Source organism: Pongo pygmaeus, chromosome 21 (genome assembly GCF_028885625.2).
Source record: "Pongo pygmaeus isolate AG05252 chromosome 21, NHGRI_mPonPyg2-v2.0_pri, whole genome shotgun sequence".
Classification (NCBI taxonomy): domain Eukaryota; kingdom Metazoa; phylum Chordata; class Mammalia; order Primates; family Hominidae; genus Pongo; species Pongo pygmaeus.
The window spans coordinates 24098161-24241930 of NC_072394.2; positions in this window are offsets into that span (position 1 = coordinate 24098161).

Here is a 143770-nt window from a genome sequence, read left to right on the forward strand (position 1 = left end):
AAAGAGTGTTTCAAAACTGCTCTTTCTATAGGGAAGTTCAAGTCTGTGAGTTGAATGCACTCAACACAAAGAAGTTTCTGAGAATGCTTCTGTTCAGTTTTTATGTGAAGATATTTCCTTTTCCAGCATAGGCCTCAAACGGCTCCAAATATCCACTTGCAGATTCTACAAAAAGAGTGTTTCCAAACTTCTCTATCAATTGGTAGATTCAACTCTGTGAGTTGAATGAAATCATCACAAAGAAGTTTCTGAGAATCCTTCTCTCTAGTTTTTATGTGAAGATATTTCCTTTTCCAACATAGGCCTCAAGGTGCTCCGAATAAACACTTGCAGATTCTACAAACGTAATGTTTCAAAACTGTTCTATCAAAAGGAACGTTGAAGTCTGTGAGTTGAATGCACTCATTGCAAAGAAGTTTCTCAGAATGTTTCTGTCTAGTTTTTAGGTGAAGAGATTTCATTTCCCAGCATAGGCCTCAAAGCACTCCAAATATCGACTTGAAGATTCTATAAGAAGAGTGTTTCCAAACTGCTCTTTCAAAAGGAAGCTTCAAGTCTGTGGGTTGAATGCACTCATCCGAAAGAAGTTTCTGAGAATGCTTCTGTCTAGTTCTTACGTGAAGATATTTCCTTTTCCATCTTAGGCCTCAAAGCGCTCCAAATGAACACTTGCAAATTCTACAAAAGGAGTGTTTCAAAAGAGTTCTATCAAAAGGAACGTTCAAGTCTGTGAGTTGAATGCACTTATCATACAGTAGTTTCCTGGAATTCTTCTGTCTAGTTTTTATGTGAAGACATTTCCTTTTCCAGCATAGGCCTCAAAGCGCTCCAAATATCCACTTGCAGATTCTACCAAGAGTGTTTCAAAACTGCTCTATCAAAAGCAATCTTCAACACTGTGAGTAGAATGCACTCATCACAAAGAAGTTTCTGAGAATGCTTCTGTCTAGTTTTTAAGTGAAGATATTTCCTTTTCCAACAAAGGCCTCAAAGCGCTCCAAATAAACACTTGCAGATTCTACAAAAGGAGTGTTTCAATACTGCTCTTTCGAGAGGAACGTTCAAGTCTGTGAGTTGAATGCACTCATCACACAGAAGTTTCTGAGAATGCTTCTGTCTAGTTTTTATGTGAAGATATTTCCTTTTCCAGCATAGGCCTCAGAATGCTCCAAATATCCTCTTGCAGATTCTACAAAAAGATTGTTTCAAAACTGTTCTATCAAAAGGAAGGTTCAACTCTGTGAGTTGAATGAATGAATCGTGAAGAACTTTCTGAGAATGCTTCTCTGTAGTTTTTAGGTGAAGATATTCCATATCCCAGCACAGTCCTCGAAGTGCTCCAAATAACCACTTGCAGATTTTACCAAAAGAGTGTTTCAAAACTGCTCTTTCTATAGGGAAGTTCAAGTCTGTGAGTTGAATGCACACAACACAAAGAAGTTTCTGAGAATGCTTCTGTTCAGTTTTTATGTGAAGATATTTCCTTTTCCAGCATAGGCCTCAAACGGCTCCAAATATCCACTTGCAGATTCTACAAAAAGAGTGTTTCCAAACTTCTCTATCAATTGGTAGGTTCAACTCTGTGAGTTGAATGAACTCATCACAAAGAAGTTTCTGAGAATCCTTCTCTCTAGTTTTTATGTGAAGATATTTCCTTTTCCAGCATAGGCCTCAAGGTGCTCCGAATAAACACTTGCAGACTCTACAAACGTAATGTTTCAAAACTGTTCTATCAAAAGGAACGTTCATGTCTGTGAGTTGAATGCACTCATTGCAAAGAAGTTTCTCAGAATGTTTCTGTCTAGTTTTTAGGTGAAGAGATTTCATTTCCCAGCATAGGCCTCAAAGCGCTCCAAATATCCACTTGAAGATTCTATAAGAAGAGTGTTTCCAAACTGCTCTTTCAAAAGGAAGCTTCAAGTCTGTGTGTTGAATGCACTCATCAGAAAGAAGTTTCTAAGAATGCTTCTGTCTAGTTCTTACGTGAAGATATTTCCTTTTCCTTCTTAGGCCTCAAAGCGCTCCAAATGAACACTTGCAAATTCTACAAAAGGAGTGTTTCAAAAGAGTTCTATCAAAAGGAACGTTCAAGTCTGTGAGTTGAATGCACTTATCATACAGAAGTTTCCTGGAATGCTTCTGTCTACTTTTTATGTGAAGACATTTCCTTTTCCAGCATAGGCCTCAAAGCGCTCCAAATATCCACTTGCAGATTCTACCAAAAGAGTGTTTCAAAACTGCTCTATCAAAAGCAAGCTTCAACACTGTGAGTAGAATGCACTCATCACAAAGAAGTTTCTGAGAATGCTTCTGTCTAGTTTTTATGTGCAGATATTTCCATTTCCAACAGAGGCCTCAAAGCGCTCCAAATAAACACTTGCAGATTCTACAAAAGGAGTGTTTCAAATCTGCTCTTTCGAGAGGAACGTTCAAGTCTGTGAGTTGAATGCACTCATCACACAGAAGTTTCTGAGAATGCTTCTGTCTAGTTTTTATGTGAAGATATTTCCTTTTCCAGCATAGGCCTCCGAACGCTCCAAATATCCTCTTGCAGATTCTACAAAAAGAGTGTTTCAAAACTGTTCTATCAAAAGGAAGGTTCAACTCTGTGAGTTGAATGAATGCATCGTGAAGAACTTTCTGAGAATGCTTCTCTGTAGTTTTTAGGTGAAGATATTCCATATCCCAGCACAGGCCTCGAAGTGCTCCAAATAACCACTTGCAGATTTTACCAAAAGAGTGTTTCAAAACTGCTCTTTCTATAGGGAAGTTCAAGTCTGTGAGTTGAATGCACTCAACACAAAGAAGTTTCTGAGAATGCTTCTGTTCAGTTTTTATGTGAAGATATTTCCTTTTCCAGCATAGGCCTCAAAAGGCTCCAAATATCCACTTGCAGATTCTACAAAAAGAGTGTTTCCAAACTTCTCTATCAATTGGTAGGTTCAACTCTGTGAGTTGAATGAACTCATCACAAAGAAGTTTCTGAGAATACTTCTCTCTAGTTTTTATGTGAAGATATTTCCTTTTCCAACATAGGCCTCAAGGTGCTCCGAATAAACACTTGCAGACTCTACAAACGTAATGTTTCAAAACTGTTCTATCAAAAGGAACGTTCAAGTCTGTGAGTTGAATGCACTCATTGCAAAGAAGTTTCTCAGAATGTTTCTGTCTAGTTTTTAGGTGAAGAGATTTCATTTCCCAGCATAGGCCTCAAAGCGCTCCAAATATCCACTTGCAGATTCTACGAAAAGAGTGTTTCAAAGCTGCTCTCTCAAAAGCAAGGTTCAAGTCTGTGTGTTGAATGCACTCATCAGAAAGAAGTTTCTGAGAATGCTTCTGTCTAGTTCTTACGTGAAGATATTTCCTTTTCCGGCTTAGGCCTCAAGGCGCTCCAAATGAACACTTGCAAATTCTACAAAAGGAGTGTTTCAAAAGAGTTCTATCAAAAGGAACGTTCAAGTCTGTGAGTTGAATGCACTTATCATACAGAAGTTTCCTGGAATGCTTCTGTCTAGTTTTTATGTGAAGACATTTGCTTTTCCAGCATAGGCCTCAAAGCGCTCCAAATATCCACTTGCAGATTCTACCAAAAGAGTGTTTCAAAACTGCTCTATCAAAAGCAAGCTTCAACACTGTGAGTAGAATGCACTCATCACAAAGAAGTTTCTGAGAATGCTTCTGTCTAGTTTTTATGTGCAGATATTTCCATTTCCAACAGAGGCCTCAAAGCGCTCCAAATAAACACTTGCAGATTCTACAAAAGGAGTGTTTCAAAACTGCTCTTTCAAGAGGAACGTTCAAGTCTGTGAGTTGAATGCACTCATCACACAGAAGTTTCTGAGAAGGCTTCTGTCTAGTTTTTATGTGAAGGTATTTCCTTTTCCAGCATAGGCCTCCGAACGCTCTAAATATCCTCTTGCAGATTCTACAAAAAGAGTGTTTCAAAACTGTTCTATCAAAAGGAAGGTTCAACTCTGTGAGTTGAATGAATGCATCGTGAAGTACTTTCTGAGAATGCTTCTCTGTAGTTTTTAGGTGAAGATATTCCATATCACAGCACAGGCCTCGAAGTGCTCCAAAAAAACCACTTGCAGATTTTACCAAAAGAGTGTTTCAAAACTGCTCTTTCTATAGGGAAGTTCAAGTCTGTGAGTTGAATGCACTCAACACAAAGAAGTTTCTGAGAATGCTTCTGTTCAGTTTTTATGTGAAGATATTTCCTTTTCCAGCATAGGCCTCAAAAGGCTCCAAATATCCACTTGCAGATTCTAGAAAAAGAGTGTTTCCAAACTTCTCTATCAATTGGTAGGTTCAACTCTGTGAGTTGAATGAACTCATCACAAAGAAGTTTCTGAGAATACTTCTCTCTAGTTTTTATGTGAAGATATTTCCTTTTCCAACATAGGCCTCAAGGTGCTCCGAATAAACACTTGCAGACTCTACAAACGCAATGTTTCAAAACTGTTCTATCAAAAGGAACGTTCAAGTTTGTTTGTTCAATGCACTCATTGCAAAGAAGTTTCTCAGAATGTTTCTGTCTAGTTTTTATGTGAAGAGATTTCATTTCCCAGCATAGGCCTCAAAGCGCTCCAAATATCCACTTGAAGATTCTATAAGAAGAGTGTTTCCAAACTGCTCTTTCAAAAGGAAGCTTCAAGTCTGTGAGTTGCATGCATTCATCACAAAGAAGTTTCTGAGAATGCTTCCGTCTAGTTTCTATATGAAGATATTTCCTTTTCCAACATAGGCCTCAAAGCGCTCCAAATAAACACATGCAGATTCTACAAAAGGAGTGTTTCAAAACTGTTCTATCAAAGGGAACGTTCAAGTCTGTGAGTTGAATGCACTCATCACACAGAAGTTTCTCAGAATGCTTCTGTCTAGTTTTTAGGTGAAGAGATTTCATTTCCCAGCATTGGCCTCAAAGCGCTCCAAATATCCACTTGCAGATTCTACGAAAAGAGTGTTTCAAAGCTGCTCTCTCAAAAGCAAGGTTCAAGTCTGTGTGTTGAATGCACTCATCAGAAAGAAGTTTCTGAGAATGCTTCTGTCTAGTTCTTACGTGAAGATATTTCCTTTTCCAGCTTAGGCCTCAAAGCGCTCCAAATGAACACTTGCAAATTCTACAAAAGGAGTGTTTCAAAAGAGTTCTATCAAAAGGAACGTTCAAGTATGTGAGTTGAATGCACTTATCATACAGAAGTTTCCTGGAATGCTTCTGTCTAGTTTTTATGTGAACACATTTCCTTTTCCAGCATAGGCCTCAAAGCGCTCCAAATATCCACTTGCAGATTCTACCAAAAGAGTGTTTCAAAACTGCTCTATCAAAAGCAAGCTTCAACACTGTGAGTAGAATGCACTCATCACAAAGAAGTTTCTGAGAATGCTTCTGTCTAGTTTTTATGTGCAGATATTTCCTTTTCCAACAGAAGCCTCAAAGCGCTCCAAATAAACACTTGCAGATTCTACAAAAGGAGTGTTTCAAAACTGCTCTTTCAAGAGGAACGTTCAAGTCTGTGAGTTGAATGCACTCATCACACAGAAGTTTCTGAGAATGCTTCTGTCTAGTTTTTATGTGAAGATATTTCCTTTTCCAGCATAGGCCTCCGAACGCTCCAAGTATCCTCTTGCAGATTCTACAAAAAGAGTGTTTCAAAACTGTTCTATCAAAAGGAAGGTTCAACTCTGTGAGTTGAATGAATGCATCGTGAAGAACTTTCTGAGAATGCTTCTCTGTAGTTTTTAGGTGAAGATATTCCATATCCCAGCACAGGCCTCGAAGTGCTCCAAATAACCACTTGCAGATTTTACCAAAAGAGTGTTTCAAAACTGCTCTTTCTATAGGGAAGTTCAAGTCTGTGAGTTGAATGCACTCAACACAAAGAAGTTTCTGAGAATGCTTCTGTTCAGTTTTTATGTGAAGATATTTCCTTTTCCAGCATAGGCCTCAAAAGGCTCCAAATATCCACTTGCAGATTCTAGAAAAAGAGTGTTTCCAAACTTCTCTATCAATTGGTAGGTTCAACTCTGTGAGTTGAATGAACTCATCACAAAGAAGTTTCTGAGAATACTTCTCTCTAGTTTTTATGTGAAGATATTTCCTTTTCCAACATAGGCCTCAAGGTGCTCCGAATAAACACTTGCAGACTCTACAAACGCAATGCTTCAAAACTGTTCTATCAAAAGGAACGTTCAAGTTTGTTTGTTCAATGCACTCATTGCAAAGAAGTTTCTCAGAATGTTTCTGTCTAGTTTTTAGGTGAAGAGATTTCATTTCCCAGCATAGGCCTCAAAGCGCTCCAAATATCCACTTGAAGATTCTATAAGAAGAGTGTTTCCAAACTGCTCTTTCAAAAGGAAGCTTCAAGTCTGTGAGTTGAATGCATTCATCACAAAGAAGTTTCTGAGAATGCTTCCGTCTAGTTTCTATATGAAGATATTTCCTTTTCCAACATAGGCCTCAAAGCGCTCCAAATAAACACATGCAGATTCTACAAAAGGAGTGTATCAAAACTGTTCTATCAAAGGGAACGTTCAAGTCTGTGAGTTGAATGCACTCATCACACAGAAGTTTCTCAGAATGCTTCTGTCTAGTTTTTAGGTGAAGAGATTTCATTTCCCAGCATAGGCCTCAAAGCGCTCCAAATATCCACTTGCAGATTCTACGAAAAGAGTGTTTCAAAGCTGCTCTCTCAAAAGCAAGGTTCAAGTCTGTGTGTTGAATGCACTCATCAGAAAGAAGTTTCTGAGAATGCTTCTGTCTAGTTCTTACGTGAAGATATTTCCTTTTCCAGCTTAGGCCTCAAAGCGCTCCAAATGAACACTTGCAAATTCTACAAAAGGAGTGTTTCAAAAGAGTTCTATCAAAAGGAACGTTCAAGTCTGTGAGTTGAATGCACTTATCATACAGAAGTTTCCTGGAATGCTTCTGTCTACTTTTTATGTGAACACATTTCCTTTTCCAGCATAGGCCTCAAAGCGCTCCAAATATCCACTTGCAGATTCTACCAAAAGAGTGTTTCAAAACTGCTCTATCAAAAGCAAGCTTCAACACTGTGAGTAGAATGCACTCATCACAAAGAAGTTTCTGAGAATGCTTCTGTCTAGTTTTTATGTGCAGATATTTCCTTTTCCAACAGAGGCCTCAAAGCGCTCCAAATAAACACTTGCAGATTCTACAAAAGGAGTGTTTCAAAACTGCTCTTTCAAGAGGAACGTTCAAGTCTGTGAGTTGAATGCACTCATCACACAGAAGTTTCTGAGAATGCTTCCGTCTAGTTTTTATGTGAAGATATTTCCTTTTCCAGCATAGGCCTCCGAACGCTCCAAGTATCCTCTTGCAGATTCTACAAAAAGAGTGTTTCAAAACTGTTCTATCAAAAGGAGGTTCAACTCTGTGAGTTGAATGAATGCATCGTGAAGAACTTTCTGAGAATGCTTCTCTGTAGTTTTTAGGTGAAGATATTCCATATCCCAGCACAGGCCTCGAAGTGCTCCAATAACCACTTGCAGATTTTACCAAAAGAGTGTTTCAAAACTGCTCTTTCTATAGGGAAGTTCAAGTCTGTGAGTTGAATGCACTCAACACAAAGAAGTTTCTGAGAATGCTTCTGTTCAGTTTTTATGTGAAGATATTTCCTTTTCCAGCATAGGCCTCAAACGGCTCCAAATATCCACTTGCAGATTCTACAAAAAGAGTGTTTCCAAACTTCTCTATCAATTGGTAGATTCAACTCTGTGAGTTGAATGAAATCATCACAAAGAAGTTTCTGAGAATCCTTCTCTCTAGTTTTTATGTGAAGATATTTCCTTTTCCAACATAGGCCTCAAGGTGCTCCGAATAAACACTTGCAGATTCTACAAACGTAATGTTTCAAAACTGTTCTATCAAAAGGAACGTTGAAGTCTGTGAGTTGAATGCACTCATTGCAAAGAAGTTTCTCAGAATGTTTCTGTCTAGTTTTTAGGTGAAGAGATTTCATTTCCCAGCATAGGCCTCAAAGCGCTCCAAATATCGACTTGAAGATTCTATAAGAAGAGTGTTTCCAAACTGCTCTTTCAAAAGGAAGCTTCAAGTCTGTGGGTTGAATGCACTCATCCGAAAGAAGTTTCTGAGAATGCTTCTGTCTAATTCTTACGTGAAGATATTTCCTTTTCCATCTTAGGCCTCAAAGCGCTCCAAATGAACACTTGCAAATTCTACAAAAGGAGTGTTTCAAAAGAGTTCTATCAAAAGGAACGTTCAAGTCTGTGAGTTGAATGCACTTATCATACAGTAGTTTCCTGGAATTCTTCTGTCTAGTTTTTATGTGAAGACATTTCCTTTTCCAGCATAGGCCTCAAATCGCTCCAAATATCCACTTGCAGATTCTACCAAGAGTGTTTCAAAACTGCTCTATCAAAAGCAATCTTCAACACTGTGAGTAGAATGCACTCATCACAAAGAAGTTTCTGAGAATGCTTCTGTCTAGTTTTTAAGTGAAGATATTTCCTTTTCCAACAAAGGCCTCAAAGCGCTCCAAATAAACACTTGCAGATTCTACAAAAGGAGTGTTTCAATACTGCTCTTTCGAGAGGAACGTTCAAGTCTGTGAGTTGAATGCACTCATCACACAGAAGTTTCTGAGAATGCTTCTGTCTAGTTTTTATGTGAAGATATTTCCTTTTCCAGCATAGGCCTCAGAATGCTCCAAATATCCTCTTGCAGATTCTACAAAAAGATTGTTTCAAAACTGTTCTATCAAAAGGAAGGTTCAACTCTGTGAGTTGAATGAATGAATCGTGAAGAACTTTCTGAGAATGCTTCTCTGTAGTTTTTAGGTGAAGATATTCCATATCCCAGCACAGTCCTCGAAGTGCTCCAAATAACCACTTGCAGATTTTACCAAAAGAGTGTTTCAAAACTGCTCTTTCTATAGGGAAGTTCAAGTCTGTGAGTTGAATGCACACAACACAAAGAAGTTTCTGAGAATGCTTCTGTTCAGTTTTTATGTGAAGATATTTCCTTTTCCAGCATAGGCCTCAAACGGCTCCAAATATCCACTTGCAGATTCTACAAAAAGAGTGTTTCCAAACTTCTCTATCAATTGGTAGGTTCAACTCTGTGAGTTGAATGAACTCATCACAAAGAAGTTTCTGAGAATCCTTCTCTCTAGTTTTTATGTGAAGATATTTCCTTTTCCAGCATAGGCCTCAAGGTGCTCCGAATAAACACTTGCAGACTCTACAAACGTAATGTTTCAAAACTGTTCTATCAAAAGGAACGTTCATGTCTGTGAGTTGAATGCACTCATTGCAAAGAAGTTTCTCAGAATGTTTCTGTCTAGTTTTTAGGTGAAGAGATTTCATTTCCCAGCATAGGCCTCAAAGCGCTCCAAATATCCACTTGAAGATTCTATAAGAAGAGTGTTTCCAAACTGCTCTTTCAAAAGGAAGCTTCAAGTCTGTGTGTTGAATGCACTCATCAGAAAGAAGTTTCTAAGAATGCTTCTGTCTAGTTCTTACGTGAAGATATTTCCTTTTCCTTCTTAGGCCTCAAAGCGCTCCAAATGAACACTTGCAAATTCTACAAAAGGAGTGTTTCAAAAGAGTTCTATCAAAAGGAACGTTCAAGTCTGTGAGTTGAATGCACTTATCATACAGAAGTTTCCTGGAATGCTTCTGTCTACTTTTTATGTGAAGACATTTCCTTTTCCAGCATAGGCCTCAAAGCGCTCCAAATATCCACTTGCAGATTCTACCAAAAGAGTGTTTCAAAACTGCTCTATCAAAAGCAAGCTTCAACACTGTGAGTAGAATGCACTCATCACAAAGAAGTTTCTGAGAATGCTTCTGTCTAGTTTTTATGTGCAGATATTTCCATTTCCAACAGAGGCCTCAAAGCGCTCCAAATAAACACTTGCAGATTCTACAAAAGGAGTGTTTCAAATCTGCTCTTTCGAGAGGAACGTTCAAGTCTGTGAGTTGAATGCACTCATCACACAGAAGTTTCTGAGAATGCTTCTGTCTAGTTTTTATGTGAAGATATTTCCTTTTCCAGCATAGGCCTCCGAACGCTCCAAATATCCTCTTGCAGATTCTACAAAAAGAGTGTTTCAAAACTGTTCTATCAAAAGGAAGGTTCAACTCTGTGAGTTGAATGAATGCATCGTGAAGAACTTTCTGAGAATGCTTCTCTGTAGTTTTTAGGTGAAGATATTCCATATCCCAGCACAGGCCTCGAAGTGCTCCAAATAACCACTTGCAGATTTTACCAAAAGAGTGTTTCAAAACTGCTCTTTCTATAGGGAAGTTCAAGTCTGTGAGTTGAATGCACTCAACACAAAGAAGTTTCTGAGAATGCTTCTGTTCAGTTTTTATGTGAAGATATTTCCTTTTCCAGCATAGGCCTCAAAAGGCTCCAAATATCCACTTGCAGATTCTACAAAAAGAGTGTTTCCAAACTTCTCTATCAATTGGTAGGTTCAACTCTGTGAGTTGAATGAACTCATCACAAAGAAGTTTCTGAGAATACTTCTCTCTAGTTTTTATGTGAAGATATTTCCTTTTCCAACATAGGCCTCAAGGTGCTCCGAATAAACACTTGCAGACTCTACAAACGCAATGTTTCAAAACTGTTCTATCAAAAGGAACGTTCAAGTTTGTTTGTTCAATGCACTCATTGCAAAGAAGTTTCTCAGAATGTTTCTGTCTAGTTTTTATGTGAAGAGATTTCATTTCCCAGCATAGGCCTCAAAGCGCTCCAAATATCCACTTGAAGATTCTATAAGAAGAGTGTTTCCAAACTGCTCTTTCAAAAGGAAGCTTCAAGTCTGTGAGTTGAATGCATTCATCACAAAGAAGTTTCTGAGAATGCTTCCGTCTAGTTTCTATATGAAGATATTTCCTTTTCCAACATAGGCCTCAAAGCGCTCCAAATAAACACATGCAGATTCTACAAAAGGAGTGTTTCAAAACTGTTCTATCAAAGGGAACGTTCAAGTCTGTGAGTTGAATGCACTCATCACACAGAAGTTTCTCAGAATGCTTCTGTCTAGTTTTTAGGTGAAGAGATTTCATTTCCCAGCATAGGCCTCAAAGCGCTCCAAATATCCACTTGCAGATTCTACGAAAAGAGTGTTTCAAAGCTGCTCTCTCAAAAGCAAGGTTCAAGTCTGTGTGTTGAATGCACTCATCAGAAAGAAGTTTCTGAGAATGCTTCTGTCTAGTTCTTACGTGAAGATATTTCCTGTTCCAGCTTAGGCCTCAAAGCGCTCCAAATGAACACTTGCAAATTCTACAAAAGGAGTGTTTCAAAAGAGTTCTATCAAAAGGAACGTTCAAGTCTGTGAGTTGAATGCACTTATCATACAGAAGTTTCCTGGAATGCTTCTGTCTAGTTTTTATGTGAACACATTTCCTTTTCCAGCATAGGCCTCAAAGCGCTCCAAATATCCACTTGCAGATTCTACCAAAAGAGTGTTTCAAAACTGCTCTATCAAAAGCAAGCTTCAACACTGTGAGTAGAATGCACTCATCACAAAGAAGTTTCTGAGAATGCTTCTGTCTAGTTTTTATGTTCAGATATTTCCTTTTCCAACAGAGGCCTCAAAGCGCTCCAAATAAACACTTGCAGATTCTACAAAAGGAGTGTTTCAAAACTGCTCTTTCAAGAGGAACGTTCAAGTCTGTGAGTTGAATGCACTCATCACACAGAAGTTTCTGAGAATGCTTCCGTCTAGTTTTTATGTGAAGATATTTCCTTTTCCAGCATAGGCCTCCGAACGCTCCAAGTATCCTCTTGCAGATTCTACAAAAAGAGTGTTTCAAAACTGTTCTATCAAAAGGAAGGTTCAACTCTGTGAGTTGAATGAATGCATCGTGAAGAACTTTCTGAGAATGCTTCTCTGTAGTTTTTAGGTGAAGATATTCCATATCCCAGCACAGGCCTCGAAGTGCTCCAATAACCACTTGCAGATTTTACCAAAAGAGTGTTTCAAAACTGCTCTTTCTATAGGGAAGTTCAAGTCTGTGAGTTGAATGCACTCAACACAAAGAAGTTTCTGAGAATGCTTCTGTTCAGTTTTTATGTGAAGATATTTCCTTTTCCAGCATAGGCCTCAAACGGCTCCAAATATCCACTTGCAGATTCTACAAAAAGAGTGTTTCCAAACTTCTCTATCAATTGGTAGGTTCAACTCTGTGAGTTGAATGAAATCATCACAAAGAAGTTTCTGAGAATCCTTCTCTCTAGTTTTTATGTGAAGATATTTCCTTTTCCAACATAGGCCTCAAGGTGCTCCGAATAAACACTTGCAGATTCTACAAACGTAATGTTTCAAAACTGTTCTATCAAAAGGAACGTTCAAGTCTGTGAGTTGAATGCACTCATTGCAAAGAAGTTTCTCAGAATGTTTCTGTCTAGTTTTTAGGTGAAGAGATTTCATTTCCCAGCATAGGCCTCAAAGCGCTCCAAATATCGACTTGAAGATTCTATAAGAAGACTGTTTCCAAACTGCTCTTTCAAAAGGAAGCTTCAAGTCTGTGGGTTGAATGCACTCATCCGAAAGAAGTTTCTGAGAATGCTTCTGTCTAGTTCTTACGTGAAGATATTTCCTTTTCCATCTTAGGCCTCAAAGCGCTCCAAATGAACACTTGCAAATTCTACAAAAGGAGTGTTTCAAAAGAGTTCTATCAAAAGGAACGTTCAAGTCTGTGAGTTGAATGCACTTATCATACAGTAGTTTCCTGGAATTCTTCTGTCTAGTTTTTATGTGAAGACATTTCCTTTTCCAGCATAGGCCTCAAAGCGCTCCAAATATCCACTTGCAGATTCTACCAAGAGTGTTTCAAAACTGCTCTATCAAAAGCAATCTTCAACACTGTGAGTAGAATGCACTCATCACAAAGAAGTTTCTGAGAATGCTTCTGTCTAGTTTTTAAGTGAAGATATTTCCTTTTCCAACAAAGGCCTCAAAGCGCTCCAAATAAACACTTGCAGATTCTACAAAAGGAGTGTTTCAAAACTGCTCTTTCGAGAGGAACGTTCAAGTCTGTGAGTTGAATGCACTCATCACACAGAAGTTTCTGAGAATGCTTCTGTCTAGTTTTTATGTGAAGATATTTCCTTTTCCAGCATAGGCCTCAGAATGCTCCAAATATCCTCTTGCAGATTCTACAAAAAGATTGTTTCAAAACTGTTCTATCAAAAGGAAGGTTCAACTCTGTGAGTTGAATGAATGCATCGTGAAGAACTTTCTGAGAATGCTTCTCTGTAGTTTTTAGGTGAAGATATTCCATATCCCAGCACAGTCCTCGAAGTGCTCCAAATAACCACTTGCAGATTTTACCAAAAGAGTGTTTCAAAACTGCTCTTTCTATAGGGAAGTTCAAGTCTGTGAGTTGAATGCACACAACACAAAGAAGTTTCTGAGAATGCTTCTGTTCAGTTTTTATGTGAAGATATTTCCTTTTCCAGCATAGGCTTCAAACGGCTCCAAATATCCACTTGCAGATTCTACAAAAAGAGTGTTTCCAAACTTCTCTATCAATTGGTAGGTTCAACTCTGTGAGTTGAATGAACTCATCACAAAGAAGTTTCTGAGAATCCTTCTCTCTAGTTTTTATGTGAAGATATTTCCTTTTCCAGCATAGGCCTCAAGGTGCTCCGAATAAACACTTGCAGACTCTACAAACGTAATGTTTCAAAACTGTTCTATCAAAAGGAACGTTCATGTCTGTGAGTTGAATGAACTCATTGCAAAGAAGTTTCTCAGAATGTTTCTGTCTAGTTTTTAGGTGAAGAGATTTCATTTCCCAGCATAGGCCTCAAAGCGCTCCAAATATCCACTTGAAGATTCTATAAGAAGAGTGTTTCCAAACTGCTCTTTCAAAAGGAAGCTTCAAGTCTGTGTGTTGAATGCACTCATCAGAAAGAAGTTTCTAAGAATGCTTCTGTCTAGTTCTTACGTGAAGATATTTCCTTTTCCTTCTTAGGCCTCAAAGCGCTCCAAATGAACACTTGCAAATTCTACAAAAGGAGTGTTTCAAAAGAGTTCTATCAAAAGGAACGTTCAAGTCTGTGAGTTGAATGCACTTATCATACAGAAGTTTCCTGGAATGCTTCTGTCTACTTTTTATGTGAAGACATTTCCTTTTCCAGCATAGGCCTCAAAGCGCTCCAAATATCCACTTGCAGATTCTACCAAAAGAGTGTTTCAAAACTGCTCTATCAAAAGCAAGCTTCAACACTGTGAGTAGAATGCACTCATCACAAAGAAGTTTCTGAGAATGCTTCTGTCTAGTTTTTATGTGCAGATATTTCCATTTCCAACAGAGGCCTCAAAGCGCTCCAAATAAACACTTGCAGATTCTACAAAAGGAGTGTTTCAAATCTGCTCTTTCGAGAGGAACGTTCAAGTCTGTGAGTTGAATGCACTCATCACACAGAAGTTTCTGAGAATGCTTCTGTCTAGTTTTTATGTGAAGATATTTCCTTTTCCAGCATAGGCCTCCGAACGCTCCAAATATCCTCTTGCAGATTCTACAAAAAGAGTGTTTCAAAACTGTTCTATCAAAAGGAAGGTTCAACTCTGTGAGTTGAATGAATGCATCGTGAAGAACTTTCTGAGAATGCTTCTCTGTAGTTTTTAGGTGAAGATATTCCATATCCCAGCACAGGCCTCGAAGTGCTCCAAATAACCACTTGCAGATTTTACCAAAAGAGTGTTTCAAAACTGCTCTTTCTATAGGGAAGTTCAAGTCTGTGAGTTGAATGCACTCAACACAAAGAAGTTTCTGAGAATGCTTCTGTTCAGTTTTTATGTGAAGATATTTCCTTTTCCAGCATAGGCCTCAAAAGGCTCCAAATATCCACTTGCAGATTCTACAAAAAGAGTGTTTCCAAACTTCTCTATCAATTGGTAGGTTCAACTCTGTGAGTTGAATGAACTCATCACAAAGAAGTTTCTGAGAATACTTCTCTCTAGTTTTTATGTGAAGATATTTCCTTTTCCAACATAGGCCTCAAGGTGCTCCGAATAAACACTTGCAGACTCTACAAACGCAATGTTTCAAAACTGTTCTATCAAAAGGAACGTTCAAGTTTGTTTGTTCAATGCACTCATTGCAAAGAAGTTTCTCAGAATGTTTCTGTCTAGTTTTTATGTGAAGAGATTTCATTTCCCAGCATAGGCCTCAAAGCGCTCCAAATATCCACTTGAAGATCCTATAAGAAGAGTGTTTCCAAACTGCTCTTTCAAAAGGAAGCTTCAAGTCTGTTAGTTGAATGCATTCATCACAAAGAAGTTTCTGAGAATGCTTCCGTCTAGTTTCTATATGAAGATATTTCCTTTTCCAACATAGGCCTCAAAGCGCTCCAAATAAACACATGCAGATTCTACAAAAGGAGTGTTTCAAAACTGTTCTATCAAAGGGAACGTTCAAGTCTGTGAGTTGAATGCACTCATCACACAGAAGTTTCTCAGAATGCTTCTGTCTAGTTTTTAGGTGAAGAGATTTCATTTCCCAGCATAGGCCTCAAAGCGCTCCAAATATCCACTTGCAGATTCTACGAAAAGAGTGTTTCAAAGCTGCTCTCTCAAAAGCAAGGTTCAAGTCTGTGTGTTGAATGCACTCATCAGAAAGAAGTTTCTGAGAATGCTTCTGTCTAGTTCTTACGTGAAGATATTTCCTGTTCCAGCTTAGGCCTCAAAGCGCTCCAAATGAACACTTGCAAATTCTTCAAAAGGAGTGTTTCAAAAGAGTTCTATCAAAAGGAACGTTCAAGTCTGTGAGTTGAATGCACTTATCATACAGAAGTTTCCTGGAATGCTTCTGTCTAGTTTTTATGTGAACACATTTCCTTTTCCAGCATAGGCCTCAAAGCGCTCCAAATATCCACTTGCAGATTCTACCAAAAGAGTGTTTCAAAACTGCTCTATCAAAAGCAAGCTTCAACACTGTGAGTAGAATGCACTCATCACAAAGAAGTTTCTGAGAATGCTTCTGTCTAGTTTTTATGTTCAGATATTTCCTTTTCCAACAGAGGCCTCAAAGCGCTCCAAATAAACACTTGCAGATTCTACAAAAGGAGTGTTTCAAAACTGCTTTTTCAAGAGGAACGTTCAAGTCTGTGAGTTGAATGCACTCATCACACAGAAGTTTCTGAGAATGCTTCTGTCTAGTTTTTATGTGAAGATGTTTCCTTTTCCAGCATAGGCCTCCGAACGCTCCAAGTATCCTCTTGCAGATTCTACAAAAAGAGTGTTTCAAAACTGTTCTATCAAAAGGAGGGTTCAACTCTGTGAGTTGAATGAATGCATCATGAAGAACTTTCTGAGAATGCTTCTCTGTAGTTTTTAGGTGAAGATATTCCATATCCCAGCACAGGCCTCGAAGTGCTCCAAATAACCACTTGCAGATTTTACCAAAAGAGTGTTTCAAAACTGCTCTTTCTATAGGGAAGTTCAAGTCTGTGAGTTGAATGCACTCAACACGAAGAAGTTTCTGAGAATGCTTCTGATCAGTTTTTATGTGAAGATATTTCCTTTTCCAGCATAGGCCTCAAAGCGCTCCAAATATCCACTTGCAGATTCTACAAAAAGAGTGTTTCCAAACTTCTCTATCAATTGGTAGGTTCAACTCTGTGAGTTGAATGAACTCATCACAAAGAAGTTTCTGAGAATCCTTCTCTCTAGTTTTTATGTGAAGATATTTCCTTTTCCAACATAGGCCTCAAGGTGCTCCGAATAAACACTTGCAGATTCTACAAACGTAATGTTTCAAAACTGTTCTATCAAAAGGAACGTTCAAGTCTGTGAGTTGAATGCACTCATTGCAAAGAAGTTTCTCAGAATGTTTCTGTCTAGTTTTTAGGTGAAGAGATTTCATTTCCCAGCATAGGCCTCAAAGCGCTCCAAATATCCACTTGAAGATTCTATAAGAAGAGTGTTTCCAAACTGCTCTTTCAAAAGGAAGCTTCAAGTCTGTGTGTTGAATGCACTCATCAGAAAGAAGTTTCTGAGAATGCTTCTGTCTAGTTCTTACGTGAAGATATTTCCTTTTCCAGCTTAGGCCTCAAAGCGCTCCAAATGAACACTTGCAAATTCTACAAAAGGAGTGTTTCAAAAGAGTTCTATCAAAAGGAACGTTCAAGTCTGTGAGTTGAAGGCACTTATCATACAGTAGTTTCCTGGAATGCTTCTGTCTAGTTTTTATGTGAAGACATTTCCTTTTCCAGCATAGGCCTCAAAGCGCTCCAAATATCCACTTGCAGATTCTACCAAAAGAGTGTTTCAAAACTGCTCTATCAAAAGCAAGCTTCAACACTGTGAGTAGAATGCACTCATCACAAAGAAGTTTCTGAGAATGCTTCCATCTATTTTCTATATGAAGATATTTCCTTTTCCAACATAGGCCTCAAAGCGCTCCAAATAAACACATGCAGATTCTACAAAAGGAGTGTCTCAAAACTGTTCTATCAAAGGGAACTTTCAAGTCTGTGAGTTGAATGCACTCATCACACAGAAGTTTCTCAGAGTGCTTCTGTCTAGTTTTTAGGTGAAGAGATTTCATTTCCCAGGATAGGCCTCAAAGCCCTCCAAATATCCACTTGCAGATTCTACGAAAAGAGTGTTTCAAAGCTACTCTTTCAAAAGCAAGGTTCAAGTCTGTGTGTTGAATGCACTCATCAGAAAGAAGTTTCTGAGAATGCTTCTGTCTAGTTCTTACGTGAAGATATTTCCTTTTCCAGCTTAGGCCTCAAAGCGCTCCAAAAGAACACTTGCAAATTCTACAAAAGGAGTGTTTCAAAAGAGTTCTATCAAAAGGAACGTTCAAGTCTGTGAGTTGAATGCACTTATCATACAGAAGTTTCCTGGAATGCTTCTGTCTAGTTTTTATGTGAAGACATTTCCTTTTCCAGCATAGGCCTCAAAGCGCTCCAAATAAACACTTGCAGATTCTACAAAAGGAGTGTTTCAAAACTGCTCTTTTGAGAGGAACGTTCAGGTCTGTGAGTTGAATGCACTCATCACACAGAAGTTTCTGAGAATGCTTCTGTCTAGTTTTTATGTGAAGATATTTCCTTTTCCAGCATAGGCCTCAGAACGCTCCAAATATCCTCTTGCAGATTCTACAAAAAGATTGTTTCAAAACTGTTCTATCAAAAGGAAGGTTCAACTCTGTGAGTTGAATGAATGCATCGTGAAGAACTTTCTGAGAATGCTTCTCTGTAGTTTTTAGGTGAAGATATTCCATATCCCAGCACAGGCCTCGAAGTGCTCCAAATAACCACTTGCAGATTTTACCAAAAGAGTGTTTCAAAACTGCTCTTTCTATAGGGAAGTTCAAGTCTGTGAGTTGAATGCACTCAACACAAAGAAGTTTCTGAGAATGCTTCTGTTCAGTTTTTATGTGAAGATATTTCCTTTTCCAGCATAGGCCTCAAAGCGCTCCAAATATCCACTTGCAGATTCTACAAAAAGAGTGTTTCCAAACTTCTCTATCAATTGGTAGGTTCAACTCTGTGAGTTGAATGAACTCATCACAAAGAAGTTTCTGAGAATCCTTCTCTCTAGTTTTTATGTGAAGATATTTCCTTTTCCAACATAGGCCTCAAGGTGCTCTGAATAAACACTTGCAGATTCTACAAACGTAATGTTTCAAAACTGTTCTATCAAAAGGAACGTTCAAGTCTGTGAGTTGAATGCACTCATTGCAAAGAAGTTTCTCAGAATGTTTCTGTCTAGTTTTTAGGTGAAGAGATTTCATTTCCCAGCATAGGCCTCAAAGCGCTCCAAATATCCACTTGAAGATTCTATAAGAAGAGTGTTTCCAAACTGCTCTTTCAAAAGGAAGCTTCAAGCCTGTGTGTTGAATGCACTCATCAGAAAGAAGTTTCTGAGAATGCTTCTGTCTAGTTCTTACGTGAAGATATTTCCTTTTCCAGCTTAGGCCTCAAAGCGCTCCAAATGAACACTTGCAAATTCTACAAAAGGAGTGTTTCAAAAGAGTTCTATCAAAAGGAACGTTCAAGTCTGTGAGTTGAATGCACTTATCATACAGAAGTTTCCTGGAATTTTTCTGTCTAGTTTTTATGTGAATACATTTCCTTCTCCAGCATAGGCCTCAAAGCGCTCCAAATATCCACTTGCAGATTCTACCAAAAGAGTGTTTCAAAACTGCTCTATCAAAAGCAGGCTTCAACACTGTGGGTAGAATGCACTCATCACAAAGAAGTTTCTGAGAATGCTTCTGTCTAGTTTTTATGTGCAGATATCTCCATTTCCAACAGAGGCCTCAAAGCGCTCCAAATAAACACTTGCAGATTCTACAAAAGGAGTGTTTCAAAACTGCTCTTTTGAGAGGAACGTTCAAGTCTGTGAGTTGAATGCACTCATCACACAGAAGTTTCTGAGAATGCTTCTGTCTAGTTTTTATGTGAAGATATTTCCTTTTCCAGCATAGGCCTGCGAACGCTCCAAATATCCTCTTGCAGATTCTACAAAAAGAGTGTTTCAAAACTGTTCTATCAAAAGGAAGGTTCAACTCTGAGAGTTGAATGAATGCATCGTGAAGAACTTTCTGAGAATGCTTCTCTGTAGTTTTTAGGTGAAGATATTCCATATCCCAGCACGGGCCTCGAAGTGCTCCAAATAACCACTTGCAGATTCTACCAAAAGAGTGTTTCAAAACTGCTCTATCAAAAGCAAGCTTCAACACGGTGAGTAGTATGCACTCATCACAAAGAAGTTTCTGAGAATGCTTCTGTCTAGTTTTTATGTGCAGATATTTCCATTTCCAACAGAGGCCTCAAAGCGCTCCAAGTAAACACTTGCAGATTCTACAAAAAGAGAGTTTCAAAACTGTTCTATCAAAAGGAAGGTTCAACTCTGTGAGTTGAATGAATGCATTGTGAAGAACTTTCTGAGAATGCTTCTCTGTAGTTTTTAGGTGAAGATATTCCATATCCCAGCACAAGCTTCGAAGTGCTCCAAATAACCACTTGCAGATTTTACCAAAAGAGTGTTTCAAAACTGCTCTTTCTATAGGGAAGTTCAAGTCTGTGAGTTGAATGCACTCAACACAAAGAAGTTTCTGAGAATGCTTCTGTTCAGTTTTTATGTGAAGATATTTCCTTTTCCAGCATAGGCCTCAAACGGCTCCAAATATCCACTTGCAGATTCTACAAAAAGAGTGTTTCCAAACTTCTCTATCAATTGGTAGGTTCAACTCTGTGAGTTGAATGAACTCATCCAAAGAAGTTTCTGAGAATCCTTCTCTCTAGTTTTTATGTGAAGATATTTCCTTTTCCAACATAGGCCTCAAGGTGCTCCGAATAAACACTTGCAGATTCTACAAACGTAATGTTTCAAAACTGTTCTATCAAAAGGAACGTTCAAGTCTGTGAGTTGAATGCACTCATTGCAAAGAAGTTTCTCAGAATGTTTCTGTCTAGTTTTTAGGTGAAGAGATTTCATTTCCCAGCATAGGCCTCAAAGCGCTCCAAATATCCACTTGAAGATTCTATAAGAAGAGTGTTTCCAAACTGCTCTTTCAAAAGGAAGCTTCAAGTCTGTGAGTTGAATGCATTCATCACAAAGAAGTTTCTGAGAATGCTTCCGTCTAGTTTCTATATGAAGATATTTCCTTTTCCAACATAGGCCTCAAAGCGCTCCAAATAAACACATGCAGATTCTACAAAAGGAGTGTTTCAAAACAGTTCTATCAAAGGGAACGTTCATGTCTGTGAGTTGAATGCACTCATCACAGAAGTTTCTCAGAATGCTTCTGTCTAGTTTTTAGGTGAAGAGATTTCATTTCCCAGCATAGGCCTCAAAGCGCTCCAAATATCCACTTGAAGATTCTATAAGAAGAGTGTTTCCAAACTGCTCCTTCAAAAGGAAGCTTCAAGTCTGTGTGTTGAATGCACTCATCAGAAAGAAGTTTCTGAGAATGCTTCTGTCTAGTTCTTACGTGAAGATATTTCCTTTTCCAGCTTAGGCCTCAAAGCGCTCCAAATGAACACTTGCAAATTCTACAAAAGGAGTGTTTCAAAAGAGTTCTATCAAAAGGAACGTTCAAGTCTGTGAGTTGAATGCACTTATCATACAGAAGTTTCCTGGAATGCTTCTGTCTAGTTTTTATGTGAAGACATTTCCTTTTCCAGCATAGGCCTCAAAGCGCTCCAAATATCCAATTGCAGATTCTACCAAAAGAGTGTTTCAAAACTGCTCTATCAAAAGCAAGCTTCAACACTGTGAGTAGAATGCACTCATCACAAAGAAGTTTCTGAGAATGCTTCTGTCTAGTTTTTATGTGCAGATATTTCCTTTTCCAACAGAGGCCTCAAAGCGCTCCAAATAAACACTTGCAGATTCTACAAAAGGAGAGTTTCAAAACTGCTCTTTCGAGAGGAACGTTCAAGTCTGTGAGTTGAATGCACTCATCACACAGAAGTTTCTGAGAATGCTTCTGTCTAGTTTTTATGTGAAGATATTTCCTTTTCCAGCATAGGCCTCCGAACGCTCCAAATATCCTCTTGCAGATTCTACAAAAAGAGTGTTTCAAAACTGTTCTATCAAAAGGAAGGTTCAACTCTGTGAGTTGAATGAATGCATCGTGAAGAACTTTCTGAGAATGCTTCTCTGTAGTTTTTAGGTGAAGATATTCCATATCCCAGCACAGGCCTTGAAGTGCTCCAAATAACCACTTGCAGATTTTACCAAAAGAGTGTTTCAAAACTGCTCTTTCTATAGGGAAGTTCAAGTCTGTGAGTTGAATGCACTCAACACAAAGAAGTTTCTGAGAATGCTTCTGTTCAGTTTTTATGTGAAGATATTTCCTTTTCCAGCATAGGCCTCAAACGGCTCCAAATATCCACTTGCAGATTCTACAAAAAGAGTGTTTCCAAACTTCTCTATCAATTGGTAGGTTCAACTCTGTGAGTTGAATGAACTCATCACAAAGAAGTTTCTGAGAATCCTTCTCTCTAGTTTTTATGTGAAGATATTTCCTTTTCCAACATAGGCCTCAAGGTGCTCCGAATAAACACTTGCAGATTCTACAAAGGTAATGTTTCAAAACTGTTCTATCAAAAGGAACGTTCAAGTCTGTGAGTTGAATGCACTCATTGCAAAGACGTTTCTCAGAATGTTTCTGTCTAGTTTTTAGGTGAAGAGATTTCATTTCCCAGCATAGGCCTCAAAGCGCTCCAAATATCCACTTGAAGATTCTATAAGAAGAGTGTTTCCAAACTGCTCTTTCAAAAGGAAGCTTCAAGTCTGTGAGTTGAATGCATTCATCACAAAGAAGTTTCTGAGAATGCTTCCGTCTAGTTTCTATATGAAGATATTTCCTTTTCCAACATAGGCCTCAAAGCGCTCCAAATAAACACATGCAGATTCTACAAAAGGAGTGTTTCAAAACTGTTCTATCAAAGGGAACGTTCAAGTCTGTGAGTTGAATGCACTCATCACAGAAGTTTCTCAGAATGCTTCTGTCTAGTTTTTAGGTGAAGAGATTTCATTTCCCTGCATAGGCCTCAAAGCGCTCCAAATATCCACTTGCAGATTCAACGAAAAGAGTGTTTCAAAGCTGCTCTTTCAAAAGCAAGGTTCAAGTCTGTGTGTTGAATGCACTCATCAGAAAGAAGTTTCTGAGAATGCTTCTGTCTAGTTCTTAAGTGAAGATATTTCCTTTTCCAGCTTAGGCCTCAAAGCGCTCCAAATGAACACTTGCAAATTCTACAAAAGGAGTGTTTCAAAAGAGTTCTATCAAAAGGAACTTTCAAGTCTGTGAGTTGAATGCACTTTTCATACAGAAGTTTCCTGGAATGCTTCTGTCTAGATTTATGTGAACACATTTCCTTATCCAGCATAGGCCTCAAAGCGCTCCAAATATCCACTTGCAGATTCTACCAAAAGAGTGTTTCAAAACTGCTCTATCAAAAGCAAGCTTCAACACTGTGAGTAGAAAGCACTCATCACAAAGAAGTTTCTGAGAATGCTTCTGTCTAGTTTTTATGTGCAGATATTTCCTTTTCCAACATAGGCCTCAAAGCGCTCCAAATAAACACTTGCACATTCTACAAAAGGAGTGTTTCAAAACTACTCTTTCGAGAGGAACGTTCAAGTCTGTGAGTTGAATGCACTCATCACACAGAAGTTTCTGAGAATGCTTCTGTCTAGTTTTTATGTGAAGATATTTCCTTTTCCAGCATAGGCCTCCGAACGCTCCAAATATCCTCTTGCAGATTCTACAAAAAGAGTGTTTCAAAACTGTTCTATCAAAAGGAAGGTTCAACTCTGTGAGTTGAATGAATGCATCGTGAAGAACTTTCTGAGAATGCTTCTCTGTAGTTTTTAGGTGAAGATATTCCATATCCCAGCACAGGCCTCGAAGTGCTCCAAATAACCACTTGCAGATTTTACCAAAAGAGTGTTTCAAAACTGCTCTTTCTATAGGGAAGTTCAAGTCTGTGAGTTGAATGCACTCAACACAAAGAAGTTTCTGAGAATGCTTCTGTTCAGTTTTTATGTGAAGATATTTCCTTTTCCAGCATAGGCCTCAAATGGCTCCAAATATCCACTTGCAGATTCTACAAAAAGAGTGTTTCCAAACTTCTCTATCAATTGGTAGGTTCAACTCTGTGAGTTGAATGAACTCATCACAAAGAAGTTTCTGAGAATCCTTCTCTCTAGTTTTTATGTGAAGATATTTCCTTTTCCAACATAGGCCTCAAGGTGCTCCGAATAAACACTTGCAGATTCTACAAACGTAATGTTTCAAAACTGTTCTATCAAAAGGAACGTTCAAGTCTGTGAGTTGAATGCACTCATTGCAAAGAAGTTTCTCAGAATGTTTCTGTCTAGTTTTTAGGTGAAGAGATTTCATTTCCCAGCATAGGCCTCAAAGCGCTCCAAATATCCACTTGAAGATTCTATAAGAAGAGTGTTTCCAAACTGCTCTTTCAAAAGGAAGCTTCAAGTCTGTGTGTTGAATGCACTCATCAGAAAGAAGTTTCTGAGAATGCTTCTGTCTAGTTCTTACGTGAAGATATTTCCTTTTCCATCTTAGGCCTCAAAGCGCTCCAAATGAACACTTGCAAATTCTACAAAAGGAGTGTTTCAAAAGAGTTCTATCAAAAGGAACGTTCAAGTCTGTGAGTTGAATGCACTTATCATACAGAAGCTTCCTGGAATGCTTCTGTCTACTTTTTATGTGAAGACATTTCCTTTTCCAGCATAGGCCTCAAAGCGCTCCAAATATCCACTTGCAGATTCTACCAAAAGAGTGTTTCAAAACTGCTCTATCAAAAGCAAGCTTCAACACTGTGAGTAGAATGCACTCATCACAAAGAAGTTTCTGAGAATGCTTCTGTCTAGTTTTTATGTGCAGATATTTCCTTTTCCAACATAGGCCTCAAAGCGCTCCAAATAAACACTTGCAGATTCTACAAAAGGAGTGTTTCAAAACTGCTCTTTCGAGAGGAACGTTCAAGTCTGTGAGTTGAATGCACTCATCACACAGAAGTTTCTGAGAATGCTTCTGTCTAGTTTTTATGTGAAGATATTTCCTTTTCCAGCATAGGCCTCCGAACGCTCCAAATATCCTCTTGCAGATCCTACAAAAAGAGTGTTTCAAAACTGTTCTATCAAAAGGAAGGTTCAACTCTGTGAGTTGAATGAATGCATCGTGAAGAACTTTCTGAGAATGCTTCTCTGTAGTTTTTAGGTGAAGATATTCCATATCCCAGCACAGGCCTCGAAGTGCTCCAAATAACCACTTGCAGATTTTACCAAAAGAGTGTTTCAAAACTGCTCTTCCTATAGGGAAGTTCAAGTCTGTGAGTTGAATGCAGTCAACACGAAGAAGTTTCTGAGAAAGCTTCTGTTCAGTTTTTATGTGACGATATTTCCTTTTCCAGCATAGGCCTCAAATGGCTCCAAATATCCACTTGCAGATTCTACAAAAAGAGTGTTTCCAAACTTCTCTATCAATTGGTAGGTTCAACTCTGTGAGTTGAATGAACTCATCACAAAGAAGTTTCTGAGAATCCTTCTCTCTAGTTTTTATGTGAAGATATTTCCTTTTCCAACATAGGCCTCAAGGTGCTCCGAATAAACACTTGCAGATTCTACAAACGTAATGTTTCAAAACTGTTCTATCAAAAGGAACGTTCAAGTCTGTGAGTTGAATGCACTCATTGCAAAGAAGTTTCTCAGAATGTTTCTGTCTAGTTTTTAGGTGAAGAGATTTCATTTCCCAGCATAGGCCTCAAAGCGCTCCAAATATCCACTTGAAGATTCTATAAGAAGAGTGTTTCCAAACTGCTTTTTCAAAAGGAAGCTTCAAGTCTGTGTGTTGAATGCACTCATCAGAAAGAAGTTTCTGAGAATGCTTCTGTCTAGTTCTTACGTGAAGATATTTCCTTTTCCATCTTAGGCCTCAAAGCGCTCCAAATGAACACTTGCAAATTCTACAAAAGGAGTGTTTCAAAAGAGTTCTATCAAAAGGAACGTTCAAGTCTGTGAGTTGAATGCACTTATCATACAGAAGCTTCCTGGAATGCTTCTGTCTAGTTTTTATGTGAAGACATTTCCTTTTCCAGCATAGGCCTCAAAGCGCTCCAAATATCCACTTGCAGATTCTACCAAAAGAGTGTTTCAAAACTGCTCTATCAAAAGCAAGCTTCAACACTGTGAGTAGAATGCACTCATCACAAAGAAGTTTCTGAGAATGCTTCTGTCTAGTTTTTATGTGCAGATATTTCCTTTTCCAACATAGGCCTCAAAGCGCTCCAAATAAACACTTGCAGATTCTACAAAAGGAGTGTTTCAAAACTGCTCTTTCGAGAGGAACATTCAAGTCTGTGAGTTGAATGCACTCATCACACAGAAGTTTCTGAGAATGCTTCTGTCTAGTTTTTATGTGAAGATATTTCCTTTTCCAGCATAGGCCTCCGAACGCTCCAAATATCCTCTTGCAGATCCTACAAAAAGAGTGTTTCAAAACTGTTCTATCAAAAGGAAGGTTCAACTCTGTGAGTTGAATGAATGCATCGTGAAGAACTTTCTGAGAATGCTTCTCTGTAGTTTTTAGGTGAGGATATTCCATATCCCAGCACAGGCCTCGAAGTGCTCCAAATAACCACTTGCAGATTTTACCAAAAGAGTGTTTCAAAACTGCTCTTTCTATAGGGAAGTTCAAGTCTGTGAGTTGAATGCACTCAACACGAAGAAGTTTCTGAGAAAGCTTCTGTTCAGTTTTTATGTGAAGATATTTCCTTTTCCAGCATAGGCCTCAAATGGCTCCAAATATCCACTTGCAGATTCTACAAAAAGAGTGTTTCCAAACTTCTCTATCAATTGGTAGGTTCAACTCTGTGAGTTGAATGAACTCATCACAAAGAAGTTTCTGAGAATCCTTCTCTCTAGTTTTTATGTGAAGATATTTCCTTTTCCAACATAGGCCTCAAGGTGCTCCGAATAAACACTTGCAGATTCTACAAACGTAATGTTTCAAAACTGTTCTATCAAAAGGAACGTTCAAGTCTGTGAGTTGAATGCACTCATTGCAAAGAAGTTTCTCAGAATGTTTCTGTCTAGTTTTTAGGTGAAGAGATTTCATTTCCCAGCATAGGCCTCAAAGCGCTCCAAATATCCACTTGAAGATTCTATAAGAAGAGTGTTTCCAAACTGCTCTTTCAAAAGGAAGCTTCAAGTCTGTGAGTTGAATGCATTCATCACAAAGAAGTTTCTGAGAATGCTTCCGTCTAGTTTCTATATGAAGATATTTCCTTTTCCAACATAGGCCTCAAAGCGCTCCAAATAAACACATGCAGATTCTACAAAAGGAGTGTCTCAAAACTGTTCTATCAAAGGGAACGTTCAAGTCTGTGAGTTGAATGCACTCATCACACAGAAGTTTCTCAGAATGCTTCTGTCTAGTTTTTAGGTGAAGAGATTTCATTTCCCAGCATAGGCCTCAAAGCGCTCCAAATATCCACTTGCAGATTCTACGAAAAGAGTGTTTCAAAGCTGCTCTTTCAAAAGCAAGGTTCAAGTCTGTGTGTTGAATGCACTCATCAGAAAGAAGTTTCTGAGAATGCTTCTGTCTAGTTCTTACGTGAAGATATTTCCTTTTCCAGCTTAGGCCTCAAAGCGCTCCAAAAGAACACTTGCAAATTCTACAAAAGGAGTGTTTCAAAAGAGTTCTATCAAAAGGAACGTTCAAGTCTGTGAGTTGAATGCACTTATCATACAGAAGTTTCCTGGAATGCTTCTGTCTAGTTTTTATGTGAAGACATTTCCTTTTCCAGCATAGGCCTCAAAGCGCTCCAAATAAACACTTGCAGATTCTACAAAAGGAGTGTTTCAAAACTGCTCTTTCGAGAGGAACGTTCAGGTCTGTGAGTTGAATGCACTCATCACACAGAAGTTTCTGAGAATGCTTCTGTCTAGTTTTTATGTGAAGATATTTCCTTTTCCAGCATAGGCCTCAGAACGCTCCAAATATCCTCTTGCAGATTCTACAAAAAGATTGTTTCAAAACTGTTCTATTAAAAGGAAGGTTCAACTCTGTGAGTTGAATGAATGCATCGTGAAGAACTTTCTGAGAATGCTTCTCTGTAGTTTTTAGGTGAAGATATTCCATATCCCAGCACAGGCCTCGAAGTGCTCCAAATAACCACTTGCAGATTTTACCAAAAGAGTGTTTCAAAACTGCTCTTTCTATAGGGAAGTTCAAGTCTGTGAGTTGAATGCACTCAACACAAAGAAGTTTCTGAGAATGCTTCTGTTCAGTTTTTATGTGAAGATATTTCCTTTTCCAGCATAGGCCTCAAAGCGCTCAAAATATCCACTTGCAGATTCTACAAAAAGAGTGTTTCCAAACTTCTCTATCAATTGGTAGGTTCAACTCTGTGAGTTGAATGAACTCATCACAAAGAAGTTTCTGAGAATCCTTCTCTCTAGTTTTTATGTGAAGATATTTCCTTTTCCAACATAGGCCTCAAGGTGCTCCGAATAAACACTTGCAGATTCTACAAACGTAATGTTTCAAAACTGTTCTATCAAAAGGAACGTTCAAGTCTGTGAGTTGAATGAACTCATTGCAAAGAAGTTTCTCAGAATGTTTCTGTCTAGTTTTTAGGTGAAGAGATTTCATTTCCCAGCATAGGCCTCAAAGCGCTCCAAATATCCACTTGAAGATTCTATAAGAAGAGTGTTTCCAAACTGCTCTTTCAAAAGGAAGCTTCAAGTCTGTGTGTTGAATGCACTCATCAGAAAGAAGTTTCTGAGAATGCTTCTGTCTAGTTCTTACGTGAAGGTATTTCCTTTTCCATCTTAGGCCTCAAAGCGCTCCAAATGAACACTTGCAAATTCTACAAAAGGAGTGTTTCAAAAGAGTTCTATCAAAAGGAACGTTCAAGTCTGTGAGTTGAATGCACTTATCATACAGAAGTTTCCTGGAATGCTTCTGTCTAGTTTTTATGTGAAGACATTTCCTTTTCCAGCATAGGCCTCAAAGCGCTCCAAATAAACACTTGCAGATTCTACAAAAGGAGTGTTTCAAAACTGCTCTTTCGAGAGGAACGTTCAGGTCTGTGAGTTGAATGCACTCATCACACAGAAGTTTCTGAGAATGCTTCTGTCTAGTTTTTATGTGAAGATATTTCCTTTTCCAGCATAGGCCTCAGAACGCTCCAAATATCCTCTTGCAGATTCTTCAAAAAGATTGTTTCAAAACTGTTCTATCAAAAGGAAGGTTCAACTCTGTGAGTTGAATGAATGCATCGTGAAGAACTTTCTGAGAATGCTTCTCTGTAGTTTTCAGGTGAAGATATTCCATATCCCAGCACAGGCCTCGAAGTGCTCCAAATAACCACTTGCAGATTTTACCAAAAGAGTGTTTCAAAACTGCTCTTTCTATAGGGAAGTTCAAGTCTGTGAGTTGAATGCACTCAACACAAAGAAGTTTCTGAGAATGCTTCTGTTCAGTTTTTATGTGAAGATATTTCCTTTTCCAGCATAGGCCTCAAAGCGCTCCAAATATCCACTTGCAGATTCTACAAAAAGAGTGTTTCCAAACTTCTCTATCAATTGGTAGGTTCAACTCTGTGAGTTGAATGAACTCATCACAAAGAAGTTTCTGAGAATCCTTCTCTCTAGTTTTTATGTGAAGATATTTCCTTTTCCAACATAGGCCTCAAGGTGCTCCGAATAAACACTTGTAGATTCTACAAACGTAATGTTTCAAAACTGTTCTATCAAAAGGAACGTTCAAGTCTGTGAGTTGAATGAACTCATTGCAAAGAAGTTTCTCAGAATGTTTCTGTCTAGTTTTTAGGTGAAGAGATTTCATTTCCCAGCATAGGCCTCAAAGCGCTCCAAATATCCACTTGAAGATTCTATAAGAAGAGTGTTTCCAAACTGCTCTTTCAAAAGGAAGCTTCAAGTCTGTGTGTTGAATGCACTCATCAGAAAGAAGTTTCTGAGAATGCTTCTGTCTAGTTCTTACGTGAAGGTATTTCCTTTTTCATCTTAGGCCTCAAAGCGCTCCAAATGAACACTTGCAAATTCTACAAAAGGAGTGTTTCAAAAGAGTTCTATCAAAAGGAACGTTCAAGTCTGTGAGTTGAATGCACTTATCATACAGAAGTTTCCTGGAATGCTTCTGTCTAGTTTTTATGTGAAGACATTTCCTTTTCCAGCATAGGCCTCAAAGCGCTCCAAATATCCACTTGAAGATTCTATAAGAAGAGTGTTTCCAAACTGCTCTTTCAAAAGGAAGCTTAAAGTCTGTGAGTTGAATGCATTCATCACAAAGAAGTTTCTGAGAATGCTTCCGTCTAGTTTCTATATGAAGATATTTCCTTTTCCAACATAGGCCTCAAAGCGCTCCAAATAAACACATGCAGATTCTACAAAAGGAGTGTTTCAAAACTGTTCTATCAAAGGGAACGTTCAAGTCTGTGAGTTGAATGCACTCATCACACAGAAGTTTCTCAGAATGCTTCTGTCTAGTTTTTAGGTGAAGAGATTTCATTTCCCAGCATAGGCCTCAAAGCGCTCCAAATATCCACTTGCAGATTCTACGAAAAGAGTGTTTCAAAGCTGCTCTTTCAAAAGCAACGTTCAAGTCTGTGTGTTGAATGCACTCATCAGAAAGAAGTTTCTGAGAATGCTTCTGTCTAGTTCTTACGTGAAGATATTTCCTTTTCCAGCTTAGGCCTCAAAGCGCTCCAAATGAACACTTGCAAATTCTACAAAAGGAGTGTTTCAAAAGAGTTCTATCAAAAGGAACGTTCAAGTCTGTGAGTTGAATGCACTTATCATACAGAAGTTTCCTGGAATGCTTCTGTCTAGTTTTTATGTGAAGACATTTCCTTTTCCAGCATAGGCCTCAAAGCGCTCCAAATATCCACTTGCAGATTCTACCAAAAGAGTGTTTCAAAACTGCTCTATCAAAAGCAAGCTTCAACACTGTGAGTAGAATGCACTCATCACAAAGAAGTTTCTGAGAATGCTTCTGTCTAGTTTTTATGTGCAGATATTTCCATTTCCAACAGAGGCCTCAAAGCGCTCCAAATAAACACTTGCAGATTCTACAAAAGGAGTGTTTCAAAACTGCTCTTTCGAGAGGAACGTTCAAGTCTGTGAGTTGAATGCACTCATCACACAGAATTTTCTGAGAATGCTTCTGCCTAGTTTTTATGTGAAGATATTTCCTTTTCCAGCATAGGCCTCCGAATGCTCCAAATATCCTCTTGCAGATTCTACAAAAAGAGTGTTTCAAAACTGTTCTATCAAAAGGAAGGTTCAACTCTGAGAGTTGAATGAATGCATCATGAAGAACTTTCTGAGAATGCTTCTCTGTAGTTTTTAGGTGAAGATATTCCATATCCCAGCACGGGCCTCGAAGTGCTCCAAGTAACCACTTGCAGATTTTACCAAAAGAGTGTTTCAAAACTGCTCTTTCTATAGGGAAGTTCAAGTCTGTGAGTTGAATGCACTCAACACAAAGAAGTTTCTGAGAATGCTTCTGTTCAGTTTTTATGTGAAGATATTTCCTTTCCCAGCATAGCCCTCAAACGGCTCCAAATATCCACTTGCAGATTCTACAAAAAGAGTGTTTCCAAACTTCTCTATCAATTGGTAGGTTCAACTCTGTGAGTTGAATGAACTCATCACAAAGAAGTTTCTGAGAATCCTTCTCTCTAGTTTTTATGTGAAGATATTTCCTTTTCCAACATAGGCCTCAAGGTGCTCCGAATAAACACTTGCAGATTCTACAAACGTAATGTTTCAAAACTGTTCTATCAAAAGGAACGTTCAAGTCTGTGAGTTGAATGCACTCATTGCAAAGAAGTTTCTCAGAATGTTTCTGTCTAGTTTTTAGGTGAAGAGATATCATTTCCCAGCATAGGCCTCAAAGCGCTCCAAATATCCACTTGAAGATTCTATAAGAAGAGTGTTTCCAAACTGCTCTTTCAAAAGGAAGCCTCAAGTCTGTGAGTTGAATGCATTCATCACAAAGAAGTTTCTGAGAATGCTTCCGTCTAGTTTCTATATGAAGATATTTCCTTTTCCAACATAGGCCACAAAGCGCTCCAAATAAACACATGCAGATTCTACAAAAGGAGTGTTTCAAAACTGTTCTATCAAAGGGAACGTTCAAGTCTGTGAGTTGAATGCACTCATAACACAGAAGTTTCTCAGAATGCTTCTGTCTAGTTTTTAGGTGAAGAGATTTCATTTCCCAGCATAGGCCTCAAAGCGCTCCAAATATCCACTTGCAGATTCTATGAAAAGAGTGTTTCAAAGCTGCTCTTTCAAAAGCAAGGTTCAAGTCTGTGTGTTGAATGCACTCATCAGAAAGAAGTTTCTGAGAATGCTTCTGTCTAGTTCTTACGTGAAGATATTTCCTTTTCCAGCTTAGGCCTCAAAGCGCTCCAAATGAACACTTGCAAATTCTACAAAAGGAGTGTTTCAAAAGAGTTCTATCAAAAGGAACGTTCAAGTCTGTGAGTTGAATGCACTTATCATACAGAAGTTTCCTGAAATGCTTCTGTCTAGTTTTTATGGGAAGACATTTCCTTTTCCAGCATATGCCTCAAAGCGCTCCAAATATCCACTTGCAGATTCTACCAAAAGAGTGTTTCAAAACTGCTCTATCAAAAGCAAGCTTCAACACTGTGAGTAGAATGCACTCATCACAAAGAAGTTTCTGAGAATGCTTCTGTCTAGTTTTTATGTGCAGATATTTCCATTTCCAACAGAGGCCTCAAAGCGCTCCAAATAAACACTTGCAGATTCTACAAAAGGAGTGTTTCAAAACTGCTCTTTCGAGAGGAACGTTCAAGTCTGTGAGTTGAATGCACTCATCACACAGAATTTTCTGAGAATGCTTCTGCCTAGTTTTTATGTGAAGATATTTCCTTTTCCAGCATAGGCCTCCGAACACTCCAAATATCCTCTTGCAGATTCTACAAAAAGAGTGTTTCAAAACTGTTCTATCAAAAGGAAGGTTCAACTCTGAGAGTTGAATGAATGCACCGTGAAGAACTTTCTGAGAATGCTTCTCTGTAGTTTTTAGGTGAAGATATTCCATATCCCAGCACGGGCCTCGAAGTGCTCCAAATAACCACTTGCAGATTTTACCAAAAGAGTGTTTCAAAACTGCTCTTTCTATAGGGAAGTTCAAGTCTGTGAGTTGAATGCACTCAACACAAAGAAGTTTCTGAGAATGCTTCTGTTCAGTTTTTATGTGAAGATATTTCCTTTCCCAGCATAGGCCTCAAACGGCTCCAAATATCCACTTGCAGATTCTACAAAAAGAGTGTTTCCAAACTTCTCTATCAATTGGTAGGTTCAACTCTGTGAGTTGAATGAACTCATCACAAAGAAGTTTCTGAGAATCCTTCTCTCTAGTTTTTATGTGAAGATATTTCCTTTTCCATCACAGGCCTCAAGGTGCTCCGAATAAACACTTGCAGACTCTACAAACGTAATGTTTCAAAACTGTTCTATCAAAAGGAACGTTCAAGTCTGTGAGTTGAATGCACTCATTGCAAAGAAGTTTCTCAGAATGTTTCTGTCTAGTTTTTAGGTGAAGAGATTTCATTTCCCAGCATAGGCCTCAAAGCGCTCCAAATATCCACTTGAAGATTCTATAAGAAGAGTGTTTCCAAACTGCTCTTTCAAAAGGCAGCCTCAAGTCTGTGAGTTGAATGCATTCATCACAAAGAAGTTTCTGAGAATGCTTCCGTCTAGTTTCTATATGAAGATATTTCCTTTTCCAACATAGGCCTCAAAGCGCTCCAAATAAACACATGCAGATTCTACAAAAGGAGTGTTTCAAAACTGTTCTATCAAAGGGAACGTTCAAGTCTGTGAGTTGAATGCACTCATCACACAGAAGTTTCTCAGAATGCTTCTGTCTAGTTTTTAGGTGAAGAGATTTCATTTCCCAGCATAGGCCTCAAAGCCCTCCAAATATCCACTTGCAGATTCTACGAAAAGAGTGTTTCAAAGCTGCTCTTTCAAAACCAAGGTTCAAGTCTGTGTGTTGAATGCACTCATCAGAAAGAAGTTTCTGAGAATGCTTCTGTCTAGTTCTTACGTGAAGATATTTCCTTTTCCAGCTTAGGCCTCAAAGCGCTCCAAATGAACACTTGCAAATTCTACAAAAGGAGTGTTTCAAAAGAGTTCTATCAAAAGGAACGTTCAAGTCTGTGAGTTGAATGCACTTATCATACAGAAGTTTCCTGGAATGCTTCTGTCTAGTTTTTATGTGAAGACATTTCCTTTTCCAGCATAGGCCTCAAAGCGCTCCAAATATCCACTTGCAGATTCTACCAAAAGAGTGTTTCGAAACTGCTCTATCAAAAGCAAGCTTCAACACTGTGAGTAGAATGCACTCATCACAAAGAGGTTTCTGAGGATGCTTCTGTCTAGTTTTTATGTGAAGATATTTCCTTTTCCAACATAGGCCTCAAAGCGCTCCAAATAAACACTTGCAGATTCTACAAAAGGAGTGTTTCAAAACTGCTCTTTCGAGAGGAACGTTCAAGTCTGTGAGTTGAATGCACTCATCACACAGAAGTTTCTGAGAATGCTTCTGTCCAGTTTTTATGTGAAGATATTTCCTTTTCCAGCATAGGCCTCCGTTCGCTCCAAATATCCTCTTGCAGATTCTACAAAAAGAGTGTTTCAAAACTGTTCTATCAAAAGGAAGGTTCAACTCTGTGAATTGAATGAATGCATCGTGAAGAACTTTCTGAGAATGCTTCTCTGTAGTTTTTAGGTGAAGATATTCCATATCCCAGCACAGGCCTCGAAGTGCTCCAAATAACCACTTGCAGATTTTACCAAAAGAGTGTTTCAAAACTGCTCTTTCTATAGGGAAGTTCAAGTCTGTGAGTTGAATGCACTCAACACAAAGAAGTTTCTGAGAATGCTTCTGTTCAGTTTTTATGTGAAGATATTTCCTTTTGCAGCATAGGCCTCAAACGGCTCCAAATATCCACTTGCACATTCTACAAAAAGAGTGTTTCCAAAGTTCTCTATCAATTGGTAGGTTCAACTCTGTGAGTTGAATGAACTCATCACAAAGAAGTTTCTGAGAATCCTTCTCTCTAGTTTTTATGTGAAGATATTTCCTTTTCCAACATAGGCCTCAAGGTGCTCCGAATAATCACTTGCAGATTCTACAAACGTAATGTTTCAAAACTGTTCTATCAAAGGGAACGTTCAAGTCTGTGAGTTGAATGCATTCATCACAAAGAAGTTTCTGAGAATGCTTCCGTCTAGTTTCTGTATGAAGATATTTCCTTTTCCAACATAGGCCTCAAAGCGCTCCAAATAAACACATGCAGATTCTACAAAAGGAGTGTTTCAAAACTGTTCTATCAAAGGGAACGTTCAAGTCTGTGAGTTGAATGCACTCATCACACAGAAGTTTCTCAGAATGCTTCTGTCTTGTTTTTAGGTGAAGAGATTTCATTTCCCAGCATAGGCCTCAAAGCCCTCCAAATATCCACTTGCAGATTCTACGAAAAGAGTGTTTCAAAGCTGCTCTTTCAAAAGCAAGGTTCAAGTCTGTGTGTTGAATGCACTCATCAGAAAGAAGTTTCTGAGAATGCTTCTGTCTAGTTCTTACGTGAAGATATTTCCTTTTCCAGCTTAGGCCTCAAAGCGCTCCAAATGAACACTTGCAAATTCTACAAAAGGAGTGTTTCAAAAGAGTTCTATCAAAAGGAACGTTCAAGTCTGTGAGTTGAATGCACTTATCATACAGAAGTTTCCTGGAATGCTCCTGTCAAGTTTTTATGTGAAGACATTTCCTTTTCCAGCATAGGCCTCAAAGCGCTCCAAATATCCACTTGCAGATTCTACCAAAAGAGTGTTTCAAAACTGCTCTATCAAAAGCAAGCTTCAACACTGTGAGTAGAATGCACTCATCACAAAGAAGTTTCTGAGAATGCTTCTGTCTAGTTTTTATGTGCAGATATTTCCATTTCCAACAGAGGCCTCAAAGCGCTCCAAATAAACACTTGCAGATTCTACAAAAGGAGTGTTTCAAAACTGCTCTTTTGAGAGGAACGTTCAAGTCTGTGAGTTGAATGCACTCATCACACAGAATTTTCTGAGAATGCTTCTGCCTAGTTTTTATGTGAAGATATTTCCTTTTCCAGCATAGGCCTCCGAATGCTCCAAATATCCTCTTGCAGATTCTACAAAAAGAGTGTTTCAAAACTGTTCTATCAAAAGGAAGGTTCAACTCTGAGAGTTGAATGAATGCATCGTGAAGAACTTTCTGAGAATGCTTCTCTGTAGTTTTTAGGTGAAGATATTCCATATCCCAGCACGGGCCTCGAAGTGCTCCAAGTAACCACTTGCAGATTTTACCAAAAGAGTGTTTCAAAACTGCTCTTTCTATAGGGAAGTTCAAGTCTGTGAGTTGAATGCACTCAACACAAAGAAGTTTCTGAGAATGCTTCTGTTCAGTTTTTATGTGAAGATATTTCCTTTCCCAGCATAGCCCTCAAACGGCTCCAAATATCCACTTGCAGATTCTACAAAAAGAGTGTTTCCAAACTTCTCTATCAATTGGTAGGTTCAACTCTGTGAGTTGAATGAACTCATCACAAAGAAGTTTCTGAGAATCCTTCTCTCTAGTTTTTATGTGAAGATATTTCCTTTTCCAACATAGGCCTCAAGGTGCTCCGAATAAACACTTGCAGATTCTACAAACGTAATGTTTCAAAACTGTTCTATCAAAAGGAACGTTCAAGTCTGTGAGTTGAATGCACTCATTGCAAAGAAGTTTCTCAGAATGTTTCTGTCTAGTTTTTAGGTGAAGAGATATCATTTCCCAGCATAGGCCTCAAAGCGCTCCAAATATCCACTTGAAGATTCTATAAGAAGAGTGTTTCCAAACTGCTCTTTCAAAAGGAAGCCTCAAGTCTGTGAGTTGAATGCATTCATCACAAAGAAGTTTCTGAGAATGCTTCCGTCTAGTTTCTATATGAAGATATTTCCTTTTCCAACATAGGCCACAAAGCGCTCCAAATAAACACATGCAGATTCTACAAAAGGAGTGTTTCAAAACTGTTCTATCAAAGGGAACGTTCAAGTCTGTGAGTTGAATGCACTCATAACACAGAAGTTTCTCAGAATGCTTCTGTCTAGTTTTTAGGTGAAGAGATTTCATTTCCCAGCATAGGCCTCAAAGCGCTCCAAATATCCACTTGCAGATTCTATGAAAAGAGTGTTTCAAAGCTGCTCTTTCAAAAGCAAGGTTCAAGTCTGTGTGTTGAATGCACTCATCAGAAAGAAGTTTCTGAGAATGCTTCTGTCTAGTTCTTACGTGAAGATATTTCCTTTTCCAGCTTAGGCCTCAAAGCGCTCCAAATGAACACTTGCAAATTCTACAAAAGGAGTGTTTCAAAAGAGTTCTATCAAAAGGAACGTTCAAGTCTGTGAGTTGAATGCACTTATCATACAGAAGTTTCCTGGAATGTTTCTGTCTAGTTTTTATGTGAAGACATTTCCTTTTCCAGCATAGGCCTCAAAGCGCTCCAAATATCCACTTGCAGATTCTACCAAAAGAGTGTTTCAAAACTGCTCTATCAAAAGCAAGCTTCAACACTGTGAGTAGAATGCACTCATCACAAAGAAGTTTCTGAGAATGCTTCTGTCTAGTTTTTATGTGCAGATATTTCCATTTCCAACAGAGGCCTCAAAGCGCTCCAAATAAACACTTGCAGATTCTACAAAAGGAGTGTTTCAAAACTGTTCTTTCGAGAGGAACATTCAAGTCTGTGAGTTGAATGCACTCATCACACAGAATTTTCTGAGAATGCTTCTGCCTAGTTTTTATGTGAAGATATTTCCTTTTCCAGCATAGGCCTCCGAACGCTCCAAATATCCTCTTGCAGATTCTACAAAAAGAGTGTTTCAAAACTGTTCTATCAAAAGGAAGGTTCAACTCTGAGAGTTGAATGAATGCACCGTGAAGAACTTTCTGAGAATGCTTCTCTGTAGTTTATAGGTGAAGATATTCCATATCCCAGCACGGGCCTCGAAGTGCTCCAAATAACCACTTGCAGATTTTACCAAAAGAGTGTTTCAAAACTGCTCTTTCTATAGGGAAGTTCAAGTCTGTGAGTTGAATGCACTCAACACAAAGAAGTTTCTGAGAATGCTTCTGTTCAGTTTTTATGTGAAGATATTTCCTTTCCCAGCATAGGCCTCAAACGGCTCCAAATATCCACTTGCAGATTCTACAAAAAGAGTGTTTCCAAACTTCTCTATCAATTGGTAGGTTCAACTCTCTGAGTTGAATGAACTCATCACAAAGAAGTTTCTGAGAATCCTTCTCTCTAGTTTTTATGTGAAGATATTTCCTTTTCCATCACAGGCCTCAAGGTGCTCCGAATAAACACTTGCAGACTCTACAAACGTAATGTTTCAAAACTGTTCTATCAAAAGGAACGTTCAAGTCTGTGACTTGAATGCACTCATTGCAAAGAAGTTTCTCAGAATGTTTCTGTCTAGTTTTTAGGTGAAGAGATTTCATTTCCCAGCATAGGCCTCAAAGCGCTCCAAACATCCACTTGAAGATTCTATAAGAAGAGTGTTTCCAAACTGCTCTTTCAAAAGGCAGGCTCAAGTCTGTGAGTTGAATGCATTCATCACAAAGAAGTTTCTGAGAATGCTTCCGTCTAGTTTCTATATGAAGATATTTCCTTTTCCAACATAGGCCTCAAAGCGCTCCAAATAAACACATGCAGATTCTACAAAAGGAGTGTTTCAAAACTGTTCTATCAAAGGGAACGTTCAAGTCTGTGAGTTGAATGCACTCATCACACAGAAGTTTCTCAGAATGCTTCTGTCTAGTTTTTAGGTGAAGAGATTTCATTTCCCAGCATAGGCCTCAAAGCCCTCCAAATATCCACTTGCAGATTCTACGAAAAGAGTGTTTCAAAGCTGCTCTTTCAAAAGCAAGGTTCAAGTCTGTGTGTTGAATGCACTCATCAGAAAGAAGTTTCTGAGAAGGCTTCTGTCTAGTTCTTACGTGAAGATATTTCCTTTTCCAGCTTAGGCCTCAAAGCGCTCCAAATGAACACTTGCAAATTCTACAAAAGGAGTGTTTCAAAAGAGTTCTATCAAAAGGAACGTTCAAGTCTGTGAGTTGAATGCACTTATCATACAGAAGTTTCCTGGAATGTTTCTGTCTAGTTTTTATGTGAAGACATTTCCTTTTCCAGCATAGGCCTCAAAGCGCTCCAAATATCCACTTGCAGATTCTACCAAAAGAGTGTTTCAAAACTGCTCTATCAAAAGCAAGCTTCAACACTGTGAGTAGAATGCACTCATCACAAAGAGGTTTCCGAGGATGCTTCTGTCTAGTTTTTATGTGAAGATATTTCCTTTTCCAACATAGGCCTCAAAGCGCTCCAAATAAACACTTGCAGATTCTACAAAAGGAGTATTTCAAAACTGCTCTTTCGAGAGGAACGTTCAAGTCTGTGAGTTGAATGCACTCATCACACAGAAGTTTCTGAGAATGCTTCTGTCCAGTTTTTATGTGAAGATATTTCCTTTTCCAGCATAGGCCTCCGTTCGCTCCAAATATCCTCTTGCAGTTTCTACAAAAAGAGTGTTTCAAAACTGTTCTATCAAAAGGAAGGTTCAACTCTGTGAATTGAATGAATGCATCGTGAAGAACTTTCTGAGAATGCTTCTCTGTAGTTTTTAGGTGAAGATATTCCATATCCCAGCACAGGCCTCGAAGTGCTCCAAATAACCACTTGCAGATTTTACCAAAAGAGTGTTTCAAAACTGCTCTTTCTATAGGGAAGTTCAAGTCTGTGAGTTGAATGCACTCAACACAAAGAAGTTTCTGAGAATGCTTCTGTTCAGTTTTTATGTGAAGATATTTCCTTTTCCAGCATAGGCCTCAAACGGCTCCAAATATCCACTTGCACATTCTACAAAAAGAGTGTTTCCAAATTTCTCTATCAATTGGTAGGTTCAACTCTGTGAGTTGAATGAACTCATCACAAAGAAGTTTCTGAGAATCCTTCTCTCTAGTTTTTATGTGAAGATATTTCCTTTTCCAACATAGGCCTCACGGTGCCCCGAATAAACACTTGCAGATTCTACAAACGTAATGTTTCAAAACTGTTCTATCAAAGGGAAGGTTCAAGTCTGTGAGTTGAATGCATTCATCACAAAGAAGTTTCTGAGAATGCTTCCGTCTAGTTTCTATATGAAGATATTTCCTTTTCCAACATAGGCCTCAAAGCGCTCCAAATAAACACATGCAGATTCTACAAAAGGAGTGTTTCAAAACTGTTCTATCAAAGGGAACGTTCAAGTCTGTGAGTTGAATGCACTCATCACAAAGAAGTTTCTCAGAATGCTTCTGTCTAGTTTTTAGGTGAAGAGATTTCATTTCCCAGCATAGGCCTCAAAGCGCTCCAAATATCCACTTGCAGATTCTATGAAAAGAGTGTTTCAAAGCTGCTCTTTCAAAAGCAAGGTTCAAGTCTGTGTGTTGAATGCACTCATCAGAAAGAAGTTTCTGAGAATGCTTCTGTCTAGTTCTTACGTGAAGATATTTCCTTTTCCAGCTTAGGCCTCAAAGCGCTCCAAATGAACACTTGCAAATTCTACAAAAGGAGTGTTTCAAAAGAGTTCTATCAAAAGGAACGTTCAAGTCTTTGAGTTGAATGCACTTATCATACAGAAGTTTCCTGGAATGTTTCTGTCTAGTTTTTATGTGAAGACATTTCCTTTTCCAGCATAGGCCTCAAAGCGCTCCAAATATCCACTTGCAGATTCTACCAAAAGAGTGTTTCAAAACTGCTCTATCAAAAGCAAGCTTCAACAGTGTGAGTAGAATGCACTCATCACAAAGAAGTTTCTGAGAATGCTTCTGTCTAGTTTTTATGTGCAGATATTTCCATTTCCATCAGAGGCCTCAAAGCGCTCCAAATAAACACTTGCAGATTCTACAAAAGGAGTGTTTCAAAACTGCTCTTTCGAGAGAACGTTCAAGTCTGTGAGTTGAATGCACTCATCACACAGAAGTTTCTGAGAATCCTTCTCTCTAGTTTTTATGTGAAGATATTTCCTTTTCCAACATAGGCCTCAAGGTGCTCCGAATAAACACTTGCAGATTCTACAAACGTAATGTTTCAAAACTGTTCTATCAAAAGGAACGTTCAAGTCTGTGAGTTGAATGCACTCATTGCAAAGAAGTTTCTCAGAATGTTTCTGTCTAGTTTTTAGGTGAAGAGATTTCATTTCCCAGCATAGGCCTCAAAGCGCTCCAAATATCCACTTGAAGATTCTATAAGAAGAGTGTTTCCAAACTGCTCTTTCAAAAGGAAGCTTCAAGTCTGTGAGTTGAATGCATTCATCACAAAGAAGTTTCTGAGAATGCTTCCGTCTAGTTTCTATATGAAGATATTTCCTTTTCCAACGTAGGCCTCAAAGCGCTCCAAATAAACACATGCAGATTCTACAAAAGGAGTGTTTCAAAACAGTTCTATCAAAGGGAACGTTCAAGTCTGTGAGTTGAATGCACTCATCACACAGAAGTTTCTCAGAAGGCTTCTGTCTAGTTTTTAGGTGAAGAGATTTCATTTCCCAGCATAGGCCTCAAAGCCCTCCAAATATCCACTTGCAGATTCTACGAAAAGAGTGTTTCAAAGCTGCTCTTTCAAAAGCAAGGTTCAAGTCTGTGTGTTGAATGCACTCATCAGAAAGAAGTTTCTGAGAAGGCTTCTGTCTAGTTCTTACGTGAAGATATTTCCTTTTCCAGCTTAGGCCTCAAAGCGCTCCAAATGAACACTTGCAAATTCTACAAAAGGAGTGTTTCAAAAGAGTTCTATCAAAAGGAACGTTCAAGTCTGTGAGTTGAATGCACTTATCATACAGAAGTTTCCTGGAATGTTTCTGTCTAGTTTTTATGTGAAGACATTTCCTTTTCCAGCATAGGCCTCAAAGCGCTCCAAATATCCACTTGCAGATTCTACCAAAAGAGTGTTTCAAAACTGCTCTATCAAAAGCAAGCTTCAACACTGTGAGTAGAATGCACTCATCACAAAGAAGTTTCTGAGAATGCTTCTGTCTAGTTTTTATGTGCGGATATTTCCATTTCCAACAGAGGCCTCAAAGCGCTCCAAATAAACACTTGCAGATTCTACAAAAGGAGTGTTTCAAAACTGCTCTTTCAAGGGGAACGTTCAAGTCTGTGAGTTGAATGCACTCATCACACAGAAGTTTCTGAGAATGCTTCTGTCTAGTTTCTATGTGAAGATATTTCCTTTTCCAGCATAGGCCTCCGAACGCTCCAAATATCCTCTTGCAGATTCTACAAAAAGAGTGTTTCAAAACTGTTCTACCAAAAGGAAGGTTCAACTCTGTGAGTTGAATGAATGCATCGTGAAGAACTTTCTGAGAATGCTTCTCTGTAGTTTTTAGGTGAAGATATTCCATATCCCAGCACAGGCCTCGAAGTGCTCCAAATAACCACTTGCAGATTTTACCAAAAGAGTGTTTCAAAACTGCTCTTTCTATAGGGAAGTTCAAGTCTGTGAGTTGAATGCACTCAACACAAAGAAGCTTCTGAGAATGCTTCTGTTCAGTTTTTATGTGAAGATATTTCCTTTTCCAGCATAGGCCTCAAACGGCTCCAAATATCCACTTGCAGATTCTACAAAAAGAGTGTTTCCAAACTTCTCTATCAATTGGTTGATTCAACTCTGTGAGTTGAATGAACTCATCACAAAGAAGTTTCTGAGAATCCTTCTCTCTAGTTTTTATGTGAAGATATTTCCTTTTCCAACATAGGCCTCAAGGTGCTCCGAATAAACACTTGCAGATTCTACAAACGTAATGTTTCAAAACTGTTCTATCAAAAGGAACGTTCAAGTCTGTGAGTTAAATGAACTCATTGCAAAGAAGTTTCTCAGAATGTTTCTGTCTAGTTTTTAGGTGAAGAGATTTCATTTCCCAGCATAGGCCTCAAAGCGCTCCAAATATCCACTTGAAGATTCTATAAGAAGAGTGTTTCCAAACTGCTCTTTCAAAAGGAAGCTTCAAGTCTGTGTGTTGAATGCACTCATCAGAAAGAAGTTTCTGAGAATGCTTCTGTCTAGTTCTTACGTGAAGGTATTTCTTTTTCCATCTTAGGCCTCAAAGCGCTCCAAATGCACACTTGCAAATTCTACAAAAGGAGTGTATCAAAAGAGTTCTACCAAAAGGAACGTTCAAGTCTGTGAGTTGAATGCACTTATCATACAGAAGTTTCCTGGAATGCTTCTGTCTAGTTTTTATGTGAAGACATTTCCTTTTCCAGCATAGGCCTCAAAGCGCTCCAAATATCCACTTGAAGATTCTATAAGAAGAGGGTTTCCAAACTGTTCTTTCAAAAGGAAGCTTAAAGTCTGTGAGTTGAATGCATTCATCACAAAGAAGTTTCTGAGAATGCTTCCGTCTAGTTTCTATATGAAGATATTTCCTTTTCCAACATAGGCCTCAAAGCGCTCCAAATAAACACATGCAGATTCTACAAAAGGAGTGTTTCAAAACTGTTCTATCAAAGGGAACGTTCAAGTCTGTGAGTTGAATGCACTCATCACACAGAAGTTTCTCAGAATGCTTCTGTCTAGTTTTTAGGTGAAGAGATTTCATTTCGCAGCATAGGCCTCAAAGCGCTCCAAATATCCACTTGCAGATTCTACGAAAAGAGTGTTTCAAAGCTGCTCTTTCAAAAGCAAGGTTCAAGTCTGTGTGTTGAATGCACTCATCAGAAAGAAGTTTCTGAGAAGGCTTCTGTCTAGTTCTTACGTGAAGATATTTCCTTTTCCAGCTTAGGCCTCAAAGTGCTCCAAATGAACACTTGCAAATTCTACAAAAGGAGTGTTTCAAAAGAGTTCTATCAAAAGGAACGTTCAAGTCTGTGAGTTGAATGCACTTATCATACAGAAGTTTCCTGGAATGCTTCTGTCTAGTTTTTATGTGAAGACATTTCCTTTTCCAGCATAGGCCTCAAAGCGCTCCAAATATCCACTTGCAGATTCTACCAAAAGAGTGTTTCGAAACTGCTCTATCAAAAGCAAGCTTCAACACTGTGAGTACAATGCACTCATCACAAAGAGGTTTCCGAGGATGCTTCTGTCTAGTTTTTATGTGAAGATATTTCCTTTTCCAACATAGGCCTCAAAGCGCTCCAAATAAACACTTGCAGATTCTACAAAAGGAGTATTTCAAAACTGCTCTTTCGAGAGGAACGTTCAAGTCTGTGAGTTGAATGCACTCATCACACAGAAGTTTCTGAGAATGCTTCTGTCCAGTTTTTATGTGAAGATATTTCCTTTTCCAGCATAGGCCTCCGTTCGCTCCAAATATCCTCTTGCAGATTCTACAAAAAGAGTGTTTCAAAACTGTTCTATCAAAAGGAAGGTTCAACTCTGTGAATTGAATGAATGCATCGTGAAGAACTTTCTGAGAATGCTTCTCTGTAGTTTTTAGGTGAAGATATTCCATATCCCAGCACAGGCCTCGAAGTGCTCCAAATAACCACTTGCAGATTTTACCAAAAGAGTGTTTCAAAACTGCTCTTTCTATAGGGAAGTTCAAGTCTGTGAGTTGAATGCACTCAACACAAAGAAGTTTCTGAGAATGCTTCTGTTCAGTTTTTATGTGAAGATATTTCCTTTTCCAGCATAGGCCTCAAACGGCTCCAAATATCCACTTGCACATTCTACAAAAAGAGTGTTTCCAAATTTCTCTATCAATTGGTAGGTTCAACTCTGTGAGTTGAATGAACTCATCACAAAGAAGTTTCTGAGAATCCTTCTCTCTAGTTTTTATGTGAAGATATTTCCTTTTCCAACATAGGCCTCAAGGTGCCCCGAATAAACACTTGCAGATTCTACAAACGTAATGTTTCAAAACTGTTCTATCAAAGGGAAGGTTCAAGTCCGTGAGTTGAATGCATTCATCACAAAGAAGTTTCTGAGAATGCTTCCGTCTAGTTTCTATATGAAGATATTTCCTTTTCCAACATAGGCCTCAAAGCGCTCCAAATAAACACATGCAGATTCTACAAAAGGAGTGTTTCAAAACTGTTCTATCAAAGGGAACGTTCAAGTCTGTGAGTTGAATGCACTCATCACACAGAAGTTTCTCAGAATGCTTCTGTCTAGTTTTTATGTGAAGAGATTTCATTTCCCAGCATAGGCCTCAAAGCGCTCCAAATATCCACTTGCAGATTCCATGAAAAGAGTGTTTCAAAGCTGCTCTTTCAAAAGCAAGGTTCAAGTCTGTGTGTTGAATGCACTCATCAGAAAGAAGTTTCTGAGAATGCTTCTGTCTAGTTCTTACGTGAAGATATTTCCTTTTCCAGCTTAGGCCTCAAAGCGCTCCAAATGAACACTTGCAAATTCTACAAAAGGAGTGTTTCAAAAGAGTTCTATCAAAAGGAACGTTCAAGTCTGTGAGTTGAATGCACTTATCATACAGAAGTTTCCTGGAATGTTTCTGTCTAGTTTTTATGTGAAGACATTTCCTTTTCCAGCATAGGCCTCAAAGCGCTCCAAATATCCACTTGCAGATTCTACCAAAAGAGTGTTTCAAAACTGCTCTATCAAAAGCAAGCTTCAACAGTGTGAGTAGAATGCACTCATCACAAGGAAGTTTCTGAGAATGCTTCTGTCTAGTTTTTATGTGCAGATATTTCCATTTCCATCAGAGGCCTCAAAGCGCTCCAAATAAACACTTGCAGATTCTACAAAAGGAGTGTTTCAAAACTGCTCTTTCGAGAGAACGTTCAAGTCTGTGAGTTGAATGCACTCATCACACAGAAGTTTCTGAGAATCCTTCTCTCTAGTTTTTATGTGAAGATATTTCCTTTTCCAACATAGGCCTCAAGGTGCTCCGAATAAACACTTGCAGATTCTAAAAACGTAATGTTTCAAAACTGTTCTATCAAAAGGAACGTTCAAGTCTGTGAGTTGAATGCACTCATTGCAAAGAAGTTTCTCAGAATGTTTCTGTCTAGTTTTTAGGTGAAGAGATTTCATTTCCCAGCATAGGCCTCAAACCGCTCCAAATATCAACTTGAAGATTCTATAAGAAGAGTGTTTCCAAACTGCTCTTTCAAAAGGAAGCTTCAAGTCTGTGAGTTGAATGCATTCATCACAAAGAAGTTTCTGAGAATGCTTCCGTCTAGTTTCTATATGAAGATATTTCCTTTTCCAACGTAGGCCTCAAAGCGCTCCAAATAAACACATGCAGATTCTACAAAAGGAGTGTTTCAAAACAGTTCTATCAAAGGGAACGTTCAAGTCTGTGAGTTGAACGCACTCATCACACAGAAGTTTCTCAGAATGCTTCTGTCTAGTTTTTAGGTGAAGAGATTTCATTTCCCAGCATAGGTCTCAAAGCCCTCCAAATATCCACTTGCAGATTCTACGAAAAGAGTGTTTCAAAGCTGCTCTTTCAAAAGCAAGGTTCAAGTCTGTGTGTTGAATGCACTCATCAGAAAGAAGTTTCTGAGAATGCTTCTGTCTAGTTCTTACGTGAAGATATTTCCTTTTCCAGCTTAGGCCTCAAAGCGCTCCAAATGAACACTTGCAAATTCTACAAAAGGAGTGTTTCAAAAGAGTTCTATCAAAAGGAACGTTCAAGTCTGTGAGTTGAATGCACTTATCATACAGAAGTTTCCTGGAATGCTTCTGTCTAGTTTTTATGTGAAGACATTTCCTTTTCCAGCATAGGCCTCAAAGCGCTCCAAATATCCACTTGCAGATACTACCAAAAGAGTGTTTCAAAACTGCTCTATCAAAAGCAAGCTTCAACACTGTGAGTAGAATGCACTCATCACAAAGAAGTTTCTGAGAATGCTTCTGTCTAGTTTTTATGTGCAGATATTTCCTTTTCCAACATAGGCCTCAAAGCGCTCCAAATAAACACTTGCAGATTCTACAAAAGGAGTGTTTCAAAACTGCTCTTTCGAGAGGAACGTTCAAGTCTGTGAGTTGAATGCACTCATCACACAGAATTTTCTGAGAATGCTTCTGCCTAGTTTTTATGTGAAGATATTTCCTTTTCCAGCATAGGCCTCCGAACGCTCCAAATATCCTCTTGCAGATTCTACAAAAAGAGTGTTTCAAAACTGTTCTATCAAAAGGAAGGTTCAACTCTGAGAGTTGAATGAATGCATCGTGAAGAACTTTCTGAGAATGCTTCTCTGTAGTTTTTAGGTGAAGATATTCCATATCCCAGCACGGGCCTCGAAGTGCTCCAAATAACCACTTGCAGATTTTACCAAAAGAGTGTTTCAAAACTGCTCTTTCTATAGGGAAGTTCAAGTCTGTGAGTTGAATGCACTCAACACAAAGAAGTTTCTGAGAATGCTTCTGTTCAGTTTTTATGTGAAGATATTTCCTTTCGCAGCATAGGCCTCAAACGGCTCCAAATATCCACTTGCAGATTCTACAAAAAGAGTGTTTCCAAACTTCTCTATCAATTGGTAGGTTCAACTCTGTGAGTTGAATGAACTAATCACAAAGAAGTTTCTGAGAATCCTTCTCTCTAGTTTTTATGTGAAGATATTTCCTTTTCCATCACAGGCCTCAAGGTGCTCCGAATAAACACTTGCAGACTCTACAAACGTAATGTTTCAAAACTGTTCTATCAAAAGGAACGTTCAAGTCTGTGAGTTGAATGCACTCATTGCAAAGAAGTTTCTCAGAATGTTTCTGTCTAGTTTTTAGGTGAAGAGATTTCATTTCCCAGCATAGGCCTCAAAGCGCTCCAAATATCCACTTGAAGATTCTATAAGAAGAGTGTTTCCAAACTGCTCTTTCAAAAGGCAGCCTCAAGTCTGTGAGTTGAATGCATTCATCACAAAGAAGTTTCTGAGAATGCTTCCGTCTAGTTTCTATATGAAGATATTTCCTTTTCCAACATAGGCCTCAAAGCGCTCCAAATAAACACATGCAGATTCTACAAAAGGAGTGTTTCAAAACTGTTCTATCAAAGGGAACGTTCAAGTCTGTGAGTTGAATGCACTCATCACACAGAAGTTTTTCAGAATGCTTCTGTCTAGTTTTTAGGTGAAGAGATTTCATTTCCCAGCATAGGCCTCAAAGCCCTCCAAATATGCACTTGCAGATTCTACGAAAAGAGTGTTTCAAAGCTGCTCTTTCAAAAGCAATGTTCAAGTCTGTGTGTTGAATGCGCTCATCAGAAAGAAGTTTCTGAGAATGCTTCTGTCTAGTTCTTACGTGAAGATATTTCCTTTTCCATCTTAGGCCTCAAAGCGCTCCAAATGAACACTTGCAAATCCTACAAAAGGAGTGTTTCAAAAGAGTTCTATCAAAAGGAACGTTCAAGTCTGTGAGTTGAATGCACTTATCATACAGAAGTTTCCTGGAATGCTTCTGTCTAGATTTTATGTGAAGACATTTCCTTTTCCAGCATAGGCCTCAAAGCGCTCCAAATATCCACTTGCAGATTCTACCAAAAGAGTGTTTCAAAACTGCTCTATCTAAAGCAAGCTTCAACACTGTGAGTAGAATGCACTCATCACAAAGAAGTTTCTGAGAATGCTTCTGTCTAGTTTTTATGTGCAGATATTTCCTTTTCCAACATAGGCCTCAAAGCGCTCCAAATAAACACTTGCAGATTCTACAAAAGGAGTGTTTCAAAACTGCTCTTTCGAGAGGAACGTTCAAGTCTGTGAGTTGAATGCACTCATCACACAGAAGTTTCTGAGAATGCTTCTGCCTAGTTTTATGTGAAGATATTTCCTTTTCCAGCATAGGCCTCCGAACGCTCCAAATATCCTCTTGCAGATTCTACAAAAAGAGTGTTTCAAAACTGTTCTATCAAAAGGAAAGTTCAACTCTGAGAGCTGAATGAATGCATCGTGAAGCACTTTCTGAGAATGCTTCTCTGTAGTTTTTAGGTGAAGATATTCCATATCCCAGCACGGGCCTCGAAGTGCTCCAAATAACCACTTGCAGATTTTACCAAAAGAGTGTTTCAAAACTGCTCTTTCTATATTGAAGTTCAAGTCTGTGAGTTGAATGCACTCAACACAAAGAAGTTTCTGAGAATGCTTCTGTTCAGTTTTTATGTGAAGATATTTCCTTTCCCAGCATAGGCCTCAAACGGCTCCAAATATCCACTTGCAGATACTACAAAAAGAGTGTTTCCAAACTTCTCTATCAATTGGTAGGTTCAACTCTGTGAGTTGAATGAACTCATCACAAAGAAGTTTCTGAGAATCCTTCTCTCTAGTTTTTATGTGAAGATATTTCCTTTTCCAACATAGGCCTCAAGGTGCTCCGAATAAACACTTGCAGATTCTACAAACGTAATGTTTCAAAACTGTTCTATCAAAAGGAACGTTCAAGTCTGTGAGTTGAATGCACTCATTGCAAAGAAGTTTCTCAGAATGTTTCTGTCTAGTTTTTAGGTGAAGAGATTTCATTTCCCAGCATAGGCCTCAAAGCGCTCCAAATATCCACTTGCAGATTCTATGAAAAGAGTGTTTCAAAGCTGCTCTTTCAAAAGCAAGGTTCAAGTCTGTGTGTTGAATGCACTCATCAGAAAGAAGTTTCTGAGAATGCTTCTGTCTAGTTCTTACGTGAAGATATTTCCTTTTCCAGCTTAGGCCTCAAAGCGCTCCAAATGAACACTTGCAAATTCTACAAAAGGAGTGTTTCAAAAGAGTTCTATCAAAAGGAACGTTCAAGTCTGTGAGTTGAATGCACTTATCATACAGAAGTTTCCTGGAATGTTTCTGTCTAGTTTTTATGTGAAGACATTTCCTTTTCCAGCATAGGCCTCAAAGCGCTCCAAATATCCACTTGCAGATTCTACCAAAAGAGTGTTTCAAAACTGCTCTATCAAAAGCAAGCTTCAACACTGTGAGTAGAATGCACTCATCACAAAGAAGTTTCTGAGAATGCTTCTGTCTAGTTTTTATGTGCAGATATTTCCATTTCCAACAGAGGCCTCAAAGCGCTCCATATAAACACTTGCAGATTCTACAAAAGGAGTGTTTCAAAACTGCTCTTTCGAGGGGAACGTTCAAGTCTGTGAGTTGAATGCACTCATCACAAGAAGTTTCTGAGAATGCTTCTGTCTAGTTTTTATGTGAAGATATTTCCTTTTCCAGCATAGGCCTCCGAACGCTCCAAATATCCTCTTGCAGATTCTACAAAAAGAGTGTTTCAAAACTGTTCTACCAAAAGGAAGGTTCAACTCTGTGAGTTGAATGAATGCATCGTGAAGAACTTTCTGAGAATGCTTCTCTGTAGTTTTTAGGTGAAGATATTCCATATCCCAGCACAGGCCTCGAAGTGCTCCAAATAACCACTTGCAGATTTTACCAAAAGAGTGTTTCAAAACTGCTCTTTCTATAGGGAAGTTCAAGTCTGTGAGTTGAATGCACTCAACACAAAGAAGCTTCTGAGAATGCTTCTGTTCAGTTTTTATGTGAAGATATTTCCTTTTCCAGCATAGGCCTCAAACGGCTTCAAATATCCACTTGCAGATTCTACAAAAAGAGTGTTTCCAAACTTCTCTATCAATTGGTTGGTTCAACTCTGTGAGTTGAATGAACTCATCACAAAGAAGTTTCTGAGAATCCTTCTCTCTAGTTTTTATGTGAAGATATTTCCTTTTCCAACATAGGCCTCACGGTGCTCCGAATAAACACTTGCAGATTCTACAAACGTAATGTTTCAAAACTGTTCTATCAAAAGGAACGTTCAAGTCTGTGAGTTGAATGAACTCATTGCAAAGAAGTTTCTCAGAATGTTTCTGTCTAGTTTTTAGGTGAAGAGATTTCATTTCCCAGCATAGGCCTCAAAGCGCTCCAAATATCCACTTGAAGATTCTATAAGAAGAGTGTTTCCAAACTGCTCTTTCAAAAGGAAGCTTCAAGTCTGTGAGTTGAATGCATTCATCACAAAGAAGTTTCTGAGAATGCTTCCGTCTAGTTTCTATATGAAGATATTTCCTTTTCCAACGTAGGCCTCAAAGCGCTCCAAATAAACACATGCAGATTCTACAAAAGGAGTGTTTCAAAACAGTTCTATCAAAGGGAACGTTCAAGTCTGTGAGTTGAATGCACTCATCACACAGAAGTTTCTCAGAATGCTTCTGTCTAGTTTTTAGGTGAAGAGATTTCATTTCCCAGCATAGGCCTCAAAGCCCTCCAAATATCCACTTGCAGATTCTACGAAAAGAGTGTTTCAAAGCTGCTCTTTCAAAAGCAAGGTTCAAGTCTGTGTGTTGAATGCACTCATCAGAAAGAAGTTTCTGAGAATGCTTCTGTCTAGTTCTTACGTGAAGATATTTCCTTTTCCAGCTTAGGCCTCAAAGCGCTCCAAATGAACACTTGCAAATTCTACAAAAGGAGTGTTTCAAAAGAGTTCTATCAAAAGGAACGTTCAAGTCTGTGAGTTGAATGCACTTATCATACAGAAGTTTCCTGAAATGCTTCTGTCTAGTTTTTATGTGAAGACATTTCCTTTTCCAGCATAGGCCTCAAAGCGCTCCAAATATCCACTTGCAGATTCTACCAAAAGAGTGTTTCAAAACTGCTCTATCAAAAGCAAGCTTCAACACTGTGAGTAGAATGCACTCATCACAAAGAAGTTTCCGAGAATGCTTCTGTCTAGTTTTTATGTGAAGACATTTCCTTTTCCAGCATAGGCCTCAAAGCGCTCCAAATATCCACTTGCAGATACTACCAAAAGAGTGTTTCAAAACTGCTCTATCAAAAGCAAGCTTCAACACTGTGAGTAGAATGCACTCATCACAAAGAAGTTTCTGAGAATGCTTCTGTCTAGTTTTTATGTGCAGATATTTCCTTTTCCAACATAGGCCTCAAAGCGCTCCAAATAAACACTTGCAGATTCTACAAAAGGAGTGTTTCAAAACTGCTCTTTCGAGAGGAACGTTCAAGTCTGTGAGTTGAATGCACTCATCACACAGAATTTTCTGAGAATGCTTCTGCCTAGTTTTTATGTGAAGATATTTCCTTTTCCAGCATAGGCCTCCGAACGCTCCAAATATCCTCTTGCAGATTCTACAAAAAGAGTGTTTCAAAACTGTTCTATCAAAAGGAAGGTTCAACTCTGAGAGTTGAATGAATGCATCGTGAAGAACTTTCTGAGAATGCTTCTCTGTAGTTTTTAGGTGAAGATATTCCATATCCCAGCACGGGCCTCGAAGTGCTCCAAATAACCACTTGCAGATTTTACCAAAAGAGTGTTTCAAAACTGCTCTTTCTATAGGGAAGTTCAAGTCTGTGAGTTGAATGCACTCAACACAAAGAAGTTTCTGAGAATGCTTCTGTTCAGTTTTTATGTGAAGATATTTCCTTTCCCAGCATAGGCCTCAAACGGCTCCAAATATCCACTTGCAGATTCTACAAAAAGAGTGTTTCCAAACTTCTCTATCAATTGGTAGGTTCAACTCTGTGAGTTGAATGAACTCATCACAAAGAAGTTTCTGAGAATCCTTCTCTCTAGTTTTTATGTGAAGATATTTCCTTTTCCATCACAGGCCTCAAGGTGCTCCGAATAAACACTTGCAGACTCTACAAACGTAATGTTTCAAAACTGTTCTATCAAAAGGAACGTTCAAGTCTGTGAGTTGAATGCACTCATTGCAAAGAAGTTTCTCAGAATGTTTCTGTCTAGTTTTTAGGTGAAGAGATTTCATTTCCCAGCATAGGCCTCAAAGCGCTCCAAATATCCACTTGAAGATTCTATAAGAAGAGTGTTTCCAAACTGCTCTTTCAAAAGGCAGCCTCAAGTCTGTGAGTTGAATGCATTCATCACAAAGAAGTTTCTGAGAATGCTTCCGTCTAGTTTCTATATGAAGATATTTCCTTTTCCAACATAGGCCTCAAAGCGCTCCAAATAAACACATGCAGATTCTACAAAAGGAGTGTTTCAAAACTGTTCTATCAAAGGGAACGTTCAAGTCTGTGAGTTGAATGCACTCATCACACTGAAGTTTCTCAGAATGCTTCTGTCTAGTTTTTAGGTGAAGAGATTTCATTTCCCAGCATAGGCCTCAAAGCCCTCCAAATATACACTTGCAGATTCTACGAAAAGAGTGTTTCAAAGCTGCTCTTTCAAAAGCAAGGTTCAAGTCTGTGTGTTGAATGCACTCATCAGAAAGAAGTTTCTGAGAATGCTTCTGTCTAGTTCTTACGTGAAGATATTTCCTTTTCCATCTTAGGCCTCAAAGCGCTCCAAATGAACACTTGCAAATTCTACAAAAGGAGTGTTTCAAAAGAGTTCTATCAAAAGGAACGTTCAAGTCTGTGAGTTGAATGCACTTATCATACAGAAGTTTCCTGGAATGCTTCTGTCTAGATTTTATGTGAAGACATTTCCTTTTCCAGCATAGGCCTCAAAGCGCTCCAAATATCCACTTGCAGATTCTACCAAAAGAGTGTTTCAAAACTGCTCTATATAAAGCAAGCTTCAACACTGTGAGTAGAATGCACTCATCACAAAGAAGTTTCTGAGAATGCTTCTGTCTAGTTTTTATGTGCAGATATTTCCTTTTCCAACATAGGCCTCAAAGCGCTCCAAATAAACACTTGCAGATTCTACAAAAGGAGTGTTTCAAAACTGCTCTTTTGAGAGGAACGTTCAAGTCTGTGAGTTGAATGCACTCATCACACAGAAGTTTCTGAGAATGCTTCTGCCTAGTTTTATGTGAAGATATTTCCTTTTCCAGCATAGGCCTCCGAACGCTCCAAATATCCTCTTGCAGATTCTACAAAAAGAGTGTTTCAAAACTGTTCTATCAAAAGGAAGGTTCAACTCTGAGAGCTGAATGAATGCATCGTGAAGCACTTTCTGAGAATGCTTCTCTGTAGTTTTTAGGTGAAGATATTCCATATCCCAGCACGGGCCTCGAAGTGCTCCAAATAACCACTTGCAGATTTTACCAAAAGAGTGTTTCAAAACTGCTCTTTCTATAGGGAAGTTGAAGTCTGTGAGTTGAATGCACTCAACACAAAGAAGTTTCTGAGAATGCTTCTGTTCAGTTTTTATGTGAAGATATTTCCTTTTCCAGCATAGGCCTCAAACGGCTCCAAATATCCACTTGCAGATTCTACAAAAAGAGTGTTTCCAAACTTCTCTATCAATTGGTAGGTTCAACTCTGTGAGTTGAATGAACTCATCACAAAGAAGTTTCTGAGAATCCTTCTCTCTAGTTTTTATGTGAAGATATTTCCTTTTCCAACATAGGCCTCAAGGTGCTCCGAATAAACACTTGCAGATTCTACAAACGTAATGTTTCAAAACTGTTCTATCAAAAGGAACGTTCAAGTCTGTGAGTTGAATGAACTCATTGCAAAGAAGTTTCCCAGAATGTTTCTGTCTAGTTTTTAGGTGAAGAGATTTCATTTCCCAGCATAGGCCTCAAAGCGCTCCAAATATCCACTTGAAGATTCTATAAGAAGAGTGTTTCCAAACTGCTCTTTCAAAAAGAAGCTTCAAGTCTGTGTGTTGAATGCACTCATCAGAAAGAAGTTTCTGAGAATGCTTCTGTCTAGTTCTTACGTGAAGGTATTTCCTTTTCCATCTTAGGCCTCAAAGCGCTCCAAATGAACACTTGCAAATTCTACAAAAGGAGTGTTTCAAAAGAGTTCTATCAAAAGGAACGTTCAAGTCTGTGAGTTGAATGCACTTATCATACAGAAGTTTCCTGGAATGCTTCTGTCTAGTTTTTATGTGAAGACATTTCCTTTTCCAGCATAGGCCTCAAAGCACTCCAAATATCCACTTGAAGATTCTATAAGAAGAGTGTTTCCAAACTGCTCTTTCAAAAGGAAGCTTAAAGTCTGTGAGTTGAATGCATTCATCACAAGGAAGTTTCTGAGAATTCTTCCGTCTAGTTTCTATATGAAGATATTTCCTTTTCCAACATAGGCCTCAAAGCGCTCCAAATAAACACATGCAGATTCTACAAAAGGAGTGTTTGAAAACTGTTCTATCAAAGGGAACGTTCAAGTCTGTGAGTTGAATGCACTCATCACACAGAAGTTTCTCAGAATGCTTCTGTCTAGTTTTTAGGTGAATAGATTTCATTTCCCAGCATAGGCCTCAAAGCGCTCCAAATATCCACTTGCAGATTCTACGAAAAGAGTGTTTCAAAGCTGCTCTTTCAAAAGCAAGGTTCAAGTCTGTGTGTTGAATGCACTCATCAGAAAGAAGTTTCTGAGAAGGCTTCTGTCTAGTTCTTACGTGAAGATATTTCCTTTTCCAGCTTAGGCCTCAAAGCGCTCCAAATGAACACTTGCAAATTCTACAAAAGGAGTGTTTCAAAAGAGTTCTATCAAAAGGAACGTTCAAGTCTGTGAGTTGAATGCACTTATCATACAGAAGTTTCCTGGAATGCTTCTGTCTAGTTTTTATGTGAAGACATTTCCTTTTCCAGCATAGGCCTCAAAGCGCTCCAAATATCCACTTGCAGATTCTACCAAAAGAGTGTTTCAAAACTGCTCTATCAAAAGCAAGCTTCAACACTGTGAGTAGAATGCACTCATCACAAAGAAGTTTCTGAGAATGCTTCTGTCTAGTTTTTATGTGCAGATATTTCCTTTTCCAACATAGGCCTCAAAGCGCTCCAAATAAACACTTGCAGATTCTACAAAAGGAGTGTTTCAAAACTGCTCTTTCGAGAGGAACATTCAAGTCTGTGAGTTGAATGCACTCATCACACAGAAGTTTCTGAGAATGCTTCTGTCTAGTTTTTATGTGAAGATATTTCCTTTTCCAGCATAGGCCTCCGAACGCTCCAAATATCTTCTTGCACATTCTACAAAAAGAGTGTTTCAAAACTGTTCTACCAAAAGGAAGGTTCAACTCTGTGAGTTGAATGAATGCATCGTGAAGAACTTTCTGAGAATGCTTCTCTGTAGTTTTTAGGTGAAGATATTCCATATCCCAGCACAGGCCTCGAAGTGCTCCAAATAACCACTTGCAGATTTTACCAAAAGAGTGTTTCAAACCTGCTCTTTCTATAGGGAAGTTCAAGTCTGTGAGTTGAATGCACTCAACACAAAGAAGCTTCTGAGAATGCTTCTGTTCAGTTTTTATGTGAAGATATTTCCTTTTCCAGCATAGGCCTCAAACGGCTCCAAATATCCACTTGCAGATTCTACAAAAAGAGTGTTTCCAAACTTCTCTATCAATTGGTTGATTCAACTCTGTGAGTTGAATGAACTCATCACAAAGAAGTTTCTGAGAATCCTTCTCTCTAGTTTTTATGTGAAGATATTTCCTTTTCCAACATAGGCCTCAAGGTGCTCCGAATAAACACTTGCAGATTCTACAAACGTAATGTTTCAAAACTGTTCTATCAAAAGGAACGTTCAAGTCTGTGAGTTAAATGAACTCATTGCAAAGAAGTTTCTCAGAAAGTTTCTGTCTAGTTTTTAGGTGAAGAGATTTCATTTCCCAGCATAGGCCTCAAAGCGCTCCAAATATCCACTTGAAGATTCTATAAGAAGAGTGTTTCCAAACTGCTCTTTCAAAAGGAAGCTTCAAGTCTGTGTGTTGAATGCACTCATCAGAAAGAAGTTTCTGAGAATGCTTCTGTCTAGTTCTTACGTGAAGGTATTTCTTTTTCCATCTTAGGCCTCAAAGCGCTCCAAATGCACACTTGCAAATTCTACAAAAGGAGGGTATCAAAAGAGTTCTACCAAAAGGAACGTTCAAGTCTGTGAGTTAAATGCACTTATCATACAGAAGTTTCCTGGAATGCTTCTGTCTAGTTTTTATGTGAAGACATTTCCTTTTCCAGCATAGGCCTCAAAGCGCTCCAAATATCCACTTGAAGATTCTATAAGAAGAGGGTTTCCAAACTGCTCTTTCAAAAGGAAGCTTAAAGTCTGTGAGTTGAATGCATTCATCACAAAGAAGTTTCTGAGAATGCTTCCGTCTAGTTTCTATATGAAGATATTTCCTTTTCCAACATAGGCCTCAAAGCGCTCCAAATAAACACATGCAGATTCTACAAAAGGAGTGTTTCAAAACTGTTCTATCAAAGGGAACGTTCAAGTCTGTGAGTTGAATGCACTCATCACACAGAAGTTTCTCAGAATGCTTCTGTCTAGTTTTTAGGTGAAGAGATTTCATTTCCCAGCATAGGCCTCAAAGCGCTCCAAATATCCACTTGCAGATTCTACGAAAAGAGTGTTTCAAAGCTGCTCTTTCAAAAGCAAGGTTCAAGTCTGTGTGTTGAATGCACTCATCAGAAAGAAGTTTCTGAGAAGGCTTCTGTCTAGTTCTTACGTGAAGATATTTCCTTTTCCAGCTTAGGCCTCAAAGTGCTCCAAATGAACACTTGCAAATTCTACAAAAGGAGTGTTTCAAAAGAGTTCTATCAAAAGGAACGTTCAAGTCTGTGAGTTGAATGCACTTATCATACAGAAGTTTCCTGGAATGCTTCTGTCTAGTTTTTATGTGAAGACATTTCCTTTTCCAGCATAGGCCTCAAAGCGCTCCAAATATCCACTTGCAGATTCTACCAAAAGAGTGTTTCGAAACTGCTCTATCAAAAGCAAGCTTCAACACTGTGAGTACAATGCACTCATCACAAAGAGGTTTCCGAGGATGCTTCTGTCTAGTTTTTATGTGAAGATATTTCCTTTTCCAACATAGGCCTCAAAGCGCTCCAAATAAACACTTGCAGATTCTACAAAAGGAGTATTTCAAAACTGCTCTTTCGAGAGGAACGTTCAAGTCTGTGAGTTGAATGCACTCATCACACAGAAGTTTCTGAGAATGCTTCTGTCCAGTTTTTATGTGAAGATATTTCCTTTTCCAGCATAGGCCTCCGTTCGCTCCAAATATCCTCTTGCAGATTCTACAAAAAGAGTGTTTCAAAACTGTTCTATCAAAAGGAAGGTTCAACTCTGTGAATTGAATGAATGCATCGTGAAGAACTTTCTGAGAATGCTTCTCTGTAGTTTTTAGGTGAAGATATTCCATATCCCAGCACAGGCCTCGAAGTGCTCCAAATAACCACTTGCAGATTTTACCAAAAGAGTGTTTCAAAACTGCTCTTTCTATAGGGAAGTTCAAGTCTGTGAGTTGAATGCACTCAACACAAAGAAGTTTCTGAGAATGCTTCTGTTCAGTTTTCATGTGAAGATATTTCCTTTTCCAGCATAGGCCTCAAACGGCTCCAAATATCCACTTGCACATTCTACAAAAAGAGTGTTTCCAAATTTCTCTATCAATTGGTAGGTTCAACTCTGTGAGTTGAATGAACTCATCACAAAGAAGTTTCTGAGAATCCTTCTCTCTAGTTTTTATGTGAAGATATTTCCTTTTCCAACATAGGCCTCAAGGTGCCCCGAATAAACACTTGCAGATTCTACAAACGTAATGTTTCAAAACTGTTCTATCAAAGGGAAGGTTCAAGTCCGTGAGTTGAATGCATTCGTCACAAAGAAGTTTCTGAGAATGCTTCCGTCTAGTTTCTATATGAAGATATTTCCTTTTCCAACATAGGCCTCAAAGCGCTCCAAATAAACACATGCAGATTCTACAAAAGGAGTGTTTCAAAACTGTTCTATCAAAGGGAACGTTCAAGTCTGTGAGTTGAATGCACTCATCACACAGAAGTTTCTCAGAATGCTTCTGTCTAGTTTTTAGGTGAAGAGATTTCATTTCCCAGCATAGGCCTCAAAGCGCTCCAAATATCCACTTGCAGATTCCATGAAAAGAGTGTTTCAAAGCTGCTCTTTCAAAAGCAAGGTTCAAGTCTGTGTGTTGAATGCACTCATCAGAAAGAAGTTTCTGAGAATGCTTCTGTCTAGTTCTTACGTGAAGATATTTCCTTTTCCAGCTTAGGCCTCAAAGCGCTCCAAATGAACACTTGCAAATTCTACAAAAGGAGTGTTTCAAAAGAGTTCTATCAAAAGGAACGTTCAAGTCTGTGAGTTGAATGCACTTATCATACAGAAGTTTCCTGGAATGTTTCTGTCTAGTTTTTATGTGAAGACATTTCCTTTTCCAGCATAGGCCTCAAAGCGCTCCAAATATCCACTTGCAGATTCTACCAAAAGAGTGTTTCAAAACTGCTCTATCAAAAGCAAGCTTCAACAGTGTGAGTAGAATGCACTCATCACAAAGAAGTTTCTGAGAATGCTTCTGTCTAGTTTTTATGTGCAGATATTTCCATTTCCATCAGAGGCCTCAAAGCGCTCCAAATAAACACTTGCAGATTCTACAAAAGGAGTGTTTCAAAACTGCTCTTTCGAGAGAACGTTCAAGTCTGTGAGTTGAATGCACTCATCACACAGAAGTTTCTGAGAATCCTTCTCTCTAGTTTTTATGTGAAGATATTTCCTTTTCCAACATAGGCCTCAAGGTGCTCCGAATAAACACTTGCAGATTCTAAAAACGTAATGTTTCAAAACTGTTCTATCAAAAGGAACGTTCAAGTCTGTGAGTTGAATGCACTCATTGCAAAGAAGTTTCTCAGAATGTTTCTGTCTAGTTTTTAGGTGAAGAGATTTCATTTCCCAGCATAGGCCTCAAACCGCTCCAAATATCAACTTGAAGATTCTATAAGAAGAGTGTTTCCAAACTGCTCTTTCAAAAGGAAGCTTCAAGTCTGTGAGTTGAATGCATTCATCACAAAGAAGTTTCTGAGAATGCTTCCGTCTAGTTTCTATATGAAGATATTTCCTTTTCCAACGTAGGCCTCAAAGCGCTCCAAATAAACACATGTAGATTCTACAAAAGGAGTGTTTCAAAACAGTTCTATCAAAGGGAACGTTCAAGTCTGTGAGTTGAACGCACTCATCACACAGAAGTTTCTCAGAATGCTTCTGTCTAGTTTTTAGGTGAAGAGATTTCATTTCCCAGCATAGGTCTCAAAGCCCTCCAAATATCCACTTGCAGATTCTACGAAAAGAGTGTTTCAAAGCTGCTCTTTCAAAAGCAAGGTTCAAGTCTGTGTGTTGAATGCACTCATCAGAAAGAAGTTTCTGAGAATGCTTCTGTCTAGTTCTTACGTGAAGATATTTCCTTTTCCAGCTTAGGCCTCAAAGCGCTCCAAATGAACACTTGCAAATTCTACAAAAGGAGTGTTTCAAAAGAGTTCTATCAAAAGGAACGTTCAAGTCTGTGAGTTGAATGCACTTATCATACAGAAGTTTCCTGGAATGCTTCTGTCTAGTTTTTATGTGAAGACATTTCCTTTTCCAGCATAGGCCTCAAAGCGCTCCAAATATCCACTTGCAGATACTACCAAAAGAGTGTTTCAAAACTGCTCTATCAAAAGCAAGCTTCAACACTGTGAGTAGAATGCACTCATCACAAAGAAGTTTCTGAGAATGCTTCTGTCTAGTTTTTATGTGCAGATATTTCCTTTTCCAACATAGGCCTCAAAGCGCTCCAAATAAACACTTGCAGATTCTACAAAAGGAGTGTTTCAAAACTGCTCTTTCGAGAGGAACGTTCAAGTCTGTGAGTTGAATGCACTCATCACACAGAATTTTCTGAGAATGCTTCTGCCTAGTTTTTATGTGAAGATATTTCCTTTTCCAGCATAGGCCTCCGAACGCTCCAAATATCCTCTTGCAGATTCTACAAAAAGAGTGTTTCAAAACTGTTCTATCAAAAGGAAGGTTCAACTCTGAGAGTTGAATGAATGCATCGTGAAGAACTTTCTGAGAATGCTTCTCTGTAGTTTTTAGGTGAAGATATTCCATATCCCAGCACGGGCCTCGAAGTGCTCCAAATAACCACTTGCAGATTTTACCAAAAGAGTGTTTCAAAACTGCTCTTTCTATAGGGAAGTTGAAGTCTGTGAGTTGAATGCACTCAACACAAAGAAGTTTCTGAGAATGCTTCTGTTCAGTTTTTATGTGAAGATATTTCCTTTCCCAGCATAGGCCTCAAACGGCTCCAAATATCCACTTGCAGATTCTACAAAAAGAGTGTTTCCAAACTTCTCTATCAATTGGTAGGTTCAACTCTGTGAGTTGAATGAACTCATCACAAAGAAGTTTCTGAGAATCCTTCTCTCTAGTTTTTATGTGAAGATATTTCCTTTTCCATCACAGGCCTCAAGGTGCTCCGAATAAACACTTGCAGACTCTACAAACGTAATGTTTCAAAACTGTTCTATCAAAAGGAACGTTCAAGTCTGTGAGTTGAATGCACTCATTGCAAAGAAGTTTCTCAGAATGTTTCTGTCTAGTTTTTAGGTGAAGAGATTTCATTTCCCAGCATAGGCCTCAAAGCGCTCCAAATATCCACTTGAAGATTCTATAAGAAGAGTGTTTCCAAACTGCTCTTTCAAAAGGCAGCCTCAAGTCTGTGAGTTGAATGCATTCATCACAAAGAAGTTTCTGAGAATGCTTCCGTCTAGTTTCTATATGAAGATATTTCCTTTTCCAACATAGGCCTCAAAGCGCTCCAAATAAACACATGCAGATTCTACAAAAGGAGTGTTTCAAAACTGTTCTATCAAAGGGAACGTTCAAGTCTGTGAGTTGAATGCACTCATCACACTGAAGTTTCTCAGAATGCTTCTGTCTAGTTTTTAGGTGAAGAGATTTCATTTCCCAGCATAGGCCTCAAAGCCCTCCATATATACACTTGCAGATTCTACGAAAAGAGTGTTTCAAAGCTGCTCTTTCAAAAGCAATGTTCAAGTCTGTGTGTTGAATGCGCTCATCAGAAAGAAGTTTCTGAGAATGCTTCTGTCTAGTTCTTACGTGAAGATATTTCCTTTTCCATCTTAGGCCTCAAAGCGCTCCAAATGAACACTTGCAAATTCTACAAAAGGAGTGTTTCAAAAGAGTTTTATCAAAAGGAACGTTCAAGTCTGTGAGTTGAATGCACTTATCATACAGAAGTTTCCTGGAATGCTTCTGTCTAGATTTTATGTGAAGACATTTCCTTTTCCAGCATAGGCCTCAAAGCGCTCCAAATATCCACTTGCAGATTCTACCAAAAGAGTGTTTCAAAACTGCTCTATATAAAGCAAGCTTCAACACTGTGAGTAGAATGCACTCATCACAAAGAAGTTTCTGAGAATGCTTCTGTCTAGTTTTTATGTGCAGATATTTCCTTTTCCAACATAGGCCTCAAAGCGCTCCAAATAAACACTTGCAGATTCTACAAAAGGAGTGTTTCAAAACTGCTCTTTCGAGAGGAACGTTCAAGTCTGTGAGTTGAATGCACTCATCACACAGAAGTTTCTGAGAATGCTTCTGCCTAGTTTTATGTGAAGATATTTCCTTTTCCAGCATAGGCCTCCGAACGCTCCAAATATCCTCTTGCAGATTCTACAAAAAGAGTGTTTCAAAACTGTTCTATCAAAAGGAAGGTTCAACTCTGAGAGCTGAATGAATGCATCGTGAAGCACTTTCTGAGAATGCTTCTCTGTAGTTTTTAGGTGAAGATATTCCATATCCCAGCACGGGCCTCGAAGTGCTCCAAATAACCACTTGCAGATTTTACCAAAAGAGTGTTTCAAAACTGCTCTTTCTATATTGAAGTTCAAGTCTGTGAGTTGAATGCACACAACACAAAGAAGTTTCTGAGAATGCTTCTGTTCAGTTTTTATGTGAAGATATTTCCTTTCCCAGCATAGGCCTCAAACGGCTCCAAATATCCACTTGCAGATACTACAAAAAGAGTGTTTCCAAACTTCTCTATCAATTGGTAGGTTCAACTCTGTGAGTTGAATGAACTCATCACAAAGAAGTTTCTGAGAATCCTTCTCTCTAGTTTTTATGTGAAGATATTTCCTTTTCCAACATAGGCCTCAAGGTGCTCCGAATAAACACTTGCAGATTCTACAAACGTAATGTTTCAAAACTGTTCTATCAAAAGGAACGTTCAAGTCTGTGAGTTGAATGCACTCATTGCAAAGAAGTTTCTCAGAATGTTTCTGTCTAGTTTTTAGGTGAAGAGATTTCATTTCCCAGCATAGGCCTCAAAGCGCTCCAAATATCCACTTGCAGATTCTATGAAAAGAGTGTTTCAAAGCTGCTCTTTCAAAAGCAAGGTTCAAGTCTGTGTGTTGAATGCACTCATCAGAAAGAAGTTTCTGAGAATGCTTCTGTCTAGTTCTTACGTGAAGATATTTCCTTTTCCAGCTTAGGCCTCAAAGCGCTCCAAATGAACACTTGCAAATTCTACAAAAGGAGTGTTTCAAAAGAGTTCTATCAAAAGGAACGTTCAAGTCTGTGAGTTGAATGCACTTATCATACAGAAGGTTCCTGGAATGTTTCTGTCTAGTTTTTATGTGAAGACATTTCCTTTTCCAGCATAGGCCTCAAAGCGCTCCAAATATCCACTTGCAGATTCTACCAAAAGAGTGTTTCAAAACTGCTCTATCAAAAGCAAGCTTCAACACTGTGAGTAGAATGCACTCATCACAAAGAAGTTTCTGAGAATGCTTCTGTCTAGTTTTTATGTGCAGATATTTCCATTTCCAACAGAGGCCTCAAAGCGCTCCATATAAACACTTGCAGATTCTACAAAAGGAGTGTTTCAAAACTGCTCTTTCGAGGGGAACGTTCATGTCTGTGAGTTGAATGCACTCATCACACAGAAGTTTCTGAGAATGCTTCTGTCTAGTTTTTATGTGAAGATATTTCCTTTTCCAGCATAGGCCTCCGAACGCTCCAAATATCCTCTTGCAGATTCTACAAAAAGAGTGTTTCAAAACTGTTCTACCAAAAGGAAGGTTCAACTCTGTGAGTTGAATGAATGCATCGTGAAGAACTTTCTGAGAATGCTTCTCTGTAGTTTTTAGGTGAAGATATTCCATATCCCAGCACAGGCCTCGAAGTGCTCCAAATATCCACTTGCAGATTTTACCAAAAGAGTGTTTCAAAACTGCTCTTTCTATAGGGAAGTTCAAGTCTGTGAGTTGAATGCACTCAACACAAAGAAGCTTCTGAGAATGCTTCTGTTCAGTTTTTATGTGAAGATATTTCCTTTTCCAGCATAGGCCTCAAACGGCTCCAAATATCCACTTGCAGATTCTACAAAAAGAGTGTTTCCAAACTTCTCTATCAATTGGTTGGTTCAACTCTGTGAGTTGAATGAACTCATCACAAAGAAGTTTCTGAGAATCCTTCTCTCTAGTTTTTATGTGAAGATATTTCCTTTTCCAACATAGGCCTCACGGTGCTCTGAATAAACACTTGCAGATTCTACAAACGTAATGTTTCAAAACTGTTCTATCAAAAGGAACGTTCAAGTCTGTGAGTTGAATGAACTCATTGCAAAGAAGTTTCTCAGAATGTTTCTGTCTAGTTTTTAGGGGAAGAGATTTCATTTCCCAGCATAGGCCTCAAAGCGCTCCAAATATCCACTTGAAGATTCTATAAGAAGAGTGTTTCCAAACTGCTCTTTCAAAAGGAAGCTTCAAGTCTGTGTGTTGAATGCACTCATCAGAAAGAAGTTTCTGAGAATGCTTCTGTCTAGTTCTTACGTGAAGGTATTTCCTTTTCCGTCTTAGGCCTCAAAGCGCTCCAAGTGAACACTTGCAAATTCTACAAAAGGAGTGTTTCAAAAGAGTTCTATCAAAAGGAACGTTCAAGTCTGTGAGTTGAATGCACTTATCATACAGAAGTTTCCTGGAATGCTTCTGTCTAGTTTTTATGTGAAGACATTTCCTTTTCCAGCATAGGCCTCAAAGCACTCCAAATATCCACTTGAAGATTCTATAAGAAGAGTGTTTCCAAACTGCTCTTTCAAAAGGAAGCTTAAAGTCTGTGAGTTGAATGCATTCATCACAAGGAAGTTTCTGAGAATTCTTCCGTCTAGTTTCTATATGAAGATATTTCCTTTTCCAACATAGGCCTCAAAGCGCTCCAAATAAACACATGCAGATTCTACAAAAGGAGTGTTTCAAAACTATTCTATCAAAGGGAACGTTCAAGTCTGTGAGTTGAATGCACTCATCACACAGAAGTTTCTCAGAATGCTTCTGTCTAGTTTTTAGGTGAATAGATTTCATTTCCCAGCATAGGCCTCAAAGCGCTCCAAATATCCACTTGCAGATTCTACGAAAAGAGTGTTTCAAAGCTGCTCTTTCAAAAGCAAGGTTCAAGTCTGTGTGTTGAATGCACTCATCAGAAAGAAGTTTCTGAGAAGGCTTCTGTCTAGTTCTTACGTGAAGATATTTCCTTTTCCAGCTTAGGCCTCAAAGCGCTCCAAATGAACACTTGCAAATTCTACAAAAGGAGTGTTTCAAAAGAGTTCTATCAAAAGGAACGTTCAAGTCTGTGAGTTGAATGCACTTATCATACAGAAGTTTCCTGGAATGCTTCTGTCTAGTTTTTATGTGAAGACATTTCCTTTTCCAGCATAGGCCTCAAAGCGCTCCAAATATCCACTTGCAGATTCTACCAAAAGAGTGTTTCAAAACTGCTCTATCAAAAGCAAGCTTCAACACTGTGAGTAGAATGCACTCATCACAAAGAAGTTTCTGAGAATGCTTCTGTCTAGTTTTTATGTGCAGATATTTCCATTTCCAACAGAGGCCTCAAAGCGCTCCATATAAACACTTGCAGATTCTACAAAAGGAGTGTTTCAAAACTGCTCTTTCGAGGGGAACGTTCAAGTCTGTGAGTTGAATGCACTCATCACACAGAAGTTTCTGAGAATGCTTCTGTCTAGTTTTTATGTGAAGATATTTCCTTTTCCAGCATAGGCCTCCGAACGCTCCAAATATCTTCTTGCACATTCTACAAAAAGAGTGTTTCAAAACTGTTCTACCAAAAGGAAGGTTCAACTCTGTGAGTTGAATGAATGCATCGTGAAGAACTTTCTGAGAATGCTTCTCTGTAGTTTTTAGGTGAAGATATTCCATATCCCAGCACAGGCCTCGAAGTGCTCCAAATAACCACTTGCAGATTTTACCAAAAGAGTGTTTCAAAACTGCTCTTTCTATAGGGAAGTTCAAGTCTGTGAGTTGAATGCACTCAACACAAAGAAGCTTCTGAGAATGCTTCTGTTCAGTTTTTATGTGAAGATATTTCCTTTTCCAGCATAGGCCTCATACGGCTCCAAATATCCACTTGCACATTCTACAAAAAGAGTGTTTCCAAACTTCTCTATCAATTGGTAGGTTCAACTCTGTGAGTTGAATGAACTCATCACAAAGAAGTTTCTGAGAATCCTTCTCTCTAGTTTTTATGTGAAGATATTTCCTTTTCCAACATAGGCCTCAAGGTGCTCCGAATAAACACTTGCAGATTCTACAAACGTAATGTTTCAAAACTGTTCTATCAAAAGGAACGTTCAACTCTGTGAGTTGAATGCACTCATTGCAAAGAAGTTTCTCAGAATGCTTCTGTCTAGTTTTTAGGGGAAGAGATTTCATTTCCCAGCATAGGCCTCAAAGCGCTCCAAATATCCACTTGAAGATTCTATAAGAAGAGTGTTTCCAAACTGCTCTTTCAAAAGGAAGCTTCAAGTCTGTGAGTTGAATGCATTCATCACAAAGAAGTTTCTGAGAATGCTTCCGTCCAGTTTCTATATGAAGATATTTCCTTTTCCAACATAGGCCTCAAAGCGCTCCAAATAAACACATGCAGATTCTACAAAAGGAGTGTTTCAAAACAGTTCTATCAAAGGGAACGTTCAAGTCTGTGAGTTGAATGCACTCATCACACAGAAGTTTCTCAGAATTCTTCTGTCTAGTTTTTAGGTGAAGAGATTTCATTTCCCAGCATAGGCCTCAAAGCCCTCCAAATATCCACTTGCAGATTCTACGAAAAGAGTGTTTCAAAGCTGCTCTTTCAAAAGCAAGGTTCAAGTCTGTGTGTTGAATGCACTCATCAGAAAGAAGTTTCTGAGAATGCTTCTGTCTAGTTCTTACGTGAAGATATTTCCTTTTCCAGCTTAGGCCTCAAAGCGCTCCAAATGAACACTTGCAAATTCTACAAAAGGAGTGTTTCAAAAGAGTTCTATCAAAAGGAACGTTCAAGTCTGTGAGTTGAATGCACTTATCATACAGAAGTTTCCTGGAATGCTTCTGTCTAGTTTTTATGTGAAGACATTTCCTTTTCCAGCATAGGCCTCAAAGCGCTCCAAATATCCACTTGCAGATTCTACCAAAAGAGTGTTTCAAAACTGCTCTATCAAAAGCAAGCTTCAACACTGTGAGTAGAATGCACTCATCACAAAGAAGTTTTTGAGAATGCTTCTGTCTAGTTTTTATGTGCAGATATTTCCTTTTCCAACATAGGCCTCAAAGCGCTCCAAATAAACACTTGCAGATTCTACAAAAGGAGTGTTTCAAAACTGCTCTTTCGAGAGGAACGTTCAAGTCTGTGAGTTGAATGCACTCATCACACAGAAGTTTCTGAGAATGCTTCTGCCTAGTTTTTATGTGAAGATATTTCCTTTTCCAGCATAGGCCTCCGAACGCTCCAAATATCCTCTTGAAGATTCTACAAAAAGAGTGTTTCAAAACTGTTCTATCAAAAGGAAGGTTCAACTCTGAGAGTTGAATGAATGCATCGTGAAGAACTTTCTGAGAATGCTTCTCTGTAGTTTTTAGGTGAAGATATTCCATATCCCAGCACGGGCCTCGAAGTGCTCCAAATAACCACTTGCAGATTTTACCAAAAGAGTGTTTCAAAACTGCTCTTTCTATAGGGAAGTTCAAGTCTGTGAGTTGAATGCACTCAACACAAAGAAGTTTCTGAGAATGCTTCTGTTCAGTTTTTATGTGAAGATATTTCCTTTCCCAGCATAGGCCTCAAACGGCTCCAAATATCCACTTGCAGATTCTACAAAAAGAGTGTTTCCAAACTTCTCTATCAATTGGTAGGTTCAACTCTGTGAGTTGAATGAACTCATCACAAAGAAGTTTCTGAGAATCCTTCTCTCTAGTTTTTATGTGAAGATATTTCCTTTTCCAACATAGGCCTCAAGGTGCTCCGAATAAACACTTGCAGATTCTACAAACGTAATGTTTCAAAACTGTTCTATCAAAAGGAACGTTCAAGTCTGTGAGTTGAATGCACTCATTGCAAAGAAGTTTCTCAGAATGTTTCTGTCTAGTTTTTAGGTGAAGAGATTTCATTTCCCAACATAGGCCTCAAAGCGCTCCAAATATCCACTTGAAGATTCTATAAGAAGAGTGTTTCCAAACTGCTCTTTCAAAAGGAGGCTTCAAGTCTGTGAGTTGAATGCATTCATCACAAAGAAGTTTCTGAGAATGCTTCCGTCTAGTTTCTATATGAAGATATTTCCTTTTCCAACATAGGCCTCAAAGCGCTCCAAATAAACACATGCAGATTCTACAAAAGGAGTGTTTCAAAACTGTTCTATCAAAGGGAACGTTCAAGTCAGTGAGTTGAATGCACTCATCACACAGAAGTTTCTCAGAATGCTTCTGTCTAGTTTTTAGGTGAAGAGATTTCATTTCCCAGCATAGGCCTCAAAGCCCTCCAAATATCCACTTGCAGATTCTACGAAAAGAGTGTTTCAAAGGTGCTCTTTCAAAAGCAAGGTTCAAGTCTGTGTGTTGAATGCACTCATCAGAAAGAAGTTTCTGAGAATGCTTCTGTCTAGTTCTTACGTGAAGATATTTCCTTTTCCAGCTTAGGCCTCAAAGCGCTCCAAATGAACACTTGCAAATTCTACAAAAGGAGTGTTTCAAAAGAGTTCTATCAAAAGGAACGTTCAAGTCTGTGAGTTGAATGCACTTATCATACAGAAGTTTCCTGGAATGCTTCTGTCTAGTTTTTATATGAAGACATTTCCTTTTCCAGCATAGGCCTCAAAGCGCTCCAAATATCCACTTGCAGATTCTACCAAAAGAGTGTTTCAAAACTGCTCTATCTAAAGCAAGCTTCAACACTGTGAGTAGAATGCACTCATCACAAAGAAGTTTCTGAGAATGCTTCTGTCTAGTTTTTATGTGCAGATATTTCCTTTTCCAACATAGGCCTCAAAGCGCTCCAAATAAACACTTGCAGATTCTACAAAAGGAGTGTTTCAAAACTGCTCTTTTGAGAGGAACGTTCAAGTCTGTGAGTTGAATGCACTCATCACACAGAAGTTTCTGAGAATGCTTCTGTCTACTTTTTATGTGAAGATATTTCCTTTTCCAGCATAGGCCTCCGAATGCTCCAAATATCCTCTTGCAGATTCTACAAAAAGATTGTTTCAAAACTGTTCTATCAAAAGGAAGGTTCAACTCTGTGAGTTGAATGAATGCATCGTGAAGAACTTTCTGAGAATGCTTCTCTGTAGTTTTTAGGTGAAGATATTCCATATCCCAGCACAGGCCTCGAAGTGCTCCAAATAACCACTTGCAGATTTTACCAAAAGAGTGTTTCAAAACTGCTCTTTCTATAGGGAAGTTCAAGTCTGTGAGTTGAATGCACTCAACACAAAGAAGTTTCTGAGAATGCTTCTGTTCAGTTTTTATGTGAAGATATTTCCTTTTCCAGCATAGGCCTCAAACGGCTCCAAATATCCACTTGCAGATTCTACAAAAAGAGTGTTTCCAAACTTCTCTATCAATTGGTAGGTTCAACTCTGTGAGTTGAATGAACTCATCACAAAGAAGTTTCTGAGAATCCTTCTCTCTAGTTTTTATGTGAAGATATTTCCTTTTCCAACATAGGCCTCAAGGTGCTCCGAATAAACACTTGCAGATTCTACAAACGTAATGTTTCAAAACTGTTCTATCAAAAGGAACGTTCAAGTCTGTGAGTTGAATGAACTCATTGCAAAGAAGTTTCTCAGAATGTTTCTGTCTAGTTTTTAGGTGAAGAGATTTCATTTCCCAGCATAGGCCTCAAAGCGCTCCAAATATCCACTTGAAGATTCTATAAGAAGAGTGTTTCCAAACTGCTCTTTCAAAAAGAAGCTTCAAGTCTGTGTGTTGAATGCACTCATCAGAAAGAAGTTTCTGAGAATGCTTCTGTCTAGTTCTTACGTGAAGGTATTTCCTTTTCCATCTTAGGCCTCAAAGCGCTCCAAATGAACACTTGCAAATTCTACAAAAGGAGTGTTTCAAAAGAGTTCTATCAAAAGGAACGTTCAAGTCTGTGAGTTGAATGCACTTATCATACAGAAGTTTCCTGGAATGCTTCTGTCTAGTTTTTATGTGAAGACATTTCCTTTTCCAGCATAGGCCTCAAAGCGCTCCTAATATCCACTTGAAGATTCTATAAGAAGAGGGTTTCCAAACTGCTCTTTCAAAAGGAAGCTTAAAGTCTGTGAGTTGAATGCATTCATCACAAAGAAGTTTCTGAGAATGCTTCCGTCTAGTTTCTATATGAAGATATTTCCTTTTCCAACATAGGCCTCAAAGCGCTCCAAATAAACACATGCAGATTCTACAAAAGGAGTGTTTCAAAACTGTTCTATCAAAGGGAACGTTCAAGTCTGTGAGTTGAATGCACTCATCACACAGAAGTTTCTCAGAATGCTTCTGTCTAGTTTTTAGGTGAAGAGATTTCATTTCCCAGCATAGGCCTCAAAGCGCTCCAAATATCCACTTGCAGATTCTATGAAAAGAGTGTTTCAAAGCTGCTCTTTCAAAAGCAAGGTTCAAGTCTGTGTGTTGAATGCACTCATCAGAAAGAAGTTTCTGAGAATGCTTCTGTCTAGTTCTTACGTGAAGATATTTCCTTTTCCAGCTTAGGCCTCAAAGCGCTCCAAATGAACACTTGCAAATTCTACAAAAGGAGTGTTTCAAAAGAGTTCTATCAAAAGGAACGTTCAAGTCTGTGAGTTGAATGCACTTATCATACAGAAGTTTCCTGGAATGTTTCTGTCTAGTTTTTATGTGAAGACATTTCCTTTTCCAGCATAGGCCTCAAAGCGCTCCAAATATCCACTTGCAGATTCTACCAAAAGAGTGTTTCAAAACTGCTCTATCAAAAGCAAGCTTCAACAGTGTGAGTAGAATGCACTCATCACAAAGAAGTTTCTGAGAATGCTTCTGTCTAGTTTTTATGTGCAGATATTTCCATTTCCATCAGAGGCCTCAAAGCGCTCCAAATAAACAATTGCAGATTCTACAAAAGGAGTGTTTCAAAACTGCTCTTTCGAGAGAACGTTCAAGTCTGTGAGTTGAATGCACTCATCACACAGAAGTTTCTGAGAATCCTTCTCTCTAGTTTTTATGTGAAGATATTTCCTTTTCCAACATAGGCCTCAAGGTGCTCCGAATAAACACTTGCAGATTCTACAAACGTAATGTTTCAAAACTGTTCTATCAAAAGGAACGTTCAAGTCTGTGAGTTGAATGCACTCATTGCAAAGAAGTTTCTCAGAATGTTTCTGTCTAGTTTTTAGGTGAAGAGATTTCATTTCCCAGCATAGGCCTCAAAGCGCTCCAAATATCCACTTGAAGATTCTATAAGAAGAGTGTTTCCAAACTGCTCTTTCAAAAGGAAGCTTCAAGTCTGTGAGTTGAATGCATTCATCACAAAGAAGTTTCTGAGAATGCTTCCGTCTAGTTTCTATATGAAGATATTTCCTTTTCCAACGTAGGCCTCAAAGCGCTCCAAATAAACACATGCAGATTCTACAAAAGGAGTGTTTCAAAACAGTTCTATCAAAGGGAACGTTCAAGTCTGTGAGTTGAATGCACTCATCACACAGAAGTTTCTCAGAATGCTTCTGTCTAGTTTTTAGGTGAAGAGATTTCATTTCCCAGCATAGGCCTCAAAGCCCTCCAAATATCCACTTGCAGATTCTACGAAAAGAGTGTTTCAAAGGTGCTCTTTCAAAAGCAAGGTTCAAGTCTGTGTGTTGAATGCACTCATCAGAAAGAAGTTTCTGAGAATGCTTCTGTCTAGTTCTTACGTGAAGATATTTCCTTTTCCAGCTTAGGCCTCAAAGCGCTCCAAATGAACACTTGCAAATTCTACAAAAGGAGTGTTTCAAAAGAGTTCTATCAAAAGGAACGTTCAAGTCTGTGAGTTGAATGCACTTATCATACAGAAGTTTCCTGGAATGCTTCTGTCTAGTTTTTATATGAAGACATTTCCTTTTCCAGCATAGGCCTCAAAGCGCTCCAAATATCCACTTGCAGATTCTACCAAAAGAGTGTTTCAAAACTGCTCTATCTAAAGCAAGCTTCAACACTGTGAGTAGAATGCACTCATCACAAAGAAGTTTCTGAGAATGCTTCTGTCTAGTTTTTATGTGCAGATATTTCCTTTTCCAACATAGGCCTCAAAGCGCTCCAAATAAACACTTGCAGATTCTACAAAAGGAGTGTTTCAAAACTGCTCTTTTGAGAGGAACGTTCAAGTCTGTGAGTTGAATGCACTCATCACACAGAAGTTTCTGAGAATGCTTCTGTCTACTTTTTATGTGAAGATATTTCCTTTTCCAGCATAGGCCTCCGAATGCTCCAAATATCCTCTTGCAGATTCTACAAAAAGATTGTTTCAAAACTGTTCTATCAAAAGGAAGGTTCAACTCTGTGAGTTGAATGAATGCATCGTGAAGAACTTTCTGAGAATGCTTCTCTGTAGTTTTTAGGTGAAGATATTCCATATCCCAGCACAGGCCTCGAAGTGCTCCAAATAACCACTTGCAGATTTTACCAAAAGAGTGTTTCAAAACTGCTCTTTCTATAGGGAAGTTCAAGTCTGTGAGTTGAATGCACTCAACACAAAGAAGTTTCTGAGAATGCTTCTGTTCAGTTTTTATGTGAAGATATTTCCTTTTCCAGCATAGGCCTCAAACGGCTCCAAATATCCACTTGCAGATTCTACAAAAAGAGTGTTTCCAAACTTCTCTATCAATTGGTAGGTTCAACTCTGTGAGTTGAATGAACTCATCACAAAGAAGTTTCTGAGAATCCTTCTCTCTAGTTTTTATGTGAAGATATTTCCTTTTCCAACATAGGCCTCAAGGTGCTCCGAATAAACACTTGCAGATTCTACAAACGTAATGTTTCAAAACTGTTCTATCAAAAGGAACGTTCAAGTCTGTGAGTTGAATGAACTCATTGCAAAGAAGTTTCTCAGAATGCTTCTGTCTAGTTTTTAGGTGAAGAGATTTCATTTCCCAGCATAGGCCTCAAAGCGCTCCAAATATCCACTTGAAGATTCTATAAGAAGAGTGTTTCCAAACTGCTCTTTCAAAAAGAAGCTTCAAGTCTGTGTGTTGAATGCACTCATCAGAAAGAAGTTTCTGAGAATGCTTCTGTCTAGTTCTTACGTGAAGGTATTTCCTTTTCCATCTTAGGCCTCAAAGCGCTCCAAATGAACACTTGCAAATTCTACAAAAGGAGTGTTTCAAAAGAGTTCTATCAAAAGGAACGTTCAAGTCTGTGAGTTGAATGCACTTATCATACAGAAGTTTCCTGGAATGCTTCTGTCTAGTTTTTATGTGAAGACATTTCCTTTTCCAGCATAGGCCTCAAAGCGCTCCAAATATCCACTTGAAGATTCTATAAGAAGAGGGTTTCCAAACTGCTCTTTCAAAAGGAAGCTTCAAGTCTGTGAGTTGAATGCATTCATCACAAAGAAGTTTCTGAGAATGCTTCCGTCTAGTTTCTATATGAAGATATTTCCTTTTCCAACATAGGCCTCAAAGCGCTCCAAATAAACACATGCAGATTCTACAAAAGGAGTGTTTCAAAACTGTTCTATCAAAGGGAACGTTCAAGTCTGTGAGTTGAATGCACTCATCACACAGAAGTTTCTCAGAATGCTTCTGTCTAGTTTTTAGGTGAAGAGATTTCATTTCCCAGCATAGGCCTCAAAGCGCTCCAAATATCCACTTGCAGATTCTATGAAAAGAGTGTTTCAAAGCTGCTCTTTCAAAAGCAAGGTTCAAGTCTGTGTGTTGAATGCACTCATCAGAAAGAAGTTTCTGAGAATGCTTCTGTCTAGTTCTTACGTGAAGATATTTCCTTTTCCAGCTTAGGCCTCAAAGCGCTCCAAATGAACACTTGCAAATTCTACAAAAGGAGTGTTTCAAAAGAGTTCTATCAAAAGGAACGTTCAAGTCTGTGAGTTGAATGCACTTATCATACAGAAGTTTCCTGGAATGTTTCTGTCTAGTTTTTATGTGAAGACATTTCCTTTTCCAGCATAGGCCTCAAAGCGCTCCAAATATCCACTTGCAGATTCTACCAAAAGAGTGTTTCAAAACTGCTCTATCAAAAGCAAGCTTCAACAGTGTGAGTAGAATGCACTCATCACAAAGAAGTTTCTGAGAATGCTTCTGTCTAGTTTTTATGTGCAGATATTTCCATTTCCATCAGAGGCCTCAAAGCGCTCCAAATAAACAATTGCAGATTCTACAAAAGGAGTGTTTCAAAACTGCTCTTTTGAGAGAACGTTCAAGTCTGTGAGTTGAATGCACTCATCACACAGAAGTTTCTGAGAATCCTTCTCTCTAGTTTTTATGTGAAGATATTTCCTTTTCCAACATAGGCCTCAAGGTGCTCCGAATAAACACTTGCAGATTCTACAAACGTAATGTTTCAAAACTGTTCTATCAAAAGGAACGTTCAAGTCTGTGAGTTGAATGCACTTATCATACAGAAGTTTCCTGGAATGTTTCTGTCTAGTTTTTATGTGAAGACATTTCCTTTTCCAGCATAGGCCTCAAAGCGCTCCAAATATCCACTTGCAGATTCTACCAAAAGAGTGTTTCAAAACTGCTCTTTCAAAAGCAAGCTTCAACAGTGTGAGTAGAATGCACTCATCACAAAGAAGTTTCTGAGAATGCTTCTGTCTAGTTTTTATGTGCAGATATTTCCATTTCCATCAGAGGCCTCAAAGCGCTCCAAATAAACAATTGCAGATTCTACAAAAGGAGTGTTTCAAAACTGCTCTTTTGAGAGAACGTTCAAGTCTGTGAGTTGAATGCACTCATCACACAGAAGTTTCTGAGAATCCTTCTCTCTAGTTTTTATGTGAAGATATTTCCTTTTCCAACATAGGCCTCAAGGTGCTCCGAATAAACACTTGCAGATTCTACAAACGTAATGTTTCAAAACTGTTCTATCAAAAGGAACGTTCAAGTCTGTGAGTTGAATGCACTCATTGCAAAGAAGTTTCTCAGAATGTTTCTGTCTACTTTTTAGGTGAAGAGATTTCATTTCCCAGCATAGGCCTCAAAGCGCTCCAAATATCCACTTGAAGATTCTATAAGAAGAGTGTTTCCAAACTGCTCTTTCAAAAGGAAGCTTCAAGTCTGTGAGTTGAATGCATTCATCACAAAGAAGTTTCTGAGAATGCTTCCGTCTAGTTTCTATATGAAGATATTTCCTTTTCCAACATAGGCCTCAAAGCGCTCCAAATAAACACATGCAGATTCTACAAAAGGAGTGTTTCAAAACAGTTCTATCAAAGGGAACGTTCAAGTCTGTGAGTTGAATGCACTCATCACACAGAAGTTTCTCAGAATGCTTCTGTCTAGTTTTTAGGTGAAGAGATTTCATTTCCCAGCATAGGCCTCAAAGCCCTCCAAATATCCACTTGCAGATTCTACGAAAAGAGTGTTTCAAAGCTGCTCTTTCAAAAGCAAGGTTCAAGTCTGTGTGTTGAATGCACTCATCAGAAAGAAGTTTCTGAGAATGCTTCTGTCTAGTTCTTACGTGAAGATATTTCCTTTTCCAGCTTAGGCCTCAAAGCGCTCCAAATGAACACTTGCAAATTCTACAAAAGGAGTGTTTCAAAAGAGTTCTATCAAAAGGAACGTTCAAGTCTGTGAGTTGAATGCACTTATCATACAGAAGTTTCCTGGAATGCTTCTGTCTAGTTTTTATGTGAAGACATTTCCTTTTCCAGCATAGGCCTCAAAGCGCTCCAAATATCCACTTGCAGATTCTACCAAAAGAGTGTTTCAAAACTGCTCTATCAAAAGCAAGCTTCAACACTGTGAGTAGAATGCACTCATCACAAAGAAGTTTTTGAGAATGCTTCTGTCTAGTTTTTATGTGCAGATATTTCCTTTTCCAACATAGGCCTCAAAGCGCTCCAAATAAACACTTGCATATTCTACAAAAGGAGTGTTTCAAAACTGCTCTTTCGAGAGGAACGTTCAAGTCTGTGAGTTGAAAGCACTCATCACACAGAAGTTTCTGAGAATGCTTCTGCCTAGTTTTTATGTGAAGATATTTCCTTTTCCAGCATAGGCCTCCGAACGCTCCAAATATCCTCTTGCAGATTCTACAAAAAGAGTGTTTCAAAACTGTTCTATCAAAAGGAAGGTTCAACTCTGAGAGTTGAATGAATGCATCGTGAAGAACTTTCTGAGAATGCTTCTCTGTAGTTTTTAGGTGAAGATATTCCATATCCCAGCACGGGCCTCGAAGTGCTCCAAATAACCACTTGCAGATTTTACCAAAAGAGTGTTTCAAAACTGCTCTTTCTATAGGGAAGTTCAAGTCTGTGAGTTGAATGCACTCAACACAAAGAAGTTTCTGAGAATGCTTCTGTTCAGTTTTTATGTGAAGATATTTCCTTTCCCAGCATAGGCCTCAAACGGCTCCAAATATCCACTTGCAGATTCTACAAAAAGAGTGTTTCCAAACTTCTCTATCAATTGGTAGGTTCAACTCTGTGAGTTGAATGAACTCATCACAAAGAAGTTTCTGAGAATCCTTCTCTCTAGTTTTTATGTGAAGATATTTCCTTTTCCATCACAGGCCTCAAGGTGCTCCGAATAAACACTTGCAGACTCTACAAACGTAATGTTTCAAAACTGTTCTATCAAAAGGAACGTTCAAGTCTGTGAGTTGAATGCACTCATTGCAAAGAAGTTTCTCAGAATGTTTCTGTCTAGTTTTTAGGTGAAGAGATTTCATTTCCCAGCATAGGCCTCAAAGCGCTCCAAATATCCACTTGAAGATTCTATAAGAAGAGTGTTTCCAAACTGCTCTTTCAAAAGGCAGCCTCAAGTCTGTGAGTTGAATGCATTCATCACAAAGAAGTTTCTGAGAATGCTTCCGTCTAGTTTCTATATGAAGATATTTCCTTTTCCAACATAGGCCTCAAAGCGCTCCAAATAAACACATGCAGATTCTACAAAAGGAGTGTTTCAAAACTGTTCTATCAAAGGGAACGTTCAAGTCTGTGAGTTGAATGCACTCATCACACAGAAGTTTCTCAGAATGCTTCTGTCTAGTTTTTAGGTGAAGAGATTTCATTTCCCAGCATAGGCCTCAAAGCGCTCCAAATATCCACTTGCAGATTCTACGAAAAGAGTGTTTCAAAGCTGCTCTTTCAAAAGCAATGTTCAAGTCTGTGTGTTGAATGCGCTCATCAGAAAGAAGTTTCTGAGAATGCTTCTGTCTAGTTCTTACGTGAAGATATTTCCTTTTCCATCTTAGGCCTCAAAGCGCTCCAAATGAACACTTGCAAATTCTACAAAAGGAGTGTTTCAAAAGAGTTCTATCAAAAGGAACGTTCAAGTCTGTGAGTTGAATGCACTTATCATACAGAAGTTTCCTGGAATGCTTCTGTCTAGTTTTTATGTGAAGACATTTCCTTTTCCAGCATAGGCCTCAAAGCGCTCCAAATATCCACTTGCAGATTCTACCAAAAGAGTGTTTCAAAACTGCTCTATATAAAGCAAGCTTCAACACTGTGAGTAGAATGCACTCATCACAAAGAAGTTTCTGAGAATGCTTCTGTCTAGTTTTTATGTGCAGATATTTCCTTTTCCAACATAGGCCTCAAAGCGCTCCAAATAAACACTTGCAGATTCTACAAAAGGAGTGTTTCAAAACTGCTCTTTCGAGAGGAACGTTCAAGTCTGTGAGTTGAATGCACTCATCACACAGAAGTTTCTGAGAATGCTTCTGCCTAGTTTTTATGTGAAGATATTTCCTTTTCCAGCATAGGCCTCCGAACGCTCCAAATATCCTCTTGCAGATTCTACAAAAAGAGTGTTTCAAAACTGTTCTATCAAAAGGAAGGTTCAACTCTGAGAGTTGAATGAATGCATTGTGAAGAACTTTCTGAGAATGCTTCTCTGTAGTTTTTAGGTGAAGATATTCCATATCCCAGCACGGGCCTCGAAGTGCTCCAAATAACCACTTGCAGATTTTACCAAAAGAGTGTTTCAAAACTGCTCTTTCTATAGGGAAGTTCAAGTCTGTGAGTTGAATGCACTCAACACAAAGAAGTTTCTGAGAATGCTTCTGTTCAGTTTTTATGTGAAGATATTTCCTTTCCCAGCATAGGCCTCAAACGGCTCCAAATATCCACTTGCAGATTCTACAAAAAGAGTGTTTCCAAACTTCTCTATCAATTGGTAGGTTCAACTCTGTGAGTTGAATGAACTCATCACAAAGAAGTTTCTGAGAATCCTTCTCTCTAGTTTTTATGTGAAGATATTTCCTTTTCCAACATAGGCCTCAAGGTGCTCCGAATAAACACTTGCAGATTCTACAAACGTAATGTTTCAAAACTGTTCTATCAAAAGGAACGTTCAAGTCTGTGAGTTGAATGCACTCATTGCAAAGAAGTTTCTCAGAATTTTTCTGTCTAGTTTTTAGGTGAAGAGATTTCATTTCCCAACATAGGCCTCAAAGCGCTCCAAATATCCACTTGAAGATTCTATAAGAAGAGTGTTTCCAAACTGCTCTTTCAAAAGGAGGCTTCAAGTCTGTGAGTTGAATGCATTCATCACAAAGAAGTTTCTGAGAATGCTTCCGTCTAGTTTCTATATGAAGATATTTCCTTTTCCAACATAGGCCTCAAAGCGCTCCAAATAAACACATGCAGATTCTACAAAAGGAGTGTTTCAAAACTGTTCTATCAAAGGGAACGTTCAAGTCAGTGAGTTGAATGCACTCATCACACAGAAGTTTCTCAGAATGCTTCTGTCTAGTTTTTATGTGAAGATATTTCCTTTTCCAACATAGGCCTCAAGGTGCTCCGAATAAACACTTGCAGATTCTACAAACATAATGTTTCAAATCTGTTCTATCAAAAGGAACGTTCAAGTCTGTGAGTTGAATGAACTCATTGCAAAGAAGTTTCTCAGAATGTTTCTGTCTAGTTTTTAGGTGAAGAGATTTCATTTCCCTGCATAGGCCTCAAAGCGCTCCAAATATCCACTTGCAGATTCTACGAAAAGAGTGTTTCAAAGCTGCTCTTTCAAAAGCAAGGTTCAAGTCTGTGTGTTGAATGCACTCATCAGAAAGAAGTTTCTGAGAATGCTTCTGTCTAGTTCTTACGTGAAGGTATTTCCTTTTCCATCTTAGGCCTCAAAGCGCTCCAAATGAACACTTGCAAATTCTACAAAAGGAGTGTTTCAAAAGAGTTCTATCAAAAGGAACGTTCAAGTCTGTGAGTTGAATGCACTTATCATACAGAAGTTTCCTGGAATGCTTCTGTCTAGTTTTTATGTGAAGACATTTCCTTTTCCAGCATAGGCCTCAAAGCGCTCCAAATATCCACTTGAAGACTCTATAAGAAGAGGGTTTGCAAACTGCTCTTTCAAAAGGATGCTTCAAGTCTGTGAGTTGAATGCATTCATCACAAAGAAGTTTCTGAGAATGCTTCCGTCTAGTTTCTATATGAAGATATTTCCTTTTCCAACATAGGCCTCAAAGCGCTCCAAATAAACACATGCAGATTCTACAAAAGGAGTGTTTCAAAACTGTTCTATCAAAGGGAACGTTCAAGTCTGTGAGTTGAATGCACTCATCACACAGAAGTTTCTCAGAATGCTTCTGTCTAGTTTTTAGGTGAAGAGATTTCATTTCCCAGCATAGGCCTCAAAGCGCTCCAAATATCCACTTGCAGATTCTATGAAAAGAGTGTTTCAAAGCTGCTCTTTCAAAAGCAAGGTTCAAGTCTGTGTGTTGAATGCACTCATCAGAAAGAAGTTTCTGAGAATGCTTCTGTCTAGTTCTTACGTGAAGATATTTCCTTTTCCAGCTTAGGCCTCAAAGCGCTCCAAATGAACACTTGCAAATTCTACAAAAGGAGTGTTTCAAAAGAGTTCTATCAAAAGGAACGTTCAAGTCTGTGAGTTGAATGCACTTATCATACAGAAGTTTCCTGGAATGTTTCTGTCTAGTTTTTATGTGAAGACATTTCCTTTTCCAGCATAGGCCTCAAAGCGCTCCAAATATCCACTTGCAGATTCTACCAAAAGAGTGTTTCAAAACTGCTCTATCAAAAGCAAGCTTCAACAGTGTGAGTAGAATGCACTCATCACAAAGAAGTTTCTGAGAATGCTTCTGTCTAGTTTTTATGTGCAGATATTTCCATTTCCATCAGAGGCCTCAAAGCGCTCCAAATAAACACTTGCAGATTCTACAAAAGGAGTGTTTCAAAACTGCTCTTTCGAGAGAATGTTCAAGTCTGTGAGTTGAATGCACTCATCACACAGAAGTTTCTGAGAATCCTTCTCTCTAGTTTTTATGTGAAGATATTTCCTTTTCCAACATAGGCCTCAAGGTGCTCCGAATAAACACTTGCAGATTCTACAAACGTAATGTTTCAAAACTGTTCTATCAAAAGGAACGTTCAAGTCTGTGAGTTGAATGCACTCATTGCAAAGAAGTTTCTCAGAATGTTTCTGTCTAGTTTTTAGGTGAAGAGATTTCATTTCCCAGCATAGGCCTCAAAGCGCTCCAAATATCCACTTGAAGATTCTATAAGAAGAGTGTTTCCAAACTGCTCTTTCAAAAGGAAGATTCAAGTCTGTGAGTTGAATGCATTCATCACAAAGAAGTTTCTGAGAATGCTTCCGTCTAGTTTCTATATGAAGATATTTCCTTTTCCAACGTAGGCCTCAAAGCGCTCCAAATAAACACATGCAGATTCTACAAAAGGAGTGTTTCAAAACAGTTCTATCAAAGGGAACGTTCAAGTCTGTGAGTTGAATGCACTCATCACACAGAAGTTTCTCAGAATGCTTCTGTCTAGTTTTTAGGTGAAGAGATTTCATTTCCCAGCATAGGCCTCAAAGCCCTCCAAATATCCACTTGCAGATTCTACGAAAAGAGTGTTTCAAAGCTGCTCTTTCAAAAGCAAGGTTCAAGTCTGTGTGTTGAATGCACTCATCAGAAAGAAGTTTCTGAGAATGCTTCTGTCTAGTTCTTACGTGAAGATATTTCCTTTTCCAGCTTAGGCCTCAAAGCGCTCCAAATGAACACTTGCAAATTCTACAAAAGGAGTGTTTCAAAAGAGTTCTATCAAAAGGAACGTTCAAGTCTGTGAGTTGAATGCACTTATCATACAGAAGTTTCCTGGAATGCTTCTGTATAGTTTTTATGTGAAGACATTTCCTTTTCCAGCATAGGCCTCAAAGCGCTCCAAATATCCACTTGCAGATTCTACCAAAAGAGTGTTTCAAAACTGCTCTATCAAAAGCAAGCTTCAACACTGTGAGTAGAATGCACTCATCACAAAGAAGTTTCTGAGAATGCTTCTGTCTAGTTTTTATGTGCAGATATTTCCTTTTCCAACATAGGCCTCAAAGCGCTCCAAATAAACACTTGCAGATTCTACAAAAGGAGTGTTTCAAAACTGCTCTTTCGAGAGGAACGTTCAAGTCTGTGAGTTGAATGCACTCATCACACAGAATTTTCTGAGAATGCTTCTGCCTAGTTTTTATGTGAAGATATTTCCTTTTCCAGCATAGGCCTCCGAACGCTCCAAATATCCTCTTGCAGATTCTACAAAAAGAGTGTTTCAAAACTGTTCTATCAAAAGGAAGGTTCAACTCTGAGAGTTGAATGAATGCATCGTGAAGAACTTTCTGAGAATGCTTCTCTGTAGTTTTTAGGTGAAGATATTCCATATCCCAGCACGGGCCTCGAAGTGCTCCAAATAACCACTTGCAGATTTTATCAAAAGAGTGTTTCAAAACTGCTCTTTCTATAGGGAAGTTCAAGTCTGTGAGTTGAATGCACTCAACACAAAGAAGTTTCTGAGAATGCTTCTGTTCAGTTTTTATGTGAAGATATTTCCTTTCCCAGCATAGGCCTCAAACGGCTCCAAATATCCACTTGCAGATTCTACAAAAAGAGTGTTACCAAACTTCTCTATCAATTGGTAGGTTCAACTCTGTGAGTTGAATGAACTCATCACAAAGAAGTTTCTGAGAATCCTTCTCTCTAGTTTTTATGTGAAGATATTTCCTTTTCCATCACAGGCCTCAAGGTGCTCCGAATAAACACTTGCAGACTCTACAAACGTAATGTTTCAAAACTGTTCTATCAAAAGGAACGTTCAAGTCTGTGAGTTGAATGCACTCATTGCAAAGAAGTTTCTCAGAATGTTTCTGTCTAGTTTTTAGGTGAAGAGATTTCATTTCCCAGCATAGGCCTCAAAGCGCTCCAAATATCCACTTGAAGATTCTATAAGAAGAGTGTTTCCAAACTGCTCTTTCAAAAGGCAGCCTCAAGTCTGTGAGTTGAATGCATTCATCACAAAGAAGTTTCTGAGAATGCTTCCGTCTAGTTTCTATATGAAGATATTTCCTTTTCCAACATAGGCCTCAAAGCGCTCCAAATAAACACATGCAGATTCTACAAAAGGAGTGTTTCAAAACTGTTCTATCAAAGGGAACGTTCAAGTCTGTGAGTTGAATGCACTCATCACACAGAAGTTTCTCAGAATGCTTCTGTCTAGTTTTTAGGTGAAGAGATTTCATTTCCCAGCATAGGCCTCAAAGCGCTCCAAATATCCACTTGCAGATTCTACGAAAAGAGTGTTTCAAAGCTGCTCCTTCAAAAGCAATGTTCAAGTCTGTGTGTTGAATGCGCTCATCAGAAAGAAGTTTCTGAGAATGCTTCTGTCTAGTTCTTACGTGAAGATATTTCCTTTTCCATCTTAGGCCTCAAAGCGCTCCAAATGAACACTTGCAAATTCTACAAAAGGAGTGTTTCAAAAGAGTTCTATCAAAAGGAACGTTCAAGTCTGTGAGTTGAATGCACTTATCATACAGAAGTTTCCTGGAATGCTTCTGTCTAGTTTTTATGTGAAGACATTTCCTTTTCCAGCATAGGCCTCAAAGCGCTCCAAATATCCACTTGCAGATTCTACCAAAAGAGTGTTTCAAAACTGCTCTATATAAAGCAAGCTTCAACACTGTGAGTAGAATGCACTCATCACAAAGAAGTTTCTGAGAATGCTTCTGTCTAGTTTTTATGTGCAGATATTTCCTTTTCCAACATAGGCCTCAAAGCGCTCCAAATAAACACTTGCAGATTCTACAAAAGGAGTGTTTCAAAACTGCTCTTTCGAGAGGAACGTTCAAGTCTGTGAGTTGAATGCACTCATCACACAGAAGTTTCTGAGAATGCTTCTGCCTAGTTTTATGTGAAGATATTTCCTTTTCCAGCATAGGCCTCCGAACGCTCCAAATATCCTCTTGCAGATTCTACAAAAAGAGTGTTTCAAAACTGTTCTATCAAAAGGAAGGTTCAACTCTGAGAGCTGAATGAATGCATCGTGAAGCACTTTCTGAGAATGCTTCTCTGTAGTTTTTAGGTGAAGATATTCCATATCCCAGCACGGGCCTCGAAGTGCTCCAAATAAACACTTGCAGATTTTACCAAAAGAGTGTTTCAAAACTGCTCTTTCTATATTGAAGTTCAAGTCTGTGAGTTGAATGCACTCAACACAAAGAAGTTTCTGAGAATGCTTCTGTTCAGTTTTTATGTGAAGATATTTCCTTTCCCAGCATAGGCCTCAAACGGCTCCAAATATCCACTTGCAGATACTACAAAAAGAGTGTTTCCAAACTTCTCTATCAATTGGTAGGTTCAACTCTGTGAGTTGAATGAACTCATCACAAAGAAGTTTCTGAGAATCCTTCTCTCTAGTTTTTATGTGAAGATATTTCCTTTTCCAACATAGGCCTCAAGGTGCTCCGAATAAACACTTGCAGATTCTACAAACGTAATGTTTCAAAACTGTTCTATCAAAAGGAACGTTCAAGTCTGTGAGTTGAATGCACTCATTGCAAAGAAGTTTCTCAGAATGTTTCTGTCTAGTTTTTAGGTGAAGAGATTTCATTTCCCAGCATAGGCCTCAAAGCGCTCCAAATATCCACTTGCAGATTCTATGAAAAGAGTGTTTCAAAGCTGCTCTTTCAAAAGCAAGGTTCAAGTCTGTGTGTTGAATGCACTCATCAGAAAGAAGTTTCTGAGAATGCTTCCGTCTAGTTTCTATATGAAGATATTTCCTTTTCCAACATAGGCCTCAAAGCGCTCCAAATAAACACATGCAGATTCTACAAAAGGAGTGTTTCAAAACAGTTCTATCAAAGGGAACGTTCAAGTCTGTGAGTTGAATGCACTCATCACACAGAAGATTCTCAGAATGCTTCTGTCTAGTTTTTAGGTGAAGAGATTTCATTTCCCAGCATAGGCCTCAAAGCCCTCCAAATATCCACTTGCAGATTCTACGAAAAGAGTGTTTCAAAGCTGCTCTTTCAAAAGCAAGGTTCAAGTCTGTGTGTTGAATGCACTCATCAGAAAGAAGTTTCTGAGAATGCTTCTGTCTAGTTCTTACGTGAAGATATTTCCTTTTCCAGCTTAGGCCTCAAAGCGCTCCAAATGAACACTTGCAAATTCTACAAAAGGAGTGTTTCAAAAGAGTTCTATCAAAAGGAACGTTCAAGTCTGTGAGTTGAATGCACTTATCATACAGAAGTTTCCTGGAATGCTTCTGTCTAGTTTTTATGTGAAGACATTTCCTTTTCCAGCATAGGCCTCAAAGCGCTCCAAATATCCACTTGCAGATTCTACCAAAAGAGTGTTTCAAAACTGCTCTATCAAAAGCAAGCTTCAACACTGTGAGTAGAATGCACTCATCACAAAGAAGTTTCTGAGAATGCTTCTGTCTAGTTTTTATGTGCAGATATTTCCATTTCCAACAGAGGCCTCAAAGCGCTCCAAATAAACACTTGCAGATTCTACAAAAGGAGTGTTTCAAAACTGCTCTTTCAAGGGGAACGTTCAAGTCTGTGAGTTGAATGCACTCATCACACAGAAGTTTCTGAGAATGCTTCTGTCTAGTTTTTATGTGAAGATATTTCCTTTTCCAGCATAGGCCTCCGAACGCTCCAAATATCCTCTTGCAGATTCTACAAAAAGAGTGTTTCAAAACTGTTCTACCAAAAGGAAGGTTCAACTCTGTGAGTTGAATGAATGCATCGTGAAGAACTTTCTGAGAATGCTTCTCTGTAGTTTTTAGGTGAAGATATTCCATATCCCAGCACAGGCCTCGAAGTGCTCCAAATAACCACTTGCAGATTTTACCAAAAGAGTGTTTCAAAACTGCTCTTTCTATAGGGAAGTTCAAGTCTGTGAGTTGAATGCACTCAACACAAAGAAGCTTCTGAGAATGCTTCTGTTCAGTTTTTATGTGAAGATATTTCCTTTTCCAGCATAGGCCTCAAACGGCTCCAAATATCCACTTGCAGATTCTACAAAAAGAGTGTTTCCAAACTTCTCTATCAATTGGTTGGTTCAACTCTGTGAGTTGAATGAACTCATCACAAAGAAGTTTCTGAGAATCCTTCTCTCTAGTTTTTATGTGAAGATATTTCCTTTTCCAACATAGGCCTCAAGGTGCTCCGAATAAACACTTGCAGATTCTACAAACGTAATGTTTCAAAACTGTTCTATCAAAAGGAACGTTCAAGTCTGTGAGATGAATGAACTCATTGCAAAGAAGTTTCTCAGAATGTTTCTGTCTAGTTTTTAGGTGAAGAGATTTCATTTCCCAGCATAGGCCTCAAAGCGCTCCAAATATCCACTTGAAGATTCTATAAGAAGAGTGTTTCCAAACTGCTCTTTCAAAAGGAAGCTTCAAGTCTGTGTGTTGAATGCACTCATCAGAAAGAAGTTTCTGAGAATGCTTCTGTCTAGTTCTTACGTGAAGGTATTTCCTTTTCCATCTTAGGCCTCAAAGCGCTCCAAATGAACACTTGCAAATTCTACAAAAGGAGTGTTTCAAAAGAGTTCTATCAAAAGGAACGTTCAAGTCTGTGAGTTGAATGCACTTATCATACAGAAGTTTCCTGGAATGCTTCTGTCTAGTTTTTATGTGAAGACATTTCCTTTTCCAGCATAGGCCTCAAAGCGCTCCAAATATCCACTTGAAGATTCTATAAGAAGAGGGTTTCCAAACTGCTCTTTCAAAAGGAAGCTTAAAGTCTGTGAGTTGAATGCATTCATCACAAAGAAGTTTCTGAGAATGCTTCCGTCTAGTTTCTATATGAAGATATTTCCTTTTCCAACATAGGCCTCAAAGCGCTCCAAATAAACACATGCAGATTCTACAAAAGGAGTGTTTCAAAACTGTTCTATCAAAGGGAACGTTCAAGTCTGTGAGTTGAATGCACTCATCACACAGAAGTTTCTCAGAATGCTTCTGTCTAGTTTTTAGGTGAAGAGATTTCATTTCCCAGCATAGGCCTCAAAGCGCTCCAAATATCCACTTGCAGATTCTACGAAAAGAGTGTTTCAAAGCTGCTCTTTCAAAAGCAAGGTTCAAGTCTGTGTGTTGAATGCACTCATCAGAAAGAAGTTTCTGAGAAGGCTTCTGTCTAGTTCTTACGTGAAGATATTTCCTTTTCCAGCTTAGGCCTCAAAGCGCTCCAAATGAACACTTGCAAATTCTACAAAAGGAGTGTTTCAAAAGAGTTCTATCAAAAGGAACGTTCAAGTCTGTGAGTTGAATGCACTTATCATACAGAAGTTTCCTGGAATGCTTCTGTCTAGTTTTTATGTGAAGACATTTCCTTTTCCAGCATAGGCCTCAAAGCGCTCCAAATATCCACTTGCAGATTCTACCAAAAGAGTGTTTCGAAACTGCTCTATCAAAAGCAAGCTTCAACACTGTGAGTAGAATGCACTCATCACAAAGAGGTTTCCGAGGATGCTTCTGTCTAGTTTTTATGTGAAGATATTTCCTTTTCCAACATAGGCCTCAAAGCGCTCCAAATAAACACTTGCAGATTCTACAAAAGGAGTATTTCAAAACTGCTCTTTCGAGAGGAACGTTCAAGTCTGTGAGTTGAATGCACTCATCACACAGAAGTTTCTGAGAATGCTTCTGTCCAGTTTTTATGTGAAGATATTTCCTTTTCCAGCATAGGCCTCCGTTCGCTCCAAATATCCTCTTGCAGATTCTACAAAAAGAGTGTTTCAAAACTGTTCTATCAAAAGGAAAGTTCAACTCTGTGAATTGAATGAATGCATCGTGAAGAACTTTCTGAGAATGCTTCTCTGTAGTTTTTAGGTGAAGATATTCCATATCCCAGCACAGGCCTCGAAGTGCTCCAAATAACCACTTGCAGATTTTACCAAAAGAGTGTTTCAAAACTGCTCTTTCTATAGGGAAGTTCAAGTCTGTGAGTTGAATGCACTCAACACAAAGAAGTTTCTGAGAATGCTTCTGTTCAGTTTTTATGTGAAGATATTTCCTTTTCCAGCATAGGCCTCAAACGGCTCCAAATATCCACTTGCACATTCTACAAAAAGAGTGTTTCCAAATTTCTCTATCAATTGGTAGGTTCAACTCTGTGAGTTGAATGAACTCATCACAAAGAAGTTTCTGAGAATCCTTCTCTCTAGTTTTTATGTGAAGATATTTCCTTTTCCAACATAGGCCTCAAGGTGCCCCGAATAAACACTTGCAGATTCTACAAACGTAATGTTTCAAAACTGTTCTATCAAAGGGAAGGTTCAAGTCTGTGAGTTGAATGCATTCATCACAAAGAAGTTTCTGAGAATGCTTCCGTCTATTTTCTATATGAAGATATTTCCTTTTCCAACATAGGCCTCAAAGCGCTCCAAATAAACACATGCAGATTCTACAAAAGGAGTGTTTCAAAACTGTTCTATCAAAGGGAACGTTCAAGTCTGTGAGTTGAATGCACTCATCACACAGAAGTTTCTCAGAATGCTTCTGTCTAGTTTTTAGGTGAGGAGATTTCATTTCCCAGCATAGGCCTCAAAGCGCTCCAAATATCCACTTGCAGATTCTATGAAAAGAGTGTTTCAAAGCTGCTCTTTCAAAAGCAAGGTTCAAGTCTGTGTGTTGAATGCACTCATCTGAAAGAAGTTTCTGAGAATGCTTCTGTCTAGTTCTTACGTGAAGATATTTCCTTTTCCAGCTTAGGCCTCAAAGCGCTCCAAATGAACACTTGCAAATTCTACAAAAGGAGTGTTTCAAAAGAGTTCTACCAAAAGGAACGTTCAAGTCTGTGAGTTGAATGCACTTATCATACAGAAGTTTCCTGGAATGTTTCTGTCTAGTTTTTATGTGAAGACATTTCCTTTTCCAGCATAGGCCTCAAAGCGCTCCAAATATCCACTTGCAGATTCTACCAAAAGAGTGTTTCAAAACTGCTCTATCAAAAGCAAGCTTCAACAGTGTGAGTAGAATGCACTCATCACAAAGAAGTTTCTGAGAATGCTTCTGTCTAGTTTTTATGTGCAGATATTTCCATTTCCATCAGAGGCCTCAAAGCGCTCCAAATAAACACTTGCAGATTCTACAAAAGGAGTGTTTCAAAACTGCTCTTTCGAGAGAACGTTCAAGTCTGTGAGTTGAATGCACTCATCACACAGAAGTTTCTGAGAATCCTTCTCTCTAGTTTTTATGTGAAGATATTTCCTTTTCCAACATAGGCCTCAAGGTGCTCCGAATAAACACTTGCAGATTCTACAAACGTAATGTTTCAAAACAGTTCTATCAAAAGGAACGTTCAAGTCTGTGAGTTGAATGCACTCATTGCAAAGAAGTTTCTCAGAATGTTTCTGTCTAGTTTTTAGGTGAAGAGATTTCATTTCCCAGCATAGGCCTCAAAGCGCTCCAAATATCCACTTGAAGATTCTATAAGAAGAGTGTTTCCAAACTGCTCTTTCAAAAGGAAGCTTCAAGTCTGTGAGTTGAATGCATTCATCACAAAGAAGTTTCTGAGAATGCTTCCGTCTAGTTTCTATATGAAGATATTTCCTTTTCCAACGTAGGCCTCAAAGCGCTCCAAATAAACACATGCAGATTCTACAAAAGGAGTGTTTCAAAACAGTTCTATCAAAGGGAACGTTCAAGTCTGTGAGTTGAATGCACTCATCACACAGAAGTTTCTCAGAATGCTTCTGTCTAGTTTTTAGGTGAAGAGATTTCATTTCCCAGCATAGGCCTCAAAGCCCTCCAAATATCCACTTGCAGATTCTACGAAAAGAGTGTTTCAAAGCTGCTCTTTCAAAAGCAAGGTTCAAGTCTGTGTGTTGAATGCACTCATCAGAAAGAAGTTTCTGAGAATGCTTCTGTCTAGTTCTTACGTGAAGATATTTCCTTTTCCAGCTTAGGCCTCAAAGCGCTCCAAATGAACACTTGCAAATTCTACAAAAGGAGTGTTTCAAAAGAGTTCTATCAAAAGGAACGTTCAAGTCTGTGAGTTGAATGCACTTATCATACAGAAGTTTCCTGGAATGCTTCTGTCTAGTTTTTATGTGAAGACATTTCCTTTTCCAGCATAGGCCTCAAAGCGCTCCAAATATCCACTTGCAGATTCTACCAAAAGAGTGTTTCAAAACTGCTCTATCAAAAGCAAGCTTCAACACTGTGAGTAGAATGCACTCATCACAAAGAAGTTTCTGAGAATGCTTCTGTCTAGTTTTTATGTGCAGATATTTCCTTTTCCAACATTGGCCTCAAAGCGCTCCAAATAAACACTTGCAGATTCTACAAAAGGAGTGTTTCAAAACTGCTCTTTCGAGAGGAACGTTCAAGTCTGTGAGTTGAATGCACTCATCACACAGAATTTTCTGAGAATGCTTCTGCCTAGTTTTTATGTGAAGATATTTCCTTTTCCAGCAAAGGCCTCCGAACGCTCCAAATATCCTCTTGCAGATTCTACAAAAAGAGTGTTTCAAAACTGTTCTATCAAAAGGAAGGTTCAACTCTGAGAGTTGAATGAATGCATCGTGAAGAACTTTCTGAGAATGCTTCTCTGTAGTTTTTAGGTGAAGATATTCCATATCCCAGCACGGGCCTCGAAGTGCTCCAAATAACCACTTGCAGATTTTATCAAAAGAGTGTTTCAAAACTGCTCTTTCTATAGGGAAGTTCAAGTCTGTGAGTTGAATGCACTCAACACAAAGAAGTTTCTGAGAATGCTTCTGTTCAGTTTTTATGTGAAGATATTTCCTTTCCCAGCATAGGCCTCAAACGGCTCCAAATATCCACTTGCAGATTCTACAAAAAGAGTGTTTCCAAACTTCTCTATCAATTGGTAGGTTCAACTCTGTGAGTTGAATGAACTCATCACAAAGAAGTTTCTGAGAATCCTTCTCTCTAGTTTTTATGTGAAGATATTTCCTTTTCCATCACAGGCCTCAAGGTGCTCCGAATAAACACTTGCAGACTCTACAAACGTAATGTTTCAAAACTGTTCTATCAAAAGGAACGTTCAAGTCTGTGAGTTGAATGCACTCATTGCAAAGAAGTTTCTCAGAATGTTTCTGTCTAGTTTTTAGGTGAAGAGATTTCATTTCCCAGCATAGGCCTCAAAGCGCTCCAAATATCCACTTGAAGATTCTATAAGAAGAGTGTTTCCAAACTGCTCTTTCAAAAGGCAGCCTCAAGTCTGTGAGTTGAATGCATTCATCACAAAGAAGTTTCTGAGAATGCTTCCGTCTAGTTTCTATATGAAGATATTTCCTTTTCCAACATAGGCCTCAAAGCGCTCCAAATAAACACATGCAGATTCTACAAAAGGAGTGTTTCAAAACTGTTCTATCAAAGGGAACGTTCAAGTCTGTGAGTTGAATGCACTCATCACACAGAAGTTTCTCAGAATGCTTCTGTCTAGTTTTTAGGTGAAGAGATTTCATTTCCCAGCATAGGCCTCAAAGCGCTCCAAATATCCACTTGCAGATTCTACGAAAAGAGTGTTTCAAAGCTGCTCTTTCAAAAGCAATGTTCAAGTCTGTGTGTTGAATGCGCTCATCAGAAAGAAGTTTCTGAGAATGCTTCTGTCTAGTTCTTACGTGAAGATATTTCCTTTTCCATCTTAGGCCTCAAAGCGCTCCAAATGAACACTTGCAAATTCTACAAAAGGAGTGTTTCAAAAGAGTTCTATCAAAAGGAACGTTCAAGTCTGTGAGTTGAATGCACTTATCATACAGAAGTTTCCTGGAATGCTTCTGTCTAGTTTTTATGTGAAGACATTTCCTTTTCCAGCATAGGCCTCAAAGCGCTCCAAATATCCACTTGCAGATTCTACCAAAAGAGTGTTTCAAAACTGCTCTATATAAAGCAAGCTTCAACACTGTGAGTAGAATGCACTCATCACAAAGAAGTTTCTGAGAATGCTTCTGTCTAGTTTTTATGTGCAGATATTTCCTTTTCCAACATAGGCCTCAAAGCGCTCCCAATAAACACTTGCAGATTCTACAAAAGGAGTGTTTCAAAACTGCTCTTTCGAGAGGAACGTTCAAGTCTGTGAGTTGAATGCACTCATCACACAGAAGTTTCTGAGAATGCTTCTGCCTAGTTTTATGTGAAGATATTTCCTTTTCCAGCATAGGCCTCCGAACGCTCCAAATATCCTCTTGCAGATTCTACAAAAAGAGTGTTTCAAAACTGTTCTATCAAAAGGAAGGTTCAACTCTGAGAGCTGAATGAATGCATCGTGAAGCACTTTCTGAGAATGCTTCTCTGTAGTTTTTAGGTGAAGATATTCCATATCCCAGCACGGGCCTCGAAGTGCTCCAAATAACCACTTGCAGATTTTACCAAAAGAGTGTTTCAAAACTGCTCTTTCTATATTGAAGTTCAAGTCTGTGAGTTGAATGCACTCAACACAAAGAAGTTTCTGAGAATGCTTCTGTTCAGTTTTTATGTGAAGATATTTCCTTTCCCAGCATAGGCCTCAAACGGCTCCAAATATCCACTTGCAGATACTACAAAAAGAGTGTTTCCAAACTTCTCTATCAATTGGTAGGTTCAACTCTGTGAGTTGAATGAACACATCACAAAGAAGTTTCTGAGAATCCTTCTCTCTAGTTTTTATGTGAAGATATTTCCTTTTCCAACATAGGCCTCAAGGTGCTCCGAATAAACACTTGCAGATTCTACAAACGTAATGTTTCAAAACTGTTCTATCAAAAGGAACGTTCAAGTCTGTGAGTTGAATGCACTCATTGCAAAGAAGTTTCTCAGAATGCTTCTGTCTAGTTTTTAGGTGAAGAGATTTCATTTCCCAGCATAGGCCTCAAAGCGCTCCAAATATCCACTTGCAGATTCTATGAAAAGAGTGTTTCAAAGCTGCTCTTTCAAAAGCAAGGTTCAAGTCTGTGTGTTGAATGCACTCATCAGAAAGAAGTTTCTGAGAATGCTTCCGTCTAGTTTCTATATGAAGATATTTCCTTTTCCAACATAGGCCTCAAAGCGCTCCAAATAAACACATGCAGATTCTACAAAAGGAGTGTTTCAAAACTGTTCTATCAAAGGGAACGTTCAAGTCTGTGAGTTGAATGCACTCATCACACAGAAGTTTCTCAGAATGCTTCTGTCTAGTTTTTAGGTGAAGAGATTTCATTTCCCAGCATAGGCCTCAAAGCGCTCCAAATATCCACTTGCAGATTCTACGAAAAGAGTGTTTCAAAGCTGCTCTTTCAAAAGCAAGGTTCAAGTCTGTGTGTTGAATGCACTCATCAGAAAGAAGTTTCTGAGAAGGCTTCTGTCTAGTTCTTACGTGAACATATTTCCTTTTCCAGCTTAGGCCTCAAAGCGCTCCAAATGAACACTTGCAAATTCTACAAAAGGAGTGTTTCAAAAGAGTTCTATCAAAAGGAACGTTCAAGTCTGTGAGTTGAATGCACTTATCATACAGAAGTTTCCTGGAATGCTTCTGTCTAGTTTTTATGTGAAGACATTTCCTTTTCCAGCATAGGCCTCAAAGTGCTCCAAATATCCACTTGCAGATTCTACCAAAAGAGTGTTTCGAAACTGCTCTATCAAAAGCAAGCTTCAACACTGTGAGTACAATGCACTCATCACAAAGAGGTTTCCGAGGATGCTTCTGTCTAGTTTTTATGTGAAGATATTTCCTTTTCCAACATAGGCCTCAAAGCGCTCCAAATAAACACTTGCAGATTCTACAAAAGGAGTATTTCAAAACTGCTCTTTCGAGAGGAACGTTCAAGTCTGTGAGTTGAATGCACTCATCACACAGAAGTTTCTGAGAATGCTTCTGTCCAGTTTTTATGTGAAGATATTTCCTTTTCCAGCATAGGCCTCCGTTCGCTCCAAATATCCTCTTGCAGATTCTACAAAAAGAGTGTTTCAAAACTGTTCTATCAAAAGGAAGGTTCAACTCTGTGAATTGAATGAATGCATCGTGAAGAACTTTCTGAGAATGCTTCTCTGTAGTTTTTAGGTGAAGATATTCCATATCCCAGCACAGGCCTCGAAGTGCTCCAAATAACCACTTGCAGATTTTACCAAAAGAGTGTTTCAAAACTGCTCTTTCTATAGGGAAGTTGAAGTCTGTGAGTTGAATGCACTCAACACAAAGAAGTTTCTGAGAATGCTTCTGTTCAGTTTTTATGTGAAGATATTTCATTTTCCAGCATAGGCCTCAAACGGCTCCAAATATCCACTTGCACATTCTACAAAAAGAGTGTTTCCAAATTTCTCTATCAATTGGTAGGTTCAACTCTGTGAGTTGAATGAACTCATCACAAAGAAGTTTCTGAGAATCCTTCTCTCTAGTTTTTATGTGAAGATATTTCCTTTTCCAACATAGGCCTCAAGGTGCCCCGAATAAACACTTGCAGATTCTACAAACGTAATGTTTCAAAACTGTTCTATCAAAGGGAAGGTTCAAGTCTGTGAGTTGAATGCATTCATCACAAAGAAGTTTCTGAGAATGCTTCCGTCTATTTTCTATATGAAGATATTTCCTTTTCCAACATAGGCCTCAAAGCGCTCCAAATAAACACATGCAGATTCTACAAAAGGAGTGTTTCAAAACTGTTCTATCAAAGGGAACGTTCAAGTCTGTGAGTTGAATGCACTCATCACACAGAAGTTTCTCAGAATGCTTCTGTCTAGTTTTTAGGTGAAGAGATTTCATTTCCCAGCATAGGTCTCAAAGCCCTCCAAATATCCACTTGCAGATTCTACCAAAAGAGTGTTTCAAAACTGCTCTATCAAAAGCAAGCTTCAACAGTGTGAGTAGAATGCACTCATCACAAAGAAGTTTCTGAGAATGCTTCTGTCTAGTTTTTATGTGCAGATATTTCCATTTCCATCAGAGGCCTCAAAGCGCTCCAAATAAACACTTGCAGATTCTACAAAAGGAGTGTTTCAAAACTGCTCTTTCGAGAGAACGTTCAAGTCTGTGAGTTGAATGCACTCATCACACAGAAGTTTCTGAGAATCCTTCTCTCTAGTTTTTATGTGAAGATATTTCCTTTTCCAACATAGGCCTCAAGGTGCTCCGAATAAACACTTGCAGATTCTACAAACGTAATGTTTCAAAACTGTTCTATCAAAAGGAACGTTCAAGTCTGTGAGTTGAATGCACTCATTGCAAAGAAGTTTCTCAGAATGTTTCTGTCTAGTTTTTAGGTGAAGAGATTTCATTTCCCAGCATAGGCCTCAAAGCGCTCCAAATATCCACTTGAAGATTCTATAAGAAGAGTGTTTCCAAACTGCTCTTTCAAAAGGAAGCTTCAAGTCTGTGAGTTGAATGCATTCATCACAAAGAAGTTTCTGAGAATGCTTCCGTCTAGTTTCTATATGAAGATATTCCCTTTTCCAACGTAGGCCTCAAAGCGCTCCAAATAAACACATGCAGATTCTACAAAAGGAGTGTTTCAAAACAGTTCTATCAAAGGGAACGTTCAAGTCTGTGAGTTGAATGCACTCATCACACAGAAGTTTCTCAGAATGCTTCTGTCTAGTTTTTAGGTGAAGAGATTTCATTTCCCAGCATAGGCCTCAAAGCCCTCCAAATATCCACTTGCAGATTCTACGAAAAGAGTGTTTCAAAGCTGCTCTTTCAAAAGCAAGGTTCAAGTCTGTGTGTTGAATCCACTCATCAGAAAGACGTTTCTGAGAATGCTTCTGTCTAGTTCTTACGTGAAGATATTTCCTTTTCCAGCTTAGGCCTCAAAGCGCTCCAAATGAACACTTGCAAATTCTACAAAAGGAGTGTTTCAAAAGAGTTCTATCAAAAGGAACGTTCAAGTCTGTGAGTTGAATGCACTTATCATACAGAAGTTTCCTGGAATGCTTCTGTCTAGTTTTTATGTGAAGACATTTCCTTTTCCAGCATAGGCCTCAAAGCGCTCCAAATATCCACTTGCAGATTCTACCAAAAGAGTGTTTCAAAACTGCTCTATCAAAAGCAAGCTTCAACACTGTGAGTAGAATGCACTCATCACAAAGAAGTTTCTGAGAATGCTTCTGTCTAGTTTTTATGTGCAGATATTTCCTTTTCCTACATAGGCCTCAAAGCGCTCCAAATAAACACTTGCAGATTCTACAAAAGGAGTGTTTCAAAACTGCTCTTTCGAGAGGAACGTTCAAGTCTGTGAGTTGAATGCACTCATCACACAGAAGTTTCTGAGAATGCTTCTGCCTAGTTTTTATGTGAAGATATTTCCTTTTCCAGCATAGGCCTCCGAACGCTCCAAATATCCTCTTGCAGATTCTACAAAAAGAGTGTTTCAAAACTGTTCTATCAAAAGGAAGGTTCAACTCTGAGAGTTGAATGAATGCATCGTGAAGAACTTTCTGAGAATGCTTCTCTGTAGTTTTTAGGTGAAGATATTCCATATCCCAGCACGGGCCTCGAAGTGCTCCAAATAACCACTTGCAGATTTTATCAAAAGAGTGTTTCAAAACTGCTCTTTCTATAGGGAAGTTCAAGTCTGTGAGTTGAATGCACTCAACACAAAGAAGTTTCTGAGAATGCTTCTGTTCAGTTTTTATGTGAAGATATTTCCTTTCCCAGCATAGGCCTCAAACGGCTCCAAATATCCACTTGCAGATTCTACAAAAAGAGTGTTTCCAGCTTCTCTATCAATTGGTAGGTTCAACTCTGTGAGTTGAATGAACTCATCACAAAGAAGTTTCTGAGAATCCTTCTCTCTAGTTTTTATGTGAAGATATTTCCTTTTCCATCACAGGCCTCAAGGTGCTCCGAATAAACACTTGCAGACTCTACAAACGTAATGTTTCAAAACTGTTCTATCAAAAGGAACGTTCAAGTCTGTGAGTTGAATGCACTCATTGCAAAGAAGTTTCTCAGAATGTTTCTGTCTAGTTTTTAGGTGAAGAGATTTCATTTCCCAGCATAGGCCTCAAAGCGCTCCAAATATCCACTTGAAGATTCTATAAGAAGAGTGTTTCCAAACTGCTCTTTCAAAAGGCAGCCTCAAGTCTGTGAGTTGAATGCATTCATCACAAAGAAGTTTCTGAGAATGCTTCCGTCTAGTTTCTATATGAAGATATTTCCTTTTCCAACATAGGCCTCAAAGCGCTCCAAATAAACACATGCAGATTCTACAAAAGGAGTGTTTCAAAACTGTTCTATCAAAGGGAACGTTCAAGTCTGTGAGTTGAATGCACTCATCACACAGAAGTTTCTCAGAATGCTTCTGTCTAGTTTTTAGGTGAAGAGATTTCATTTCCCAGCATAGGCCTCAAAGCGCTCCAAATATCCACTTGCAGATTCTACGAAAAGAGTGTTTCAAAGCTGCTCTTTCAAAAGCAATGTTCAAGTCTGTGTGTTGAATGCGCTCATCAGAAAGAAGTTTCTGAGAATGCTTCTGTCTAGTTCTTACGTGAAGATATTTCCTTTTCCATCTTAGGCCTCAAAGCGCTCCAAATGAACACTTGCAAATTCTACAAAAGGAGTGTTTCAAAAGAGTTCTATCAAAAGGAACGTTCAAGTCTGTGAGTTGAATGCACTTATCATACAGAAGTTTCCTGGAATGCTTCTGTCTAGTTTTTATGTGAAGACATTTCCTTTTCCAGCATAGGCCTCAAAGCGCTCCAAATATCCACTTGCAGATTCTACCAAAAGAGTGTTTCAAAACTGCTCTATATAAAGCAAGCTTCAACACTGTGAGTAGAATGCACTCATCACAAAGAAGTTTCTGAGAATGCTTCTGTCTAGTTTTTATGTGCAGATATTTCCTTTTCCAACATAGGCCTCAAAGCGCTCCAAATAAACACTTGCAGATTCTACAAAAGGAGTGTTTCAAAACTGCTCTTTCGAGAGGAACGTTCAAGTCTGTGAGTTGAATGCACTCATCACACAGAAGTTTCTGAGAATGCTTCTGCCTAGTTTTATGTGAAGATATTTCCTTTTCCAGCATAGGCCTCCGAACGCTCCAAATATCCTCTTGCAGATTCTACAAAAAGAGTGTTTCAAAACTGTTCTATCAAAAGGAAGGTTCAACTCTGAGAGCTGAATGAATGCATCGTGAAGCACTTTCTGAGAATGCTTCTCTGTAGTTTTTAGGTGAAGATATTCCATATCCCAGCACGGGCCTCGAAGTGCTCCAAATAACCACTTGCAGATTTTACCAAAAGAGTGTTTCAAAACTGCTCTTTCTATATTGAAGTTCAAGTCTGTGAGTTGAATGCACTCAACACAAAGAAGTTTCTGAGCATGCTTCTGTTCAGTTTTTATGTGAAGATATTTCCTTTCCCAGCATAGGCCTCAAACGGCTCCAAATATCCACTTGCAGATTCTACAAAAAGAGTGTTTCCAAACTTCTCTATCAATTGGTAGGTTCAACTCTGTGAGTTGAATGAACTCATCACAAAGAAGTTTCTGAGAATCCTTCTCTCTAGTTTTTATGTGAAGATATTTCCTTTTCCATCACAGGCCTCAAGGTGCTCCGAATAAACACTTGCAGACTCTACAAACGTAATGTTTCAAAACTGTTCTATCAAAAGGAACGTTCAAGTCTGTGAGTTGAATGCACTCATTGCAAAGAAGTTTCTCAGAATGTTTCTGTCTAGTTTTTAGGTGAAGAGATTTCATTTCCCAGCATAGGCCTCAAAGCGCTCCAAATATCCACTTGAAGATTCTATAAGAAGAGTGTTTCCAAACTGCTCTTTCAAAAGGCAGCCTCAAGTCTGTGAGTTGAATGCATTCATCACAAAGAAGTTTCTGAGAATGCTTCCGTCTAGTTTCTATATGAAGATATTTCCTTTTCCAACATAGGCCTCAAAGCGCTCCAAATAAACACATGCAGATTCTACAAAAGGAGTGTTTCAAAACTGTTCTATCAAAGGGAACGTTCAAGTCTGTGAGTTGAATGCACTCATCACACAGAAGTTTCTCAGAATGCTTCTGTCTAGTTTTTAGGTGAAGAGATTTCATTTCCCAGCATAGGCCTCAAAGCGCTCCAAATATCCACTTGCAGATTCTACGAAAAGAGTGTTTCAAAGCTGCTCTTTCAAAAGCAATGTTCAAGTCTGTGTGTTGAATGCGCTCATCAGAAAGAAGTTTCTGAGAATGCTTCTGTCTAGTTCTTACGTGAAGATATTTCCTTTTCCATCTTAGGCCTCAAAGCGCTCCAAATGAACACTTGCAAATTCTACAAAAGGAGTGTTTCAAAAGAGTTCTATCAAAAGGAACGTTCAAGTCTGTGAGTTGAATGCACTTATCATACAGAAGTTTCCTGGAATGCTTCTGTCTAGTTTTTATGTGAAGACATTTCCTTTTCCAGCATAGGCCTCAAAGCGCTCCAAATATCCACTTGCAGATTCTACCAAAAGAGTGTTTCAAAACTGCTCTATATAAAGCAAGCTTCAACACTGTGAGTAGAATGCACTCATCACAAAGAAGTTTCTGAGAATGCTTCTGTCTAGTTTTTATGTGCAGATATTTCCTTTTCCAACATAGGCCTCAAAGCGCTCCCAATAAACACTTGCAGATTCTACAAAAGGAGTGTTTCAAAACTGCTCTTTCGAGAGGAACGTTCAAGTCTGTGAGTTGAATGCACTCATCACACAGAAGTTTCTGAGAATGCTTCTGCCTAGTTTTATGTGAAGATATTTCCTTTTCCAGCATAGGCCTCCGAACGCTCCAAATATCCTCTTGCAGATTCTACAAAAAGAGTGTTTCAAAACTGTTCTATCAAAAGGAAGGTTCAACTCTGAGAGCTGAATGAATGCATCGTGAAGCACTTTCTGAGAATGCTTCTCTGTAGTTTTTAGGTGAAGATATTCCATATCCCAGCACGGGCCTCGAAGTGCTCCAAATAACCACTTGCAGATTTTACCAAAAGAGTGTTTCAAAACTGCTCTTTCTATATTGAAGTTCAAGTCTGTGAGTTGAATGCACTCAACACAAAGAAGTTTCTGAGAATGCTTCTGTTCAGTTTTTATGTGAAGATATTTCCTTTCCCAGCATAGGCCTCAAACGGCTCCAAATATCCACTTGCAGATACTACAAAAAGAGTGTTTCCAAACTTCTCTATCAATTGGTAGGTTCAACTCTGTGAGTTGAATGAACTCATCACAAAGAAGTTTCTGAGAATCCTTCTCTCTAGTTTTTATGTGAAGATATTTCCTTTTCCAACATAGGCCTCAAGGTGCTCCGAATAAACACTTGCAGATTCTACAAACGTAATGTTTCAAAACTGTTCTATCAAAAGGAACGTTCAAGTCTGTGAGTTGAATGCACTCATTGCAAAGAAGTTTCTCAGAATGCTTCTGTCTAGTTTTTAGGTGAAGAGATTTCATTTCCCAGCATAGGCCTCAAAGCGCTCCAAATATCCACTTGCAGATTCTATGAAAAGAGTGTTTCAAAGCTGCTCTTTCAAAAGCAAGGTTCAAGTCTGTGTGTTGAATGCACTCATCAGAAAGAAGCTTCTGAGAATGCTTCCGTCTAGTTTCTATATGAAGATATTTCCTTTTCCAACATAGGCCTCAAAGCGCTCCAAATAAACACATGCAGATTCTACAAAAGGAGTGTTTCAAAACAGTTCTATCAAAGGGAACGTTCAAGTCTGTGAGATGAATGCACTCATCACACAGAAGTTTCTCAGAATGCTTCTGTCTAGTTTTTAGGTGAAGAGATTTCATTTCCCAGCATAGGCCTCAAAGCCCTCCAAATATCCACTTGCAGATTCTACGAAAAGAGTGTTTCAAAGCTGCTCTTTCAAAAGCAAGGTTCAAGTCTGTGTGTTGAATGCACTCATCAGAAAGAAGTTTCTGAGAATGCTTCTGTCTAGTTCTTACGTGAAGATATTTCCTTTTCCAGCTTAGGCCTCAAAGCGCTCCAAATGAACACTTGCAAATTCTACAAAAGGAGTGTTTCAAAAGAGTTCTATCAAAAGGAACGTTCAAGTCTGTGAGTTGAATGCACTTATCATACAGAAGTTTCCTGGAATGCTTCTGTCTAGTTTTTATGTGAAGACATTTCCTTTTCCAGCATAGGCCTCAAAGCGCTCCAAATATCCACTTGCAGATTCTACCAAAAGAGTGTTTCAAAACTGCTCTATATAAAGCAAGCTTCAACACTGTGAGTAGAATGCACTCATCACAAAGAAGTTTCTGAGAATGCTTCTGTCTAGTTTTTATGTGCAGATATTTCCTTTTCCAACATAGGCCTCAAAGCGCTCCAAATAAACACTTGCAGATTCTACAAAAGGAGTGTTTCAAAACTGCTCTTTCGAGAGGAACGTTCAAGTCTGTGAGTTGAATGCACTCATCACACAGAAGTTTCTGAGAATGCTTCTGCCTAGTTTTATGTGAAGATATTTCCTTTTCCAGCATAGGCCTCCGAACGCTCCAAATATCCTCTTGCAGATTCTACAAAAAGAGTGTTTCAAAACTGTTCTATCAAAAGGAAGGTTCAACTCTGAGAGCTGAATGAATGCATCGTGAAGCACTTTCTGAGAATGCTTCTCTGTAGTTTTTAGGTGAAGATATTCCATATCCCAGCACGGGCCTCGAAGTGCTCCAAATAACCACTTGCAGATTTTACCAAAAGAGTGTTTCAAAACTGCTCTTTCTATATTGAAGTTCAAGTCTGTGAGTTGAATGCACTCAACACAAAGAAGTTTCTGAGAATGCTTCTGTTCAGTTTTTATGTGAAGATATTTCCTTTCCCAGCATAGGCCTCAAACGGCTCCAAATATCCACTTGCAGATACTACAAAAAGAGTGTTTCCAAACTTCTCTATCAATTGGTAGGTTCAACTCTGTGAGTTGAATGAACTCATCACAAAGAAGTTTCTGAGAATCCTTCTCTCTAGTTTTTATGTGAAGATATTTCCTTTTCCAACATAGGCCTCAAGGTGCTCCGAATAAACACTTGCAGATTCTACAAACGTAATGTTTCAAAACTTTTCTATCAAAAGGAACGTTCAAGTCTGTGAGTTGAATGCACTCATTGCAAAGAAGTTTCTCAGAATGCTTCTGTCTAGTTTTTAGGTGAAGAGATTTCATTTCCCAGCATAGGCCTCAAAGCGCTCCAAATATCCACTTGCAGATTCTATGAAAAGAGTGTTTCAAAGCTGCTCTTTCAAAAGCAAGGTTCAAGTCTGTGTGTTGAATGCACTCATCAGAAAGAAGCTTCTGAGAATGCTTCCGTCTAGTTTCTATATGAAGATATTTCCTTTTCCAACATAGGCCTCAAAGCGCTCCAAATAAACACATGCAGATTCTACAAAAGGAGTGTTTCAAAACAGTTCTATCAAAGGGAACGTTCAAGTCTGTGAGTTGAATGCACTCATCACACAGAATTTTCTCAGAATGCTTCTGTCTAGTTTTTAGGTGAAGAGATTTCATTTCCCAGCATAGGCCTCAAAGCCCTCCAAATATCCACTTGCAGATTCTACGAAAAGAGTGTTTCAAAGCTGCTCTTTCAAAAGCAAGGTTCAAGTCTGTGTGTTGAATGCACTCATCAGAAAGAAGTTTCTGAGAATGCTTCTGTCTAGTTCTTACGTGAAGATATTTCCTTTTCCAGCTTAGGCCTCAAAGCGCTCCAAATGAACACTTGCAAATTCTACAAAAGGAGTGTTTCAAAAGAGTTCTATCAAAAGGAACGTTCAAGTCTGTGAGTTGAATGCACTTATCATACAGAAGTTTCCTGGAATGCTTCTGTCTAGTTTTTATGTGAAGACATTTCCTTTTCCAGCATAGGCCTCAAAGCGCTCCAAATATCCACTTGCAGATTCTACCAAAAGAGTGTTTCAAAACTGCTCTATATAAAGCAAGCTTCAACACTGTGAGTAGAATGCACTCATCACAAAGAAGTTTCTGAGAATGCTTCTGTCTAGTTTTTATGTGCAGATATTTCCTTTTCCAACATAGGCCTCAAAGCGCTCCAAATAAACACTTGCAGATTCTACAAAAGGAGTGTTTCAAAACTGCTCTTTCGAGAGGAACGTTCAAGTCTGTGAGTTGAATGCACTCATCACACAGAAGTTTCTGAGAATGCTTCTGCCTAGTTTTATGTGAAGATATTTCCTTTTCCAGCATAGGCCTCCGAACGCTCCAAATATCCTCTTGCAGATTCTACAAAAAGAGTGTTTCAAAACTGTTCTATCAAAAGGAAGGTTCAACTCTGAGAGCTGAATGAATGCATCGTGAAGCACTTTCTGAGAATGCTTCTCTGTAGTTTTTAGGTGAAGATATTCCATATCCCAGCACGGGCCTCGAAGTGCTCCAAATAACCACTTGCAGATTTTACCAAAAGAGTGTTTCAAAACTGCTCTTTCTATATTGAAGTTCAAGTCTGTGAGTTGAATGCACTCAACACAAAGAAGTTTCTGAGAATGCTTCTGTTCAGTTTTTATGTGAAGATATTTCCTTTCCCAGCATAGGCCTCAAACGGCTCCAAATATCCACTTGCAGATACTACAAAAAGAGTGTTTCCAAACTTCTCTATCAATTGGTAGGTTCAACTCTGTGAGTTGAATGAACTCATCACAAAGAAGTTTCTGAGAATCCTTCTCTCTAGTTTTTATGTGAAGATATTTCCTTTTCCAACATAGGCCTCAAGGTGCTCCGAATAAACACTTGCAGATTCTACAAACGTAATGTTTCAAAACTGTTCTATCAAAAGGAACGTTCAAGTCTGTGAGTTGAATGCACTCATTGCAAAGAAGTTTCTCAGAATGCTTCTGTCTAGTTTTTAGGTGAAGAGATTTCATTTCCCAGCATAGGCCTCAAAGCGCTCCAAATATCCACTTGCAGATTCTATGAAAAGAGTGTTTCCAAACTGCTCTTTCAAAAGCAAGGTTCAAGTCTGTGTGTTGAATGCACTCATCAGAAAGAAGTTTCTGAGAATGCTTCCGTCTAGTTTCTATATGAAGATATTTCCTTTTCCAACATAGGCCTCAAAGCGCTCCAAATAAACACATGCAGATTCTACAAAAGGAGTGTTTCAAAACTGTTCTATCAAAGGGAACGTTCAAGTCTGTGAGTTGAATGCACTCATCACACAGAAGTTTCTCAGAATGCTTCTGTCTAGTTTTTAGGTGAAGAGATTTCATTTCCCAGCATAGGCCTCAAAGCGCTCCAAATATCCACTTGCAGATTCTACGAAAAGAGTGTTTCAAAGCTGCTCTTTCAAAAGCAATGTTCAAGTCTGTGTGTTGAATGCGCTCATCAGAAAGAAGTTTCTGAGAATGCTTCTGTCTAGTTCTTACGTGAAGATATTTCCTTTTCCATCTTAGGCCTCAAAGCGCTCCAAATGAACACTTGCAAATTCTACAAAAGGAGTGTTTCAAAAGAGTTCTATCAAAAGGAACGTTCAAGTCTGTGAGTTGAATGCACTTATCATACAGAAGTTTCCTGGAATGCTTCTGTCTAGTTTTTATGTGAAGACATTTCCTTTTCCAGCATAGGCCTCAAAGCGCTCCAAATATCCACTTGCAGATTCTACCAAAAGAGTGTTTCAAAACTGCTCTATATAAAGCAAGCTTCAACACTGTGAGTAGAATGCACTCATCACAAAGAAGTTTCTGAGAATGCTTCTGTCTAGTTTTTATGTGCAGATATTTCCTTTTCCAACATAGGCCTCAAAGCGCTCCAAATAAACACTTGCAGATTCTACAAAAGGAGTGTTTCAAAACTGCTCTTTCGAGAGGAACGTTCAAGTCTGTGAGTTGAATGCACTCATCACACAGAAGTTTCTGAGAATGCTTCTGCCTAGTTTTATGTGAAGATATTTCCTTTTCCAGCATAGGCCTCCGAACGCTCCAAATATCCTCTTGCAGATTCTACAAAAAGAGTGTTTCAAAACTGTTCTATCAAAAGGAAGGTTCAACTCTGAGAGCTGAATGAATGCATCGTGAAGCACTTTCTGAGAATGCTTCTCTGTAGTTTTTAGGTGAAGATATTCCATATCCCAGCACAGGCCTCGAAGTGCTCCAAATAACCACTTGCAGATTTTACCAAAAGAGTGTTTCAAAACTGCTCTTTCTATATTGAAGTTCAAGTCTGTGAGTTGAATGCACTCAACACAAAGAAGTTTCTGAGAATGCTTCTGTTCAGTTTTTATGTGAAGATATTTCCTTTCCCAGCATAGGCCTCAAACGGCTCCAAATATCCACTTGCAGATACTACAAAAAGAGTGTTTCCAAACTTCTCTATCAATTGGTAGGTTCAACTCGGTGAGTTGAATGAACTCATCACAAAGAAGTTTCTGAGAATCCTTCTCTCTAGTTTTTATGTGAAGATATTTCCTTTTCCAACATAGGCCTCAAGGTGCTCCGAATAAACACTTGCAGATTCTACAAACGTAATGTTTCAAAACTGTTCTATCAAAAGGAACGTTCAAGTCTGTGAGTTGAATGCACTCATTGCAAAGAAGTTTCTCAGAATGCTTCTGTCTAGTTTTTAGGTGAAGAGATTTCATTTCCCAGCATAGGCCTCAAAGCGCTCCAAATATCCACTTGCAGATTCTATGAAAAGAGTGTTTCAAAGCTGCTCTTTCAAAAGCAAGGTTCAAGTCTGTGTGTTGAATGCACTCATCAGAAAGAAGCTTCTGAGAATGCTTCCGTCTAGTTTCTATATGAAGATATTTCCTTTTCCAACATAGGCCTCAAAGCGCTCCAAATAAACACATGCAGATTCTACAAAAGGAGTGTTTCAAAACAGTTCTATCAAAGGGAACGTTCAAGTCTGTGAGATGAATGCACTCATCACACAGAAGTTTCTCAGAATGCTTCTGTCTAGTTTTTAGGTGAAGAGATTTCATTTCCCAGCATAGGCCTCAAAGCCCTCCAAATATCCACTTGCAGATTCTACGAAAAGAGTGTTTCAAAGCTGCTCTTTCAAAAGCAAGGTTCAAGTCTGTGTGTTGAATGCACTCATCCGAAAGAAGTTTCTGAGAATGCTTCTGTCTAGTTCTTACGTGAAGATATTTCCTTTTCCAGCTTAGGCCTCAAAGCGCTCCAAATGAACACTTGCAAATTCTACAAAAGGAGTGTTTCAAAAGAGTTCTATCAAAAGGAACGTTCAAGTCTGTGAGTTGAATGCACTTATCATACAGAAGTTTCCTGGAATGCTTCTGTCTAGTTTTTATGTGAAGACATTTCCTTTTCCAGCATAGGCCTCAAAGCGCTCCAAATATCCACTTGCAGATTCTACCAAAAGAGTGTTTCAAAACTGCTCTATATAAAGCAAGCTTCAACACTGTGAGTAGAATGCACTCATCACAAAGAAGTTTCTGAGAATGCTTCTGTCTAGTTTTTATGTGCAGATATTTCCTTTTCCAACATAGGCCTCAAAGCGCTCCAAATAAACACTTGCAGATTCTACAAAAGGAGTGTTTCAAAACTGCTCTTTCGAGAGGAACGTTCAAGTCTGTGAGTTGAATGCACTCATCACACAGAAGTTTCTGAGAATGCTTCTGCCTAGTTTTATGTGAAGATATTTCCTTTTCCAGCATAGGCCTCCGAACGCTCCAAATATCCTCTTGCAGATTCTACAAAAAGAGTGTTTCAAAACTGTTCTATCAAAAGGAAGGTTCAACTCTGAGAGCTGAATGAATGCATCGTGAAGCACTTTCTGAGAATGCTTCTCTGTAGTTTTTAGGTGAAGATATTCCATATCCCAGCACGGGCCTCGAAGTGCTCCAAATAACCACTTGCAGATTTTACCAAAAGAGCGTTTCAAAACTGCTCTTTCTATATTGAAGTTCAAGTCTGTGAGTTGAATGCACTCAACACAAAGAAGTTTCTGAGAATGCTTCTGTTCAGTTTTTATGTGAAGATATTTCCTTTCCCAGCATAGGCCTCAAACGGCTCCAAATATCCACTTGCAGATACTACAAAAAGAGTGTTTCCAAACTTCTCTATCAATTGGTAGGTTCAACTCTGTGAGTTGAATGAACTCATCACAAAGAAGTTTCTGAGAATCCTTCTCTCTAGTTTTTATGTGAAGATATTTCCTTTTCCAACATAGGCCTCAAGGTGCTCCGAATAAACACTTGCAGATTCTACAAACGTAATGTTTCAAAACTGTTCTATCAAAAGGAACGTTCAAGTCTGTGAGTTGAATGCACTCATTGCAAAGAAGTTTCTCAGAATGCTTCTGTCTAGTTTTTAGGTGAAGAGATTTCATTTCCCAGCATAGGCCTCAAAGCGCTCCAAATATCCACTTGCAGATTCTATGAAAAGAGTGTTTCCAAACTGCTCTTTCAAAAGCAAGGTTCAAGTCTGTGTGTTGAATGCACTCATCAGAAAGAAGTTTCTGAGAATGCTTCCGTCTAGTTTCTATATGAAGATATTTCCTTTTCCAACATAGGCCTCAAAGCGCTCCAAATAAACACATGCAGATTCTACAAAAGGAGTGTTTCAAAACAGTTCTATCAAAGGGAACGTTCAAGTCTGTGAGTTGAATGCACTCATCACACAGAAGTTTCTCAGAATGCTTCTGTCTAGTTTTTAGGTGAAGAGATTTCATTTCCCAGCATAGGCCTCAAAGCCCTCCAAATATCCACTTGCAGATTCTACGAAAAGAGTGTTTCAAAGCTGCTCTTTCAAAAGCAAGGTTCAAGTCTGTGTGTTGAATGCACTCATCAGAAAGAAGTTTCTGAGAATGCTTCTGTCTAGTTCTTACGTGAAGATATTTCCTTTTCCAGCTTAGGCCTCAAAGCGCTCCAAATGAACACTTGCAAATTCTACAAAAGGAGTGTTTCAAAAGAGTTCTATCAAAAGGAACGTTCAAGTCTGTGAGTTGAATGCACTTATCATACAGAAGTTTCCTGGAATGCTTCTGTCTAGTTTTTATGTGAAGACATTTCCTTTTCCAGCATAGGCCTCAAAGCGCTCCAAATATCCACTTGCAGATTCTACCAAAAGAGTGTTTCAAAACTGCTCTATCAAAAGCAAGCTTCAACACTGTGAGTAGAATGCACTCATCACAAAGAAGTTTTTGAGAATGCTTCTGTCTAGTTTTTATGTGCAGATATTTCCTTTTCCAACATAGGCCTCAAAGCGCTCCAAATAAACACTTGCAGATTCTACAAAAGGACTGTTTCAAAACTGCTCTTTCGAGAGGAACGTTCAAGTCTGTGAGTTGAATGCACTCATCACACAGAAGTTTCTGAGAATGCTTCTGCCTAGTTTTTATGTGAAGATATTTCCTTTTCCAGCATAGGCCTCCGAACGCTCCAAATATCCTCTTGCAGATTCTACAAAAAGAGTGTTTCAAAACTGTTCTATCAAAAGGAAGGTTCAACTCTGAGAGTTGAATGAATGCATCGTGAAGAACTTTCTGAGAATGCTTCTCTGTAGTTTTTAGGTGAAGATATTCCATATCCCAGCACGGGCCTCGAAGTGCTCCAAATAACCACTTGCAGATTTTACCAAAAGAGTGTTTCAAAACTGCTCTTTCTATAGGGAAGTTCAAGTCTGTGAGTTGAATGCACTCAACACAAAGAAGTTTCTGAGAATGCTTCTGTTCAGTTTTTATGTGAAGATATTTCCTTTCCCAGCATAGGCCTCAAACGGCTCCAAATATCCACTTGCAGATTCTACAAAAAGAGTGTTTCCAAACTTCTCTATCAATTGGTAGGTTCAACTCTGTGAGTTGAATGAACTCATCACAAAGAAGTTTCTGAGAATCCTTCTCTCTAGTTTTTATGTGAAGATATTTCCTTTTCCAACATAGGCCTCAAGGTGCTCCGAATAAACACTTGCAGATTCTACAAACGTAATGTTTCAAAACTGTTCTATCAAAAGGAACGTTCAAGTCTGTGAGTTGAATGCACTCATTGCAAAGAAGTTTCTCAGAAATTTTCTGTCTAGTTTTTAGGTGAAGAGATTTCATTTCCCAACATAGGCCTCAAAGCGCTCCAAATATCCACTTGAAGATTCTATAAGAAGAGTGTTTCCAAACTGCTCTTTCAAAAGGAGGCTTCAAGTCTGTGAGTTGAATGCATTCATCACAAAGAAGTTTCTGAGAATGCTTCCGTCTAGTTTCTATATGAAGATATTTCCTTTTCCAACATAGGCCTCAAAGCGCTCCAAATAAACACATGCAGATTCTACAAAAGGAGTGTTTCAAAACTGTTCTATCAAAGGGAACGTTCAAGTCAGTGAGTTGAATGCACTCATCACACAGAAGTTTCTCAGAATGCTTCTGTCTAGTTTTTAGGTGAAGAGATTTCATTTCCCAGCATAGGCCTCAAAGCCCTCCAAATATCCACTTGCAGATTCTACGAAAAGAGTGTTTCAAAGGTGCTCTTTCAAAAGCAAGGTTCAAGTCTGTGTGTTGAATGCACTCATCAGAAAGAAGTTTCTGAGAATGCTTCTGTCTAGTTCTTACGTGAAGATATTTCCTTTTCCAGCTTAGGCCTCAAAGCGCTCCAAATGAACACTTGCAAATTCTACAAAAGGAGTGTTTCAAAAGAGTTCTATCAAAAGGAACGTTCAAGTCTGTGAGTTGAATGCACTTATCATACAGAAGTTTCCTGGAATGCTTCTGTCTAGTTTTTATATGAAGACATTTCCTTTTCCAGCATAGGCCTCAAAGCGCTCCAAATATCCACTTGCAGATTCTACCAAAAGAGTGTTTCAAAACTGCTCTATCTAAAGCAAGCTTCAACACTGTGAGTAGAATGCACTCATCACAAAGAAGTTTCTGAGAATGCTTCTGTCTAGTTTTTATGTGCAGATATTTCCTTTTCCAACATAGGCCTCAAAGCGCTCCAAATAAACACTTGCAGATTCTACAAAAGGAGTGTTTCAAAACTGCTCTTTCGAGAGGAACGTTCAAGTCTGTGAGTTGAATGCACTCATCACACAGAAGTTTCTGAGAATGCTTCTGTCTAGTTTTTATGTGAAGATATTTCCTTTTCCAGCATAGGCCTCCGAATGCTCCAAATATCCTCTTGCAGATTCTACAAAAAGATTGTTTCAAAACTGTTCTATCAAAAGGAAGGTTCAACTCTGTGAGTTGAATGAATGCATCGTGAAGAACTTTCTGAGAATGCTTCTCTGTAGTTTTTAGGTGAAGATATTCCATATCCCAGCACAGGCCTCGAAGTGCTCCAAATAACCACTTGCAGATTTTACCAAAAGAGTGTTTCAAAACTGCTCTTTCTATAGGGAAGTTCAAGTCTGTGAGTTGAATGCACTCAACACAAAGAAGTTTCTGAGAATGCTTCTGTTCAGTTTTTATGTGAAGATATTTCCTTTTCCAGCATAGGCCTCAAACGGCTCCAAATATCCACTTGCAGATTCTACAAAAAGAGTGTTTCCAAACTTCTCTATCAATTGGTAGGTTCAACTCTGTGAGTTGAATGAACTCATCACAAAGAAGTTTCTGAGAATCCTTCTCTCTAGTTTTTATGTGAAGATATTTCCTTTTCCAACATAGGCCTCAAGGTGCTCCGAATAAACACTTGCAGATTCTACAAACGTAATGTTTCAAAACTGTTCTATCAAAAGGAACGTTCAAGTCTGTGAGTTGAATGCACTCATTGCAAAGAAGTTTCTCAGAATGTTTCTGTCTAGTTTTTAGGTGAAGAGATTTCATTTCCCAGCATAGGCCTCAAAGCGCTCCAAATATCCACTTGAAGATTCTATAAGAAGAGTGTTTCCAAACTGCTCTTTCAAAAGGAAGCTTCAAGTCTGTGAGTTGAATGCATTCATCACAAAGAAGTTTCTGAGAATGCTTCCGTCTAGTTTCTATATGAAGATATTTCCTTTTCCAACATAGGCCTCAAAGCGCTCCAAATAAACACATGCAGATTCTACAAAAGGAGTGTTTCAAAACTGTTCTATCAAAGGGAACGTTCAAGTCTGTGAGTTGAATGCACTCATCACACAGAAGTTTCTCAGAATGCTTCTGTCTAGTTTTTAGGTGAAGAGATTTCATTTCCCAGCATAGGCCTCAAAGCGCTCCAAATATCCACTTGCAGATTCTATGAAAAGAGTGTTTCAAAGCTGCTCTTTCAAAAGCAATGTTCAAGTCTGTGTGTTGAATGCGCTCATCAGAAAGAAGTTTCTGAGAATGCTTCTGTCTAGTTCTTACGTGAAGATATTTCCTTTTCCATCTTAGGCCTCAAAGCGCTCCAAATGAACACTTGCAAATTCTACAAAAGGAGTGTTTCAAAAGAGTTCTATCAAAAGGAACGTTCAAGTCTGTGAGTTGAATGCACTTATCATACAGAAGTTTCCTGGAATGCTTCTGTCTAGTTTTTATGTGAAGACATTTCCTTTTCCAGCATAGGCCTCAAAGCGCTCCAAATATCCACTTGCAGATTCTACCAAAAGAGTGTTTCAAAACTGCTCTATATAAAGCAAGCTTCAACACTGTGAGTAGAATGCACTCATCACAAAGAAGTTTCTGAGAATGCTTCTGTCTAGTTTTTATGTGCAGATATTTCCTTTTCCAACATAGGCCTCAAAGCGCTCCAAATAAACACTTGCAGATTCTACAAAAGGAGTGTTTCAAAACTGCTCTTTCGAGAGGAACGTTCAAGTCTGTGAGTTGAATGCACTCATCACACAGAAGTTTCTGAGAATGCTTCTGCCTAGTTTTATGTGAAGATATTTCCTTTTCCAGCATAGGCCTCCGAACGCTCCAAATATCCTCTTGCAGATTCTACAAAAAGAGTGTTTCAAAACTGTTCTATCAAAAGGAAGGTTCAACTCTGAGAGCTGAATGAATGCATCGTGAAGCACTTTCTGAGAATGCTTCTCTGTAGTTTTTAGGTGAAGATATTCCATATCCCAGCACGGGCCTCGAAGTGCTCCAAATAACCACTTGCAGATTTTACCAAAAGAGTGTTTCAAAACTGCTCTTTCTATATTGAAGTTCAAGTCTGTGAGTTGAATGCACTCAACACAAAGAAGTTTCTGAGAATGCTTCTGTTCAGTTTTTATGTGAAGATATTTCCTTTCCCAGCATAGGCCTCAAACGGCTCCAAATATCCACTTGCAGATACTACAAAAAGAGTGTTTCCAAACTTCTCTATCAATTGGTAGGTTCAACTCTGTGAGTTGAATGAACTCATCACAAAGAAGTTTCTGAGAATCCTTCTCTCTAGTTTTTATGTGAAGATATTTCCTTTTCCAACATAGGCCTCAAGGTGCTCCGAATAAACACTTGCAGATTCTACAAACGTGATGTTTCAAAACTGTTCTATCAAAAGGAACGTTCAAGTCTGTGAGTTGAATGCACTCATTGCAAAGAAGTTTCTCAGAATGCTTCTGTCTAGTTTTTAGGTGAAGAGATTTCATTTCCCAGCATAGGCCTCAAAGCGCTCCAAATATCCACTTGCAGATTCTATGAAAAGAGTGTTTCAAAGCTGCTCTTTCAAAAGCAAGGTTCAAGTCTGTGTGTTGAATGCACTCATCAGAAAGAAGTTTCTGAGAATGCTTCTGTCTAGTTCTTACGTGAAGATATTTCCTTTTCCAGCTTAGGCCTCAAAGCGCTCCAAATGAACACTTGCAAATTCTACAAAAGGAGTGTTTCAAAAGAGTTCTATCAAAAGGAACGTTCAAGTCTGTGAGTTGAATGCACTTATCATACAGAAGTTTCCTGGAATGTTTCTGTCTAGTTTTTATGTGAAGACATTTCCTTTTCCAGCATAGGCCTCAAAGCGCTCCAAATATCCACTTGCAGATTCTACCAAAAGAGTGTTTCAAAACTGCTCTATCAAAAGCAAGCTTCAACACTGTGAGTAGAATGCACTCATCACAAAGAAGTTTCTGAGAATGCTTCTGTCTAGTTTTTATGTGCAGATATTTCCATTTCCAACAGAGGCCTCAAAGCGCTCCATATAAACACTTGCAGATTCTACAAAAGGAGTGTTTCAAAACTGCTCTTTCGAGGGGAACGTTCAAGTCTGTGAGTTGAATGCACTCATCACACAGAAGTTTCTGAGAATGCTTCTGTCTAGTTTTTATGTGAAGATATTTCCTTTTCCAGCATAGGCCTCCGAACGCTCCAAATATCCTCTTGCAGATTCTACAAAAAGAGTGTTTCAAAACTGTTCTACCAAAAGGAAGGTTCAACTCTGTGAGTTGAATGAATGCATCGTGAAGAACTTTCTGAGAATGCTTCTCTGTAGTTTTTAGGTGAAGATATTCCATATCCCAGCACAGGCCTCGAAGTGCTCCAAATAACCACTTGCAGATTTTACCAAAAGAGTGTTTCAAAACTGCTCTTTCTATAGGGAAGTTCAAGTCTGTGAGTTGAATGCACTCAACACAAAGAAGTTTCTGAGAATGCTTCTGTTCAGTTTTTATGTGAAGATATTTCCTTTCCCAGCATAGGCCTCAAACGGCTCCAAATATCCACTTGCAGATTCTACAAAAAGAGTGTTTCCAAACTTCTCTATCAATTGGTAGGTTCAACTCTGTGAGTTGAATGAACTCATCACAAAGAAGTTTCTGAGAATCCTTCTCTCTAGTTTTTATGTGAAGATATTTCCTTTTCCAACATAGGCCTCAAGGTGCTCCGAATAAACACTTGCAGATTCTACAAACGTAATGTTTCAAAACTGTTCTATCAAAAGGAACGTTCAAGTCTGTGAGTTGAATGCACTCATTGCAAAGAAGTTTCTCAGAATGCTTCTGTCTAGTTTTTAGGTGAAGAGATTTCATTTCCCAGCATAGGCCTCAAAGCGCTCCAAATATCCACTTGCAGATTCTATGAAAAGAGTGTTTCCAAACTGCTCTTTCAAAAGCAAGGTTCAAGTCTGTGTGTTGAATGCACTCATCAGAAAGAAGTTTCTGAGAATGCTTCCGTCTAGTTTCTATATGAAGATATTTCCTTTTCCAACATAGGCCTCAAAGCGCTCCAAATAAACACATGCAGATTCTACAAAAGGAGTGTTTCAAAACTGTTCTATCAAAGGGAACGTTCAAGTCTGTGAGTTGAATGCACTCATCACACAGAAGTTTCTCAGAATGCTTCTGTCTAGTTTTTAGGTGAAGAGATTTCATTTCCCAGCATAGGCCTCAAAGCGCTCCAAATATCCACTTGCAGATTCTACGAAAAGAGTGTTTCAAAGCTGCTCTTTCAAAAGCAATGTTCAAGTCTGTGTGTTGAATGCGCTCATCAGAAAGAAGTTTCTGAGAATGCTTCTGTCTAGTTCTTACGTGAAGATATTTCCTTTTCCATCTTAGGCCTCAAAGCGCTCCAAATGAACACTTGCAAATTCTACAAAAGGAGTGTTTCAAAAGAGTTCTATCAAAAGGAACGTTCAAGTCTGTGAGTTGAATGCACTTATCATACAGAAGTTTCCTGGAATGCTTCTGTCTAGTTTTTATGTGAAGACATTTCCTTTTCCAGCATAGGCCTCAAAGCGCTCCAAATATCCACTTGCAGATTCTACCAAAAGAGTGTTTCAAAACTGCTCTATATAAAGCAAGCTTCAACACTGTGAGTAGAATGCACTCATCACAAAGAAGTTTCTGAGAATGCTTCTGTCTAGTTTTTATGTGCAGATATTTCCTTTTCCAACATAGGCCTCAAAGCGCTCCAAATAAACACTTGCAGATTCTACAAAAGGAGTGTTTCAAAACTGCTCTTTCGAGAGGAACGTTCAAGTCTGTGAGTTGAATGCACTCATCACACAGAAGTTTCTGAGAATGCTTCTGCCTAGTTTTATGTGAAGATATTTCCTTTTCCAGCATAGGCCTCAAACGGCTCCAAATATCCACTTGCAGATACTACAAAAAGAGTGTTTCCAAACTTCTCTATCAATTGGTAGGTTCAACTCGGTGAGTTGAATGAACTCATCACAAAGAAGTTTCTGAGAATCCTTCTCTCTAGTTTTTATGTGAAGATATTTCCTTTTCCAACATAGGCCTCAAGGTGCTCCGAATAAACACTTGCAGATTCTACAAACGTAATGTTTCAAAACTGTTCTATCAAAAGGAACGTTCAAGTCTGTGAGTTGAATGCACTCATTGCAAAGAAGTTTCTCAGAATGCTTCTGTCTAGTTTTTAGGTGAAGAGATTTCATTTCCCAGCATAGGCCTCAAAGCGCTCCAAATATCCACTTGCAGATTCTATGAAAAGAGTGTTTCAAAGCTGCTCTTTCAAAAGCAAGGTTCAAGTCTGTGTGTTGAATGCACTCATCAGAAAGAAGCTTCTGAGAATGCTTCCGTCTAGTTTCTATATGAAGATATTTCCTTTTCCAACATAGGCCTCAAAGCGCTCCAAATAAACACATGCAGATTCTACAAAAGGAGTGTTTCAAAACAGTTCTATCAAAGGGAACGTTCAAGTCTGTGAGATGAATGCACTCATCACACAGAAGTTTCTCAGAATGCTTCTGTCTAGTTTTTAGGTGAAGAGATTTCATTTCCCAGCATAGGCCTCAAAGCCCTCCAAATATCCACTTGCAGATTCTACGAAAAGAGTGTTTCAAAGCTGCTCTTTCAAAAGCAAGGTTCAAGTCTGTGTGTTGAATGCACTCATCCGAAAGAAGTTTCTGAGAATGCTTCTGTCTAGTTCTTACGTGAAGATATTTCCTTTTCCAGCTTAGGCCTCAAAGCGCTCCAAATGAACACTTGCAAATTCTACAAAAGGAGTGTTTCAAAAGAGTTCTATCAAAAGGAACGTTCAAGTCTGTGAGTTGAATGCACTTATCATACAGAAGTTTCCTGGAATGCTTCTGTCTAGTTTTTATGTGAAGACATTTCCTTTTCCAGCATAGGCCTCAAAGCGCTCCAAATATCCACTTGCAGATTCTACCAAAAGAGTGTTTCAAAACTGCTCTATATAAAGCAAGCTTCAACACTGTGAGTAGAATGCACTCATCACAAAGAAGTTTCTGAGAATGCTTCTGTCTAGTTTTTATGTGCAGATATTTCCTTTTCCAACATAGGCCTCAAAGCGCTCCAAATAAACACTTGCAGATTCTACAAAAGGAGTGTTTCAAAACTGCTCTTTCGAGAGGAACGTTCAAGTCTGTGAGTTGAATGCACTCATCACACAGAAGTTTCTGAGAATGCTTCTGCCTAGTTTTATGTGAAGATATTTCCTTTTCCAGCATAGGCCTCCGAACGCTCCAAATATCCTCTTGCAGATTCTACAAAAAGAGTGTTTCAAAACTGTTCTATCAAAAGGAAGGTTCAACTCTGAGAGCTGAATGAATGCATCGTGAAGCACTTTCTGAGAATGCTTCTCTGTAGTTTTTAGGTGAAGATATTCCATATCCCAGCACGGGCCTCGAAGTGCTCCAAATAACCACTTGCAGATTTTACCAAAAGAGTGTTTCAAAACTGCTCTTTCTATATTGAAGTTCAAGTCTGTGAGTTGAATGCACTCAACACAAAGAAGTTTCTGAGAATGCTTCTGTTCAGTTTTTATGTGAAGATATTTCCTTTCCCAGCATAGGCCTCAAACGGCTCCAAATATCCACTTGCAGATACTACAAAAAGAGTGTTTCCAAACTTCTCTATCAATTGGTAGGTTCAACTCTGTGAGTTGAATGAACTCATCACAAAGAAGTTTCTGAGAATCCTTCTCTCTAGTTTTTATGTGAAGATATTTCCTTTTCCAACATAGGCCTCAAGGTGCTCCGAATAAACACTTGCAGATTCTACAAACGTGATGTTTCAAAACTGTTCTATCAAAAGGAACGTTCAAGTCTGTGAGTTGAATGCACTCATTGCAAAGAAGTTTCTCAGAATGCTTCTGTCTAGTTTTTAGGTGAAGAGATTTCATTTCCCAGCATAGGCCTCAAAGCGCTCCAAATATCCACTTGCAGATTCTATGAAAAGAGTGTTTCAAAGCTGCTCTTTCAAAAGCAAGGTTCAAGTCTGTGTGTTGAATGCACTCATCAGAAAGAAGTTTCTGAGAATGCTTCTGTCTAGTTCTTACGTGAAGATATTTCCTTTTCCAGCTTAGGCCTCAAAGCGCTCCAAATGAACACTTGCAAATTCTACAAAAGGAGTGTTTCAAAAGAGTTCTATCAAAAGGAACGTTCAAGTCTGTGAGTTGAATGCACTTATCATACAGAAGTTTCCTGGAATGTTTCTGTCTAGTTTTTATGTGAAGACATTTCCTTTTCCAGCATAGGCCTCAAAGCGCTCCAAATATCCACTTGCAGATTCTACCAAAAGAGTGTTTCAAAACTGCTCTATCAAAAGCAAGCTTCAACACTGTGAGTAGAATGCACTCATCACAAAGAAGTTTCTGAGAATGCTTCTGTCTAGTTTTTATGTGCAGATATTTCCATTTCCAACAGAGGCCTCAAAGCGCTCCATATAAACACTTGCAGATTCTACAAAAGGAGTGTTTCAAAACTGCTCTTTCGAGGGGAACGTTCAAGTCTGTGAGTTGAATGCACTCATCACACAGAAGTTTCTGAGAATGCTTCTGTCTAGTTTTTATGTGAAGATATTTCCTTTTCCAGCATAGGCCTCCGAACGCTCCAAATATCCTCTTGCAGATTCTACAAAAAGAGTGTTTCAAAACTGTTCTACCAAAAGGAAGGTTCAACTCTGTGAGTTGAATGAATGCATCGTGAAGAACTTTCTGAGAATGCTTCTCTGTAGTTTTTAGGTGAAGATATTCCATATCCCAGCACAGGCCTCGAAGTGCTCCAAATAACCACTTGCAGATTTTACCAAAAGAGTGTTTCAAAACTGCTCTTTCTATAGGGAAGTTCAAGTCTGTGAGTTGAATGCACTCAACACAAAGAAGTTTCTGAGAATGCTTCTGTTCAGTTTTTATGTGAAGATATTTCCTTTCCCAGCATAGGCCTCAAACGGCTCCAAATATCCACTTGCAGATTCTACAAAAAGAGTGTTTCCAAACTTCTCTATCAATTGGTAGGTTCAACTCTGTGAGTTGAATGAACTCATCACAAAGAAGTTTCTGAGAATCCTTCTCTCTAGTTTTTATGTGAAGATATTTCCTTTTCCAACATAGGCCTCAAGGTGCTCCGAATAAACACTTGAAGATTCTACAAACGTAATGTTTCAAAACTGTTCTATCAAAAGGAACGTTCAAGTCTGTGAGTTGAATGCACTCATTGCAAAGAAGTTTCTCAGAATGTTTCTGTCTAGTTTTTAGGTGAAGAGATTTCATTTCCCAGCATAGGCCTCAAAGCGCTCCAAATATCCACTTGAACATTCTATAAGAACAGTGTTTCCAAACTGCTCTTTCAAAAGGAAGCTTCAAGTCTGTGAGTTGAATGCATTCATCACAAAGAAGTTTCTGAGAATGCTTCCGTCTAGTTTCTATATGAAGATATTTCCTTTTCCAACATAGGCCTCAAAGCGCTCCAAATAAACACATGCAGATTCTACAAAAGGAGTGTTTCAAAACTGTTCTATCAAAGGGAACGTTCAAGTCTGTGAGTTGAATGCACTCATCACACAGAAGTTTCTCAGAATGCTTCTGTCTAGTTTTTAGGTGAAGAGATTTCATTTCCCAGCATAGGTCTCAAAGCCCTCCAAATATCCACTTGCAGATTCTACGAAAAGAGTGTTTCAAAGCTGCTCTTTCAAATGCAAGGTTCAAGTCTGTGTGTTGAATGCACTCATCAGAAAGAAGTTTCTGAGAATGCTTCTGTCTAGTTCTTACGTGAAGATATTTCCTTTTCCAGCTTAGGCCTCAAAGCGCTCCAAATGACCACTTGCAAATTCTACAAAAGGAGTGTTTCAAAAGAGTTCTATCAAAAGGAACGTTCAAGTCTGTGAGTTGAATGCACTTATCATACAGAAGTTTCCTGGAATGCTTCTGTCTAGTTTTTATGTGAAGACATTTCCTTTTCCAGCATAGGCCTCAAAGCGCTCCAAATATCCACTTGCAGATTCTACCAAAAGAGTGTTTCAAAACTGCTCTATCAAAAGCAAGCTTCAACACTGTGAGTAGAATGCACTCATCACAAAGAAGTTTCTGAGAATGCTTCTGTCTAGTTTTTATGTGAAGATATTTCCTTTTCGAACATAGGCCTCAAAGCGCTCCAAATAAACACTTGCAGATTCTACAAAAGGAGTGTTTCAAAACTGCTCTTTCGAGAGGAACGTTCAAGTCTGTGAGTTGAATGCACTCATCACACAGAAGTTTCTGAGAATGCTTCTGCCTAGTTTTTATGTGAAGATATTTCCTTTTCCAGCATAGGCCTCCGAACGCTCCAAATATCCTCTTCCAGATCCTACAAAAAGATTGTTTCAAAACTGTTCTATCAAAAGGAAGGTTCAACTCTGTGAGTTGAATGAATGCATCGTGAAGAACTTTCTGAGAATGCTTCTCTGTAGTTTTTAGGTGAAGATATTCCATATCCCAGCACGGGCCTCGAAGTGCTCCAAATAACCACTTGCAGATTTTACCAAAAGAGTGTTTCAAAACTGCTCTTTCTATAGGGAAGTTCAAGTCTGTGAGTTGAATGCACTCAACACAAAGAAGTTTCTGAGAATGCTTCTGTTCAGTATTTATGTGAAGATATTTCCTTTTCCAGCATAGGCCTCAAACGGCTCCAAATATCCACTTGCAGATTCTACAAAAAGAGTGTTTCCAAACTTCTCTATCAATTGGTAGGTTCAACTCTGTGAGTTGAATGAACTCATCACAAAGAAGTTTCTGAGAATCCTTCTCTCTAGTTTTTATGTGAAGATATTTCCTTTTCCAACATAGGCCTCAAGGTGCTCCGAATAAACACTTGCAGATTCTACAAACGTAATGTTTCAAAACTGTTCTATCAAAAGGAACGTTCAAGTCTGTGAGTTGAATGCACTCATTGCAAAGAAGTTTCTCAGAATGTTTCTGTCTAGTTTATAGGTGAAGAGATTTCATTTCCCAGCATAGGCCTCAAAGCGCTCCAAATATCCACTTGAAGATTCTATAAGAAGAGTGTTTCCAAACTGCTCTTTCAAAAGGAAGCCTCAAGCCTGTGAGTTGAATGCATTCATCACAAAGAAGTTTCTGAGAATGCTTCCGTCTAGTTTCTATATGAAGATATTTCCTTTTCCAACATAGGCCACAAATCGCTCCAAATAAACACATGCAGATTCTACAAAAGGAGTGTTTCAAAACTGTTCTATCAAAGGGAACGTTCAAGTCTGTGAGTTGAATGCACTCATCACACAGAAGTTTCTCAGAATGCTTCTGTCTAGTTTTTAGGTGAAGAGATTTCATTTCCCAGCATAGGCCTCAAAGCCCTCCAAATATCCACTTGCAGATTCTACGAAAAGAGTGTTTCAAAGCTGCTCTTTCAAAAGCAAGGTTCAAGTCTGTGTGTTGAATGCACTCATCAGAAAGAAGTTTCTGAGAATGCTTCTGTCTAGTTCTTACGTGAAGATATTTCCTTTTCCAGCTTAGGCCTCAAAGCGCTCCAAATGAACACTTGCAAATTCTACAAAAGGAGTGTTTCAAAAGAGTTCTATCAAAAGGAACGTTCAAGTCTGTGAGTTGAATGCACTTATCATACAGAAGTTTCCTGGAATGCTTCTGTCTAGTTTTTATGTGAAGACATTTCCTTTTCCAGCATAGGCCTCAAAGCGCTCCAAATATCCACTTGCAGATTCTACCAAAAGAGTGTTTCAAAACTGCTCTATCAAAAGCAAGCTTCAACACTGTGAGTAGAATGCACTCATCACAAAGAAGTTTCTGAGAATGCTTCTGTCTAGTTTTTATGTGCAGATATTTCCTTTTCCAACATAGGCCTCAAAGCGCTCCAAATAAACACTTGCAGATTCTACAAAAGGAGTGTTTCCAAACTGCTCTTTCGAGAGGAACGTTCAAGTCTGTGAGTTGAATGCACTCATCACACAGAAGTTTCTGAGAATGCTTCTGTCCAGTTTTTATGTGAAGATATTTCCTTTTCCAGCATAGGCCTCCGTTTGCTCCAAATATCCTCTTGCAGATTCTACAAAAAGAGTGTTTCAAAACTGTTCTATCAAAAGGAAGGTTCAACTCTGTGAATTGAATGAATGCATCGTGAAGAACTTTCTGAGAATGCTTCTCTGTAGTTTTTAGGTGAAGATATTCCATATCCCAGCACAGGCCTCGAAGTGCTCCAAATAACCACTTGCAGATTTTACCAAAAGAGTGTTTCAAAACTGCTCTTTCTATAGGGAAGTTCAAGTCTGTGAGTTGAATGCACTCAACACAAAGAAGTTTCTGAGAATGCTTCTGTTCAGTTTTTATGTGAAGATATTTCCTTTCCCAGCATAGGCCTCAAACGGCTCCAACTATCCACTTGCACATTCTACAAAAAGAGTGTTTCCAAACTTCTCTATCAATTGGTAGGTTCAACTCTGTGAGTTGAATGAACTCATCACAAAGAAGTTTCTGAGAATCCTTCTCTCTAGTTTTTATGTGAAGATATTTCCTTTTCCATCACAGGCCTCAAGGTGCTCCGAATAAACACTTGCAGACTCTACAAACGTAATGTTTCAAAACTGTTCTATCAAAAGGAACGTTCAAGTCTGTGAGTTGAATGCACTCATTGCAAAGAAGTTTCTCAGAATGTTTCTGTCTAGTTTTTAGGTGAAGAGATTTCATTTCCCAGCATAGGCCTCAAAGCGCTCCAAATATCCACTTGAAGATTCTATAAGAAGAGTGTTTCCAAACTGCTCTTTCAAAAGGCAGCCTCAAGTCTGTGAGTTGAATGCATTCATCACAAAGAAGTTTCTGAGAATGCTTCCGACTAGTTTCTATATGAAGATATTTCCTTTTCCAACATAGGCCTCAAAGCGCTCCAAATAAACACATGCAGATTCTACAAAAGGAGTGTTTCAAAACTGTTCTATCAAAGGGAACGTTCAAGTCTGTGAGTTGAATGCACTCATCACACAGAAGTTTCTCAGAATGCTTCTGTCTAGTTTTTAGGTGAAGAGATTTCATTTCCCAGCATAGGCCTCAAAGCGCTCCAAATATCCACTTGCAGATTCTACGAAAAGAGTGTTTCAAAGCTGCTCTTTCAAAAGCAAGGTTCAAGTCTGTGTGTTGAATGCACTCATCAGAAAGAAGTTTCTGAGAATGCTTCTGTCTAGTTCTTACGTGAAGATATTTCCTTTTCCAGCTTAGGCCTCAAAGCGCTCCAAATGAACACTTGCAAATTCTACAAAAGGAGTGTTTCAAAAGAGTTCTATCAAAAGGAACGTTCAAGTCTGTGAGTTGAATGCACTTATCATACAGAAGTTTCCTGGAATGCTTCTGTCTAGTTTTTATGTGAAGACATTTCCTTTTCCAGCATAGGCCTCAAAGCGCTCCAAATATCCACTTGCAGATTCTACCAAAAGAGTGTTTCAAAACTGCTCTATCAAAAGCAAGCTTCAACACTGTGAGTAGAATGCACTCATCACAAAAAAGTTTCTGAGAATGCTTCTGTCTAGTTTTTATGTGCAGATATTTCCTTTTCCAACATAGGCCTCAAAGCGCTCCAAATAAACACTTGCAGATTCTACAAAAGGAGTGTTTCAAAACTGCTCTTTCGAGAGGAACGTTCAAGTCTGTGAGTTGAATGCACTCATCACACAGAAGTTTCTGAGAATGCTTCTGTCCAGTTTTTATGTGAAGATATTTCCTTTTCCAGCATAGGCCTCCGTTCGCTCCAAGTATCCTCTTGCAGATTCTACAAAAAGAGTGTTTCAAAACTGTTCTATCAAAAGGAAGGTTCAACTCTGTGAGTTGAATGAATGCATCGTGAAGAACTTTCTGAGAATGCTTCTCTGTAGTTTTTAGGTGAAGATATTCCATATCCCAGCACGGGCCTCGAAGTGCTCCAAATAACCACTTGCAGATTTTACCAAAAGAGTGTTTCAAAACTGCTCTTTCTATAGGGAAGTTCAAGTCTGTGAGTTGAATGCACTCAACACAAAGAAGTTTCTGAGAATGCTTCTGTTCAGTTTTTATGTGAAGATATTTCCTTTCCCAGCATAGGCCTCAAACGGCTCCAAATATCCACTTGCAGATTCTACAAAAAGAGTGTTTCCAAACTTCTCTATCAATTGGTAGGATCAACTCTGTGAGTTGAATGAACTCATCACAAAGAAGTTTCTGAGAATCCTTCTCTCTAGTTTTTATGTGAAGATATTTCCTTTTCCAACATAGGCCTCAAGGTGCTCCGAATAAACACTTGCAGATTCTACAAACGTAATGTTTCAAAACTGTTCTATCAAAAGGAACGTTCAAGTCTGTGAGTTGAATGCACCCATTGCAAAGAAGTTTCTCACAATGTTTCTGTCTAGTTTATAGGTGAAGAGATTTCATTTCCCAGCATAGGCCTCAAAGCGCTCCAAATATCCACTTGAAGATTCTATAAGAAGAGTGTTTCCAAACTGCTCTTTCAAAAGGAAGCCTCAAGTCTGTGAGTTGAATGCATTCATCACAAAGAAGTTTCTGAGAATGCTTCCGTCTAGTTTCTATATGAAGATATTTCCTTTTCCAACATAGGCCACAAAGCGCTCCAAATAAACACATGCAGATTCTACAAAAGGAGTGTTTCAAAACTGTTCTATCAAAGGGAACGTTCAAGTCTGTGAGTTGAATGCACTCATCACACAGAAGTTTCTCAGAATGCTTCTGTCTAGTTTTTAGGTGAAGAGATTTCATTTCCCAGCATAGGCCTCAAAGCGCTCCAAATATCCACTTGAAGATTCTACAAGAAGAGTGTTTCCAAACTGCTCTTTCAAAAGGAAGCTTCAAGTCTGTGAGTTGAATGCATTCATCACAAAGAAGTTTCTGAGAATGCTTCCGTCTAGTTTCTATATGAAGATATTTCCTTTTCCAACATAGGCCTCAAAGCGCTCCAAATAAACAAATGCAGATTCTACAAAAGGAGTGTTTCAAAACTGTTCTATCAAAGGGAACGTTCAAGTCTGTGAGTTGAATGCACTCATCACACAGAAGTTTCTCAGAATGCTTCTGTCTAGTTTTTAGGTGAAGAGATTTCATTTCCCAGCATAGGCCTCAAAGCCCTCCAAATATCCACTTGCAGATTCTACGAAAAGAGTGTTTCAAAGCTGCTCTTTCAAAAGCAAGGTTCAAGTCTGTGTGTTGAATGCACTCATCAGAAAGAAGTTTCTGAGAATGCTTCTGTCTAGTTCTTACGTGAAGATATTTCCTTTTCCAGCTTAGGCCTCAAAGCGCTCCAAATGAACACTTGCAAATTCTACAAAAGGAGTGTTTCAAAAGAGTTCTATCAAAAGGAACGTTCAAGTCTGTGAGTTGAATGCACTTATCATACAGAAGTTTCCTGGAATGCTTCTGTCTAGTTTTTATGTGAACACATTTCCTTTTCCAGCATAGGCCTCAAAGCGCTCCAAATATCCACTTGCAGATTCTACCAAAAGAGTGTTTCAAAACTGCTCTATCAAAAGCAAGCTTCAACACTGTGAGTAGAATGCACTCATCACAAAGAAGTTTCTGAGAATGCTTCTGTCTAGTTTTTATGTGAAGATATTTCCTTTTCGAACATAGGCCTCAAAGCGCTCCAAATAAACACTTGCAGATTCTACAAAAGGAGTGTTTCAAAACTGCTCTTTCGAGAGGAACGTTCAAGTCTGTGAGTTGAATGCACTCATCACACAGAAGTTTCTGAGAATGCTTCTGTCTAGTTTTTATGTGAAGATATTTCCTTTTCCAGCATAGGCCTCCGAATGCTCCAAATATCCTCTTGCAGATTCTACAAAAAGATTGTTTCAAAACTGTTCTATCAAAAGGAAGGTTCAACTCTGTGAGTTGAATGAATGCATCGTGAAGAACTTTCTGAGAATGCTTCTCTCTAGTTTTTAGGTGAAGATATTCCATATCCCAGCACAGGCCTCGAAGTGCTCCAAATAACCACTTGCAGATTTTACCAAAAGAGTGTTTCAAAACTGCTCTTTCTATAGGGAAGTTCAAGTCTGTGAGTTGAATGCACTCAACACAAAGAAGTTTCTGAGAATGCTTCTGTTCAGTTTTTATGTGAAGATATTTCCTTTTCCAGCATAGGCCTCAAACGGCTCCAAATATCCACTTGCAGATTCTACAAAAAGAGTGTTTCCAAACTTCTCTATCAATTGGTAGGTTCAACTCTGTGAGTTGAATGAACTCATCACAAAGAAGTTTCTGAGAATCCTTCTCTCTAGTTTTTATGTGAAGATATTTCCTTTTCCAACATAGGCCTCAAGGTGCTCCGAATAAACACTTGCAGATTCTACAAACGTAATGTTTCAAAACTGTTCTATCAAAAGGAACGTTCAAGTCTGTGAGTTGAATGCACTCATTGCAAAGAAGTTTCTCAGAATGTTTCTGTCTAGTTTTTAGGTGAAGAGATTTCATTTCCCAGCATAGGCCTCAAAGCGCTCCAAATATCCACTTGAAGATTCTATAAGAAGAGTGTTTCCAAACTGCTCTTTCAAAAGGAAGCTTCAAGTCTGTGAGTTGAATGCATTCATCACAAAGAAGTTTCTGAGAATGCTTCCGTCTAGTTTCTATATGAAGATATTTCCTTTTCCAACATAGGCCTCAAAGCGCTCCAAATAAACACATGCGGATTCTTCAAAAGTAGTGTTTCAAAACTGTTCTATCAAAGGGAACGTTCAAGTCTGTGAGTTGAATGCACTCATCACACAGAAGTTTCTCAGAATGCTTCTGTCTAGTTTTTAGGTGAAGAGATTTCATTTCCCAGCATAGGCCTCAAAGCGCTCCAAATATCCACTTGCAGATTCTACGAAAAGAGTGTTTCAAAGCTGCTCTTTCAAATGCAAGGTTCAAGTCTGTGTGTTGAATGCACTCATCAGAAAGAAGTTTCTGAGAATGCTTCTGTCTAGTTCTTACGTGAAGATATTTCCTTTTCCAGCTTAGGCCTCAAAGCGCTCCAAATGAACACTTGCAAATTCTACAAAAGGAGTGTTTCAAAAGAGTTCTATCAAAAGGAACGTTCAAGTCTGTGAGTTGAATGCACTTATCATACAGAAGTTTCCTGGAATGCTTCTGTCTAGTTTTTATGTGAAGACATTTCCTTTTCCAGCATAGGCCTCAAAGCGCTCCAAATATCCACTTGCAGATTCTACCAAAAGAGTGTTTCAAAACTGCTCTATCAAAAGCAAGCTTCAACACTGTGAGTAGAATGCACTCATCACAAAGAAGTTTCTGAGAATGCTTCTGTCTACTTTTTATGTGCAGATATTTCCTTTTCCAACATAGGCCTCAAAGCGCTCCAAATAAACACTTGCAGATTCTACAAAAGGAGTGTTTCAAAACTGCTCTTTCGAGAGGAACGTTCAAGTCTGTGAGTTGAATGCACTCATCACACAGAAGTTTCTGAGAATGCTTCTGTCCAGTTTTTATGTGAAGATATTTCCTTTTCCAGCATAGGCCTCCGTTCGCTCCAAGTATCCTCTTGCAGATTCTACAAAAAGAGTGTTTCAAAACTGTTCTATCAAAAGGAAGGTTCAACTCTGTGAGTTGAATGAATGCATCGTGAAGAACTTTCTGAGAATGCTTCTCTGTAGTTTTTAGGTGAAGATATTCCATATCCCAGCACGGGCCTCGAAGTGCTCCAAATAACCACTTGCAGATTTTACCAAAAGAGTGTTTCAAAACTGCTCTTTCTATAGGGAAGTTCAAGTCTGTGAGTTGAATGCACTCAACACAAAGAAGTTTCTGAGAATGCTTCTGTTCAGTTTTTATGTGAAGATATTTCCTTTCCCAGCATAGGCCTCAAACGGCTCCAAATATCCACTTGCAGATTCTACAAAAAGAGTGTTTCCAAACTTCTCTATCAATTGGTAGGTTCAACTCTGTGAGTTGAATGAACTCATCACAAAGAAGTTTCTGAGAATCCTTCTCTCTAGTTTTTATGTGAAGATATTTCCTTTTCCAACATAGGCCTCAAGGTGCTCCGAATAAACACTTGCAGATTCTACAAACGTAATGTTTCAAAACTGTTCTATCAAAAGGAACGTTCAAGTCTGTGAGTTGAATGCACCCATTGCAAAGAAGTTTCTCACAATGTTTCTGTCTAGTTTATAGGTGAAGAGATTTCATTTCCCAGCATAGGCCTCAAAGCGCTCCAAATATCCACTTGAAGATTCTATAAGAAGAGTGTTTCCAAACTGCTCTTTCAAAAGGAAGCCTCAAGTCTGTGAGTTGAATGCATTCATCACAAAGAAGTTTCTGAGAATGCTTCCGTCTAGTTTCTATATGAAGATATTTCCTTTTCCAACATAGGCCACAAAGCGCTCCAAATAAACACATGCAGATTCTACAAAAGGAGTGTTTCAAAACTGTTCTATCAAAGGGAACGTTCAAGTCTGTGAGTTGAATGCACTCATCACACAGAAGTTTCTCAGAATGCTTCTGTCTAGTTTTTAGGTGAAGAGATTTCATTTCCCAGCATAGGCCTCAAAGCGCTCCAAATATCCACTTGAAGATTCTACAAGAAGAGTGTTTCCAAACTGCTCTTTCAAAAGGAAGCTTCAAGTCTGTGAGTTGAATGCATTCATCACAAAGAAGTTTCTGAGAATGCTTCCGTCTAGTTTCTATATGAAGATATTTCCTTTTCCAACATAGGCCTCAAAGCGCTCCAAATAAACAAATGCAGATTCTACAAAAGGAGTGTTTCAAAACTGTTCTATCAAAGGGAACGTTCAAGTCTGTGAGTTGAATGCACTCATCACACAGAAGTTTCTCAGAATGCTTCTGTCTAGTTTTTAGGTGAAGAGATTTCATTTCCCAGCATAGGCCTCAAAGCCCTCCAAATATCCACTTGCAGATTCTACGAAAAGAGTGTTTCAAAGCTGCTCTTTCAAAAGCAAGGTTCAAGTCTGTGTGTTGAATGCACTCATCAGAAAGAAGTTTCTGAGAATGCTTCTGTCTAGTTCTTACGTGAAGATATTTCCTTTTCCAGCTTAGGCCTCAAAGCGCTCCAAATGAACACTTGCAAATTCTACAAAAGGAGTGTTTCAAAAGAGTTCTATCAAAAGGAACGTTCAAGTCTGTGAGTTGAATGCACTTATCATACAGAAGTTTCCTGGAATGCTTCTGTCTAGTTTTTATGTGAACACATTTCCTTTTCCAGCATAGGCCTCAAAGCGCTCCAAATATCCACTTGCAGATTCTACCAAAAGAGTGTTTCAAAACTGCTCTATCAAAAGCAAGCTTCAACACTGTGAGTAGAATGCACTCATCACAAAGAAGTTTCTGAGAATGCTTCTGTCTAGTTTTTATGTGAAGATATTTCCTTTTCGAACATAGGCCTCAAAGCGCTCCAAATAAACACTTGCAGATTCTACAAAAGGAGTGTTTCAAAACTGCTCTTTCGAGAGGAACGTTCAAGTCTGTGAGTTGAATGCACTCATCACACAGAAGTTTCTGAGAATGCTTCTGTCTAGTTTTTATGTGAAGATATTTCCTTTTCCAGCATAGGCCTCCGAATGCTCCAAATATCCTCTTGCAGATTCTACAAAAAGATTGTTTCAAAACTGTTCTATCAAAAGGAAGGTTCAACTCTGTGAGTTGAATGAATGCATCGTGAAGAACTTTCTGAGAATGCTTCTCTCTAGTTTTTAGGTGAAGATATTCCATATCCCAGCACAGGCCTCGAAGTGCTCCAAATAACCACTTGCAGATTTTACCAAAAGAGTGTTTCAAAACTGCTCTTTCTATAGGGAAGTTCAAGTCTGTGAGTTGAATGCACTCAACACAAAGAAGTTTCTGAGAATGCTTCTGTTCAGTTTTTATGTGAAGATATTTCCTTTTCCAGCATAGGCCTCAAACGGCTCCAAATATCCACTTGCAGATTCTACAAAAAGAGTGTTTCCAAACTTCTCTATCAATTGGTAGGTTCAACTCTGTGAGTTGAATGAACTCATCACAAAGAAGTTTCTGAGAATCCTTCTCTCTAGTTTTTATGTGAAGATATTTCCTTTTCCAACATAGGCCTCAAGGTGCTCCGAATAAACACTTGCAGATTCTACAAACGTAATGTTTCAAAACTGTTCTATCAAAAGGAACGTTCAAGTCTGTGAGTTGAATGCACTCATTGCAAAGAAGTTTCTCAGAATGTTTCTGTCTAGTTTTTAGGTGAAGAGATTTCATTTCCCAGCATAGGCCTCAAAGCGCTCCAAATATCCACTTGAAGATTCTATAAGAAGAGTGTTTCCAAACTGCTCTTTCAAAAGGAAGCTTCAAGTCTGTGAGTTGAATGCATTCATCACAAAGAAGTTTCTGAGAATGCTTCCGTCTAGTTTCTATATGAAGATATTTCCTTTTCCAACATAGGCCTCAAAGCGCTCCAAATAAACACATGCGGATTCTTCAAAAGTAGTGTTTCAAAACTGTTCTATCAAAGGGAACGTTCAAGTCTGTGAGTTGAATGCACTCATCACACAGAAGTTTCTCAGAATGCTTCTGTCTAGTTTTTAGGTGAAGAGATTTCATTTCCCAGCATAGGCCTCAAAGCGCTCCAAATATCCACTTGCAGATTCTACGAAAAGAGTGTTTCAAAGCTGCTCTTTCAAATGCAAGGTTCAAGTCTGTGTGTTGAATGCACTCATCAGAAAGAAGTTTCTGAGAATGCTTCTGTCTAGTTCTTACGTGAAGATATTTCCTTTTCCAGCTTAGGCCTCAAAGCGCTCCAAAAGAACACTTGCAAATTCTACAAAAGGAGTGTTTCAAAAGAGTTCTATCAAAAGGAACGTTCAAGTCTGTGAGTTGAATGCACTTATCATACAGAAGTTTCCTGGAATGCTTCTGTCTAGTTTTTATGTGAAGACATTTCCTTTTCCAGCATAGGCCTCAAAGCGCTCCAAATATCCACTTGCAGATTCTACCAAAAGAGTGTTTCAAAACTGCTCTATCAAAAGCAAGCTTCAACACTGTGAGTAGAATGCACTCATCACAAAGAAGTTTCTGAGAATGCTTCTGTCTAGTTTTTATGTGCAGATATTTCCTTTTCCAACATAGGCCTCAAAGCGCTCCAAATAAACACTTGCAGATTCTACAAAAGGAGTGTTTCAAAACTGCTCTTTCGAGAGGAACGTTCAAGTCTGTGAGTTGAATGCACTCATCACACAGAAGTTTCTGAGAATGCTTCTGTCCAGTTTTTATGTGAAGATATTTCCTTTTCCAGCATAGGCCTCCGTTCGCTCCAAATATCCTCTTGCAGATTCTACAAAAAGAGTGTTTCAAAACTGTTCTATCAAAAGGAAGGTTCAACTCTGTGAATTGAATGAATGCATCGTGAAGAACTTTCTGAGAATGCTTCTCTGTAGTTTTTAGGTGAAGATATTCCATATCCCAGCACAGGCCTCGAAGTGCTCCAAATAACCACTTGCAGATTTTACCAAAAGAGTGTTTCAAAACTGCTCTTTCTATAGGGAAGTTCAAGTCTGTGAGTTGAATGCACTCAACACAAAGAAGTTTCTGAGAATGCTTCTGTTCAGTTTTTATGTGAAGATATTTCCTTTCCCAGCATAGGCCTCAAACGGCTCCAACTATCCACTTGCACATTCTACAAAAAGAGTGTTTCCAAACTTCTCTATCAATTGGTAGGTTCAACTCTGTGAGTTGAATGAACTCATCACAAAGAAGTTTCTGAGAATCCTTCTCTCTAGTTTTTATGTGAAGATATTTCCTTTTCCATCACAGGCCTCAAGGTGCTCCGAATAAACACTTGCAGACTCTACAAACGTAATGTTTCAAAACTGTTCTATCAAAAGGAACGTTCAAGTCTGTGAGTTGAATGCACTCATTGCAAAGAAGTTTCTCAGAATGTTTCTGTCTAGTTTTTAGGTGAAGAGATTTCATTTCCCAGCATAGGCCTCAAAGCGCTCCAAATATCCACTTGAAGATTCTATAAGAAGAGTGTTTCCAAACTGCTCTTTCAAAAGGCAGCCTCAAGTCTGTGAGTTGAATGCATTCATCACAAAGAAGTTTCTGAGAATGCTTCCGTCTAGTTTCTATATGAAGATATTTCCTTTTCCAACATAGGCCTCAAAGCGCTCCAAATAAACACATGCAGATTCTACAAAAGGAGTGTTTCAAAACTGTTCTATCAAAGGGAACGTTCAAGTCTGTGAGTTGAATGCACTCATCACACAGAAGTTTCTCAGAATGCTTCCGTCTAGGTTTTAGGTGAAGAGATTTCATTTCCCAGCATAGGCCTCAAAGCGCTCCAAATATCCACTTGCAGATTCTACGAAAAGAGTGCTTCAAAGCTGCGCTTTCAAAAGCAAGGTTCAAGTCTGTGTGTTGAATGCACTCATCAGAAAGAAGTTTCTGAGAATGCTTCTGTCTAGTTCTTACGTGAAGATATTTCCTTTTACAGCTTAGGCCTCAAAGCGCTCCAAATGAACACTTGCAAATTCTACAAAAGGAGTGTTTCAAAAGAGTTCTATCAAAAGGAACGTTCAAGTCTGTGAATTGAATGCACTTATCATACAGAAGTTTCCTGGAATGCTTCTGTCTAGTTTTTATGTGAAGACATTTCCTTTTCCAGCATAGGCCTCAAAGCGCTCCAAATATCCACTTGCAGATTCTACCAAAAGAGTGTTTCAAAACTGCTCTATCTAAAGCAAGCTTCAACACTGTGAGTAGAATGCACTCATCACAAAGAAGTTTCTGAGAATGCTTCTGTCTAGTTTTTATGTGCAGATATTTCCTTTTCCAACATAGGCCTCAAAGCGCTCCAAATAAACACTTGCAGATTCTACAAAAGGAGTGTTTCAAAACTGCTCTTTCGAGAGGAACGTTCAAGTCTGTGAGTTGAATGCACTCATCACACAGAAGTTTCTGAGAATGCTTCTGTCCAGTTTTTATGTGAAGATATTTCCTTTTCCAGCATAGGCCTCCGTTCGCTCCAAATATCCTCTTGCAGATTCTACAAAAAGAGTGTTTCAAAACTGTTCTATCAAAAGGAAGGTTCAACTCTGTGAGTTGAATGAATGCATCGTGAAGAACTTTCTGAGAATGCTTCTCTGTAGTTTTTAGGTGAAGATATTCCATATCCCAGCACAGGCCTCGAAGTGCTCCAAATAACCACTTGCAGATTTTACCAAAAGAGTGTTTCAAAACTGCTCTTTCTATAGGGAAGTTCAAGTCTGTGAGTTGAATGCACTCAACACAAAGAAGTTTCTGAGAATGCTTCTGTTCAGTTTTTATGTGAAGATATTTCCTTTCCCAGCATAGGCCTCAAACGGCTCCAACTATCCACTTGCACATTCTACAAAAAGAGTGTTTCCAAACTTCTCTATCAATTGGTAGGTTCAACTCTGTGAGTTGAATGAACTCATCACAAAGAAGTTTCTGAGAATCCTTCTCTCTAGTTTTTATGTGAAGATATTTCCTTTTCCATCACAGGCCTCAAGGTGCTCCGAATAAACACTTGCAGACTCTACAAACGTAATGTTTCAAAACTGTTCTATCAAAAGGAACGTTCAAGTCTGTGAGTTGAATGCACTCATTGCAAAGAAGTTTCTCAGAATGTTTCTGTCTAGTTTTTAGGTGAAGAGATTTCATTTCCCAGCATAGGCCTCAAAGCGCTCCAAATATCCACTTGAAGATTCTATAAGAAGAGTGTTTCCAAACTGCTCTTTCAAAAGGCAGCCTCAAGTCTGTGAGTTGAATGCATTCATCACAAAGAAGTTTCTGAGAATGCTTCCGTCTAGTTTCTATATGAAGATATTTCCTTTTCCAACATAGGCCTCAAAGCGCTCCAAATAAACACATGCAGATTCTACAAAAGGAGTGTTTCAAAACTGTTCTATCAAAGGGAACGTTCAAGTCTGTGAGTTGAATGCACTCATCACACAGAAGTTTCTCAGAATGCTTCCGTCTAGGTTTTAGGTGAAGAGATTTCATTTCCCAGCATAGGCCTCAAAGCGCTCCAAATATCCACTTGCAGATTCTACGAAAAGAGTGCTTCAAAGCTGCTCTTTCAAAAGCAAGGTTCAAGTCTGTGTGTTGAATGCACTCATCAGAAAGAAGTTTCTGAGAATGCTTCTGTCTAGTTCTTACGTGAAGATATTTCCTTTTACAGCTTAGGCCTCAAAGCGCTCCAAATGAACACTTGCAAATTCTACAAAAGGTGTGTTTCAAAAGAGTTCTATCAAAAGGAACGTTCAAGTCTGTGAATTGAATGCACTTATCATACAGAAGTTTCCTGGAATGCTTCTGTCTAGTTTTTATGTGAAGACATTTCCTTTTCCAGCATAGGCCTCAAAGCGCTCCAAATATCCACTTGCAGATTCTACCAAAAGAGTGTTTCAAAACTGCTCTATCTAAAGCAAGCTTCAACACTGTGAGTAGAATGCACTCATCACAAAGAAGTTTCTGAGAATGCTTCTGTCTAGTTTTTATGTGCAGATATTTCCTTTTCCAACATAGGCCTCAAAGCGCTCCAAATAAACACTTGCAGATTCTACAAAAGGAGTGTTTCAAAACTGCTCTTTCGAGAGGAACGTTCAAGTCTGTGAGTTGAATGCACTCATCACACAGAAGTTTCTGAGAATGCTTCTGTCCAGTTTTTATGTGAAGATATTTCCTTTTCCAGCATAGGCCTCCGTTCGCTCCAAATATCCTCTTGCAGATTCTACAAAAAGAGTGTTTCAAAACTGTTCTATCAAAAGGAAGGTTCAACTCTGTGAATTGAATGAATGCATCGTGAAGAACTTTCTGAGAATGCTTCTCTGTAGTTTTTAGGTGAAGATATTCCATATCCCAGCACAGGCCTCGAAGTGCTCCAAATAACCACTTGCAGATTTTACCAAAAGAGTGTTTCAAAACTGCTCTTTCTATAGGGAAGTTCAAGTCTGTGAGTTGAATGCACTCAACACAAAGAAGTTTCTGAGAATGCTTCTGTTCAGTTTTTTTGTGAAGATATTTCCTTTCCCAGCATAGGCCTCAAACGGCTCCAACTATCCACTTGCACATTCTACAAAAAGAGTGTTTCCAAACTTCTCTATCAATTGGTAGGTTCAACTCTGTGAGTTGAATGAACTCATCACAAAGAAGTTTCTGAGAATCCTTCTCTCTAGTTTTTATGTGAAGATATTTCCTTTTCCATCACAGGCCTCAACGTGCTCCGAATAAACACTTGCAGACTCTACAAACGTAATGTTTCAAAACTGTTCTATCAAAAGGAACGTTCAAGTCTGTGAGTTGAATGCAATCATTGCAAAGAAGTTTCTCAGAATGTTTCTGTCTAGTTTTTAGGTGAAGAGATTTCATTTCCCAGCATAAGCCTCAAAGCGCTCCAAATATCCACTTGAAGATTCTATAAGAAGAGTGTTTCCAAACTGCTCTTTCAAAAGGCAGCCTCAAGTCTGTGAGTTGAATGCATTCATCCAAAGAAGTTTCTGAGAATGCTTCCGTCTAGTTTCTATATGAAGATATTTCCTTTTCCAACATAGGCCTCAAAGCGCTCCAAATAAACACATGCAGATTCTACAAAAGGAGTGTTTCAAAACTGTTCTATCAAAGGGAACGTTCAAGTCTGTGAGTTGAATGCACTCATCACACAGAAGTTTCTCAGAATGCTTCTGTCTAGGTTTTAGGTGAAGGGATTTCATTTCCCAGCATAGGCCTCAAAGCGCTCCAAATATCCACTTGCAGATTCTACGAAAAGAGTGTTTCAAAGCTGCTCTTTCAAAAGCAAGGTTCAAGTCTGTGTGTTGAATGCACTCATCAGAAAGAAGTTTCTGAGAATGCTTCTGTCTAGTTCTTACGTGAAGATATTTCCTTTTCCAGCTTAGGCCTCAAAGCGCTCCAAATGAACACTTGCAAATTCTACAAAAGGAGTGTTTCAAAAGAGTTCTATCAAAAGGAACGTTCAAGTCTGTGAGTTGAATGCACTTATCATACAGAAGGTTCCTGGAATGCTTCTGTCTAGTTTTTATGTGAAGACATTTCCTTTTCCAGCATAAGCCTCAAAGCGCTCCAAATATCCACTTGCAGATTCTACCAAAAGAGTGTTTCAAAACTGCTCTATCTAAAGCAAGCTTCAACACTGTGAGTAGAATGCACTCATCACAAAGAAGTTTCTGAGAATGCTTCTGTCTAGTTTTTATGTGCAGATATTTCCTTTTCCAACATAGGCCTCAAAGCGCTCCAAATAAACACTTGCAGATTCTACAAAAGGAGTGTTTCAAAACTGCTCTTTCGAGAGGAACGTTCAAGTCTGTGAGTTGAATGCACTCATCACACAGAAGTTTCTGAGAATGCTTCTGTCTAGTTTTTATGTGAAGATATTTCCTTTTCCAGCATAGGCCTCCGAACGCTCCAAATATCCTCTTGCAGATTCTACAAAAAGAGTGTTTCAAAACTGTTCTATCAAAAGGAAGGTTCAACTCTGTGAGTTGAATGAATGCATCGTGAAGAACTTTCTGAGAATGCTTCTCTGTAGTTTTTAGGTGAAGATAATCCATATCCCAGCACAGGCCTTGAAGTGCTCCAAATAACCACTTGCAGATTTTACCAAAAGAGTGTTTCAAAACTGCTCTTTCTATAGGGAAGTTCAAGTCTGTGAGTTGAATGCACTCAACACAAAAAGTTTCTGAGAATGCTTCTGTTCAGTTTTTATGTGAAGATATTTCCTTTTCCAGCATAGGCCTCAAACGGCTCCAAATATCCAATGGCAGATTCTACAAAAAGAGTGTTTCCAAACTTCTCTATCAATTGGTAGGTTCAACTCTGTGAGTTGAATGAACTCATCACAAAGAAGTTTCTGAGAATCCTTCTCTCTAATTTTTATGTGAAGATATTTCCTTCTCCATCACAGGCCTCAAGGTGCTCCGAATAAACACTTGCAGACTCTACAAACGTAATGTTTCAAAACTGTTCTATCAAAAGGAACGTTCAAGTCTGTGAGTTGAATGCACTCATTGCAAAGAAGTTTCTCAGAATGCTTCTGTCTAGTTTTTAGGTGAAGAGATTTCATTTCCCAGCATAGGCCTCAAAGCGCTCCAAATATCCACTTGAAGATTCTATAAGAAGAGTGTTTCCAAACTGCTCTTTCAAAAGGCAGCCTCAAGTCTGTGAGTTGAATGCATTCATCACAAAGAAGTTTCTGAGAATGCTTCCGTCTAGTTTCTATATGAAGATATTTCCTTTTCCAACATAGGCCTCAAAGCGCTCCAAATAAACACATGCAGATTCTACAAAAGGAGTGTTTCAAAACTGTTCTATCAAAGGGAACGTTCAAGTCTGTGAGTTGAATGCACTCATCACACAGAAGTTTCTCAGAATGCTTCTGTCTAGGTTTTAGGTGAAGAGATTTCATTTCCCAGCATAGGCCTCAAAGCGCTCCAAATATCCACTTGCAGATTCTACGAAAAGAGTGTTTCAAAGCTGCTCTTTCAAAAGCAAGGTTCAAGTCTGTGTGTTGAATGCACTCATCAGAAAGAAGTTTCTGAGAATGCTTCTGTCTAGTTCTTACGTGAAGATATTTCCTTTTCCAGCTTAGGCCTCAAAGCGCTCCAAATGAACACTTGCAAATTCTACAAAAGGAGTGTTTCAAAAGAGTTCTATCAAAAGGAACGTTCAAGTCTGTGAGTTGAATGCACTTATCATACAGAAGTTTCCTGGAATGCTTCTGTCTAGTTTTTATGTGAAGACATTTCCTTTTCCAGCATAGGCCTCAAAGCGCTCCAAATATCCACTTGCAGATTCTACCAAAAGAGTGTTTCAAAACTGCTCTATCTAAAGCAAGCTTCAACACTGTGAGTAGAATGCACTCATCACAAAGAAGTTTCTGAGAATGCTTCTGTCTAGTTTTTATGTGCAGATATTTCCTTTTCCAACATAGGCCTCAAAGCGCTCCAAATAAACACTTGCAGATTCTACAAAAGGAGTGTTTCAAAACTGCTCTTTTGAGAGGAACGTTCAAGTCTGTGAGTTGAATGCACTCATGACACAGAAGTTTCTGAGAATTCTTCTGTCTAGTTTTTATGTGAAGATATTTCCTTTTCCAGCATAGGCCTCCGAACGCTCCAAATATCCTCTTGCAGATTCTACAAAAAGAGTGTTTCAAAACTGTTCTATCAAAAGGAAGGTTCAACTCTGAGAGTTGAATGAATGCATCGTGAAGAACTTTCTGAGAATGCTTCTCTGTAGTTTTTAGGTGAAGATATTCCATATCCCAGCACGGGCCTCGAAGTGCTCCAAATAACCACTTGCAGATTTTATCAAAAGAGTGTTTCAAAACTGCTCTTTCTATAGGGAAGTTCAAGTCTGTGAGTTGAATGCACTCAACACAAAGAAGTTTCTGAGAATGCTTCTGTTCAGTTTTTATGTGAAGATATTTCCTTTCCCAGCATAGGCCTCAAACGGCTCCAAATATCCACTTGCAGATTCTACAAAAAGAGTGTTTCCAAACTTCTCTATCAATTGGTAGGTTCAACTCTGTGAGTTGAATGAACTCATCACAAAGAAGTTTCTGAGAATCCTTCTCTCTAGTTTTTATGTGAAGATATTTCCTTTTCCATCACAGGCCTCAAGGTGCTCCGAATAAACACTTGCAGACTCTACAAACGTAATGTTTCAAAACTGTTCTCTCAAAAGGAACGTTCAAGTCTGTGAGTTGAATGCACTCATTGCAAAGAAGTTTCTCAGAATGTTTCTGTCTAGTTTTTAGGTGAAGAGATTTCATTTCCCAGCATAGGCCTCAAAGCGCTCCAAATATCCACTTGAAGATTCTATAAGAAGAGTGTTTCCAAACTGCTCTTTCAAAAGGCAGCCTCAAGTCTGTGAGTTGAATGCATTCATCACAAAGAAGTTTCTGAGAATGCTTCCGTCTAGTTTCTATATGAAGATATTTCCTTTTCCAACATAGGCCTCAAAGCGCTCCAAATAAACACATGCAGATTCTACAAAAGGAGTGTTTCAAAACTGTTCTATCAAAGGGAACGTTCAAGTCTGTGAGTTGAATGCACTCATCACACAGAAGTTTCTCAGAATGCTTCTGTCTAGTTTTTAGGTGAAGAGATTTCATTTCCCAGCATAGGCCTCAAAGCGCTCCAAATATCCACTTGCAGATTCTATGAAAAGAGTGTTTCAAAGCTGCTCTTTCAAAAGCAATGTTCAAGTCTGTGTGTTGAATGCGCTCATCAGAAAGAAGTTTCTGAGAATGCTTCTGTCTAGTTCTTACGTGAAGATATTTCCTTTTCCATCTTAGGCCTCAAAGCGCTCCAAATGAACACTTGCAAATTCTACAAAAGGAGTGTTTCAAAAGAGTTCTATCAAAAGGAACGTTCAAGTCTGTGAGTTGAATGCACTTATCATACAGAAGTTTCCTGGAATGCTTCTGTCTAGTTTTTATGTGAAGACATTTCCTTTTCCAGCATAGGCCTCAAAGCGCTCCAAATATCCACTTGCAGATTCTACCAAAAGAGTGTTTCAAAACTGCTCTATATAAAGCAAGCTTCAACACTGTGAGTAGAATGCACTCATCACAAAGAAGTTTCTGAGAATGCTTCTGTCTAGTTTTTATGTGCAGATATTTCCTTTTCCAACATAGGCCTCAAAGCGCTCCAAATAAACACTTGCAGATTCTACAAAAGGAGTGTTTCAAAACTGCTCTTTCGAGAGGAACGTTCAAGTCTGTGAGTTGAATGCACTCATCACACAGAATTTTCTGAGAATGCTTCTGCCTAGTTTTATGTGAAGATATTTCCTTTTCCAGCATAGGCCTCCGAACGCTCCAAATATCCTCTTGCAGATTCTACAAAAAGAGTGTTTCAAAACTGTTCTATCAAAAGGAAGGTTCAACTCTGAGAGCTGAATGAATGCATCGTGAAGCACTTTCTGAGAATGCTTCTCTGTAGTTTTTAGGTGAAGATATTCCATATCCCAGCACGGGCCTCGAAGTGCTCCAAATAACCACTTGCAGATTTTACCAAAAGAGTGTTTCAAAACTGCTCTTTCTATATTGAAGTTCAAGTCTGTGAGTTGAATGCACTCAACACAAAGAAGTTTCTGAGAATGCTTCTGTTCAGTTTTTATGTGAAGATATTTCCTTTCCCAGCATAGGCCTCAAACGGCTCCAAATATCCACTTGCAGATACTACAAAAAGAGTGTTTCCAAACTTCTCTATCAATTGGTAGGTTCAACTCTGTGAGTTGACTGAACTCATCACAAAGAAGTTTCTGAGAATCCTTCTCTCTAGTTTTTATGTGAAGATATTTCCTTTTCCAACATAGGCCTCAAGGTGCTCCGAATAAACACTTGCAGATTCTACAAACGTGATGTTTCAAAACTGTTCTATCAAAAGGAACGTTCAAGTCTGTGAGTTGAATGCACTCATTGCAAAGAAGTTTCTCAGAATGCTTCTGTCTAGTTTTTAGGTGAAGAGATTTCATTTCCCAGCATAGGCCTCAAAGCGCTCCAAATATCCACTTGCAGATTCTATGAAAAGAGTGTTTCAAAGCTGCTCTTTCAAAAGCAAGGTTCAAGTCTGTGTGTTGAATGCACTCATCAGAAAGAAGTTTCTGAGAATGCTTCTGTCTAGTTCTTACGTGAAGATATTTCCTTTTCCAGCTTAGGCCTCAAAGCGCTCCAAATGAACACTTGCAAATTCTACAAAAGGAGTGTTTCAAAAGAGTTCTATCAAAAGGAACGTTCAAGTCTGTGAGTTGAATGCACTTATCATACAGAAGTTTCCTGGAATGTTTCTGTCTAGTTTTTATGTGAAGACATTTCCTTTTCCAGCATAGGCCTCAAAGCGCTCCAAATATCCACTTGCAGATTCTACCAAAAGAGTGTTTCAAAACTGCTCTATCAAAAGCAAGCTTCAACACTGTGAGTAGAATGCACTCATCACAAAGAAGTTTCTGAGAATGCTTCTGTCTAGTTTTTATGTGCAGATATTTCCATTTCCAACAGAGGCCTCAAAGCGCTCCATATAAACACTTGCAGATTCTACAAAAGGAGTGTTTCAAAACTGCTCTTTTGAGAGGAACGTTCAAGTCTGTGAGTTGAATGCACTCATCACACAGAAGTTTCTGAGAATGCTTCTGCCTAGTTTTATGTGAAGATATTTCCTTTTCCAGCATAGGCCTCCGAACGCTCCAAATATCCTCTTGCAGATTCTACAAAAAGAGTGTTTCAAAACTGTTCTATCAAAAGGAAGGTTCAACTCTGAGAGCTGAATGAATGCATCGTGAAGCACTTTCTGAGAATGCTTCTCTGTAGTTTTTAGGTGAAGATATTCCATATCCCAGCACGGGCCTCGAAGTGCTCCAAATAACCACTTGCAGATTTTACCAAAAGAGTGTTTCAAAACTGCTCTTTCTATAGGGAAGTTCAAGTCTGTGAGTTGAATGCACTCAACACAAAGAAGTTTCTGAGAATGCTTCTGTTCAGTTTTTATGTGAAGATATTTCCTTTCCCAGCATAGGCCTCAAACGGCTCCAAATATCCACTTGCAGATACTACAAAAAGAGTGTTTCCAAACTTCTCTATCAATTGGTAGGTTCAACTCTGTGAGTTGAATGAACTCATCACAAAGAAGTTTCTGAGAATCCTTCTCTCTAGTTTTTATGTGAAGATATTTCCTTTTCCAACATAGGCCTCAAGGTGCTCCGAATAAACACTTGCAGATTCTACAAACGTAATGTTTCAAAACTGTTCTATCAAAAGGAACGTTCAAGTCTGTGAGTTGAATGCACTCATTGCAAAGAAGTTTCTCAGAATGCTTCTGTCTAGTTTTTAGGTGAAGAGATTTCATTTCCCAGCATAGGCCTCAAAGCGCTCCAAATATCCACTTGCAGATTCTATGAAAAGAGTGTTTCCAAACTGCTCTTTCAAAAGCAAGGTTCAAGTCTGTGTGTTGAATGCACTCATCAGAAAGAAGTTTCTGAGAATGCTTCCGTCTAGTTTCTATATGAAGATATTTCCTTTTCCAACATAGGCCTCAAAGCGCTCCAAATAAACACATGCAGATTCTACAAAAGGAGTGTTTCAAAACAGTTCTATCAAAGGGAACGTTCAAGTCTGTGAGTTGAATGCACTCATCACACAGAAGTTTCTCAGAATGCTTCTGTCTAGTTTTTAGGTGAAGAGATTTCATTTCCCAGCATAGGCCTCAAAGCCCTCCAAATATCCACTTGCAGATTCTACGAAAAGAGTGTTTCAAAGCTGCTCTTTCAAAAGCAAGGTTCAAGTCTGTGTGTTGAATGCACTCATCAGAAAGAAGTTTCTGAGAATGCTTCTGTCTAGTTCTTACGTGAAGATATTTCCTTTTCCAGCTTAGGCCTCAAAGCGCTCCAAATGAACACTTGCAAATTCTACAAAAGGAGTGTTTCAAAAGAGTTCTATCAAAAGGAACGTTCAAGTCTGTGAGTTGAATGCACTTATCATACAGAAGTTTCCTGGAATGCTTCTGTCTAGTTTTTATGTGAAGACATTTCCTTTTCCAGCATAGGCCTCAAAGCGCTCCAAATATCCACTTGCAGATTCTACCAAAAGAGTGTTTCAAAACTGCTCTATCAAAAGCAAGCTTCAACACTGTGAGTAGAATGCACTCATCACAAAGAAGTTTTTGAGAATGCTTCTGTCTAGTTTTTATGTGCAGATATTTCCTTTTCCAACATAGGCCTCAAAGCGCTCCAAATAAACACTTGCAGATTCTACAAAAGGAGTGTTTCAAAACTGCTCTTTCGAGAGGAACGTTCAAGTCTGTGAGTTGAATGCACTCATCACACAGAAGTTTCTGAGAATGCTTCTGCCTAGTTTTTATGTGAAGATATTTCCTTTTCCAGCATAGGCCTCCGAACGCTCCAAATATCCTCTTGCAGATTCTACAAAAAGAGTGTTTCAAAACTGTTCTATCAAAAGGAAGGTTCAACTCTGAGAGTTGAATGAATGCATCGTGAAGAACTTTCTGAGAATGCTTCTCTGTAGTTTTTAGGTGAAGATATTCCATATCCCAGCACGGGCCTCGAAGTGCTCCAAATAACCACTTGCAGATTTTACCAAAAGAGTGTTTCAAAACTGCTCTTTCTATAGGGAAGTTCAAGTCTGTGAGTTGAATGCACTCAACACAAAGAAGTTTCTGAGAATGCTTCTGTTCAGTTTTTATGTGAAGATATTTCCTTTCCCAGCATAGGCCTCAAACGGCTCCAAATATCCACTTGCAGATTCTACAAAAAGAGTGTTTCCAAACTTCTCTATCAATTGGTAGGTTCAACTCTGTGAGTTGAATGAACTCATCACAAAGAAGTTTCTGAGAATCCTTCTCTCTAGTTTTTATGTGAAGATATTTCCTTTTCCAACATAGGCCTCAAGGTGCTCCGAATAAACACTTGCAGATTCTACAAACGTAATGTTTCAAAACTGTTCTATCAAAAGGAACGTTCAAGTCTGTGAGTTGAATGCACTCATTGCAAAGAAGTTTCTCAGAATTTTTCTGTCTAGTTTTTAGGTGAAGAGATTTCATTTCCCAACATAGGCCTCAAAGCGCTCCAAATATCCACTTGAAGATTCTATAAGAAGAGTGTTTCCAAACTGCTCTTTCAAAAGGAGGCTTCAAGTCTGTGAGTTGAATGCATTCATCACAAAGAAGTTTCTGAGAATGCTTCCGTCTAGTTTCTATATGAAGATATTTCCTTTTCCAACATAGGCCTCAAAGCGCTCCAAATAAACACATGCAGATTCTACAAAAGGAGTGTTTCAAAACTGTTCTATCAAAGGGAACGTTCAAGTCTGTGAGTTGAATGCACTCATCACACAGAAGTTTCTCAGAATGCTTCTGTCTAGTTTTTAGGTGAAGAGATTTCATTTCCCAGCATAGGCCTCAAAGCCCTCCAAATATCCACTTGCAGATTCTACGAAAAGAGTGTTTCAAAGCTGCTCTTTCAAAAGCAAGGTTCAAGTCTGTGTGTTGAATGCACTCATCAGAAAGAAGTTTCTGAGAATGCTTCTGTCTAGTTCTTACGTGAAGATATTTCCTTTTACAGCTTAGGCCTCAAAGCGCTCCAAATGAACACTTGCAAATTCTACAAAAGGAGTGTTTCAAAAGAGTTCTATCAAAAGGAACGTTCAAGTCTGTGAGTTGAATGCACTTATCATACAGAAGTTTCCTGGAATGCTTCTGTCTAGTTTTTATGTGAAGACATTTCCTTTTCCAGCATAGGCCTCAAAGCGCTCCAAATATCCACTTGCAGATTCTACTAAAAGAGTGTTTCAAAACTGCTCTATCAAAAGCAAGCTTCAACACTGTGAGTAGAATGCACTCATCACAAAGAAGTTTCTGAGAATGCTTCTGTCTAGTTTTTATGTGCAGATATTTCCATTTCCAACAGAGGCCTCAAAGCGCTCCAAATAAACACTTGCAGATTCTACAAAAGGAGTGTTTCAAAACTGCTCTTTCAAGGGGAACGTTCAAGTCTGTGAGTTGAATGCACTCATCACACAGAAGTTTCTGAGAATGCTTCTGTCTAGTTTTTATGTGAAGATATTTCCTTTTCCTGCATAGGCCTCCGAACGCTCCAAATATCCTCTTGCAGATTCTACAAAAAGAGTGTTTCAAAACTGTTCTACCAAAAGGAAGGTTCAACTCTGTGAGTTGAATGAATGCATTGTGAAGAACTTTCTGAGAATGCTTCTCTGTAGTTTTTAGGTGAAGATATTCCATATCCCAGCACAGGCCTCGAAGTGCTCCAAATAACCACTTGCAGATTTTACCAAAAGAGTGTTTCAAAACTGCTCTTTCTATAGGGAAGTTCAAGTCTGTGAGTTGAATGCACTCAACACAAAGAAGCTTCTGAGAATGCTTCTGTTCAGTTTTTATGTGAAGATATTTCCTTTTCCAGCATAGGCCTCAAACGGCTCCAAATATCCACTTGCAGATTCTACAAAAAGAGTGTTTCCAAACTTCTCTATCAATTGGTTGGTTCAACTCTGTGAGTTGAATGAACTCATCACAAAGAAGTTTCTGAGAATCCTTCTCTCTAGTTTTTATGTGAAGATATTTCCTTTTCCAACATAGGCCTCAAGGTGCTCCGAATAAACACTTGCAGATTCTACAAACGTAATGTTTCAAAACTGTTCTATCAAAAGGAACGTTCAAGTCTGTGAGATGAATGAACTCATTGCAAAGAAGTTTCTCAGAATGTTTCTGTCTAGTTTTTAGGTGAAGAGATTTCATTTCCCAGCATAGGCCTCAAAGCGCTCCAAATATCCACTTGAAGATTCTATAAGAAGAGTGTTTCCAAACTGCTCTTTCAAAAGGAAGCTTCAAGTCTGTGTGTTGAATGCACTCATCAGAAAGAAGTTTCTGAGAATGCTTCTGTCTAGTTCTTACGTGAAGGTATTTCCTTTTCCATCTTAGGCCTCAAAGCGCTCCAAATGAACACTTGCAAATTCTACAAAAGGAGTGTTTCAAAAGAGTTCTATCAAAAGGAACGTTCAAGTCTGTGAGTTGAATGCACTTATCATACAGAAGTTTCCTGGAATGCTTCTGTCTAGTTTTTATGTGAAGACATTTCCTTTTCCAGCATAGGCCTCAAAGCGCTCCAAATATCCACTTGAAGATTCTATAAGAAGAGGGTTTCCAAACTGCTCTTTCAAAAGGAAGCTTAAAGTCTGTGAGTTGAATGCATTCATCACAAAGAAGTTTCTGAGAATGCTTCCGTCTAGTTTCTATATGAAGATATTTCCTTTTCCAACATAGGCCTCAAAGCGCTCCAAATAAACACATGCAGATTCTACAAAAGGAGTGTTTCAAAACTGTTCTATCAAAGGGAACGTTCAAGTCTGTGAGTTGAATGCACTCATCACACAGAAGTTTCTCAGAATGCTTCTGTCTAGTTTTTAGGTGAAGAGATTTCATTTCCCAGCATAGGCCTCAAAGCGCTCCAAATATCCACTTGCAGATTCTACGAAA